A 142,284-nucleotide genomic window follows, 5' to 3' on the forward strand; every position below is an offset into this window, starting at 1 on the left:
TTATTTATATACTTTAATTCCTGTGTTGTCATGAACATTTGAGTATTTATAGTGGCAGGGGGTGGAGGGAGGGGGGAAGCAGTAGCTAAATCAAGATTTACACAATCCATTTCAAAGCAGAAAACGAGGAAAGATTTCAGTTCACAGTTCCAAGAAGCAATTCATTAGAGAGAAGGAGAGGGAGCCGCATGTCTGCTGTGATTCAGCCGTCAACAGGTTAACAGGGAATAAATCAATGTGTGAAACACGTGACTCGGTTCTCCCACGGAGGACGTGGCTGACAGAGACCACGGAATCAGGGAAGCAGTTGCAAATTCAATTTTGCAATACTGCTTTCACATAACAATGTCCTTTCCATCAAAAATCCATAGTTGTTTCCAGGAAACATTCTCAACCAGTGCTCCAGCCTCCTCCAGCAGCCAGAGAAGCCCCTTCCTCCCTCTCTACTTACAAACAATAATTGGGAGAAGAAGGGCGGCTAAACCAAGTGGTGGCATGCCAGTCTGGAGGCCAGTGTACCCTCTGTAGCCTAGTATCTTTTGTTTTTTTTAATGTCATCCCTGAGGTTTGAACTCAGGACCTGGACTTTGTCCCTGAGCTATTTTGTTCAAGGCTAGAGCTCTACCACTTGAGCCACAACTCTTTTCGTTGTTGTTATTGTTGTTGGTCATGGGGCTTGAACTCGGGGCCTGGGAACTGTCCCTGAGCTTCTTTTGTTCAAGGCTAGCACTCTACCACTTGAGCCACAGCACCACTTCTGGCTGTTTCTGTGTTTGTAGTACTGAGGAATGGAACCCAGGGCTTCATGCATGCTAGGCGAGCACTCTAACACTGAGCCACATTCCCAGCCCTTGATGAGAACCTTTTTAACTCAAGCTGACCTTTGGCTGTGCATCAAGGGATGAGATCTAGCTACAATTTCCAAAATGCCATTTTCTTCCTGCTGTATCTTATTTTCACAGTGATATTTTACTTACAGCTTACAGGATGGAAAGAACCTTCATACATCCATCCTCACAAAGGACAGGAGTTGTCTTTAGGGCTAGCATTAAATGGTGATTTCAGAGTCAGGCATGGTAATGCATGCCTATAGTCCTAGCTACTGGAGAGGCTGAGCCAGGATCATTTAAGTCCATGAATGTGACACCAATCTAGGCCACATATAGTTAGACCCATATAATGCCTTACTCCGGAGTACCTGAGCTATGGCTCACCAGGCTATTACAGATCATTGTGAACTGTTGGGTACCAGTAGCTGTCTCACATCTGTAATCCTAGCTCCTCAAGAGGCTGACATACAAGGATCATAGTTCCTGAAGCCATCCTGGGAAGGAAAAATCTGTGAGATTCTGATTAACCACCAAAAAGCTGTAAGTAGAGCTGTGACTCAACTAATAGAGTGCTAACCTTGAGCAAAAATAAAGCTCATAGACAGTGCCCAGGTCCTGTGTTCAAGCCCCCAGAACCTGCATACACACACATACACACACACACACACACACACACACACAGAGCTAATTGTGTACATTTCTCCTCAGCTCCGTGTTCTATGATAATATGATTATTTAACACACACAAACCACCAAGGATATTAGCAATTGCCCCAAATACAAAATCCTTTCCAACAACTGATCTCAGGAACCAAGTGTTACATATTTGTAAGCACCCTGCGAGTACTAATACATTTTGCCAAGAGTAGGGCTCAGTTTCAAGCTAGCAGATGCTGTGTACACCTGACCAGAAAGGTAAACATGAGGGTAGTGGTCCAACAAGTTCAGTAAGTGATGATTGCTGACGGGTATAAGGTGCATTAGCACTGACTTTGTGCCAGGAAAAGGCAGGATGGATTGCTTCCTGTGAGTGATCTTTAGGGCTGTTCTGGGGGGCTCTAGATTTAATCATGTGGAGTTCAGTCACATAGGTCAAAGTCTGTAGGTAACTATTAGCCTTTGCCTTATTCCTACTGTCTCCTCCACTCTCTCACCCCCCCACACACACCAGATGTTTAAAGCAATTATTCAGCTGTTAATGGATTGCCTAACCACCTCTTGGGATTGTGAAGGGTGGACAAGAGAGGGCAGGAAGGTGACCTTTGTTCTGGGAATAGAGTGGATACAGCTTTTTGTTGTTGTCTGTCGTGGGGCTTAAACTCTAGGCCTGGGCGCTGTCCCTGAGCTCTTCAGCTTAAGGCAAGTGCTCTACCACTTGAGCTACCTCCACTTCCAGCTTTTTAGTGCTTCATTGGAGATAAAGAGTTTCACCGAGCCGGGCACTGGTGGTGCACGCCTATAATCCTAGCTACTCAGGAGGCTGAGATCTGAGGATCACAATTCAAAGCCAGCCCAGGCAGGAAAGTCCTTGAGACCCTTATCTCCAATCAGCCACCAGAAAACCAGAAGTGGTGCTGTGGCTCAAGTGGTAGAGCACTCACCTTGAGCAGAAGAGCTGACGGACAGTGCCCAGCCCAGATTCAAGACCCAGAAAAAAAAAAAAAAAAGAGTCTCACAGACTTTCCTGCCTGGGCTGGCTTTGAACCTGGATCCTCAGATCTCCTGAATAGCTAGGAATATAGGTGTGAGCTACTGACACCTGGCTTGATCTCAGTTTTTCATCTGTAGGGTTCTCCTACCTGTCATCACAACATTCAAGACCAGGAGGCAACAGAGAAAGTCAGCGAAGAAGACCAAAGTTATAACCTCTTATAACTTAATCATAGACATGGCATCTATCACCTGTACCCATAGACTCAAATCACTAAAGTCAGCTCACACTTGAAGGAGGCCATTGTGTGAGGCTATAAACACCAGGAGTTGGCAGCCATCTTAAAAGTCTGCCTTACCACAGTGGGATGAGAGGCTAGTTTTCACACAGTGGCCAGAGAACGGCACCCCAAACCTGCTGGTTGCAGTGGTACATGCCTGGAATCCCAGCACCCAGAAGGCTGAGGCAGGAGAGTCCTCAGGTAGAGGCCAGCTCGGACTACAGAGTGAGTTCAAAGCCAGCCTGGGATAGGTAGTAAGATCCAAACAAAACAAAAACAAACAAACCTGAAGAGAGCTTATAGTCATCCCCAGGCATGGACAGATAAAAGGTCCAAAGTCCAGCACCTAGAAAGACCAGTAAATACTAGTGAGCAAAGAGCACTGGATAGGGGGCTGGGAAGGTGGCTCAGTGGTAGAGTGCTTGCCTGGCATGCATGAGGCCCTGGGTTCCATTCCTCAGCACCACATAAGCAGAAAAAGCCAGAAGTGGCGCTGTGGCTCAAGTGGTAGAGCGCTTGCCTTGAGCTGAAGAGCTGAGGGACAGCGCCCAAGCCGAGTTCAGGCCCCACGACAGACCAAAAAAAAAAAAAAAAAAAGGCACAGACTAGAATGTTCTGCAGGGAAATTCAGCACAGAATATACTTTTCTTGCTCAAATTTGGATTGGCATGAGTATTAGCTACCAGCTCTCTGTGTACCATATTTTCAGAGAGTTTATGTCACTAAACTACAGAAACATTTCTCAATTTTCTCTCTCCTCATTGGCTATTGCTTTTAGTTTTTTGTTTTTGTTTTTTGTCTTTTTTTCCCTTTTTTTGCCAGTGCTGAGGCTTGAACTCAGGATCTGGGCACTGTCCCTGGGCTGCTTTTGCTCAAGGCTAGCGCTCTACCATTTGAGCCACAGTGCCATTTTCGGCTTTTTCTGTGTCTGTGGTACTGAGGAATCGAACCCCGGGCTTCATGCATGCTAGACGAGCACTCTACCACTGAGCCACCTTCCCAGCCTGCTTTTAGTTGTTTCTTAAGGGTCTCTCTCTCTTTGGCCCTCTCCTAACTGTCGTGTTTTTTTCATTTTTTTTGTCAAGGGTTAAGAACCATACTGTGGCACCTCACCACACACCTCTTGTTTCTCTTCACACACACACCATTAGTAATACAGAAAAGAAAATCATCTAAATCTATCTCGTTGGTTCTCCTTTTCCCACTGCCTATTTAAAACACCTAGCAGTGTCTTGGATGGCTGCCACCAAGCAGTGGCAGAAGTATCCTCAACTTAATGGGTCTCAAGCCAGAGTGATCATTTCTCCCTTAAAACCAATCCTTCAACTGCACATGCAGAGGAGATGACAATCCATTGGTTACTGGGTAATTTGGGAGTGAAAGATGCCCAGGAATAAGAAAGATCCTTATTTGCCATGTTAATCTTGGCTATGCTATTATGTTTTGCAGTCGTACATCTAATAGAAAAATAAACAGAGCTGCTCACATTTAAGACCAGTCAGTCCTTCCTCCTAAATTAAGATGGTGTGTGTGTGTGTGTGTGTGTGTGTGTGTGTGTGTGTGTGTGTGTGTTGTTGGTCATGGGGCTTGAACTCTGGGCTTGGGCGCTGTCCCTCAACTCTTCAGCTCAAGGCAAGTGCTCTACTACTTGAGCCACAGCGCCACTTCCGGTTTTCTGGTGGTTCATTGGAGAGAAGAGTCTCAGGGGCTTTCTTGCCCAGGGTTGGCTTTGAACCGTGATCCTCAGATCTCTATCTCCTGAGTATCTAGGATAACAGGCGTGAGCCACTGGCACCCAGCTGGGTTTTTTTGGTGTGTGTTAGTTTGTTTTTTTTATTTTATGGTGAAGGCTAGCAATCTACCACTGTGCCACAAGTCCACTTCTGGCTTTCTGGTAGTTAATTGGAGATAGTAGTCTCAGGGACTTTTCTGCTTCATTATTTCTGGCTTTTTTGGGGGTGTGGGGCAGTTAATTAGAGATAAACGACTCATAGATCCAGGCGCCAGTGGCTTCACGCCTGTCATCCTAGCTACTAAGAAGGCTGAGATCTGAGGATCATGGTTCAAAGCCAGCCCAGGCAGGAAAGTCCATGAGGCTCTTATGTCCAATGAACCACCAGAAAACCGGAAGTGGCGCTGTGGCTCAAGTGGTAGACCACTTGCCTTGAGCTGAAGAGCTGAGGGACAGCGTCCAGGCCCAGAGTTCAAGCCCCAAGACTGACAACAACAACAAAAATAGAGCTGTAACTCAAGTGGTAAAGCTCAAACCACACAAGCTAAGGGACAGCACCCAGGCTCAAGCCCCAGGGACTGGCAAACACACACACACACACACATACACTCACAGCGTCTCCAAGTTGTGGCTTTTCTGCCTCAGCCTCCCACATACTAGGATCTTAGACCTGTTTCACCACAGCCTGGCTTCTATTTAATTTCAGAGGAGGAATGTCTTTAAAGTGAAGGAATAATTCAGTGTTTCCTTTTACCTGTTCCTATACGTGACTGTGAACTCAATGTAGGCAGAGACACTCCAGTTTCGTCCCTCTCCCCTCCCTCCGGGTCATTTTGCCTGCTGATGTCCTCAGAGAATGTTTTACATGAAAAAAAAAATGTGTAGAAGTTCTAGTTACCATGGTAACCCCCAAAAATGCAGCCTGGCTAGGAGAGACACCTGCTGCCTGGTACTCTTGAGACACACTACCCATGCCAACCTCCTTCCTGAAGAAGCAGGATGAGGGTGAAAATCAAACCTCAGGATGTAGCCCAGCGCCAGTGGCTCACACCTGTCATCCTAGCTACTCAGGAGGCTAAGATCTGAGGATCACGGTTCAAAGCCAGCCCAGGCAGGAAAGTCTGTGAGACTCTGATCTCCAATAAACCACCAGAAAACAGGAAGTAGCGCTGTGGCTCAAGTGGTAGAGCGCTCGCCTTGAGCTGAAGAGCTGAGGGACAGCGCCCAGGCCCAGAATTCAAGCCCCACGACCAACCAAAAAGACAAAACAAAACAAAAAAATTAACGGTGATGCAACCACTTCCCTTTTCATGTTATACTTTTTATCAAAGCCAATAACGAAACTGACCTCCCAAAGCCATTTCTCAGTGAGTCCCAGACAATCCAAACAAAGGACTCTCAGTGGAAAGTCAGGAAATGTTCTTTTTTTCTTTCTTTCTATTTGTCAGTCATGGGGCTTGAACTCAGGGCCTGGGGGCTGTCCCTGAGCTCTCTTTGCTCAAGACTAGCACTTTTCCACTTGGAGCCACAGTGCCACTTCCGGTCTTTCTGGTGATCCTTAGCTATAAGAGTCTCATGGACTTTCCTGCCTGGGCTGGATTTGAACCATGATTCTCAGATCGCAGCCTCCTGAGTAGCTAGGATTATAGGCATGAGCCACTAACACTCTGCCAAATCGGGACTCTTAACTCTGTTGCTTACTGCTTTGTTTAATCCTTTACTGAACCGTACAGATAGAATAAAAGAGGCTCACTCATGCAACATCTATGAAAATTCTTCTTAACCTGTGAAAATTCTTTACCAAACACTTCTCCAGGCATGCATGAATAGATTGGCAGGAAATGTATATATTGTTGCTCTCAAAGTTATTTTTAGGAGGCTGGGAGTTGTGAATCTTCATGGACAAATTATTTTGAAGTGCTAAGTCTGAGACACACAGGGGCTAGATTGATTCTGCAAGCATAGTAAGTTCAATTAATTAGGAGAGAATGTTTCTTTTAAGATCACAAGATAACTGTTCTTTGAAGCGTGAGCTGATACTTAACTGGAATACAATGACTCAATTTGTGTTGCCTTGGGGGTTTGTTTTGGTGGTGGTAGTTGTTTTGTAGGTCACTGGGTTTGAGCCTAGGATAAGGATAGAGCCTGGGCTCTTATCTCTAAACTTTTGCTCAAGGCTAGTGTTCTAGTACTTGAGCCACAGCACCACTTCCAGTTTTCTGGTGGTTCATTGGAGATAAGAGTTTCACCAACTTTTCTGCCCGAGCTGGCTTTGAACTTCAATCCTCAGATCTCAGCCTCCTGAGTATCTAGGATGACAGGCGTGAGCCACCAGTGCCCGGCAGTTCCTTTTTATTTTGGTTTTTGGTTTTTGTTGGTTTTGTTGTTAGCTGCCAGTGTAAGAGCTCAGGGTCAAGGTGAGGGTCTCATGGACTTTTCCTGCCCAGACTGGCTTTAAACTGTAATCCTCACATCTCAGCTTCCTGAGTAGCTAGGAATACAAGCGTGAGCCACCAGCCACAATAGCCTGGCTATGAGGAATCTTTTTTTTTGGGTAGGTCGTAGGGCTTGAACTCTGGGCCTGGGCGCTGTCCCTCAGCTCTTCAACTCAAGGCGAGCGCTATACCACTTGAGCTACAGCGCCACTTCCGGTTTTCTGGTGGTTTATTGGAGATAGGAGTCTCACGGTCTCTCCTGCCCGGGCTGGCTTTGAACCGCGATCCTCAGATCTCAGCCTCTTGAGTAGCTAGGATTACAGGCGTGAGCCACCAGTGCCCGGCGATGAGGAATCTTTATATAAAGAAAATGAGTCCGTTTTTGCTCTTTGTTATTTTACTCTTAGTTGGCTTTGGACTTTGATCCCCCTATTTATGCCTCCTAGTAGTTTTAGTAGGTTTATAACTGACTAGTATCAAACTTTTTTTTTTTTTTGGCCAGTTCTGGGGCTTGAACTCAGGGCCTGGATACTGTCCCTGAGCTTTTTTGCTCAAGGCCAACAGTCTACCACTTGAGCCACAGTGCCACTTCTGGCTTTTTCTGTGTATCAAAGAATTCAACCCAAGGCTTCATGCATGCAAGGCGAGCACTCTACCACTGAGCCATATTCCCAGCACAGTATCAAACTTCTTGAAGAAGCTGTTTTCCATTTCTTCACTTCCAACTCTGCCCTTAGAATGCTGCAGTGAGCCTTCTGTCTTTTCTAATCTACTGACCTTGATCTCTTAAGAATCTTTTTTTTTTTTTAAAGTGTTCTATCATTTGTAGGTGGAACACTGAAGCATCCTATAGTTTAGGAGAATAAAGAAAATACAAGGACATGGTGGCTCACGCCTGTCATCCTAGTTACTCAGGAGACTGAGATCTGAGGATCAGGGTTCAAAGCCAGCCTGGGCAAGGAATGTCCGTGAGACGAGAGAAAGGAAGGAAGAAAGAAAACACAAGAAAACCTGTCCTGTTAAATGAGTTACCATTGTGAGTAGCTGAAGCTTAATTCTGATGAGAAATTTGGGGGTTCAGGGTAGAAAATGGCCCCAGAGCAAGGCAAAGGACTGAGACATCTTACATATTTATACACCAACTCCAGTCCTTCTTTGCTTGTGATCTGTGGCTTCCACAGCAGGATGAGAATAAAGAAGCATCAAGTCCTCAGCACTTGTGGCTTAACACTATTGAGGCAGTGGGATCCAACTGCCAAAGATCCTCAGACAGGCAGAGTCATGAATCTTGTCCTATAACTATAACATCTGGACAGGGCACTAAAAGGACCCTGATTCTTTTTGAGATAGGGTCTCTCTTTTTACCTGCACGAGTTGGACTTTAATCCTCCTATTTCACACTTCGGCTGTAGGTCACCTGATCAGTGCCACCACGCGTAATGACCTACCAAATTACTTCAAGTGTTCTCTTTTTTGAGAGTCCTATCCTGGTGCGTGAACCTGCTTTTTATTCCCTTCTTTGGCCTCTCTGTCTTTCTGAACACTTATTTTTCCATTATTCTACCTTTTGAGCAGGAGCAAAGGTGGAAAACAGATCTCTGGCCTTCAATCCTCTGCTCTCTGTTCCTTTACAGATCAACTCCGATTTTCTTTTTAGTCCTCATTGCCTTGAGTCTTGCTTTTATGCAGACGTCTATAATTATGTTCAATGACTGAGCAGTCAAGAACAAGATTTCTTTAAAGGTCTTCCGGAGAGGGAGGGAAAAGGAGACTTAGTTGTCTTTTATAACTCAATGGACTGAAAAATCTATAAATGTCTGCGGAGAGGCACTAAGGAATTACACTTCCCACTGACTGTGTGAGAAACAGGCTCAATCCGTGACTCAGCTGGTAATCAATGGAGCATTATGCTTCAAGGAAATGGGAAAGTCTCATACCAATGTAGAATGTGTCACGAAACCTCGTCTGACTCTTTGTCCAGAGAGAAATGCAACTTCCTGCTCACGGGACCTGAGCTCTTGCCACCTTTGCCTATTCTCTGAGCAGGGCCATGGTTCGTAAGATTTGCTCTGGAGAAAAGGAACATGATAGTGACGTGTCTGCAAATCAGGCATGTGTATGTGTATGTGTGTCTGTGTGTGCACATGTGTGAGTGTGTGCTGATGCCAAGGTCTAACCTCTGGCTTTGGGTGTCATCCATTCACTTTATCGCTCAAGGCTGGTGCTCTACCACTTGAGCCACACCTCCACTTCTGGTTTCTTGGTAGTTCATTGGAGATAAAAGAGTCTCATGGAGCCGGGTGCCCGTAGCTCACGCCTGTCATCCTAGTAACTCAGGAGGCTGAGATCTGAGGATGGCGGTTCAAAGCCAGCCCGGGCAGCAAAGTCCATGAGACTCTTATCTCCAATAAACCACCAGAAAACCGGAAGTAGTGCTATGGTTCAAGTGGTAGAGCGTCTCCTTGAGCTGAAGAGCTGAGGGACAGCATCTAGGCCCTAAATTCAATCCTCACGACCAAAAAAAAAAAAAAAAAAAAAAAGTCTCATGGACTTTCTTGCTTGGGCTGGCTTTGAAGCATGATCCTCCTATTTTGGCCTCCTCGTTTTATTTGAAAGAACATGGCTACATGATCTTATTTCTATGGTTCACATTTCTGTGTGGAATCACCTTATCTATCATCACTCTGAGCTAGCTACAGTCCCTTGTTTGCTTACTTAGTCTACAGTAGTGGGATCTGAACCAAGACAGAGCTGATGAAGGAGATATTCCCACATTGAGAATGAGGAACTCTGGTCACACAGTCAAAGGTTTGAGGGATGTTGGTTCTATACCTATCAAGAATCTTCCGTACACTAAAGAAAAGCTGTGCCAAATACTATTTGGTAGGAAGAAATTGCTATGTCAGAACAGACTCTGCAAAGTCAATAGAGAGAAAAGGAGAGACTCTGCTTCAAAGCAAGTATTAACTTCCTGGATCCAATCCTATGTGAAGTCACCCATCCGTGGGTATTTTTTTATTATTTTTTTTTTATTAAGCTAGATCTGTTCCTTTCCCTTAAATCGGCTTTAGTCTGAGTTTTTGACACTTGCAAGGAAAAGCCCTTAGTATTACAGCACAAAAGAATTCCATTTATTACACATCGCAAAATGTCTTCAAAAAAAAAATCCTCTTTCATATCTCTCGGTATCTCAGTGTCACTCAAAGTAGCAACTGGGATAAATCCTCTGTGTCACTGCTGTAACTCTCTCCCGCAGTTAGTTCATTTTAGGTCTTTTTTTTTTCCTAATCTTTTTCCATACTCAATTTTTTCTTTTTCTTTTCTTTTTTTTTTTTTTTTGGGTCCGGTTGTGGGGCCTGAACTCTGAGCCTGAGCACTGTCCCTCAGCTCTTCAGCTCAAGGCGAGCGCTCTACCACTTGAGCCACAGCGCCACTTCCAACTTTTTTCTTTTTGCTTATGTGGTGCTGAGGAATTGAACCCAGGGCCTCATCTATTGCAAAGCAAGTGCTCTACCACTGAGCCACCTTCCCAGCCCTATACTCAATTTTTTCTTGCTAGCTCTTTTCTTCTCCCTCTACCTCCTGGAAGAGAAGCAAAGTCTAGCTGAGTCGTGCAGATCAGCCCAAGTTTTTTGTTTTTTTGTTTGTTTTTTTTTGAGGTTCCGTGGCTGCTCTATTGTCACCTAGATCAGCACCACTCATGCCTGTCTGAACAATAACACCAGCAGCAACACAGATCTAGATCTTTCCTTCTAGAAAGGGTGAACTGTCTTGAGACTACACGTCCAACTCTCAGTTGAGAGCTCATCTGTATTCAGAACAAATGGCGATTTTTGCTTGAACATTCATTCTGTTTGCCTTGGGGAGGAATCTCTTTTGGTAAGTTTTGCCAAGATGGTGCAGTGGGCTGTTCTGTGTATGCGTGTGTCTGTCTGTGTGTCTGTGTCTGTGTGTCTGTGAGAGACAGATAGATATAGAGATAGAGAGACACACAGAGAAAAACAAAGATAGAGAAAGAAACAGAGACAGAGGCCAGGGAGGAAGAAACGGACAGAGAAAGAGAAACTAGTTGGACCAGCTTGCTTGGTATAAGAGCCTAAATCAATAGTGAGGTTCTGGATTCAAACCAAAATTACACAGAATGTCAGCAACAACTTAATGATCAGTGCTTAGTCTTTTCCTTGTATTTTTTCTTTTTCCTGTTTCTTTTTTGTTTGCCAGACCTAGGACTGGAACTCAGGGCCTGAGAGCACTGTCCCTGAGTTTCTTTTTGCTCAAAGGTAACTCTCTACCAATTGAGCCATACACAGCTTTTTCTGTGTCTGTGGACCTGAGGAATTGAACCCAGGGCTTCATGCATGCTAGGCAAGCACTCTACCCCTAAGCCACCATTCCCAGCCCTTAGTACTTGGTCTTTTAGCCCTTTTCCCCTCTTCAAGCACATGCTCTAGGTTTTCTACAGAAGCAGCTGGAAGCTCTCCGCTGACAACTGTGCTTAAGCTCATTTCTCAGATCTGTGCCCAGGACTCAAAATGGCCAAAGAATATTGACTCATTGAAAAGCAGCCCAGGCTGCCTGCGGAGGGCACCGCACAGACACACGCTCAGTGAACACCTAGACTTCTTCCCAGCAAGCACCTACACTTTCCTTTTTCCTCTTTTTGCCAGTCCTGGGGCTTGAACTCAGGGCATGAGCACTGTCCCTTGAGTTCTTTTTGCTCAAGGCTAGTGCTGTACCTCGTGGAGCCATAGCTCCACTTCCAGTTTTTAGATGGTTCATTGGAGATAAGACTCTTCACTGACTTTCCTGCCTGGGCTGACTTTGAACCCTGATCCTCTCAGGTCTCAGCCTCCTGAGTAGCTAAGATGACAGGTGGGAGCTGTCATCTGATCGAGTGTGTTTCTAAGAGATTGTATTTAATTTGCCTTGGAATTGGAGTATACAGAGGAGAGTAGAATTCTTTCTTCAAGGTCAGGAATTTCACCTTAAAGATGGGGAAGGATTTGAGGAAGCCACAATCTGTGATCCACAGATGTTGACAGATGTTTGACCCTTTTTTTTGTCAGTTGTAGGGCCTGAACTCTGGGCCTGGGCACTGTCCCTTAGCTCTTCAGCTCAAGGCAAGCGCTCTACCACTTGAGCCACAGTGCTACTTCCAGTTTTTTCTGCTGATGTGGTACTGAGGAATCAAACCCAGGGCCTCATGCATGCAAGGCACGCACTCTACCACTGAACCACCTTCCCAGCCCCGGACGCTTTAGTTAAATAAAAGAAAATGTATTATTATTATTATTATTATTATTATTATTATTATTATTGCCAATCCTGGGGCTTGAACTCAGGGCTTGGACACTGTCCCTGAGCTTGTTTTTTTGCTAAAGGCTAGCACTCTACCACTTGAGCCACAGCACCATTTCCAGCTTTTTCTGTGTACGTGGTACTGAGGAATCGAACCCACGGCTTCATGCCTGCTAGGCAAAGCACTCTACCGAATGAGCCACCTTCCCAGCCTTGTATTATTTATTTATTTATTTATTTTAAATGCCAAATCAGTATTGCAAAGGTCATAGGGTGACAGTTCCCTAAGTCAGGGTAGAGGGTCCATTTCTTCGTGGACCACACTCTTCTTTAGTATGGGGATTGGAACTCTGGGCCTTGAGCCTGGCTGGGCAACCTGAGCCTCACTTCCAACCCCTGATGTCTGATTTCCCCCTCCCTCTTCCCCCCAAAACCTCAAGGAAAATTAAAAATAGAAAAAAGAAATCCACACAGTCAGGGTGGAAAAGGAAGAGGAGAAGACACAACCACACCTTCCTGAGCAGGGGACTAACATCACTTTTGACCTGCTCTCTCGCGCGCTGTCTCTCTCTCTCTCTCTCTCTCTCTCTCTCTCTCTCTCTCTCTCTCTCTCTCTCTCTCTCTCTCTCTCCAAAGGGGTTGGCCATTTCCAGCCCTATACCCCCCACCCCGCACCCCCACATACTAGGGGTGTGTGGGGGTGGGGGGGACAGCTCCTCACCCTCCACCCCCACCCCACCTCCCCAACCCCAGATCTCCCTCCCTCCACTCCCCCCCACACACATAGAACTGCACTGGCCAGCGCGCAGGCGCAGTGCGGGCGTCCCCCCTCCCCCTCCCCCTCCTCCCTCCCTCCCTCCCTCCTCGCAGCCTCCTGGAAGCTGGCCCCCGGGTCGGGGTGGAGGTTTATTTTTTTTTTCCCCTGGCAGGATCATCATCCTCGGAGGCGGAGGAGGAGGAGGAGGCTCAGACTGGGCGTGGAGCGGCAGATCAGGCTCACCCACCCCTCCTCCCCCCAGTTCCACACGCAGGTAATATGGGGGGGGAGTGGAGGGAGGGAAGGGGGGAGGGAGGGAGGCTTAGAGCCTGGACCAGCCTTGGGAGCAGAGATGCTTTTTTATTTATTCTTTTAATTTAAAGGCTAGGGTCGCCCCGCCCCCTTTGCAAATCTCATCTCCGCTGCACCCCTGGGGGAGAAGCTACCACCCCCCCCACCATCACCCACACCCCAACTTCTCCCCTCACCCCCCCACCCCCCAGGAAATCTGGCCACTGGCTTGGGGTAAAGGTCAGAATCACCTCTCTCCTTGCCCACCCCCCCTCTCCCTCTCTCCCTCTCTCTCTCTCTCTCTCTCTCTCTCTCTCTCTCTCTCTCTCTCTCTCTCTCTCTCTCTCTCTCTCTCTGACAGCTTTGGGGCTGGTTTTTTGGTTTTTTTTTTAACCTTCAGGTGAACCAGGTGCCTGTTGGCCTCCTAGGGAGAGGGAGGTCGGTGGTCAATGTCAAATACCCACTTTAGCTGGATGGGGTGTTATTTTTGTGCTTTTAGTTTTGTTTTCAAGAGAAAAAATAATACTAAGCACCAAGAATCACATTTGTCCTCCCTTTCCTTGCCTCCCCGCTCTGCGATTCTTGAACGCCAAGGGAGTGCCTGCCTTGACATGTTATTTTTGTCTGAGATTATTCCTGGCCAATAGAAGGGTTTGTAGACATCTCTTCTTCCCTCCACAACAGCCCCCCATAGAAGGAGATAAAACAAGGAGTGTTGGAGGAGGAGAAAAAGGAGGAGGAGGAGGAGGAGGAAGAAGAAGAAAGGCCGGGTATGGCAGGCTCCTCCCCTCTCCCAGGATGGAGCCCCACTCTGCTTGGGGGAGAGGGAGGAGGTGTGGGGGCCCGGTAGAGGCTAACACAGCCCTGTGCCCTTCTGGCCTCCTTGGAGGGGAGGAGAGAGGGGAAGGTGGTGTGAGATGGCAGGAAGGGTCACATCCAGGCTTTCTTTGCCCCCACTCCACTCAGAGTGGGATGGGAAGTTCCCAGGGGCTGAGGACCAGGCCTGGATGTGATGTCACCCACGTGATGTGAGGTAGTGATCATGGCCCCCTGGGCAGGGTTTGCCCAGGTCTGTGATGCTGAAGCATCTCATGCCTCCCTGGGGGCTTGGCTTCCTGGGGAAGGAGGCCTGCTGGGACCTTCCAATCTGCACCTTGGCAAAATATAGCCAATTTCCTAGGCAGGTGGTCAGAGAGGTACACAGCCAGGCCTGGAAACCTTGCACAGAGGGATTGATATGGGCTTCCTAAAGATAACACTGAAAGCAGATTTGACTTGTGTCCTCCGTCGGACAGCTACGTAGCAGAGCTGATGATCCGTGAGCACAACATGCAAGGGACCTTACATGCATGGGTAGGGTACGCACGCCTGTGCACATGGGAATACAGACTGTGTGCACACATGCACACATGTTATAACGCACACAGCCATGTAGGGTGCATGTGTATGTATACACACAAATGTATACGCATACAAACAATGTACATTTATATAAAGGATACGTATTTATATATGCACACAAATGCAACACATAAGTAAATGTTTAAGCAGTGTACATCTGTGTATGCACACATATGCAACACACATGCATGTGTAAGGTGTGTGGGCGCATGAGCATACACAATTCATGCATGTATGCACACAAATGCATGTATACGTGCAAAATTATAGTACATAGTCTATTTTAGAGCCATTACAGTCAAGTCCCACATTTTCCAGAACTTTTTTCTTTTTTGCCAGTCCTGGGGCTTGAACTCAGGGCCTGGACGCTGTCCCTGAGCTTCTTTTGCTCAAGGCTAGCACTCTACCACTTGAGCCACAGCACTTGGCTTTTTCTGTGTATGTGGTACTGAGGAATCAAACCCAGGGTTTCATGCATGCTAGGCAAACACTCTACCACTGAGCCACTTTCCCAGCCCAGAACTTTTTTTTTTCAAGGCTGGTGCTGGGGCTTGAACTCAGGGCCTAGGTGCTGTCCCTTACCTTTTTGACACAAGGTTAGGGCTCTATCATTGGAACCACAGTTCCACTTCCGGCTTTGGGGTGGTTAATTGCAGAAAAGAGTCTCAAGGACTTTTCTGCCTAGGCTGATTTGAACCGTGATCCTCAAAGCTAAACCTCCTGAGAAGCTATGGTTACAAATGGGAGCCACCGGTGCGCTTTGACAACCATTCATTTTCATAATCATCTGTTCCAAAGGCACAGAGACAGTGGAGTGACATGTGTAATATTTGAGCAATTAAGTATTCATACACATTTAAATTCCAGAAAAAAAAAAAAAAGCTACTGAGCTTGGGTATGTAGCTCCATAGTAGAGGACCTGCTGAGCGCACAGGAGACCTTGTGTTGGATTCTGAACCCCAACGTCTCCTCCCCTCCCCTCAGAAAAAATTCCCATAAACAAAAGAATTGTTATTTGGGCCTTGGTGAACTATTCTGTATTATTTTCTTCCTAGGGTTTAAAAACATTTTCGATTATCTGAATGGGAATTATTTTGTGGCTTCTTTGGGATAGTTAAACATACAGCTAAGTATAAGAAATGAAGACAATGGCAGAGTAGAAAATAAAAGCCACACTGGTCACTGGTAGCTCACGCCTTTAATCTAAGCTAGTCAAGAGGCTGAGATCTGAGGATCAAGGTTCAAAGCCAGCCTGGGCAGGGAAGTCTTTGAGATCATGTCCAATTAACCACCAAAAGCCAGAAGGGAAGCTGTGGCTCACATGGGAGAACTCTAGCCTTGAGCAAAAGCAGCTCAGGGACAATGCCTAGACCTTCAAAGCCAAACCCTAGTGCTCCCATTAAAAAATCAAAATGAAAAATTGTGATTCTGTTCTGCCAAGTTGGCTATTGAGCTAGGAGACTGACATACCAAGGAAAGTGAGAGACGTTTTTTTTTTTTTTGGTCGATCATGGGTTTGAACTCTGGGCCTGGGCGCTGTCCCTCAGCTCTTCAGCTCAAGGCTGGCACTCTACCACCTGAGCCACAGCGCCACTTCCTGTTTTCTGGTGGTTCATTGGAGAAAAGAGTCTCATAGACTTTCCTGCCTGGGCTGGTTTTGAACCGTGATCCTCAGCTCTCAGCCTCTTGAGTAGCTAGGAAGACAGGCGAGAGCCACTGGTGCCTGGCTTCTTTTTTCTTTTCTTTCTTTCTCTTTTCTTATGGTGAGACTGTAGTTCTCAGGATTCCAAATACACTCGTTCTTACTCCCATGGTGTAAACCAAGCTCCCAGCCTGGTCAGCCAGTTCTCCTCCAGACCCAGTGTTGCTGAAAACTGTGGAGTGGGAATTCAAATTTCAGAGGCTCTAATTACTTGATAGAGACTCTTTTCTTGGGTCTTCAAGCCCAAAGGTAGCAGGTGCAGGGGGCGGCTCCGTTTATGAATGCTTTGAAGTAGTGCTTGTGGAAAAGAGATCCTTGGGCTAATGAGGTGGAGATTTTTACCAGGCAACTATGTCAGACATCAAGAATATGCCTTTTGTAAGCGGTATGGAGGATGGAGGATGGGGAGCCCCCGAAAACACAGGAGAGGATTTTCCAAAATGATAAGCGTCAACCCAGTCAACCCAGTGCCACAATCCTTTCCTGTTTTATTCTTGTATCAAGACCATGTTCCAGGGCTGGGAAGGAGGTCAGTGGTCAAATGCTTGCCTAGCATGCATGAAGCCCTGGGTTCGATTCCTCAGTACCACATACACAGAAAGAGCTGGAAGTGGCGCTGTGGCTCAAGTGGTAGAGCACTAGCCTTGAGCAAAAAGAAGCTCAGGAACAGTGCCCAGGCCCTGAGTTCAAGACCCAGGACTGGCAGGAAAAAAAAAAGAATATCTTCCACCAGGACACAACATACTACTTTGCCCTATTTTTTCCTTCCTTCCTTCCTTCCTTCCTTCCTTCCTTCCTTCCTTCCTTCCTTCCTTCCTTCCTTCTTCCCTCCTCCCTCCCTCCCCACTAACTCCCTTCTTCCCTCCCTCCCCCTCCCTCTCCCTCCTTTCCCTTCCTTCCTTCTTCCCTCCCTCTCCCCTTCCTTCCTTCCTTCCTGTCTTCCTTCCTTCTTTCCTTCCTTCCTTCCTTCCTTCCTTCCTTCCCTCCTTCCCTCCTCCCCTCTTTCCTTTTCCTTTCTTTCCTGTCGTTTTTCTTCTTTGCCAGTCTTGGGGTTTGAACCTGGGCCTGGGCTCTGTCCCTGAGGACTTTAGCTCAAGGCTACTGCTCTTCCACTTGATCCTGCAGCTCCATTTTCAGCCCCATCCCCACCCCCCTACAGTTAATCGGAGCTGGTTTTAAACGGTGATCTCAGCCTCTCTCAGGTGCTGGGATTACAGGCATGAACACCAGTGCTCTATCTTTGTGTTCTATTTCTGAAGAAGGAATATTGCTTTCGTAAGGGATCTTTTAAGTTGAAATTCTGATAGGTGGATCGTGGCATCTACTGTACAGTTTTAACGCTGACTTCATTTCCTGGTCCTGAAGATCAGAAATCTGTGCATGTTTTCAGAGAACAGCATGAGACCCATCTGCTTGGGTCAGATTTTTCCACATTCACATGAAGATTTATGGGGTGGTAACTTCTGTCAGTACAGCCAAAGATAATTCTGTTCGGTTTTTCTCTGCCATTTGGAATCCACATTATATTTTAGTGTACTCATGAAAATATAGTAATAGAAATACACACACACACACACACACACACACACACACACACACACACACACACACAGAGGATTCTTTTCAATGCTATCATGAAGACATTCCCCTCACTTTGTAAAATCTCTCACCTCTGTTTTGTTTGGGTAGCATCCACTCATATTTTTGCCATAATACACTCTGTTTATCCACAGTTTTCCTTCCCACAGATGCCACGAAGATACAAGAGCTACAGTTGGCTTTTGGAGAAACTATTCTTGTCTGACTAAAATAGAGAGTAATGATTCCTTTTTTCCCTTCCAATGAAGATAGGTTGTTCTTTCCCCCTTGACTTTAAATTCTCTCTCTCTCACACACACACACAATTTAACTTGTCTGTTTGTGAGTTCACGTATCTCTGTTGTTGTTGGTGGTGGTGGTAGTAGTGGTGGTAGTGGTGAACTCTGGGCCTGAGCACTGCCCTTGAGCTTTTCAGCTCAAGGTGAGTGCTCTACCACTTGAGCCACAGCACCACTTCTGGTTTTCTGGTGGTTCATTGGAGAGAAGAGTCTCATGATCTTTCTTGCCTGGGTGGCCTTGAACTGCGATCCTCAGATCTCAGCCTCCTGAGTAGCTAGGATGACAGACGTGAGCCACCAGTGCCCAGCAGAATTTTTTTTTTGGGGGGGGGACCAGGATTAAAGGCATGAGGTACCAATGCTCAGCATTTCAGTGATTTTAATGAAATACGGTGAATGGAGAGCGTGGTGACTGGGTTGTAATTTTGGTAAGTGATGTCCATTGTGTGAAGAATCAGTGATAACAGAGCCAAAGTGAACTTGTCACACGTTGAATTGATGCATCGTAATGTTTCCATAAGTCTACGCTTTCCCAGAGGGATTTCAGACTTGGCTTCCACATAGATGAACAGCAACAGGGAAGAAACAAAGAACAAAAAACAAAATCAGTGCAAACATGAGCAGGTGGTGTGTGCAGTTTTGCAGGGACTTTGGGAGTAGACTGTTGATCCTGGGATGTTCCTTTCTTGTTCAGGGATTGCTGCAGATCAGAGAGAGCGAGAAAGGCTACTTTGAACCCAGCTGAGATGTTTGATGTGCTCTCTCTCTCTCTCTCTCTCTCTCTCTCTCTCTCTCTCTCTCTCTCTCTCTCTCTCTCTCTCTCTCTCCTAAAAGTTAGGTAAATGATAAGCCACCAAGACCTTAACAGGCATATTGGAAGAATCCAACAATTCATTTTACATTTAACTAGCATCTAATTTAATTGGTGATTTAAGTATGTCGATATACCTTCACACACACACACACACACACACACACACACACACACACACACACACACACACACACACACACACACACACACACGATCGTATGCTAGGTCCTGTAGCTTACGCTGGTAATCCTAGCTACTCCGGAGGCTGAGATCTGAGGATCTCAGTTGAAAGCCCGACAGGAAAGTCCTTGAAACTCTTACGTCCAGTTAACTACCAAAAAGCCAAAGTGGAGCTGTGGCTCAAGCAGTAGAGCACTAGCCTTGAATAAAAAAGCTCAGATTCAGAGCCCAGGCCCTGAGTTCAAGTCCTTATACTGACACATGCATGCCTGTGAACACACACACACACACACACACACACACACACACACATGATTATAGAAATAACAAAAGATCATTGTATTCTTGCTCCTCTCCTCCTGGTGATGACCCCACCCCAATCACCCAGTATGGCTAAATGTAAAAGTGCTGATTTTTGGCAAACCGGTTATGTTTTTTTTTTTCTTTTTTCTTTTTATTGGTCATGGAGTTTGAACTCTGGGCCTGGGCGCTGTCCCTTAGCTCTTCAGCTCAAGGAAAGTGTTCTACCATTTGAGCCACAGCGCCACTTCCAATTTTCTGGTGGTTCATTGGAGATGAGAGTCTTATGGACTTCCCTGGCTGGGCTGCCTTTGGACCCTGATGCTCAGATCTCAGCCTCCAGAGTAGCTAGGATGACAGGCGTGAGCTACCAGCGCCTGGCTGGTTATGCTTTAAAACACTTCCCCCCCCTCCCCCACCTGCCCTTCCCCCCTGCTTCCCATGCAATCGGAAAGGTGATGCTAGAAGATACCTATGTGTTGATTGAGGGTGGCATATTTTATGCCAATTGGTAAGACCACTACTTCAGAGATCAGACAGGCTCTCTGCTGGCCATTAAAAAATGGCGAAAGTCTTGCATTCCAGTACATTCTTCTGCTGCCAGCTGGCACATTTATTAGGGTGCCAGAATGGATTTCAGAGTGTCACAACAGAAACTGCCATCTTCCAAATCAGGCCTCACCACCCTCACAGAAGCCAAATCCACCTACTTGTTTGAAAACTGCTGCAGAAGGCCTGCTTCGTTTAACCTTTTCCTTTCTTGGTATCTGTGGGCTACTGAAGTCAGGGGCTGATGGCTCCTGCCTGTAATCCTGGCTACTCAGGAGGCTGACATATGAGGATCCTGATTTGAAACCAGCCCAGGCAGGAAAGTCTAGGACTTTCTCTCTAATGAGAGAAAGCAAAAAGCTGAAAGTAGAGCTGTGACTCAAATGGTAGAGTGCTAGCCTTGAGCATAGCCAAGGGGCAGCGCTTAGGCCCTGAGTTGAAGCTTTAATACCAGTACACACACACACACACACACAAACACACGAAACACAAAAGCTTTATGACAGGACAACTCCTCTGCCCATCACCTTTATAATAACAATTTTGAAAATCATGAATCATTGCTGGTGCCAATAGCTCATGCCTGTCATCCTAGCTATTCAAGAGGCTGAGATCTGAGGATCACAGTTCAAAGCCAGACTAAGCAGAAAAGTCCATGAGACTCTTATCTCCAATTAACCACATGTATCTGTCTACCTATGTATGTATGTATGTATGTATGTATGTATGTATGTATATATCTATCTATCTATCTATCTATGTATTTGTCTATCTATCCTTCTTTCTATCTTTGTATGTATGAATGTATGTATCTACTACCTACCTATCCATGTATCTATCTACCTATCTATGTATCTACCTATGTATGTGTATGCATGTATGTGTCCTATCTATCTATCTATCTATCTATCTATGTATATTTGTATGTATGTGTATGTATGTATGTATCTATCTATCTATCTATCTATCTACCTATCTAGCCATGTATCTGTCTACCTATCTATGTATCTACCATGTATCTGTCTACGTATGTATGTATGTATGTATGTATGTATGTATCTATGTATCTATGTATGTATGTATGTATGTATGTATGTATCTATCTATCTATCTATCTATCTATCTATTCTTTTGTGTTGTTCTGGGGCTTGAACTTAAGGCCTGGGTGCTGTCCTTGAGCTTTTTATGTTCAAGGCTAGCGCTCTACCACTCTGAGCCACAGCTCTACTTCTGGTTTTATAATGGTTAATTGGAGATAAGAGTCTCACAAGACTTTCCTACCTGGGCTGGCGTTTAATAGTGATCCTCAGATCTCAGCCCCATAAGTAGCTAGGATGACAGGTGTGAACCACAAGAATCTGGACAAACTATTTTAAGAAGGGAGAGTTTGAATACAGGAGAGAGACGGGGTGGGTAGCTGGTTATGATATGTTGTATACATACATGGAAATGTCACAATGAATCTCTCCACCTCCATACAACTAATATGTGCTAATAATGATACATATGTCTGTAATTATACATACATACCTATTCATATTATAATTAGAAAATTCTATCATCATCATTATTAGCCAGCAAGGAAAGATTTGACATGGTGAATTTGGGTGCAGTAATTGCAAACACACAAAACTCCACCAAGTTGAGCAAAACAGATAACAGAATCACTATTGGAAAAATTAGAATTAGTCGGGAGCTGGTGACTCACGCCTGTCATCCTGGCTATTCAGGAGGCTGAGAGCTGAGGATCTTGGATCGAAGCCATCCTGGAAGGAAAGACTGTGAGACTATCATGTCCACTCAACTACCACAAAAGCTGGAAGTGGAGCTCTGGGTCAAGTGGTAGAGAGCTAGCTTTGAGCAAAAGAAGGTCAGGGACAGTGCCCAGGCCCTGAGTTCAAGCCCCAGGACTAGCGCACACACACACACACACACACACACACACACACACACACACACACACACACACACACACACAAAATAGAACTACTGGAAACATTTCAATAAAAATGAACAAGCAAGTCATTGTTGAAGAGGTCAGGAAAGGCCTGATTCTAAAGATAGAATCTGGATTGTCTTTAAAAGACAAGCTATATTTTGAGCGGAGGAAAGTTGGTAGAAGGGAGGTTGAGGGAAATGATTGGTGTACAGAGGGACAGAAAGGGTCAGAGAGGACACAGACTGGTTGCTTAGAGCACAGTGTGGATGTGTTAAGAAGCTGAGGATTAATAGCAGCTATTATTAGACAGCCAATGAGGAGCGAGGCCGGAAAGTTGAAACTGGATATGGAGTAGGTTTGCAAAGAATCCTAGGTCTTCCCCCCCACCCCTGAAGTGTTTGCAAGGATACAAGGAGGACGAGGAGGAGGAGGAGGAAAAGGAAAGAAGCAGCTTCCGTTGCCAAGTGCTGGTGGCTTATGCCTATAATCTTAGGTACTCAGGAGGCTGAGATCTGAGGATCACAGCTTCAAGCTAGCCCAGGCAGGACAGTTTGTGAAACTCTTATCTCCAGTTAACCACCAAAAAGCCGGAAGTGTGGCTTGAATGGTAGAGTGCTCAGGGACAGCACCCAGGCCCTGAGTTCAAGTCCCAGGACCTGGTGTGGGGGGGGGGGAGGATGGGGAGAAAAAAAGCCGGAAGTGGCGCTGTGGCTCAAGTGGTAGGGGCTAGACACCGCCCAGGCCTAGAGTTCAGCCGGACTGACAAAAAAAAAAAAAAAGCCTAATCAATATTTCAAAGACAATAACAATAATATTTAATGACCAAAGGGGAGTTTGATGGCAGAAAAGGCAATTCAAGACTATTCCTAAAGCTAGCAGATGCCAGAGTCTCATGACTGTCATCTTAGCTACTCAGGAGTTTGAGATCTTAGGATCGCAGTTCAAAGCCAGCCCAGGCAGGAAAGTCTGTGAGACTCTTTTCTCCAATGAACCACCAGAAAATGGGAAGTGGTGCTGTGGCTCCAAATGGTAGAGCACTCACCTTGAGCAAAAGAACCTCAGGGAAGAAAAAAAGCTATTCCTTGGCTCCTACCTAGCTAAGGAAGTAGAATAATGGTAGCATATCCCAAAACATGAGGGCGAGGAAAGCGTAAGTAAGGAGAGGAAAAAAATCTGTTTTAAGCTGAAACATAGCTTGAAGTGGAAATGTCCCATAAGCCTTTGGGGAATATAGAATATCCAGATTCTGGTGCTAGGAGTGAGAATGTCAGGGAACCTCCCCCCCCCCCATGATGCCTAGTAGCTGATGGGAGGGGAGGGGGGCTTTTTAGAAAAAGGAAGCAGTAAATAGAACTGAACAGTTGGCTTTCCAGATGGTGCCAGGGAACAGAATTGCATTGGGTTTCTGGGCCACGGTTTAAGAGGTTTGGCAAGGGACCAAGATGTCAAGAGTCAAAAAAAAAACCTTTTTCTCTTCTCCCATTTCTCTCTCTCTCTCTCTCTCTCATCTTTTGGAGGGAATAGGGAAGAGGAACCAAAAAAGAAATGTACTCATTCATTACCTGACTTATGTAACTTTAACTCCTCTGCATGCCACCTTTATTATAATAATATATATTTTTAAAAAGCGTGACATTTTCCCTACTCAACAATATATAACTGGGCACTGGAGATTCAAGTCTATACTCCTGAGATCTGACGATCATGGTTCAAAGCCAGGCCAAGCAAGGAGGAAAGTCCATGAGACTCTTATCTCCAATTAACCTCCCAAAAAGTTGGAAGAGGGGCTGTGGCTCAAGTGGTAGAGCACCAGCCTTGAATGAAACAGCTAAGGAAAGTGCTCAGGTCCTGAGTTCAAGCCCCAATCCCCAGTACCAGCACACACACACACACACACACATACACACACACACACACACACACACACACACACACACACATAACATACTTTTCTGTGTCAGTAGATACCCACATTGCTACATTGTCATTTGAATTTTTAAAAATTATTTTTATTTTATAAGACAGTGTTGGTTTTTTTTTTTTATGTAAGAAAAGCAATCAGTATGTCAAGATGGGAAATAAAGTTGACTGAGAGTTCAAGCCCCACAGCTGACAAAAAAAATAAAGGAAAAAGTTTAAAAAAAGTTGACTGAGACTAAGGATGAACAGAATGAGAGATGGCTAGAGACGGGAGTGAAAAACCTTCCTTCCTTCCTTCCTTCCTTCCTTCCTTCCTTCCTTCCTTCCTTTCTTTCTTTCTTTCTTTCTTTCTTTCTTTCTTTCTTTCTTTCTTTCTTTCTTTCTTCCTTTCTTTCCTTTCTTTCCTTTCTTTCTTTCTTTCTTTCATCATGGGGCTTGAACTTGGGCCTGGGTGCTATCCCTGAGTTCCTTTTGCTCAAGGCTAGTGCTCTACCACTTGAGCCACAGCACCCCTTCCAGTCTTCTGGTGGTTCATTGGAGATAAGAGGCTCACAGACTTTCCTGTCTGGCCTAGTTTTAAACCATGATCCTCAGATCTCAGCCTTCTGAGTAGCTGAAAGTGAAAACCTTTTACGTTATTTCTCCACCTTTGTGACAATCTCTTTTCTATCACTGAATTAGTGCACAGTATTATAATAGAAGTCTAGTCTCTCACAGTAGAGTGAATATACATATGTCTTTTTTTTTTTTCTTTAACTAGACTCGATTATCTGAAGGCATGGATACTTCTCAATCCAAACCATATCCAGTGAAAAAACGGGTGAAAATACATCCCAATACCGAGATGGTAAAATACACCTCTCACTATCCACAGCCCGGGGATGACAGCTATGAGGAAATCAATGAAGACTATGGGAATTTTCTAGAAGAAAACCCCAGGAAAGGGCTGCTGAGTGAAATGAGAAGGAAAGGAAGAACTTTCTTTGGCACGATAGATCCTCAGCCTGTCTCCACAGAAGACACAAGGACCAATGAGATGGGTCGATTCCAGGGCCTGACAGAAAAGAACCTCTTTCAGTCTCGAAAAATGTGGATCGTGTTGTTTGGATCTGCTTTAGCTCATGGCTGTGTGGCTCTCATTACCAGGCTTGTTTCCGATCGCTCGAAGGTTCCATCCTTAGAGCTCATCTTTATCCGTTCTGTCTTGCAGGTCTTATCTGTGTTCGTTGTGTGTTACTACCAGGAGGCTCCCTTTGGGCCTAGGGGGTACAGGTTACGCCTCTTCTTTTACGGGGTATGCAATGTCATCTCGATCACCTGCGCTTACACGTCATTTTCCATCGTTCCTCCCAGCAACGGGACCATCATGTGGAGAGCCACCACCACAGTCTTCAGCGCCATCTTGGCCTTCTTACTCATCGATGAGAAAATGGCCTGTGTGGATTTGGCCACCGTGGTTTGCAGCATCATGGGGGTGTGTCTTGTCATGATCCCCAACATTGCGGATGAGGACAATTCTTCGTTGAATGCCTGGAAGGAAGCCTTTGGGTATACCATGACTGTGATGGCTGGAATGACCACTGCACTTTCTATGATCGTGTATCGATCCATCAGAGAGAACATCAGCATGTGGACAGCCCTGTTTACCTTTGGTTGGACTGGGACCCTCTGGGGACTGTCGACCATGTTCGTTCTTCAAGAACCCATCATCCCGTTAGACGGAGAAACGTGGAGTTACCTCCTCGCCATCTGCGTCTGCTCTACCGTAGCCTTCTTAGGGGTGTATTATGCGTTGGACAAATTCCATCCTGCTCTAGTTAGCACGGTGCAGCATCTGGAGATTGTGGTAGCTATGGTCTTGCAGCTTGTGGTGTTACAGATATTTCCGAGCGTGTATGATGTCTTCGGAGGGGTGATCATTATGATCAGTGTGTTTGTCCTTGCTGGCTATAAGCTTTACTGGAGGAATTTAAGAAGGGAAGACTATCAGGAAATACTAGAGTCTCCCATTAAATGAATATAGGGTTCATATTGTCTGGTTAATGTCCACTTATGAACATGTTAACACTGCCATTTTAGTGTTTACCTATAAATGTCATTTGTGTTATATAATTAAGAGAGTGCTATATAATATATAATTAAATATATGCAGATGCAGAAAAATTATTCATCTTAATATATTTGAGGATAAATATTAAATAAGAGATAATATCATGAGTCTCGTGTCTTTGCAGTTATTAACATAAAGGTAATGTGTGGCTGGGCGCTGATGGTTCACACCTGTAATCCTAGCTACTCAGGAGGCTGAGATCTGAGAATCTTGGTTCAAAGCCAGCCCAGGCAGGAAAGTGCGTGAGCCTCTTATCTCCAATAAACCACCAGAAAACCAGAAGTGGCACTGTGGCTCAAGTGGTAGAGTGCTAGCCTTAAGCTGAAGAGCTGAGGGACAGCGCCCAGGCCCAGAGTTCAAGCCCCATGATGGGGGTTGGGGGGGTAGGAAGGTAATATGGGAAAGAATGTCAGTTTCCATCACTGAAGAACAAAAGAAAGATTTGTCAAATGCCTGTGGTTCATGCCTATAATCCTGGCCTGTCCTCAGGAGGCTGAGATCTGGAAGATTGGGGTTTGATGTTAGCTTTGGCAGAAGAGTAAATAACACTCTTATCTCTAGAATAACTAGCAAAAAGCTGGATTGGTTGCATGGCTCAAGTGATAAGAGTTCCAGCTGAGCTCAAGCCGGTTCAAGGCCCTGAGTTCATATCTTCCTATCTCCATAGCAAACAAACAAACAAACACCAAAACCACCTCAAAAAACAAACAAACATGAGACTTAAGACTGGTTGAGTGTGATAGTACATGCCTGTAATTCTAGTATTTGAGAAGCTAAGTCAGGGTCACAAGTTTGATACCAGTATGGATTATACAGTGAATTGCAGTTAGGGTTACATAATGAGGCCCAATCTAAAAAATAAATAATGAATACACAAACAACAACAACAACGAACACAAGACTTGACAGGTTTCAGATCGAATTTCTGTGTCTTAAAGTTCCAACATTTTAAGTTGGACGCTGGTGGCTCACCCCTATAAATCCTAGCTACTCAGGAAGCTGAGATCCGAGGATTGTGGTTTGAAGGCAGCCTGGGACTGGAAGGTCCAAGAGACTCTTATCTCCAATAAACTACTGAGAAAAAGCCAGAAGTGGCACTGTGGCTCAAAACGTGAGCTCTGAGCAAAAGCAGCTCAGGAACAATGCCCAGGCCCCTGAGTTCAAGCCCTGGATCTGCAAAAAGAAAAAAAGTTCCAAAATTTTGAAATGTTTAGGTCCACTGCTCTACAAATGTTCAACAACAGCAACAATGACACCCTTCAATATTCAAAAATCTTCCTGGGGGGTGGGGGGAAAGTATACTGTAGGATGTAAATGTTGAACATCAGTCTTTGTTTTGTAATCTATTTTCACTAAAAAAAAAAAAAAAACCCACAAAACAACAATAACACAAATCACAAAAATTTAGAGATAGTATGCTGGGTGAAAGCGTTAAATTAGCCAGGTGCTATGACCCCTGTATCATGGGGAAGGGGGAAGGCTGAAAGTGGTTCTTCATTTGCTATTTACATCAAGTTCAGATACAGCTCACATGGGGTCTCCATCTTTTGTGTTCCCACAAAGTAACCTAACCCAGCAGGGTTCCCCCTAAACTAGGCCACAGGAGGGCCTGATCTGTCCCAATACATCAATACATGGGGAGATGTGTGTGTGTGTGGGGGGGGCCTGGACTACTGGGAAAAGGGCAGACCATACTCCAAAAACAGAAACTGTCTTCTTCGTAGACCACAAGGCTGCTGGCCCCAGGTCACCTGAGGAGTGATAACCTGTAAGATCCCAGCTACACTCAGAAGCCTGAGATCCGAGGATTTCGGTTCGAAGCCCGCTGGGACGGGAAAGTTGGTGAGACCCTTTTGAACAATTAACCAGGAAAAAAAAAGCGCAAAAAAAACCAGAAGTGGTTCAAGTGGTAGAGCACCAGCCTTGAGCAAAAAGAAAAAAAGCTCCTGACCAAGGCTCAAGGCCTGAAATTGAAGCCCTAGGACCAGCACCCCCCAAAATAAAAGTAAACTAAAAGGGTTGAAGACTGGAAGCTGCCCCAGGACACATCCTCATGGCTCTGTTTATCTGGGCTGTGACAGACTTCCATCTGTCCCCCAGATCCCCCATTTCTCCCCAGGCCCTACCCCCCACCCCCCTCCCCAGCCCCCTACGAAAGCAATTTCCAGGTGGGGAAGGATCCAATTCAAACGCGGAGTCCAGGGCGGTGAAGATCACAGTCATTTTTCTGGGGGCAGGGACCGTGGATTTTCTCCAGCGGACTCCCCCTCCCCCCAACGCCGTCCCCCCAAAAAGACTGAAGTGAACAGGCCTCGCCCCAGCGCCTCTCTGACCCGGGCTCACCCCCACCACCACCACAGCCACCACCAGCATCACCACATTTGATTGACAAGCCGGCTCGCCCAATCCCAGAGCGGCTCAGACGGCCGTTACGTCCGACACCGGAGGCGGGGAAAGGCGTGGAACCGGCCCCTGCGATTGGCCGGGGAGTGAGTTTCCTGCCTCTGGGGTCCCGCCCCGCCCCGCGCGCGGCCCGCCCCCCTCCTTCCCCCCACCCCCCTCAGGAGAGCGACGCGGCGGCCGCGCGCAGGCCTCGTGCCGTAACGGCCTCCCGGCGGCCGCCCCGGCGTTCTGGGACCTTCTTCCTCCGGTGGACTGGAGCCCGCCCCGCAGCGGGGGTGGCGCTGGGCGGCGGGAAGGTGAGACCGGCCCCCCTCCCCCACACCGACTCAACCCACCGGGGAGACGCCGGGCGGGCCGGGCGGGGACCGACACCCCCGTCCGCGGCCGCCCCTCCGCGGTGACGGCGGCGCCCCCCCCGGCCCCCTCCGGGGACCCGGCCTCAGGGCGCCGGCTGCCGGCGGGGCGACCTCCGGCCACGGCCCCGGGTCGGGGGGGGCGGGACCCCGCGGCCTCCCCGCCCTCCATCCCGGGGCACCCCCACTCCGGAGCACCCCCACACTCCCACCCCGGAGCACCCCCACCCCGGAGCACCCCCAACCTCCCACCCCAACCCCCCCACCCCGGAGCACCCCCTACCCCTCACCCCGGAGCACCCCCACCCCGGAGCACCCCCACCCCGGAGCACCCCCACCCCGGAGCACCCCCACACCCCCACCCCGGAGCACCCCCAACCCCCCACCCCAACCCCCCCACCCCGGAGCACCCCCTACCCCTCACCCCGGAGCACCCCCACCCCGGAGCACCCCCACCCCGGAGCACCCCCAACCCGGAGCACCCCCAACCCCCCACCCCAACCCCCCCACCCCGGAGCACCCCACCCCACACCCCGGGGCACCCCCACCCCGGAGCACCCCCAACCCCCCCACCCCAACCCCCCCACCCCGGAGCACCCCCACCTCGGAGCACCCCCACCTCGGAGCACCCCCACCCCCCCACCCCGGAGCACCCCCACCCCGGAGCACCCCCACCCTGGAGCACCCCTATCTCCCACCCCGGAGCACCCCCACCCCCCACTCCGGAGCACCCCCACCCCGGAGCACCCCGACCCCGGAGCACCCCCACCCCTGGGCATCCCCACCCCGGGGCACCCCCCCCCACTCCGGGAGCACCCCGCATCCCCAGGGCACCTCCACCCCGGGAGCACCCCCATCCCGGGGGCACGCGAACCTCTCATCCCCGGGAGCACCCCACCCTGGGGCACCCCCACCCTGGGGCACCCCCACTCCGGAGCACCCCGCATCTCCGGGAGTACCCCTCACTCCGGGGCACCCCGACCCCGAGGCCGCGAACCCCTCATCCCCGGGAGCACCCCACCCCGGGCACCCCGTATCTCCGGGAGCATTCCCAACCCGGAGCACGAGAACCCCTCATCCCCAGGAGCACCCCCCCGGGGTACCCCGAATCTCCAGGAGCACCCTCACCCCGGGAGCACCCCCACCCTGGGCATGTGAACCCCGTATTCCCAGGGCGTATGAACACCGCATCCTCGGGAGCATCCCCACTCCGGGGCATGCGACCCCCTCTGTCCCAGGACTCGGGGTGCCCACCCTCACCCTAATCCCAGAGCCTCCCCTATGCCGGGGCCACCCTGAGGTATCCGATCCCCCGAAGCCCAGGGAACCCCCTCACCCCATTCTGGAGCAGGACCTATACCCAGCAAACCTCCCCAGTTCTGGGGGTCCCATGCCACTCCCCCGCCCTTCCCGGGGCACCTCCCCAATTTCAGGACACGGTGCCCTTCCATCCCGGGACAGGCGCCCCCCCCTCTCCTGGGACAGGTGAGCCCCCCAATCCTAGGACACGCTCCTTCCATCTTGGGGCTCCCACCCCATGCCTTTCCCCAAGGGAGTAAGGGGGAGGCATCAAGAAGAAAGGTAGGAATGTGGTTGGAAAGTGGGGTACTCTAGCTCCAACTACACCCCTGGAAGCCAGAGGGAGCGGAGCTGTGCAGTGGTGGGGGGCAGGAGGGGGGGCATCCTCGACGTGCCCCTCCCCCTTATGGTCCCCTCTTCCCTGGGGGAGATCTGGGGATCCCTTCGGGGGACAAGGGGGACACGTGGGGCCTGGGCTGTGAGTTCTGGGGACAGGGAGGTGGCCTGTCCTGGTTGAGATGATGGGGATAGGTTAGTTTTTGTCACCAGGCCTTAACAAGCGGTTCCCCTAAGATCAGGGCCCTGTCACCCTGGGGAGGTGGATTTTGCCCTTGGCTGCCAGGGATCTGTCTCAGGGTGCCTCAGTGGAAGAGGAACTCAGCACCTGCTAAGTCATCCCGAAGGTTTTTTGTTTTTTTTTCTCTTTTTTAAACTCTGGGCCTGGGCGCTGTCCCTCAGCTCTTCAGCTCAAGGCCAGCGCTCTACCACTTGAGTCACAGCACCACTTCTGGCTTTTTCTGCTTATGTGGTGCTGAGGAATCGAACCCAGGGCCTCATGCATGCAAGGCAAGCACTCTACCACTGAGCCACCTTCCCAGCTTCCTGCAGGTATTCTTAAAAGGTGGGAGTTAGGATAAGAACATGAAGTGGAGAAGGGGAGCATTGGATCCCACTGGGCCCTACCAAACTAGTAAGTGTTATAAGAAGTTTTATGTTTTGTTTTTTTTTTAATAGGCACCCTTTGTGTCTGTAAAGTCTCAGCCTACAGTGAGGTCAATGGGGAAATAATAGAAGAAAGTTTTGTTTGGAGTTTTTCTTTTTCTTTTTTTTGGGGGGTGGGGTGGGATGGGGAAATGTTTGTTGGTTGTGGACTTTGAACTCAGGGCCTGGGCAACTGTCCCTGAGCCCTTTTTTGTTCAAGGCTAGCACACTACCACTTTTGAGCCACAACACCACTTCTAGTTTCCTGGTGGTTTATTTGAGAAGAGTCTTACAGACTTTCCTGCCTGGGCCGGCTTTAAACTATGGTCCTCGGGTCAGCCTCCTGAGTAGCTAGGATGACAGGTGTGAGCCACCTGTACCAGGTTGGAAATGTTTCAATAGTGTGGTGTGGGCGGGCATAGGCACCTGTGCTGGGGCTCGAACTCAGGGCCAGGGCACTGTCCCTGAGCTGCTTCTGCTCAAGGCTAGCACTCTGCCACTTGAGCCACAGTACCACTTCAGGCGTTTTCTGTGTATGTGGTACTGAGGAATCGAACCCAGAGCTTCATGCATGCTAGGCAAGCACTTTACTACTGAACCACATCCCCAGCCTTCCTTTAGCTTTGTTCCCTTCAAGTCTGGTGCTCTACCACTTGAGCCACACCCTCACTTTTTTTTTTGGGGGGGGGGTGGCTAGCTGGAGATGAGAGTCTTCCAGACTTTCGTCCCAGGTTGGCTTTGAACCTTGAGCCTCAGATCTCAGCCTCCTTGATATGAGAGTGAGCCAGGAGTGAAGACTAGCATTGTTAGCCAATCCCATTCACATTTTGAACTCCACACTGATTCATTAAGATCTGTAGAGGTGGATCATAATCACAGTGTGCTGAGTAAATTTTAAATGCCTGCCTCTGCTTTTTCAAGCATTCCTGTTAGACTTTGCAATGGTTCAAAGTCCATATAAATAAAAATATGTATGCTTTTGTTAGACATTCAGTGGTACTTCATGGTGCTGGTATTCCTATTTTTCTTTTTTTTTTTTGGGTCCTGTCATGGGGCCTGAACTCTGGGCCTGGGCGCTGTCCCTCAGCTCTTCAGCTCAAGGCTAGCGCTCTATCACTTGAGCCACAGTGCCACTTCTGGCTTTTTTCTTTTTGCTTATGTGGTGCTGAGGAATCGAACCCAGGGCCTCATGCATGCAAGGCAAGCACTCTACCACTGAGCCACCTTCCCAGCCCCCCTATTTTTCTTTTAAAACTTTAAGAACTTTCTAAAGTTCGGGGTAGATTTGATATGATTATTGTTATAAGGAAATCTGGTCAAGAAACCTGAATTAGTAAGTTTACTGACCTTGATAATAGAGAAAAATACCAGAAAGTTAAGTGATCATTTTGTTGATAAGTAAAATTGAAAGGAAAGCTTGAAATTGCTGAGCATTTAACAGATGTTTCCTCGATATTTTAACATGCTTTAGGAAAGTGACTGGTAGGCCTAACTTGACATTTCAAGATCGTTTTAAGACAGCAGTTAGGGCTGGCTGATCTTCATGTAGCCTATATCAACCATAGAACGTACAACCTTCCCTTTAAAACTGATAACATATGCTGACTTGGTTTTGGTGACATTTATGTAACTGTGGTTTCAGTCACCTGAACACAGACCTCTAACAATTTTGCCAGGTATTTAAAGTTTCCTTCCTTCCTTCCTTCCTCCCTCCCTCCCTCCCTTCCTCTTCCCTCCTTTCTTTTCTGACTGTCTGTCTGTCTGACTGTCTGTCATGGGGCTTGAACTGGATCTGGACACTGTCCCTCAGCTCTTCAGTTCAAGACTCTAGCGCTATATACCACTTGAGCTACAGCACTGCTGCTGGTTTCTGGTTTTTGGAGATAAGAGTCTCACGGACTTTCTTGTCCCGGCTAGCTTTGAACTTCGATTCTTAGATCTCAGCCTTCTGAGTAGCTAGGATGACAGCTGTGAGCCACTGGAGCCTGGCTTTTTTTTTTTTTGGTCAGTCCTGAGGTTTTTAAAAATTTTTTTCCTTCCTCAAGTTAGAATCTCACAGACTTTCCTGCCTTGGCTGGCTTCAAGTTGCAGTCCCCAGATCGCATCCTCCTGAGTTGCTAGGATTATAGGTGTCTCCTGGCCCTATTTAATTTTTATCTTTGAATTACTCAGTACATTTAAGTGGGTTTCCTGCCTTGCTGTTCAGTTCACTGTGTTCTACCTGTTGTAGATCTTAAAATAATACTCTGAATATATCCCTCACTGTTTAGAAATCTTCGAGCACAGTTTGGATCTGATAACCTTTAAAATCTGCACAAAACCTATTTTTCTCTGTTAGTCATTCACATTTACTGCTGTCTTAGTCTACCTTCTAATCACAGCCCTTGAAACTGAGTATCTATACTTAGCCTGTCTGCTGCCGAAACCAATTTTCCCTATGTTACTCAGGTAGCCATGATGTAAAATTTTGTGGCAACTTATTTTTGGCCCTTTGAAACAGCCTCCCCAAACATTTTTGTTCCATGTGTTATTGCTTTTATTTGAATCATAGTCCTTACTAATTAACTCATTCATTCATTTTATGTAAAACATAAAAGGAGGAAACATAGAGGTATATCACATTTTTTTTTTTTTTGTCGGCCGTGGGGCTTGAACTCTGGGCCTGGGCGCTGTCCCTCAGCTCTTCAGCTCAAGGCGAGCGCTATACCACTTGAGCTACAGCGCCACTTCCGGTTTTCTGGTGGTTTATTGGAGATAGGAGTCTCACGGTCTCTCCTGCCCGGGCTGGCTTTGAACCGCGATCCTCAGATCTCAGCCTCCTGAGTAGCTAGGATTACAGGCGTGAGCCACCAGCGCCCGGCGTATATCACATTTTTTAAGTCAGTATTTTTCAAGTAGTTGTACAAAGGGGTTTCAGTTCCATAAGTCAGATAATGAATGCAATCCATCTTGGTCTATGTCATCCATTCTGTGGTTCTCCTCCATCTCCCTGGGCTGGCTTGGAACTGAGCTCCTCAGCTTTCATCCTCCTGAGTAGCTAAGGATGATAGCCATGAGCCAGTAATGCCAGGCCTGAATGATAATTGTTCATTTTATTTATTTTTCCAGTTATGGGGCTTGAACTGTGGGTCTGGGTGCTCAAGGCTCTATCACTTGAGCCACAGTGCCACTTCTGGCTTTTTCTGCTTATGTGGTGCTGAGGAATGGCCTCATGCATGCAAGGCAAGCACTGTACCACTGAGCTTAGTGGTACAAAGGAGGTACTATATAACAGGGCAGTTTATGAATACAATGCATCTTGATCACTGTCCTTCCCTTTACCATCGTCAACTCCCTCCTACCCATCCCTTTTCCTAATTTTGTGTATGAAATCTTGATTATAATCTCTCCTTCTCCTTCTTTCCTTTTAGCCCCCTCCCTTGCATATGTATGTGTTTGTGTGTTGGGTGTCAGTCCAGGGCCTATGTCCCTGAGTTTTTGTGCTCAAGACTAGTGCTTTACTACTTTGAACCACAGCACCATTTCCAGATTTTTGATAGTTAATTGGAGATAAGAGTCTCATAGACTTCTCTGCCCGAGCTAGTTTTGAACCATGATCCTTAGATCTCAAGTCCCCTTAGTAGGATTTAGGTGTGAGCCATCAGTGCCTTGCTGAATGACACTTTTTTTTTTGGTTGGTAGTGGAGCTTGAACTCTGGGCCTGGACACTGTCCCTCAGCTCTTCAGCTCGAGGTTAACACTTCTGGGTTTTCTGGAGATTGAGAATCTCAAGGACTTTCCTGCCTGGACTGGCTTTGAACCATGATCCTCAGATCTCAGTCTCTTGTGTAGCTAAGATTACTGGTGTGAACCACCAGTGCCCTACTCTTTATTTTTTGGTTGGTCGTGGGGCTTGAACTCTGGGCCTGGACGCTGTCCCCAAGCTCTTCAGCTCAAAAGACGAGTGCTCTACCGCTTGAGCCACAGCGCCACTTCTGGTTTTCTGGTGGTTTATTGGAGATAAGAGTCTCACGGACTTTTCTGCTCAGGCTGGCTTTGAACCACTATCCTCAGATCTCAGCCTCTTGAGTTGCTAGGATGACAGGCACAGGAGTGAGCCACCAATGCCCGGTTGAATGACACTTCTAAAAGAAACATTTAGATTGCTCTATGTACAACCAGAAGTCAGTGATTTTTATTTTCTATGTTTTCTTTCTTATTCTTGTCCTTAAGGCTTATAAGGCCTTGCACAATTGGTCTTTTGACTCCTGATAGTTGTATGCTTAGCTGGTTTCCCATTTTCCTTAGGCCTGTGAGCCTGTGAATATATTCTTCCCTCCAGCTGATGATGGCTCCCTTAGGTTAATTAGTATTAAGTTTGGCTGCTAGGAACAGAAAGATGCCAAATAATTTTATTCTCATGCCAGAGAAATTCAATATTGGCATGAGACTTAATGTTCTTTCCAGGTATAGGGGGTGTGTCTGTGTATTTATTGGTAGTAATGTTGAAATTAAGATACTATTATATAAGGCTCTCAACATTTTTCCCTTTGGTAGATTTTTATTGTGGTATCCAATTGAAAATCTCGATTTCTTTGGGGTTGGTAGCTTGTATCTATAACCCCAGCTGCTTGGGAAGGGTGCTTTAAGGTCAGCCTGCATGAAAGTTAGCTTCCTCCATCTGAAGAAGTGAACTGAGAGTGGCTGGGCAGACTTTAATCCCAGCTCTAATGGAGTCTATAAGTAGGAGGATCCTGACCTGAGACTCGTCCTGTGCAAAAACCTGGGACTCTGTCTGAACAATAAAAGTGAAGTGTAGCAGTGTGGCTTAAAGTGGTATAGTCCTACCTAGGAACTCGAGACCCTCTGTTTGAACATCCTTGTCTAAAATGATCTTAGTTTTTCCCATTTAGTGTCATATAGGTTGTGGGTTTGCCATAATGTAGCTCTTACGGAGTTGAGGTGCATTTTGTCTACTTAAAATTTGGGTTTATTTGGGTTTTGTTTTAAACCATGAAGAGATGTCATGTCTTTTGTGTGTGTGTGTGTGTGTATTGAAATGGTGACACACACACACATATATACATATATATGTGTATATATGTGTGTGTATATACATACGTGTGTGTATACATATACATGCCATTTGAGCCACAAAACCACTTCTGGCTTTTTCTGTGATTAATTGGAGATAAGAGTCTCATGGACTTTTCTGCCTGGACTGGCTTCCAACTGCGATCCTCAGATCTCAGCTTCCAGAGGATTATAGGCATGAGCCACTGCTGCCTAGTGATGGTAAACATTTTTGTGGAGGTAGCGTCTGGGATGTGAACTTAGGCTTAGGGCTGGCTATGCAAGTGCTATATTACTTGTTACATGCCTCCAGCTCTTTTTGCTTTAGCTTGCTTCTCTGCTTTTGTCCAGAGTTGGCCAGACTGTGATACTCCTATCTCTGCTTTCTCTGTAGCCGGAATTACACCATACTTGGCTTTTGTTGTTGTTTGTTTTACTGGTGTTTGAATGTCAGGCCTTATACTTGCTAGGCAGGTGCTTTACCATGTAAACCACTCTACCAGCTCTTTTTTTGTTTAGTTGTTGTTATGGTTATTATATATTTTGTGTTGTTACTGAGAACTGAGGGCCTCTTGTCTTCTTGTTCTCATTTTTTTTTTTTGCTCAAGTTTGGCAAGCTTTACCTTCACTTCCTGCTTTTTGTTGGTTAATTGGAGTCAAAGAGTTTCAGGAACGTTTCCTGTTCCTACTGGCTTCAAATCTCGATCCTCAGATCTCAGCCTCCTAAGTAGCTAGGGTTACAGGAGTGAGCCACCAGTGCCTGGCTCATGTGGGTTATGTTTTGAGATAGGACTTCATATTCAGGCTGGCTAAGACTATAATCCAATTATTTCTGTTTGCCTGCATCACTGGGATGATGAGTGAGATGCTGCCCAGCCAGTGGTCAAGATGGAGTCCTGTGAGCGTAATTATTTTTTGGGGGGAGGCGGGGGCTTGGAGTAGCTGTGTTCTTCTGATCTCTGCCTCTCAAGGTGATGTGAGTCACTGTTGCCCTGCAGAAATACATATTTGTAATTAGGGTCTAGTTAGGAAATCATTTAATATAAATGAACTTAATTTTTCAAAAATAGGTTCATCAGATATCATGGGTTGCAGTATGTTCCCTCCATAAAAGTATGTTCAAGTGCTATCCTCGGTACTTCACAGTGTGACTTTACTTGGAAATAAGAGGTAATCAAGTTACAGTGAGACCATTAGGATCTGCCCTAATCCAGTATGTTTGGTGTTCTTTGAAAGAGAAAATATGCATAGGAGGAAGCACACACACACATAGGAGACATACATACATGTTGATATATACGTCCATACGTATGGATATGAGGAAACATACATAGAAAATGCCGGGGAGAAGATGCACTGCTCGAACACAGCCTGAGAGCATCAGAAGCTAAGAGAGCTGGAAAAAGTCCTTCCATAACACCTTTAGAAAGAGCATGACCAGCCAGTACTTTGATTTTGGATTTCCAGCCTTCATCAGGGAAAGAGCCTCAGGAAACAAATATACTACACAATTGGAGGAATGAAAAGGCAGTAAATAAAACACTAAGGGTCTGGGATGTTAGGATATTTTGTTTTGTTTTTTGCCAGTCCTGGGGTTTGAACTCAGGGCCTGGGCACTGTCCCTGAGTTTCTTTTGCTCAAGGCTACACTACCACTTGAGCCACAGTGTCACTTCCGGCTTTTTCTGTGTTTGTGGTACTGAGGTATCAAACTCAGGGCTTCATGTGCTAGGCAAGCACGCTAGCACTAAGCCACATTCCCAGCCCTGTTGGGATATTTTGTAATCCCAGTACTTGAGAGGATTTCAAGTTTGAGGTCACTGGACTCTGAGCTTGAGACCATCCTCAGCTATTTGAGTCCCTGTCTCAAACACAAAAAGTAAAAAATAAAACGGAGATTCTCTAGGAAAAGTAACTGCTGGAGGTAATTGGTAGCCTGGAGGCTGGAAGAACAAAGGAGAGTTTGGAATTTACATATAGAAAGGCTGAAGTGGATAGACAGCCAGAGTGAATTATAATCAAGAGGTATGTAAATGGCTGAGGGTTGGATTTTAGTGATGACAGTTTCAATGAAACAAAAGGCTGAATGAGAGACATTTCAGAGGCTAGTGAATACAAATTGATGTGTGGTGCTAGTAGGGTCTGGTGAATGGGAAGATAATGGCTTGCCGTGAACAGATTGGCGAAGAGGTTGGAGAGCTGCAATCTGGAGGTCACGAGGAGTTGGGTCTGAGGCCTGTGGAGTTTGAGGTGACAGCAAGACATTCAAGTAGAAATGGTAAACAGTAGCTTCGATGAGAGAATACAATTAGAGTCAACCAGCCATAAAAATGGAAGAACTATTGAGGGTATCTATGGAGAACAGATGGCTTAAGATGAGGGAAAAGAGGAGCCAGAAATTGGAATCTGAAGGAGGTAAAAGGAGATAAGGATTAGGGGTAAGAAAAAGCAAGAGTTTCAAGAGAGGTATGGCTAGCCTGGCTACTGCTTGTGGGATGTTGTTTCTGCATTGTTAACCTCCATGAAGTAGTTTGAAGTCGGAGGATATAGCTTGAGCTTTCTTCTCCCTGAAGATGTACAGTTGAATAAGAATGAGAACGATAAAAGGTGCAGCTTAGCCGGGCGCGGGTGGCTTGGAGGCTCACACCTGTCATCCTAGCTACTCAGGAGGCCCAGATCTGAGGATCACGGTTCAAAGCCAGCCCGGGCAGGAAAGTCCAAGAGACTCTTATCTCCAATAAACCACTAGAAAACCGGAAGTGGTGCTGTGGCTCAAGTGGTAGAGTGCTTGCCTTGAGCTGAAGAGCTCAGGGACAGCGCCCAAGCCCAGAGTTCAAGTCTCACGACCGACCAAAAAAAAAAAAGTGCAGCTTTAACATCTTATCTTTTCGAGACATATGCTGAAGTATTTGTAGGTAACATTTTGTTTTTTAAATATACACTGAAATAGTTAAGACAAACTTTTTTTTTTTTTTTTGGTGTGCGGGGGTGTTTGCTTTTCCTGGGGCTTAAACATAGGACCTGGGTGCTATCTCTAAGCTCTTCAGCTCAAGGCTAGTGCTCTACTACTTTGAGCCACAGTGCCACTTCCAGTTTTCTGGTGACTCATTGGAGATAAGAGTCTCACGGACTTTTCCTGTCTGGGCTGGCTTTGAACCTCGATCCTCAGATCTCAGCTCCTAAGTAGCTAGGATTATAGGCATGAGGCACCAAGGGCCCAGCAAGACAAAAGGACTTTATTTCATAATAATCCAGTGAGGAAGCAGAAGTAATGCCCTGAATTGATGTTTGCAGCTGGCTCATGGATTTATATGTGTGATATCCTCTTTCGTGTATGTTTGAGATTTTACATAATAAAAGATATAGACAAGCGGCAGTGGCACTCACAACTGTAGTTCTAGCTACAGGAGGTTGAGCCCTCAGAATAGAGATTTGAAGCCAGCCTGGCAGAAAAGTCCATGAGACGCATTGCCAAGTAGCTGCCAAAAAAGCCAGAAGTATACCTGTGACCTCTGGGGTAGACGGCCAATCTAGAGCAAAAAAATCTAAAGGACAGTGCCCAGGCCTTGAGTTCCAGCCTTTAGTACTGACACCAGAAAAAGTTAAAAAACAATAATTAAGAAAAAGAAAACCCCACAATTTGATTACATACCATGGCAAGTTATTTGAACATTTGAAGGCTTAATCTCTTCAGTTTTACATGGGGCCATAGTTCATCATGTTGCTGGGAGGTCATTTAGCATCCTTCATGCACTGTGTCCAGAAAACATCTCTGAAGTATAGTACAGTGAGATGATTCAGGCCTCCAAGTTAAGGAGTTGTAAAGGGAGAAAAGGTGTTTGGACTGCTTGTAGCAGCTTTTTAAAATTAATACTCAGTAGTCTGCCTCTTGGCTATTGTTAAACCTGAATTGATGTGCACACAGAAATACACATAACTGGGTTATTAAATTTGGCATTGTCTCTAATCGAGGTTTCCTTAATCTATGTGGTTTTTTATTTCTTATTTATTTTTGTCGGTCTTGGGGCCTGAAATCTGGGCCTGGGCATTGTCCCTCAGCTCTTCAGCTCAAGGTGAGCGCTCTACCACTTGAACCACAGCATCACTTCAGGCTTTTTCTGCTTACGTGGTGCTGAGGAATCAAACCCAGGGCCTCATGCATGCAAGGCAAGCACTCTACCACTGAGCCACCTTCCCAGCCCTTTTTATGCTGGCCTTAAAATTGTGATCTTTTGCCTCAGTCTCCCCAGTGCTTTCTTCCATCTGAAGAGCTCTTTCTTGTAAAATGTTCTTTTCTCCTTCAGTCAGTTCACGTGCTTAATATCTTGTGTATTGGCCCTATTTGTTTTAGCAGAAATGTTGTTTCTTGTTTAAATAGTAGACAAAATCTAGGATAGTTTAGATTGAGAAATAGTAGCTCAAGGGTAAAATCTAATCTCAGCTTCATGTCAGATTCTATGTTATACTGTCTACTTAAATTTTTTTTGTTTGTTTGTTTGAAAGGTGGACACTGATGCGTCACGCCTGCAATCCTAGCTACTTTGGAAGCTGAGATCTGAGGATCGCGGTTCAAAACCAGCTGGGGCAGGAAAGTCTGTGAGACTTTTATCTCCAATGAACCATAAAAAGCTGGAAGTGGAAGTGTAGCTAAGGACTAGATCACAAGCCTTGAGCGCAAAAGCTCAGCGACAGCACCCAGGTCCAGATTTCAAGCCCCAGGACTGGCAAAAAACATCTTTCCATTGTCCTTGCAATCATCACAAGAGTCTGGCTGAATGAACAGCTGGGTTTCTAAGTCAGTTCTGGAACTAGTCACAAGCAACAGAGATTTACCATTCTGATTGACCATTTACAGATTTCATATCCTATCCAAGTTGATGGACCCTCACCTGAAAAATGTAGGAAGACTGGGGGAATGGGGGTAGGGAGTTGGAGAGAATTAGTCTTTTAGGAGAGAGCGGACATAAAGAGAGAACAGATTGTCACTGTTATAAAGAGAGAACAGATGCTAGTATAATGGGAGAATCAGCTAGTCAATATTTTGATTAACCTAGTTTTCATTCTTAAAGGGACCAGTGAGGTTTCTGCATTTAGAAACAATCAATACCAGACAACTTACACCAAAAATAGCAGTTCTCATCCAGGCACCAGTGGCTCACGCCTGTCATCCTAGCTATTCAGGAGGCTGAGAGCTGAGGGTCATGGTTCAAAGCCAGCCCGGGCAGGAAAGACCCTGAGACTCTAATCTCTAATAAACCACCAGAAAACCTGAAGTGGCGCTGTGGCTCAAGTGGTAGCTATACTAGCCTTACGCTGAAGAGCTGAGGGACAGCGCCCAGACCCAGGGTTTAAGCCCCAAAACTGACAAAAAAAAATGCAGTTCTCTTTTCTCACCTCTTGCTTCAAGGGATAATTATATCAGCTTTTTAAAGCTGTTCCTGGTATTTTGTATAGATATTTTAAGTCATTTATCTGTATTATCTGGTCATTAAGTTTGGACATTAATGAGGTTCCTTGTTTTTTATTAACATACATTCATTGTGACATTTCCACCGTGTTCAAATGTCTTCCTATCAATAGTTTCATTTCCCAGCCCTCTCCCCTCCCCTGCTTCTGCTTCTTAAAACTATTTCAATATGTTCCACTGTTCTATTTTCATACATGCAAACAAACTTGTCAGCCCTATTCATCCTCATTCCCCACCCCCTAGCTATAGGATATTTGTTTTCTTAACCTTTCTTGGTCTGTTTTCTTTTTTTCTTTTTGGGGGGGGGGTCCGGTTGTGGGGCTTAAACTCTGGGCCTGGGTGCTGTCCCTTAGCTCTTCAGCTCAAGGCTAGCGCTCTACCACTTGAGCCACAGCACTACTTCCGACTTTTTTCTTTTTGCTTATGTGGTGCTGAGGAATCAAACCCAGGGCCTCGTGTATGCTAGGCAAGCATTCTACCACTGAGCCAACTTCCCAGCCCTTGGTCTGTTTTCTTGACAGATTATTGATCTATATTTAATGTTTTAATTATTGGGACCATGTAAACATTTAACTGCTCTTTGGCTAACCTATCACCTGTGACTAATGTGTTTTATTGTGTAACTTAGAAATTGCCAATTTTTTTTTCTTTGAACTTGTAGCCAAGTCTTATACCTTTCAATTGTTCTAGGAATTCTCGATTGTGTAGTTTTTCCCATATCTGTCAGTTAATCTATCATTCTTCCCTCCCCGCCACGCCACAAATCAATCCTCCTCCAATTTAGGCTGTTTCTTGAGACCCTCTTTTTTTTTTTGTTGGTCGTGGGGCTTGAACTCTGGGCCTGGGCACTGTCGCTCAGCTCTTCAGCCTTTCCTGCCTGGGCTGGCTTTGAACTGTGATCCTCAGATCTCAGCCTCTTGAGTAGCTAGGATGACAAGGTGTGAGCCACCAGTGCCCGGCTCTTGAGACCCTCTTGAAATTTAGTTTATGTGTTAGTAGAAATTCCTCTGCTTTCCTTCATCAATTCTTCCTGGATCCTGTGTCTCCTTTGTCTTGCTTTACTCCCTTGTTTTGTATGAATATGTTGACTAGTGATTTTCTGAGTAAGTGGACATTGGAATTAATTTTTTTTTTTTTAAATTGTATTTTATTTTATTTGAGAACATACTGTACAGAGGGGCTACAATTACATGGGCAGGATAATGCATACATTTCTTACCAAGCATTGCAGCCTCCTCCTTTGTTTACCCTTCACTTCCCTTCCCCGCCTCCCCCCTCCCCCCACTGGAATTAATTTTTGAGAATCAGTGTCTAAAGATGATTTTACAGCTTTCATATTTGATTGGCAGTTAACTGCCTAGTGTTTAGTGGGTACAGAAATTCACTTGTAAGGTAACAGTTGCTCTGCAGATGAATGGTGGTGTTAGTTGCTCAATATTGTATGTGTTTTTGTATAGTTGGCCAGGGTTCTCATTAACAAATTACCCTAGATTTGTTGCTTAAAGGGCAGAAATTCATTTTCTTATTGCTTTGAAAGTCTGTAAGTTTAGTTGTCAGCAGGGTTAATCTAAGAGTCCCTTCTCTGGCTCTTCCCACCCTGCTCCCCCTTTTTTTTCTTCCTTCTTTCTTTCTTTATTTTTTTTGGGGGGGTCTGGTCATGGGGCCTGAACTCTGGGCCTGGGCGCTGTCCCTCAGCTCTTCAGATCAAGGCTAGCGCTCCACCACTTGAGCCACAGCACCACTTCCGGCTTTTTTCCTTTTGCTTATGTGATGCTGAGGAATCGAACCCAGGGCCTCAGGTATGCAAGGCAAGCGCTCTACCACTGAGCCAACTTCCCAGCCCCTTATTTTTTATTTTTATTTGGTGTCAGCCCTAGGGCTTGAACTCTGCCTAGGCACTGTTCCTGAGCTCTTTTGCTCAAAGCTAGCACTCTACCACTTTGTAGAGGTCCACTTGTGGTTTTCTGAGGGTTAATTGGAGATAAGACTTTATCCTGCCCAGGCTGGCTTCAAACCACAATTCTCAAATCTCAGACTCCTGAGTAGCTAAGATTACAGGCATGAGATCAGTTTCATATTGTATAATAACTGTTCAGTAAATATTTGTTGAAGAAAAAAAATGAATTAATGCATAGTGCTTTTTCTTTTGTTATTTTTGTTTTCATAGAATAAGATTTTTTTTAGTCTTAATTTCTGATGAGCTTGTAATTTCTTTTTTTAACTTAGTTTTTAAGAATAATTTATTTTCCTAATAGTTGAATTTGTTTAAGTAAGTTTAAGAATAAAAACTTTGGCAAGATACTAAGGCCTAAAAAATTGGGGGGAAAAATCATCTTACGAATTACCTTGTCTTTTTGCATTGTTTATGGCTTGTCAAAGTTAGTTATTCTTGGATTGTTCTCTCTTCATTGTTTACTGAGAGAGTCAAACTTCCGGCCTTAGTCACTTGGGTATTGTTACTAAGCTGATTCTTATCAGAAACAGGAAATTGTCAAGATGTGTGTGTTAAAGTACAGTAAATTCTAAAATGGCTTTTTGGAGTACCATGGTAGATTTCCTGGTAGATTTTTTTTTTCTCTACTCCTAGTTAGTTTCTTTTCCCTCAAAAAAATAACTGACAGGCCTGGAAATAAGACCCTGAGTTCCTTAACTGTACTGCACAAATCCCCACACCCCAAACAAACAAAAACCAGCGGACTTGCCTCAAAGAGCCAAATCTGTCACTTCCTATATGGCAAATCGTGTCTTTCTCTGAGTTTACAAATTGAGCCCAGTGATTGGTTCAGTGTTTGCACAGTGTTACTGCTATATAGCTATACCTAATGTGTTTGTAACAGTAGCTTGGAAAGAACATGCCTAGGTATTTGAGTTGGTATTTCCCTAAGTGTTTCAGAGTACACCTATTTCCATAATAATGGGATTTCTAATTTCCTTTTCATTCTGGAGGTTGTGGAAGCTGCATGAAATTTGATGATAAAATAGAAGATTTTAGATCTTCAGCAAACCTCATTATGGATTGAATAATGATACAACATCCTACATACAGGAAAATAAGTCCATTCAGAGTATAAGACCAAGGAAGGCCTTTTGCTCAGCATTTAGTTAATTTGCATACAGTGAGTGGTTAGGGAGGAAGCTCCAGCTTCTGGGAGGCCCACTGGACAAGTCTCAGTCACCTGACCTAGAAACCAGAGAAACAGGCAGAGGTGAAGTTACTCACAGCGTGATCACACATGGAAGAATGGCGATCTGTTGAGCTAAAACCTGTCTTCAGAATGCTTATTGCAGTGTGGCTGTTATGTAGGACAGAAGGACAGGCACAGATTGGGTAGCAGCTCATGTTGTGATCTGCTTGCTCCTTACCTCTTGGCCATTAGCTACACTGCGGCTGAATTGGTGCCAAAGAGGTCTCTGTGGCTTAGGAGGTAGTTTCCGTCCTTTGTGTTAAGATGAGCATCAGTAAGGCCTCTGGTGCTTGAGGTTGAAGGTAACCGTAGGGGAGAGAGACTCCAGAGAGCTGGAAAGGAAGGAAGTGAAGTAAGATGGAGGTAAACACCGGGAGGAATTAGCTAGGTCAGTGACCTGGCCCTCCTTCAAATCCCTACTGTGAAGTCATGATTCCATTTCGGTGGGAGCAGCGCCCAGCTGTTGGACTTTGCCAAAACAAAAGGCAGGAGAATAGTCAGGGCTGGTGGTGCACACCTGAAATCTCAGCCCTTGGGAGGCCAAAGCTGAAGGATCAAGTTAGACGAGGTGGAGGCTGGTCTGCGCTGTGTAGTAACATAGTAGTTTTTTTTGGGGGGGTGGGGGGAGGCAGGAGTCCGGTCGTGGGGCCTGAACTCTGGGCCTGGGCGCTGTCCCTCAGCTCTTCAGCTCAAGGCTAGCGCTCTACCACTTGAGCCACATCGCCACTTCTGGCTTTTTTCTTTTCTTATGTGGTGCTGAGGAATCGAACCCAGGGCCTCATGCATGCAAGGCAAGCACTCTACCACTGAGCCACCTTCCCAGCCCCAACATAGTAATTTTTATAGACCAAGGTCAAAGGCCTTGTCTAGAAGATAACTCAACAGAGCTCCGCTGGAGTTTGGTCATAGACATATCTAGATTACCCTTAGCAGCTCTCTGCTTCAGACTACAAATGTGTGCATCGTGCCTGGCTTTTTTTTTTTTTTTCCTGCCAGTGCTGGGGCTTGAACACAGGGCCTGGGTGCTGTCCCAGAGCTTCTTTTGCTCAAGGCTAGCACTCTTCCACTTGAGCCACAGCGCCACTTCCGGTTTTCTAGTGGTTTTATTGGAGATAAGAGTCTCTCGGACTTTCCTGCCCAGGCTGGCTTTGAACCACTATCCTCTGATCTCAGCCTCCTGAGTAGCTAGGATTACAGGCGTGAGCCACCGGTGCCCTGATTATGTACTGAGGAATCTGAACTCAGGACTTCATGTGTGCTAGGCAAGCACTCTACCACTAAGCTACCTTCCCAGCCCATGCCTGGCCTTTTAATACTGTTAATGATTAAACCTTTTTATTTCCTATTAAAGTTTGTCACTTATGTTGTCTTTTTGAAGCAGCTTGTTTAATCAATTCTTCATCAATTTTCAACTTCATTGATTGCTACTTTTTCTTCACTTCTGCTTGCTTTAAGTTTATTTTGCTCCTTTTTTTCCTAGGTTCCCGAGGTGTGAGGGATTAGAAAACTCATTGGAGGATTTTCTTCTTTCTGATTTAGTGTTGTAAGTTTTCCTTCCAGGCACTCTTTCAGTTTACAGCCAGTGATCTCTTGAGGGACAAGTTCTGAACCAGGCCAGAGCTCATTTCCCCTTACCAATTTCTAGTTCCATTCTGTTGCCAGCCAAGAGGTTCAAGGTCAGACTGTATGATTTCAGTTCACTGCAATGTGTTGAGGGCTCATTTTATGGCCCAGGTGATGTGATAGATTGCTGTCCTCTTTTTACACACTTGGAAGTATGCGTGTTTATTCTGTTTGGCGGCAGAGGATTGTCTCCATGTTAGTTATATCCTGTTGGTGGACTGTGTTGTTGGGGGTGTCTTTTGTACCTGTGCTCATTTTCTCTGGGCTAAGTAAAGATTCTGGCTCCTAAATTGGGCTCTCTACCATCTAGCAGATACGCTGATGCATGTCTAGTTCTCTGAAGGGTTGGAAGTCTGGGTTTGTTACTTGGACTTTGATCTTCTGGGTGGGGCTGCCTTTTTTTTTTTTTTTTTCTTGTGGTATTGTCTGAAAGCTTTCTGTTTTGCCCAGCTATCCTGTTTGGGGCCTGTTATCTGGAGAGCTGGGGCTGCTGTGGACTTTGTGCGGCTTTCTGTGCCTGACTCACCCCCACGCACGTGCTTACGCACGCACCCTACATGTCAGGCAAAAGTCACCGTGAGGGAATTGCCACTCTGTCGTGGCTGGAGTCTTGAGGGCTCTGGTTGCCTTCTCCTCAAGTTCAAAGCTTCCTTCTGTGTGCAGTTTCATTTGTTCTTAGCTAGAGGGCTAGGGAAAGGCCAGCTTCCCTTTTCTCCCAGAATTGCAGGTCCTCTTGTCTAATTTGCTTTCACATTCTGTATAAAGCAGGACTGGCTGTATTTCCCTAATGGACAGCGAGCAGCAAATCTGGTATGAGTTATTAATTCTACCACTATATGCAAAGTTCTCATCTGCTTGCATGACAATTGCATGTTTATTTTATTTTATCTTTTTGCCAGTCCTGAGGCTTGAACTCAAGGCCTTGGGCGCTGTCCCTGAGCTGCTTTTTGCTCAAGGCTAGGGCTCTACCATTTGATCCACAGCACCACTTCCCGCTTTTTCTGTTTGTATGGTGCCAAGGAATCGAACCCAGGGCTTCATACATGAGAGGCAAGCACTCTACCACTAAGCCCCATTCCTAGCCCCTATTTTCATGTTTATACAGTGTGGTTAACTCCCTCTAGCTCTGTGTGAACCACATGATTTGACATTGGTGCCCAGTTTCCATCCCCACCAACCCATTGACATTGAATCTGCATACTAAGAATCAGATGTAAAGTTTCTTCCAAGACTGCATCTTGTTGAGCTTTGTATGTGAAATAAACACACAGAAATGGTGCTACGTGAGAATTGTGTTGTGAAAATTAAATCAGTTGATTTGAAAAGATTTATTAAAATGTCCTTGCTTTTCAAGCAAATCAGGGCGACACCTTTATTGTTTGGGGGCAATGTGCAGAAGCAAATGCCTTCTATATTTAGAGCAAATATCACCAGTGCTTTGAAGTGCTTTCATTTTAAAAAAAGGCCTACCCTAGAGCTTGGAGCTGTGCATCAGGGAAGAGGGCTTCCAGGGCCACCTCTTCTATCCGTCAGTGTCCTGCGGTATATTTGTTTCTGTATTTGTATTTTAGTATTTTCAACTCAGTGTTTTATCCACACCTTGGTGTCTTACAATTAAGTTTGCCTGTAGTGGAAACTTTTAGTCGCAAATACCAGAAAACTCAACTGAAAATGATTTCCCCCAGTAAAGAAATTTCTCAGCTTACAGTACTTATTTTATCAGCCCTGGCTCCATTTTCCCAGCAACTGTCCTTTCACTAGCTTGTCAGATTCCTATTCCAGCTGGTAACAAGAGGGCTACAGTAGTTCCATTCTTCAGCTCTATCTGCCTATGAAAAAAAAAAATCCTGAAAGTCTCCTACAGTGTTTCTCAAGAGCCAGTTTTCCCAGGAGTTTTTTTTAGCATGCTGTGTCCTGTGTCCCCATTGACCTTCAGGGCATTAGTTTGAACAGCCCAGCAAGGGAAAGATTGTCCCCATTGGATTCTTTACTCCTAGCTATCCATTAAAAAAGGGACACGGGTAAGTTTTCCCAAGTAGTAATGGTTGCTTGACATTTTAGGTTAATTAAATACAGTAGGGGTCCAAGTGCTTCTAATTTTTTTTTTAAGTTTAGCATGTGATTCTAATATCAAATAGGGCTTTAATTCATCCAGGGTTATCCCTGAAGCTAGAGTCCTTCCCTGCAAATTACATGGCTAAAATAATAATAGCGAACGTAATCTGAATGCTGTTTGGGAAGGAAGCATTGAATGCCGGGTATTGTTAGGACGCCAGTTCTTCCATTTTCTAAAATATTGGTTGCCAGTTTTAGATGTTTAGAGTTACTTTTCTACATAAACTTTGAAATGAGTTTGTCAGGTTTCAGAATCGATTTCAGTAGACCCTACAGTTAATTCTATTAGGCTTAATAGATTAATAAATTTGGCTTAATTGGGTGGCAGTGAGCTCAGGGAAGGAACCAGAGTCAGTGCAAATGTCTGTGAAAGTCTTTCTGCTGCTGGCTTTGCTGTTGCTCATGACTGTAACTTTCTTACATTGTGTGAGTAATGAAAAGTGGTTATTTTGAAGAAATTTTAAACAGAAAAGCTGGGGAAAACATAAATTATGTGTTTGATCCTTGATCTTACGGCCAGGATACTGTTCCTGTGCTGCTTTTGCTCAAGGCTAGGGTTCTGACACAACTCCACGTCAGGCTTTTTAAATAGTTCATTAGAGAGAAGCGTCTTATGGACTTTCCTGCCTGGGTTGGCTTTGAACCGTGATTCTCAGATCTGAGCAGCCTCCCCAAGTAGCTGGGAGTCTACATGAGCCACTAGTGCTTGGCTCAAATATATATATATATATATATATATATATATTTTTTTTTTTTTTGTGAAAATACTGTATAGAGGGGTTACAATTACATGGGTAAGATAATGAGTACATTTCTTATCAAGCATTGTAGCCTCCTCCTTTGTTTCCCCTTCCCATCCCTTTGCCTCAAATATTAATAATTATTATTTTTTGTACTTTACTCATCAGTGTTTTTGAGCACCACAGCATCCCCTCCCCTTTCTTTGACTTTGAGGCTTTGCGTACTTCAAAATGTATACAGTATACTTGATTGTCTGCGCAAGATGAATTCTCAATTAAATTGAACCTCTTGCGTGACGTTAAAATACTGGCTTTGTTGTTGAGAAAAGAGATTGCTAGTCAATGTCCAAAACAAAAAGTTAAATTTACTTGCTTGCTCAGCAAGGCATATGCAAAATAATCTCTCTGAAGAAAGCAGAATTCTCACGTAATGAGATTGGCTTATGGTTTTTTTTCTTTGTTCTAAAATACTCCTATAAATTATTATAGATTTTCTCCATAATTTTTAACAGACCTTGTCTGTAAACTCTTGTGGTCCTGATATTTTCACTACAAATTCAATTTTATTACTTTTGTTATTTGTCTATAAATTTGTTTCATTGTCTTCAGATGTATAGGTGAAATTGTTTGTAATAGTACCAAGCCTTCTTTTTTTATTTTATTTTTTTGTCGGTCGTGGGGCTTGAACTCTGGGCCTGGGCGCTGTCCCTCAGCTCTTCAGCTCAAGGCAAGCGCTCTACCACTTGAGCTACAGCGCCACTTCCGGTTTTCTGGTGGTTTATTGGAGATAGGAGTGTCACGGTCTCTCCTGCCCGGGCTGGCTTTGAACCGCGATCCTCAGATCTCAGCCTCCTGAGTAGCTAGGATTACAGGCGTGAGCCACCAGCGTCCGGCTATACCAAGCCTTCTTAATGCTGGCAAGGTCTATGCTTGTCACTTCATTTCATTCCTGGTATTTAGGCATTCCTTTTGAATGCCCATCCCCTCTTTTGGTGCTACTGAGGATTGAACTCTGGGCTTTGTGCTATTTTTTTTTTTTTTGGGTCCGGTCGTGGGGCCTGAACTCTGGGCCTGGGCGCTGTCCCTCGGCTCTTCAGCTCAAGGCTAGCGCTCTACCACTTGAGCCACAGCACCACTTCCGGCTTTTTTCTTTTTGCTTAGGTGGTGCTGAGGAATCGAACCCAGGGCCTCAGGCATACAAGGTGACTCTACCACTGAGCCACCTTCCCAGCCCCAGGGCTTTGTGCTTATTAGGCAAGTGCTCTACCACTTGAGCCACATCTGTAGCCATTTTTTGCTTTAGGTTGTTTTCCAGATAGAGTTCATATACTTTTGCCTCTGAATAGCTGGGATTGCAGGTGTGTACCACCATGCCTGGTTTGATGAGATGGAATTTTGAATTATTTTGCTTTGGCTGGCCATGAGAGAACTGTCAATTTCATTACCTTAACAAGAACTACCTTTCCTTATACTGAGCCTTTCAGGTCTGTCTGTATTTTGTTGCATTACATTCTGCTTTTATTTCTTATTTCTGTCCTACTCCTTTCTTGTTTGTTTTAGAAGCTTCTACTTTTCTCTTTCCTTTTTGTTTCTCTCCTATTAGTATGTGTGTATGAGAAAGAGAGAAGGGGGAGGGAGAGGGAGAGAGGGGGAGAGAGAGAGAGAGGGAGAGAAGGTATGTGCGCACCAGTCCTGGGACTTGAACTAAGGGCCTAGCGGCTGTCCCTGAGCTTTTGTGCTAAAGTCTAGTATTCCCACTTGAGCCACAACTCCACTTCCAGCTTTTTTTTGGTGATTGGAGATAAGAGTCTCATGGACTTTCCTGTCCCATTGCTGGCTTGGAACTACAAACATTCTCTCTCAGCCTCTTGAGCAGCTAGGAGTACATGTGAGCTACTAGCATTGGGCTTTCCCTCTTTTTTTTTTTTTTTTGGTGCTAGAGATTGAATCCAGTACCTTGTAGATGCTTAGGCCAGTGCCTTATTCTACGTTCCAAACTGCTTAGGATATATACTCAGTCTAGTAATTTACTTTTAGCTTTTCTTGTTTTGAGGGGAGGACCAGGGGGAATAGAGATGAATTCTTTTTTTTTTTTTTAATTTTATTTTATTTGTGTTTTTTTTTTTTTTTTTTGCTCGGTCGTGGGGCTTGAACTCTGGGCCTGGGCGCTGTCCCTCAGCTCTTCAGCTCAAGGCGAGCGCTCTACCACTTGAGCTACAGTGCCACTTCCGGTTTTCTGGTGGTTATTGGAGATAGGAGTCTCACAGTCTTTCCTGCCCGGGCTGGCTTTGAACTGTGATCCTCAGATCTCAGCCTCCTGAGTAGCTAGGATTACAGGCGTGAGCCACCAGCGCCCGGCTTTATTTTATTTGTGAACATACTGTACAGAGGGGTTACAATTACATGGGCAGGATAATGCGTACATTTCTTACCAAGCATTGCACCCCCCTCCTTTGGTTTACCCTTCACATCCCTTCCCAGCCTCCCCCCTCCCCCCCAGTCCCAATCCTTCTCCTTCTCCCCCCCTCCCCCCCCAGAGATGAATTCTTGAGGGCTAAACACTCAGTCTACCACTGAGCTACACGGATAGCTTGGGGTTTTGATAATGTGATTCATCTGAAACTAAGCATCTCCTGCTTCACAGTCCTTTTGCTACATCCACAGTGTCTCTGATTGTTTTATTCCTGAGATAACTATGTTAAAAATTGTTCTGTGTGATAATAGATTTGTTGCTTGCTCCTTATGGTGTTCTACAGTTAGTTTTGTTCCTATTTATAATAAAGTACTGCTCAAAAAGCTTCTGTTTGGTGTGGAACTTAAGTTGCAATCTTGCCTGTGTATTGAGTATAGAACAGTAATGTTTGTATAGTGAACTTTATTGCCAGCAATAGCTTTTGCCTTACTTTATATGTGAAATTAATGTGGCAATGCAAATTTAGTTGTGTTTGTGTGTGCACGTGCATGTGGAACTGGGGCCTGAACTCAGTGCTTCATGTTCTTGGCTTTTCTGTTCATTACTGGCACTACCATTTGAGCCACACTTCCATTTCTGGCTAGTTCATTGGAGATAAGTGTCTTGGATTTGTCTGCCTGTCTGGCTTAGAACTTTGGTTCTCAGATCCAGCCTCCTCAATAGATAGGATTACAGGGGGATGCTACTGGCTAAGTTTTATTTCGTTTAGTTTTTGCTTCGTATAGTTTTTCCTATATTTTTACTCTGAACTTGTGGTGATATAGTAGGTTCTGACTATGCCAACTTTCTATGAAAGTATTTTCTGTGTGTTACAGGGCTGGAAAGATGGCGGAGGAAGTGGTGGTGGTAGCTAAATTTGATTATGTGGCCCAACAAGAACAAGAGCTGGATATCAAGAAGAATGAGAGATTATGGCTTCTGGATGATTCTAAGTCCTGGTGGAGAGTTCGAAATTCAATGAATAAAACTGGTTTTGTCCCTTCTAACTACGTGGAAAGGAAGAACAGTGCTCGAAAAGCATCTATTGTGAAAAACTTGAAGGATACCTTAGGTAAGTTGTTTTGTATGAAAAGAGAGAATACCTTTCTATTAAATGGATTCTGGATTTTAAGTCTTTGTACACAATTCTGAGAGTTGACTTGGAAAGGTCAGGCGTGGCATTTCAGTAGTCTGGGTTTGGCTCACAGCAGTTGTTCAAGCCAGGAGACTGGTGAAGGTCTTCCATATTAGCAGTTTCTGTCACTCTAGGCCCAAGTTCAAAGGTCAAGTGATAATGAGCAGAGCTCACATACTCATCATACCATATTGGCAATGAGCTCCTTGAGTCATGATGCCCATTGGAAACTTAGAGGAAAATACTGGCTCTAGCTAAAGTCAAAAAAGTGAGTAAGATGTAGAATTACCTCCCTGGACATGGACTTCAAGCAATTTATTTTGGCATGTAATGGCTTAACATTTTTTTTTTTTTTTTTTTTTTTTGGGTCTGGTCGTGGGGCCTGAACTCTGGGCCTGGGCGTTGTCCGTTGTCCCTCAGCTCTTCAGCTCAAGGCTAGCGCTCTACCACTTGAGCCACAGCGCCACTTCCGGCTTTTTTCTTTTTGCTTATGTGGTGCTGAAGAATCGAACCCAGGGCCTCAGGCATGCCAAGGCAAGCGCTCTACCACTGAGCCATCTTCCCAGCCCCTGGCTTAACATTTTTTAAAGCGGTTTTCTTCTATTTGATGTGAATTTTAAACGTGCGTCATTGTTAACACCCATGGGACTGATGTCTTTGCTATTTTTTGTTTTTTTTTTTGTTTTAATTTCACCTTCCTGATTCCTCTTAACATTTTTGTTTGTAAGTTTTTGCTGGCCTTTTTTTGGGGCCGGATTCAGTCGAGTCTACTTTACCCTGGCTTGGCAAGGTAGATAGGAAGGAAGTAGGTATGGGCGAATACTGCCTTTTTCTTCTGAAACTCTTCTTAGCTAACAGGAAGGAACTGGGAGAGACAGGAATTAATTTTGGTATCAGGCAGGCATGCTGCTACTTTAGGGTTCTTATATATGTAGAAGAATTTCCCCTCGCAGGACCACGGTAGCATAGTTAACAAATGTGAAATATTTAGTACTTTATATTACTTTGTGCTTTATTTTTATTGTTATTTTGTATTCAAGGTTGTTGTTATTGCAGTTATTCTAGTTTGCCAGCAATAGAATCAAATGTCTTAAGATAGCAGGAACTATAATGCAAATTCAAAACAAGTCCTCCATAAAATTTTTGGAATATGAACTTCTTGAACTAGACATTTTCAGTGTGCTGAAGGTGACCACCATACCATTTAACTACCCAGATTAGTAACTAAATTGTCAGACATTAAACTTTATAAAACTGGGAAACCTCTGCTAGCTTTTATTTCAGACAGTATTACTGCTACAGCTGCCTATATTCTATGGTGTTGGAAATGTTGGTTTTCTTTTAATGATTTAAAATTATAGTTGCCTTAATATTTCGTCTGAAATAAGTCTTAACTATAAAGCCATCATGATTGACTTGTTTTACAAGTTCTTTTATAGTTTAGAGGGAAAAGTTTTTGGAAAGAGGAACTGCGCTGGCTTGGGCTTGGGCCAGGTCACGTGGGGTGGGTGTGGGAAGTTTCAGTGTTGCTGAACCGACCAGGAAGCCTTGAAGAATTATCCTGGGCTGCGTTTAACTAGTTGACCAAGGACAACGCGGAATTTTATTCAGAATGGATTGGTTAAGCGTCTTTAAAGACTTTTTCAGTAAGTTATGCTGTTTGATAAATCCATACTTGTTCCAGTTTTTGAATTAGTTTTTTTTTGTTGTTGTTGTTAATTTCAAGAGAAATTCTGTGAAGAAAATTGTTGGGTTTATATAAGCTGGTGCTTTGGTTTATGTAATAGAAGCAAAATGATGGGTGAGATATCATATGTTTTTAGCTTTAATTTGTAAATGCAATCATTTAAAAATGGTTTAGTGTGAATGTTTAGGAAGTTGGGAGTAGATGTGGATAATTTGGATTTGATGTAGTTTTAATTCAGTAACCTTCAACCTAGTACAGATATCTGAAGTGAATTAAGTCCATTTAAAACATATTAAAAAACCTTTTTTCAGTAACAATTAGAGAACAGTTTTCTTTATTCTTGACCTTTGAATTAACTTAACAACATTTACAACTTTTTTATTCAGACTTTGTAGCCACGATGTAACAATAACATAATCAAATCCACTGGTAAACTGCTAATACCGGTTTGCTCAAGCCTAAGCCATGCATGTCTGGTGGCCTTTTTTTTTATTATTATTATATTCTAATCTCTTTGAACATTTGCTTGGTATTTCTACAAAAATGAACGGACAAATTATTATAGCAGTCCCTTATGTATGAAGGGCTTAAGAAAACAAGAGTAACTGATGAGATGGGGCGGAAAGGAGGATTGGTTCTATTGAGGAACTGTAATGGTAGTGTGAGGAGCTTTGATCACCAAGTGAATTCTGCTGCATAACTTGCGTTCACTTATTGAAGACATAATAAGATTTTGGACCTTGCCATTTCCAGCGCTTGAATTACTTTGCTCTTTAAAGAACTTATTAATTTGTTCACTGACACATTTTTATTGCGAGTACTTCAAGCCAGATGAATCATAAAGCAAAAAACTTGTACTAATTCTCACAGAACTTAGGTCCTTATCAGGAGTTAGATGACTACTATTGTTAGGCTTTTTATTAACAGTGCAGTGAATTTCATATCTAGGTGTAGTCATAGGTAATATTGATCATAAGTCAAACAAATGCTATACAAGGAATATAAAAAGATTATATTATACCATTAATATAGTGATTTCCTATATATCATTTACCAATGCAATGATAATAGTATTTACTGTGTCTTAAGAAATTAATGATTGCGTTAGGAATGTGGCTCAGTGCTAGAGTGCTTGCTTTGCATGCATTAGGCCCTGGGTTCGTTTCCTTATCATCATATAAACAGATAAAGCTGGGAGTGGCGCTCTGGCTCAAGTGGTAGAGTGCTCAGCTTTGAGCTGAAGAGCTGAGGGATGGTGCCCAGGCCCAGAGTTCAAGCCCCATTTTGACCAAAAGAAAAAAAAAAAAGATTAACCATTAACTTCTATCTCTCTTTTTTTTTTTTTTGGTCAGTCATGGGCCTTGAACTATGGGGGTGGGCGCTGTCCCTCTGCTCTTCAGCTCAACTGGAGTGCTCTACCCTTGAGCCACAGCGCCACTTCCAGTTTTCTGGTGGTTTATTGGAGATAAGAGTCTCATGGACTTTCCTGCCCCAGCTGTCTTTGAACCACCATCCTCAGAGCTCAGCCTCCTGAGTTGCTAGGATGACAGATGTGAGCCACTGGTGCCTAAATTACTGGTTATTCTTAAAAGCATTTGTGGTCCAATTGCCAGTATTTGAGAATTGTAATGAAAATCCTTCTTCAGTCTCCGCAGCACCCCCAAATTAAATTTTGTCAGGCAGCTTGTCAGACTTCGTTCATTCACCTAATCTTTCAGTGGACTTAAAGAATGAAGGAGCCGGGTGCCAGTGGCACCCACCTATCCTCACTACTCAGGAGGCTGACCTGAGAGTCATGGTTCAAAGCCAGCCTGGGCAGAAAAGTTCCTTTGAGACTCTTATCTCCAGTGAACCACCAGGAAATCAGAAGTGACACTGTGGCTCAAAGTGGTAGAGTGAAAATTTTGAGCAAAAAGAGCTCAGGGACAGAGCCAGGCCTTGAGTTCAAGGCCCATGGCCAAAAAAAAAAAAAAAAAGAATAAAGGAAACAGGATATATGCTCTTGTATAACAGCCAGAATGCTCTTGGAAACAAAAATTGCACAGGGTTTTAAATAAAACAACAAATAAGCAGAACATTATTTCGTGTAGACATGAGAAAAAATTTAAATCATTTTAGTGGGAAGAATACCATATATTTGTGTCTAGTTTTGCTCCCAAATAAACCATGAACTAGCCTTGTGGCTTAGAGCATATAACGAAACCATTGCTGATTTCCTGTTCTTTGTTATGGAGAGAGTTGAGTAAGACCAGATGATCCTGGAAAGTACATGCTGATTCTAAAAAGTCCTGTAGTTCTGGTCAGCAGCTACTTCTGTGTGTCACAGGAGTCAGGATATCTGTGAAAGAAGGGGAGACAGAATCATGGTAAAGTTCTCTGAGGGGAATTAGAAGATGCAGAAATACTTAGATGCAGAAATACTTACATTGGGTCCATTTTATTAAACAATTACTCAGTGATAAATGATGAAAGGAAATGTCATGCTTAAGACAAGATTAGAAAAGCATGCTCAGAGACAGGTGTGAGGGAGACTTCAGTGGTCAGTGGTGGTCTTTGAAGATGCAGTGTCTGTTGGGCGGAGACATTCAGAGCAGTTCCGGCCAGCATTGCTCAGGCCCCACCCCCATTCCTCATTGCTGAGTACTATGGGGTGTACAGTCTTCCCTGATATTATTTTCTATTGGGAATTTTAACATTTGTACCTCTTGGCAGTGGAAGGATTTGGTTATCTCCATCCCCACCCCTTTGTTCTCTGCAGCAGGCAGGAAGGCCTTTCTGGATCTGTGCCTTTTTGGCATGTACACAGTTTTTACTTCTCATTTCACCATGACCCACCCATCTCCCTGCTGGCTGCCTCCTTCTGACATTGTTTGCATAGAAACTTTATGATGGTCACTAAGAACTCAGTGTCAGGTCAGGTACCTAGCTTTGAAAGTGGACCACCAAGCCGGGCGCTGGTGGCTCACGCCTGTAATCCTAGCTACTCAGGAGGCTGAGATCTGAGGATCGCGGTTCAAAGCCAGCCCGGGCAGGAGAGACCGTGAGACTCCTATCTCCAATAAACCACCAGAAAACCGGAAGTGGCGCTGTAGCTCAAGTGGTAGAGCGCTCGCCTTGAGCTGAAGAGCTGAGGGACAGCGCTCAGGCCCAGAGTTCAAGCCCCACGACCGACAAAAAAAAAAAAAAAAAAAGAAAGTGGACCACCAATAATTATTTCTTACAGTGATATTGGAAGTAATAGCTGATTAAAAAAAAAACTGAAAAGATTGATTAAAAATGTAGCCTGGTAGGTGCAGAATTCTCCTTATGGTACACAGTGGGCATCTGTTGGTACTAGGTAGCTTGTTCACTTGGGATGCCTACATTTTCCCCCTAATGCTGAGAAGTAAGCCCAGGTCCTGGCAGGGGCTAGACAAGCATCCTCCCATGCTGTGACACCTCGGGTTTGTGGATGCACAGTTTCACTATGTTGCTTAGGATGGCGTGGGACTGAGATCCTCCCGCCTCTTCCTCCTGAATGTGAGGATTTTCTCTCCCAGTCGCCCTGCCCAGTTTGGGGTAGATTACTTGAACCACAGTATTGAGAAATGTGAATGCTTCCCAGTACTGGCACAGCAGGGATTTGGAAAGCAGGTTACACAGGAAGGGTTGCGAGTGTAGAGGCTGTCTCAGGAGAGAGTTAGCCCAGAAATGGAGGGTTCCCAGCACCAGGTTCTTTAAAACTTGATCTTGCTGGCCACTGGTAGCTTATGGCTGTAATCCTAGCTACTCTGGAGGTTAAGATCTGAGCATCGTTCAAAGCCAGCGTGGGCAGGAAAATTTGCGAGACTCTTTACCTCCAATGAACCTGTGGAAGTGGAGCTGTGGCTCGAGTTGAAGGAAAAAATTTGGACAGTGTCCATGTCCTGAGTTCAAGTCCTTGGATGGGCACAACAAAACCCAAGAACTGAAGGGCGTATATATTGTTCTGGTTAAGAGGCACCCAACATTACTGTGGGATGGAAATGACTAATAATCATAGTGTAGGGAAGACTGGAAACTACTAATTTTTAAAAAGTTAGTTATTTTTGCGGGGTACTGAAGCTTGAACTCAGGGCCTGAGCATTGTCCCTTGGCTAAAGGCTTGAGCCACAGCTCCAAGCCAGCTTTCCACCATTTCTCCTGCCAACCTGTTTTCTCCTTAGATCTAAAGTGAGTGTCTTGTATATAGCTTAGAAGTGCATTAAAAAACAAAGAAATCAGGCTGGCACCGGTTCTCACGCCTGTCATCCTAGCTACTTAGGAGGCTGAGATCTGAGGATCATGGTTCAAAGTCAGCCTGGGCAGGAAAGTCCATGAGACTCTTAACTCCAGTAAACTACCAAAAAACCAGATGTGGCGCTGTGGCTCAAGTGGTAGAGCGCTTGCCTTGAGCTGAATTGCTGAGGGACAGCGCCCAGCTTTCTGTCTTTTAATTGGAGAGTTTAATTCATTTCTGTTTAGAGTAATTACTGATAGGGACTTACCTTTATTTTTTGTTCCTGTAATATACTTGTTCCTTATAATTTCTCTATTACTGCCTTCTTATTTTTGATGGTATACTGTTTTGCTACCCTTCTCATTTCTTTGTATATTTCTTGTATTTCTTAGTTTTCCTCCAGACGTTACCCTGGGGTAAGAGTTAACATATTTTAAAATATAAACATATTTATATTTTAAATCATGTGGGAAATCAAAAGAACCTACAAGTCCCAAACGGAATACTAGTGATTTTATGTTTACCCATGTAGTGTCCTGATTTACCATTGTTCTTAACTTCTGCAGATGACTTCAGATGTCTGTTTGGTATCATTTTAGTCTTTTTTCTTTCTCATTTCAGTGTGAAAGACTTCCTTTCATATTTCTTACAACAACTCTAGTAATAAGTTCCTTCAGTTTTTGTTTATCTAAGAATGTTTTCTTCATATTTGGAAGATAATTTGACTTTCTGAACTTTTTTTAATGTGCTAATTCTGGGCCCTTGAACACCGAGTGTGGGTGCTTTCCCTAAGCTGTTTTGCTCTATCACTTGAGCCATATCTTCATTTCTGGCCTTTTTTTTGTATTTAGTTGGAGATAACGGTCTCACAGCCTTTCCTGCCTGGACTGGCTTTGAATGGCAATCCTCAGATTTCATCTCCTGAGTAGCTAGGATGACACGTGTGAGCCACTGGCTAAGTCTATATTCTTCACTCATATATATGGCTACTAGAGTCTGTTTTATTTGCTTAGTAGTCACCTAGTATTTCACATTGCTTGCTTAAACTCCTAAAGCCAAATGAAAACGTAAGGGGAACCCACCCTCCCTATTTATTTATTGGTTGGTTGTGGGGCTTGAACTCTGGGCCTGGGCGCTATCCCTCAGCTCTTCAGCTCAAGGCCAGCGCTCTACCACTTGAGCCACGGTGCCACTTCCAGTTTCTTGGTGGTTGATTGGAGATCAGAGTCTCCCGGGCCTTCCTTTTGGTGTTTTCTTGCTTTCCCTGAGCCTATGCCCAGCCCTGATCACATGGCAAGGCCTTCTTGTTCACCAGTGTACACAGGAACTTTCTCAACTCCTCATCTCCCCTGTATAGCCGTCCCCATCCTCTTCTCTCTGAGGTGTCTTGAGCTGCCCGTTCCTTGTCCCAGTCTTTCTTTGCCCCCCAGGCTGCCACATGAATCGGTGGCTTTTGGTAAAAGCTACCTAGGAAGACACCCAAACCCTGGGTGAGAATCGCCAAACCAGGTGAACCTCAGGCCAGCCATCGTGCTGCTGCTTCAGGGAACTGTCAGACGAGCTGAAACCTACCCTCACAATTCTCTTTTAAGAACAAGATCTGTAGTGCTCCCTCTGGCATTAGGAGTACATATAGAGGCTTGAAAACACTGCACAGAATGGAAGAGCCTTTTTACACTCTGGTTGCCTCCTTCTCTTTTCAAACAGGCATTGGAAAAGTGAAAAGAAAACCCAGTGTTCCAGACACAGCATCTCCTGCCGATGATAGCTTCGTGGACCCAGGGGAGCGTCTGTATGACCTCAACATGCCCGCCTATGTGAAATTCAACTACATGGCCGAGAGGGAGGACGAGCTGTCCCTGATCAAAGGGACGAAGGTGATCGTCATGGAGAAGTGCAGTGATGGCTGGTGGCGGGGGAGCCACAACGGGCAGATTGGATGGTTCCCATCCAACTACGTGACCGAAGAAGGGGACAGTCCTCTGGGCGACCACGTGGGTTCTCTGTCCGAGAAACTAGCGGCAGTTGTCAATAACCTAAATACCGGGCAAGTGTTGCACGTGGTACAGGCGCTTTACCCATTCAGCTCATCCAATGATGAAGAACTCAATTTTGAGAAAGGCGATGTCATGGATGTTATTGAAAAGCCAGAAAACGACCCTGAGTGGTGGAAATGTAGGAAGATGAACGGAACGGTTGGTCTGGTGCCAAAGAACTACGTGACTGTCATGCAGAATAATCCATTAACCTCAGGCCTAGAGCCATCACCCCCACAGTGTGACTACATTAGGCCTTCCCTCACTGGGAAGTTTGCTGGCAATCCTTGGTATTACGGCAAAGTCACCAGACACCAAGCAGAAATGGCATTAAATGAAAGAGGACATGAAGGAGACTTCCTCATTCGCGATAGTGAATCTTCGGTAAGTTATTTCGCAAAGGTAAATGGAAATAGAGCTCTGGGTAATTTTTTTTTTTTTTTAAAAGAACTGGTTGCTGGTGGCTCATGCCTGTCATCTTGGTTACTCAGGAGCCTGAGATTTAAGGGTTGTGGTTCAAAGCCAGCCTGGGCATGAAAGGTTGTGAGACTTATCTCCATTTAATGGCTAGAAAACTAGAGAAAGTGGTAGAGTGCTAGCCTTGAGCAAAAGAGCTCAGGGATGGCCTCCAGGCCCTAAATTCAATCCCCATGACCAACCAAAAAAAGGAAAAGAAAAGAAAGGTAAGTAGAAATAGAGCTTGGGGTATTTTTTTAAAAAAAGAGATGTGTGATCACCTGTTGAGATGTGTGGATCACCCATTCAAAGCCAGTTCAGCAGGAAAGTCTGTGAGACTCTTGTCTCCAGTTGACCACCAAAAAAAGCTAAAAGTGGAGCAGCCATGGCTCAAGTGGTAGAGCATTAGCCTTGAACAGTAAACCTCGGGGACAGTGCCTGGGCCCTTTGTTCAAGCCCTAAGACTGGCACAAAGTAAAAAAGGATTGGAGAGTTTAAGTAGCTTTCTTAATGTTTGTAAGCCAAGGGCTAGTCATAAATGTTTCTGAAGGTAAAGTCAGCATTCTTTCCAACTGTAGTTATTTAGTTTTTATTAACATACATTAGTTATATAAAGAGGTTTCACCACCATTTCCACATGTGTACAATGAATCCTAGTCACGCTCTTTAAACCCATTTGTTTTTTTTTTTAATTCTGTTTTTTGGGTTTTTTTGGGGGGGTAGTGGGTCTTGAACTCTGGGCCTTGGCTCTGTCCCTGACCCTTTAGTTCAAGGCTAGTGCTCTACCTACTTGATCCACAGCGCCACTTCTGGTTTTCTGGTGACTAGTTGGAGATAAGAATCTCAGGGACTTTCCTTCCCAGGCTGGCTTTGAACCACAATCCTCAGATCTCAGCCTCCTGAGTAGCTAGGATGACAGGTGTGAACCATCAGTGCCCAGCTTTGTTAGTTTTTTAAAAATTAGCTTTAGTTGTACGAAGTTAAAAGTTTCATCAAGTTTCATTTGTCCATGTTTATACATGGAGATAAACTAGCTCAGTGGTTTCATCCTTATTCACCCTCTTCCTTAGCCCTCCCCTCTCCAGCTGGTGCTCCTGTTCCCCAAGATAGTGTTTATTATGATGGTATTTTAGGCATGCATATATTTTGTTCAGAATAACCCTACTGCTTTCTCTTTCCCTGACCTCCAGCCCCCTATTGATCCACAGCTTACACTGAGATTCCTTCTGCCGCTTCCTCCATACCAACTTCATCTCTTGTGAACAAAAGAGCTGTAGCCTGATGCTGTCTGGCATTATTTGGCCTTGACCAGTTATGTTAGTTTTGCATTCCTGGAATATTTTCTGAGGCGTTAAACTGATAAGTAAGTGGAAAAAAACTGAGAGTAGAATAATGCCCTAGATTAGACTGGAAAAGTGTTTGTCATATTGCACTTAGATGCAGTATATAAGAAGATACCACTGTAGGAATTCTAAATGTAAAAAGTTGACATTTAAATTCGTTGTTCAAAAGTTAAAATACACTTTTTGTTACATACCTCAAAAACCTATTTTAACACTTTGAAATGCACTTTCAGTAAAAGGTAAGTTATATTGAAGTACTAGAAAAACATCCATAAAAATGGAGTCAGTTATTTGGACTCGTGCACATTTGCGTGGATCTTAAAATTTGATAACACTCATTTTCCTTAATATTGTCCTTATTTCTTGATAGATGATGTCATTGCTTTTATCCTTATCAGTTCACAATTAGTATTGTTTTGTGTGAATGTAGCTGTACAAAAAAATGAATGTACTAATCGGGTGTTGGTGGCTCACGCCTGTCATTCTAGCTACTCAGGAGGCTGAGATCTGAGGATTAAGGTTCAAAGCTCGCCTGGCCAGGAAACTCTGTGAGACGCTTATCTCCAATAAACCACCAGAAAACTGGAGTGGCGCTGTGGCTCAAGTGGTAGAGCAATAGCCTTGAGCTGAAGAGCTGAGGGACAGCACCCAGGCCCAGAGTTCAGGCCCCATGACTGGACCAAAAAAAAAAAAAAAAAGAATGTACATATATTTGTACAAAAGATTGAAAGAAAATGTTTATGTTTAAAGAGATTGAGATTAATTGAACTTCCTAATGAACAATTTGGAGAGCTGCATTTTCTGTTAAATCATGATCTGAAGCATTGTTTGAAGCTTTGGCAGTAACTAAAGAGAAGAGGCACCTGAGGTTTTAATGTAGACTGAAATTCAGTTGAGGAAGAAGATAGCTTTAACATAGAATGTACAGATTTTCTTGGGAGCAGAGTATAGATATTAGGTGGAATATGCAGTTATATTTAATAATATAATTTTTAAGCTAATGGTCTTGAATAGGCATATTTTTTTTGGCCTGCATGACACTTTATTTAAACATTTCAGTTCATTGCTAGTATCTAAGTATTAGGGAATTGTATATAAAAATACAGACTTCAGATTTCTCTTAAAATTGGAAGCCCATCATTGGCAGGTCTTGAGTTAGTCTGTAGATTCTTCAAGGCAGGAATCATGGGTGAAGTATCCACTGTCTTTAGGTTAGGCAAACACTGTCATTCTGTCTGTCCATCACCCTGATACCTGTTAACATTACTCTTTAGACTCTTAGGGGCTCTTGAGTTTGTGGCTTCTAGAATTTAGGTGTATTTCTCCAGTAGTCAGGCTGAAGCTCTCTTACCTAAGGTAGTGGACTTAAGGATTGGCTGTGGGTTTCATGCTATGGCCATGAATGTTCTGAAACTTGACTGAGTCCTGTCCCTGACTAGATGAATAACATTGGGTAAGCTAGCTTCTCTGTGCCTGAGTTCTCATTTGTAAAAAGTATTTGTCTTGAGTAAGGGAGATTGTGTGTGTGTGTGTGTGATCAAGTGTGGTGCCTGGCACTTGGTAAGTGTTCAGATTTTATCAATTAATGGTTTAGTATAAAAATGATGATACAGCTGGGCATCAGGAGGCTGAGATCTGAGGATCACAGTTCGGAGCCAGCCTAGGCTGGAAAGTCTGTGAGACTCTTGTCTCCAGTTAACCAATGAAAAAAAAAAGCTGGAAGTGAAGTTATGCCTCAGGGCTAGAGGGCTACCCTTGAGCCAAAGAAGCTCAGGGACAGTGCCCAGGCCCTGAGATCAAGCGCCAGGGCCAGCTTTAAACAAACAACAAAACCATATAAGCTTCCAAATGTTTACTGTTACTTGTTTTTTTAATTTTCTCTTTTAGCCAAATGATTTCTCAGTATCACTAAAAGCACAAGGGAAAAACAAGCATTTTAAAGTCCAGCTCAAAGAGACTGTCTACTGCATTGGGCAGCGAAAATTCAGCACCATGGAAGAACTTGTAGAACATTACAAAAAGGCGCCAATTTTTACAAGTGAACAAGGGGAAAAATTATATCTTGTCAAGCATTTATCATGATACTGCTAATCAGAAGTGACTGCTGTACAGCTTTGATTCTCGTCGTACAATTGAAGATGAGGAAAATAGTGATCCAGTCTGCTTGATTGGATATTACTGTTTCTAACTCTGTATGAGAATTGACTATAATATATAAGTATTTTTATTATAACCCAACCCATACATACATACTACATTTGCAATGCATTTGCATAGAACAAGTCCTTATCGTAGGTCTTGTATTTTACTGTTTTCTTCTTGCAGTTTTTGTCTTTGCTTCTAATATTAAGGTTTTGTATTTTGAAAAAAAAATCAAATGATGCAGCTTAGAAATCTTTATAAGGAAGTTCCTTATTGCCTTTCCTTTATTTCCTTGTGAAGATACCTTGTTAGTTTTGTCACGGACTCTCTTCATATAAAATTATATATGGGATATGCTAAAATAAATTTCTTGAAGAGTGTTAATCTTTTTTTGTGACTAAATAGCAATAATAAATGGAAAAATTAGAAAATATTGCATTTATCACAAATGTAAATACCAGGTATGTTGTATGTGCCATTATTAAAAATTATTCATTGTCTTCAGTGTACCACAAAACGGGTGTGACATAGGGTAAAAAATGTTCAATTTAGCCGGGTGCCGATGGCTCACGCCTGTAATCCTAGCTATTCAGGAAGCTGAGATCTGAGGATCACGGTTCAAAGCCAGCCCACACAGGAAAGTCTATGAGACTTATCTCCAATAAAGGACTAGACAACCAGAAGTGGCACTGTGGCTCAAGCAGTAGAGTACTCGCCTTGAGCTGAAGAGCTGAGGGATAGCACCCAAGCCCTGAGTTCAAGCCCCATGGCCGACAAAAAAAAAAAAAAGAAAATGTACAATTTGAATTTATAACTTTTGAAACAAAAAAAAAATCACTAAATTCTTAAGAATGCTGAGTGATTTTTCCCATCTAGTTTTGGAAGGAATAAAGCAGTCTGAGTTATCTAGCTTTTAAAAGTGAAAATGATAGCTCTAATGTCACTTTCCTCCTACTGTTACATTCCAAAGTTGTTTTAGGGTGAAGTGAGACAAGATAGAAAGCTGAGGAGGCAGGAAAATTACAGTGTTTTTAGCAAACATTAAAAAGAGTGAAGACTGAGAAATTAAAACCAGGAAGTGCATTTCTGAATGACAGTTCCATGATGATCACATTTATTTAGGATTGATTGTGTGACCATCACTGGTGGTTCCGGCCCATAATCCTAGCAACTCATGAGGCTGAAATCTGAGGATTGTGGGTCTAAGCCAGTTTGGGCAGGGAACTCCATGACACTTACCTCTAGTTAACCACTAAAAAGCAAGATGTAGAATGGTGGCTCTAGTGGTAGTGTGCTAGCCTTGAGCATAAAAGCCTAGGAACAGTGCTAGGCTTTGACTTCAAGCCCCAGGACTGGAACACACACACACACACACATTTGAAGACTGATTAATTTGCCACGGAGTGGCAGCCCTGGTTTTTCCTACAAAAATAATATCAGTAAATATTAATACATGAAGGCATTTTTTTTTCATTTTTATTAATTTTTTTCTAAAAACCTTTTAGTTCTTACTATATTTGAGTTTTTGTTGTTGTTTTTTTTGGTTTATTAAAGGTATTTATTATGGGCACGAAAGTGCTATGTACTTTTATCTTCGTTTTTTTCTGTGACATCCCCTGAGTATTATAAGTTGAGCACAGTACTTTTACATGCATCTCATCATGCATGTTAGCATGTGTACCTAGCATGACTGAAGGCTCCCACAGATCCATCATTAAATGTTGCAAGAAGGCTGAGCACACTGCCAGTATCTGAAGAACAAAAAGGCCTAGGAGATGAGCAGCTTAGCTTGTGAGAAAAAGTCATCTGTATAGGTACGTGGCACGTAAATGCTTTCCAGCTGTAACGCTGTTGGGTAATTCAGAAGTTGCAAAGGTTACCACGGTGTATGTGTATGTTAATCTACCCCCCCCCCCCCCCCCCGCAGATTCAACTCTTCCTTTTTTTCTTTCCTTCTTGTCAAAGAAGTGTGGAATTTCACCCTCATCTCTTAGTGCCTGGATTGGAGGTAAGCCAGCCATCTGCCTTAGACAGGAACGTACCACTGTTCAACCTGTACATGTGGAAGAAGGGACTGTAGCAAAGAATGGGAGTCTTCGTCTAAAGTTCAAAGTACCATTTCCTTTTAAAAAGTAAGAAGCCGACCGCAGCATTTGATTTGCCCTGAGTTAATCCGCCAGAACCTGTGTTTACAATGAGGGCCCACTGGGGAAAAATGGAAATAAAATAAAGTCTCCTAAACCTTACCCCCCTTCAGTGTCTTGTCTCCATGTGTAGTTATGCTCCTCTCCTGTATTTCCTCTTACATGAAAATTTTGTCTTGGAATCTGGCAGTTTTTCAGAAATACTTCAATGTCCAAATGATAAAGAGTTTAGCATTAAACTTTTAACCTCTTTGTTTTCAATACTTCGCCAGAAGGTGAGTAATACAGCTGTTTTTCAAGTGTCTCCTTAACTGCTCACTTTTTTCCCCTTGTAAAACAGTCTGTTGTGTAGGATGGTTTTTATTTTTTCAATGCCACATTGTCAGTTCTGAGGAAATGCATTATTTGGTGCTGTTGCAAATTTGGAGGGAGCTGGCGAGCTGGTTCTGTTGGCGGTAGCAAGATGTTACTCAACTCTTTTATTTTGAACACAATTGACAAGCAAAATATGCACACTCCACACCCTAAATTCTTGTTGCTACATGATTACCTAAACCAAACGATTGAGAAAATGTGTATTTCTAATTTAGTAATGAAGTGCTCTTTTGATCTGAAAGAATATACAGTTTATAAACAAGTGAACACTTGTTTTCTGAGCAGAGCCTAAACTGGTGGAGTTTTCAATTGCTATAAAGAAGTGTACGTTTTTATTTACCATATTCACTGAAGTTAAAAAAAAATTTTTTCCCCTGTCTGTTGTACTGCTTAACCTCAGGGCCTGGCTGCTGTCCCTGAGCTCTTGCTCAAGGCTAGTGCTCTACCAATTTGAGCCATAGCGCCACGTTGGATTTCTTGTGGTTAATTGGAGATAAGTCTCTCACAGACTTTCCTGCCCAGGCTGGCTTTGAACCATGATCCTCAGATCTCAGCCTCCTAAATAGCTAGGATGGCAGGCATGAGCCACTGGCACCCAACCACTGAACTGTTTATTTTTAAGAATATTTGCTGACTAGAACACTCTGATTATATCAAATATATCAAAATTGGCCTGACCTACACACTAATAGTTAATTCCAGGTCTTATTTTTGCAGTGCTAACAACTGAACTCCAGCACGAGGAGGACACGTGCTCAGTAATCACTGCTGCTGATTTTCAGATGTTTCCATTAGAATAACAAGCTTGGAGCAGGGGGAAAAAATGATCTCACTTTTGTGAAATAATGTGGCAAAACTGATTGGCAGTTACGAGTAACAAGGCACAGAACACAATTGCCTCCGATTTGTAGCTCATGGATGACTTTGAAACTGGGAAACAAATGTAAGTACATACTTTAAAAAAAAAATGCCTCTAAGATATTTGCTGGCTTTAAAGAAGTAAAGTTGACCTCGGATATTTATATTGTAAGATGCTGGAGAAACTGCAGATATCCTTGGGAAAAGGGCGGAGCCAGTGTCTGCCCCGTTGTAAGTGTACTGTTTCATCCAACAGCTCTTTGGCTTGGGTGTTACTGTGATAGGCAGGTAGTTTTAATGAATTAGCTAAAGAAAGAACTAGCAAGGTGCAGCTGAGGCCATCCACAACCACCATGAAGGAGATCGCTCCAACTGGAAGCTTCCTTTGTGGATCCCTAGGCCAGCTCAGAAGACGGTCAGACTGCAGAGGCCTAGTGGTAATAGACTGCCTTCCTGGCACTGCCTTGTCCTCATTCTTTTAACTCCCTTAACTACGGTGTGAGGCCTGGTTGCGCCTATTAGCAATGGAAACACTGAGGCTCATGGAGTTGTTTTCTTCCTCTTTGCATCAAAGGAGCCTTCCTTCTTCAGCCCACCATGATCCAGGTTCTGATCCAAGGCCCCCACGGAAACTCCTGTCGCTTAGATTGCAAATGACTGTGCTTGCTAAAATCCGGAGACATTTCTCGAAGATTACACGTCCCCACCCACCTTGGTAATCACCTCGTCCAGCCTTGTTTTCAGACCCACAGCTCCCTTGGGGATGTCTCCTTGCTTGCTTTTCCAATTTCGTTTTCTTGCTTAGTCTGCAAATGTAGATCTTGGGTGGCACGGCGACAGTCCCCCCCCCCCCCCCCCATCCTCATTACCATCGGCACACTGCCCCGGACACCCATCCTCCCAAGACAGGTTCCTAACACACTTGGTGCCTTCCTGTGCATCTCAAGTTCAAGAAGCATCCAACTGAGCAGGTGCAGCCTTCTCTGCACCCTGCCTCTCCCGACCCCACCTCGGACCCTGCTTCTCTCCATACTTGGAGCTGAGGTGCTGCCATCCCTCTAGTGATCCAAACCAGAACCAGAAAGTCACGTTGGGCGGCTCTTCCCAGGCCCTCCCATCTATTCAGTGTGCTCGAGCTACACGCCTACCTCCTGTAGCCTCTGACCTTGCTCATTTCTATCCATGAACATGGACAACAGTTCAGTGCTTCCTGGCAGCCAGACAGTGACTGAACAGCCGGAAGAACGTTGTCTTTGAACTTCACGCTCTTCCTTTGATCTTCATTGCTCTCGGAATGCATAACTTAAGCACCTCCCCAAGGTTCCTCTGCAAATACGTTCTCTAAAACCTGTTGAAAAGGCTGGATCTCCTTCCAAGTTTTAGAACTGGTTTTGATTTTTTAAATCACATGTTTCAGTAATCAGTATAAAATACTCAGCAAAGAGGCTTGTTCCAATTTTTTTTTTTAACTACTGTTGATGGTTTTTTTCCCTTAATTTCCTAGGTTTTCATTTTTTAAAATATGCATATAAGAATACAGCTGTATAGTTTTGACTTTTAAAAAGGTATTAATGTTCTCAATGTTTTCTGAAGTGGGTGTGTATTAGCAGAAAGGGCTGAGATTTGGAAGAGGACAACTATTTGATGAAAGTTAAGAAAAATCTTGCCTGTTCACCGACTTCTAGAAACATCCAGGTCCCCTGGCGGGGGTGGGGGAGAGGTGGGGGGAGGGGATGTGGGGGGGGATGCTCATGGCCCACTTCTGTTCTCCAGGCAGATCATCAAGCTCCCCAGTCACCTTCTCTCTGGAAATGTCCTAAGCCACTCCCCTTGATGCGATCTCTGGATTTGGACAGAAGGGAAGGTGCTACAGAGACCGCCCCTTCTGAGCTGTTTGGGCCCGCTCCTCTTTCCAGAACAATTCAGGCTTCATACTACTGAGACTTCAGCTTCTACCTCTGCTGTCCGAAGGCAAGATGGCTGAGATGGACACAGTGCCCCGTTCCGGAAGGAAATGACCTTTCCAGACAAACTTAAGTCTGCCAGACACAGGCCTTCGAGATGGTTCTGGAAGGAACTTGGGCAAGTCTCTTCACGTGGGTTTTCTGCACTTTGATTCCATGCTCGCTCACAGGTAAGTACGACTTGGAATACATCTGATAGTTGGGGCCTTTAAGACTTGGCTTGCTTGTTCCGTTTTCATTCGCTTAGCATTTCTGAGCACCTTTTCCCAGCCACGTTCCAGGCAGAGCACTGATTAGAGATGAACAGAACAGTTGTCTGATTTCAGGGAGCATTGGGGCGCTGCACAGTACACTGACGTCCCTAGCATTTGAGGATTTTGGCACATTTCTCCTCTGCTTTAGTAAGATCCACATTTCTTGTTCCCAGCCCTGAATGAAGACTGGAATCGCTTGGGGGGAGCTTTTGAAGGTATAACTGTCAGGATTTCATAGCTGGAAAAATTCTGTGTTCCTCTCCCAAGCTGTCTGGGCAGTTGAGATTTTTTAAAACTCGCTGGGTGGGGCTCCGGGGAAAAGTGATTGATTATAGGGTTGGGCGGGAGAAATAACAAGATGAGACAGGAGCAGGTTGGTTTCTTTTCTTTTCTTTTTTTTTTTTTAATGTGTGTATGTGTGAAGTAACAAAATGCTTCAAAGAGGCCAGGGCCTGATTGTGAGTGAGATAATGCCCTGGATTGAATCCTGGAATGGAGAAAGATGGGGGCGGGGGGAATTATAAAGAACAAATCAAGTCTGGAGTTTAGTTAAAATAACATAGGAGGACTATAATAGCTGATAGGGGAATGTTGGTTCCTTATTTTTGACTACCTGGTTATATAAGCTGCTAGCATCGGTAGAAGCTGAGTGAAAGCCAGCCCCAAATAACTTGGCGTTGTCTTTACAATATTTTCTGTACCTCTACAAACAAGTTAGGCCAAGCCACAGTGGCTCACACTGCACTTCCGGTCACTGGGGAGGCGCACCAATCAGCAAGGTCAAGATTGAAGGCCAGCTGGGCCACCGGTGGCTCACGCCTGTCATCCTAGCTACTCAGGAGGCTGAGATCTGAGGATCGCGGTTCAAAGCCAGCCCGGGCAGTAAAGTTCATGAGACTCTTATCTCCAATAAACCACTAGAAAACTGGAAGTGGTGCTGTGGCTCAAAGTGGTAGAGCGCTGGCCTTGAGCTGAAGAGCTGAGGGACAGCGCCCAGGCCCAGAGTTCAAGCCCCACGACCGACAAAAAAAAAAAAAAAGATTGATGGCCAGCCTGAGTGAGGGGAGCCATCTTAACCCAGAAGCCGGGTGTGGTGGTTCATGTGTACAATCCCCATCTCTTTGGGAGGTATAAATAGGAGGAACCCTGTCTAGAGTAAACCTGGGCAAAAACTCAAGACAGTATCTAAAGCAAAATAGGCTGTAAATGTGGCTAAAATAGGAGAGTGTTTGCCTAGTAAGTGTAGGACCTGAGTTCAAGCTTCAGTACTGCAAAAAACAACACACATACACACATACACGCACACACAGATTGATTAGTAACACAGAAAAAGATGGGAATGAATTAACTGGACCCACTAATCAACCCGAAAATGTTCCCAAACAGCCATAGCAGGAGCAACTTAAAATAGCAAAATAGCAGTGTTGGATTTTTAACCATAGAATAAAATCCCTATCTGAGTCCAAAATAACTGAATAGAAAAATAAATGGTGGAGAAGTGGTAACATTTCCTAACAAAATTCCAACTAACATTTCAAAAATCAGTATTGCAATAATGATTGCAAAAGAAAAAAAATCCATCCGTAGATGCAAAAATGTACGGGTGAAAGTTGGAGGAGACACTAAAAGCGATCAAGGTCATGAGAAACAAAACAGACTTCAAATCAGATGTGAAGAGACTAACTAGATAAAACAACGAAGTGGGGAAGCTGTGGGCTGGTTCCTTGGGGGGGGGGGTTGTGGAACAACAAGACAGTACAGGAAAAATTGGCAACATGAAAACCAAGACTTCTGGACCCATGGCAACATCTTATTCCTCACACTTCTTGGATGGCTTCTACCTACAGAGGCTGAGTGGAGAAAATACTGGAAATTGCAATGCTATTCTGCAACCCCCGAAAGGCTGATGTAGTTTTATTTTTTTATTTTTTTGGGGGTCCGGTCGTGGGGCCTGAACTCTGGGCCTGGGCGCTGTCCCTCAGCTCTTCAGCTCAACGCTAGCGCTCTACCACTTGAGCCACAGCTCCACTTCCGGCTTTTTTCTTTTTGCTTATGTGGTGCTGAGGAATCGAACCCAGGGCCTCAGGCATGCAAGGCAAGCACTCTACCACTGAGCCACCTTCCCAGCCCGCTGATGTAGTTTTAAAATGCACCTAATCTGCTTTGCATTGTTACTGAGACAGTGAAATGTGTTGCAGAGTTATTCCTCTTCGAGCGTGTGTCTTGTCATTGTCCGTGGCCAAGGCTTACCGATTTGCTGGTCCAAGTGTGGTTTGACTATGTGCATTCATGAACCAGTTATAGGTGATCAAAGTTTTTCATTTCTCTAGGGTAAATGCTTCAAAGAGTATGGTTGTTGGATCCGATGGTAATTGCAGGTGCCATTTTACAAGAAGACTGCCAAACCATTTTCCAGAGTGAATGTACCATTTTACATTCCCACCTGCAGCGTGTGATAGATTCACGTTCTCGCTTGCTTTGCCCAAATTTGAATCTTGTTATTTTTTTTTATAAATGTTGCCATCCTGATAGCTGTGTCACACTCACTCTCCTGGTGGTTTTAATTTGCATTTACCCTCACCCCCTTTTTTAAAATGAGATTAAATACCTTGTTATGGGCTTATTTGTATCTCAATATCCCCTGCAGTGAAATGTCTCTTTGTGTTTGGACTGTTTTCTACTTCGATTGTTGGATTTTCTGCTGTTGAGGGTTTTTGTTTTGTTTTGTTGTGTTTTTGTCAGTCCTGGGACTTGAACTCAGGGCCTGGGCACTGTCTCTGAGCTTTTTCATTCAAAGCTAGTGCTCTACCACTTGAGCCACAACGCCACTTCCAGTTTTCTGGTGAGTAATTGGAGATAACAGTCTCATGGACATTCCTGCCCGGGCTGGCTTTGAACCGTGATCCTCAGATCTCAGCCTCTTGAGTAGCTAGGATGAACCACCGGTACCCGGCTAAAGTTTTACATATGTAAATTCTGGGTATATTTTGTTAGATTTATACCCATGTGTTTTTTTTTCTTTCTTTTTTATAATTGTAATTTTAATGTCATCTTATGTGTATAAGTGTTCATAAGTAGTCTTTAGAAATATAATTAACTTGTATGTTTATGATATATCCTGTGAACGTGCGTATTAATTTGGGGAATTGTTTTTGTTCCGGATCCAGGGGCTTTTCCACAAAGCCTGCTAATTGGGGAGCTTTCCTACTTCCTTTCTAATATGTATTCTTTTTACTTCCCTTGTTTGCCCTGTAACAATGGCTAGAATTTCCAGTGTTCTGTTGAATAAGAGCAATGTGAGTGGGTGTCTTTGCTTGTTCCTGAGCCAGAAGAAAACATTTAGTCTCTCCATTAAGTAAAATTTATCTGGAGCTTTTCTTTTCTTGTGGTCAGTCATGGGGCTTGAAGTCAGGGCCTGGGCACTGCCCCTGAGCTCTTGTGCTCAAGGCGAGCGCTCTACCATTTTGAACTATAGCGCCACTTTTGATTTTCTGTCAATTAATTGGAGATAAGTGGACTTTCCTGCCCTGGCTGGCTCTGAACTTGTGATCCTCAGATCTCAGCCTCCTGAGTAGCTAGGATGACAGGTGTGAGCCACTGTCACTTGACCTATCTGTAGGTTTTGTAGGTAGCTTTTGTTAAGATTGTTTTTAACTTGGAGAGAAGTTTGCTTCACTTTGATAGTGTTAGATTATTTTTTTTTTTGGTCAATGCTTTTTCTGAGTCAATATTAGGCTTGCATGGTTTTCTTTATGTCTTTGATATAGTGGATAACATTTATTGATTTCCTTTTTTCTTTTCTATTGTCGGTCGTGGGGCTCGAACTCTGGGCCTGGGCACTGTCCCTCAGCTCTTCAGCTCAAGGCAAGCGCTCTACCACTTGAGCCACAGCGCCACTTCCAGTTTTCTGAGTGGTTTATTGGAGATAAGAGTCTCACGGACTTTCCTGCCCGGGCTGGCTCTGAACCCTGATCCTAAGATCTCAGCCTCTTGAGTAGCTAGGATGACTGGCGTGAGCCACTGACGCCCGGCTATAAAGCTTTATATTCCCCAAATAGAGCATTTATTTATTTTTCTACACTATGAGGGGGAAGATTGTGAGAGAAGGCTTTGCCTCCTCCTCCCTCTCCCTCTCCCTCTCCCCTCTAGCTCCTCCCCCAGCCTCTTTCTTTCCTGTCTCTTCGATGACTTCCAGGTTAGAGCTGGTGAGATCAAGAGGCCTCCCAGTGCCCCACATACACACCAGGCCTTTCCTTCTTGGTCAGACCACAGATGCTTCGGTGACATGAAGGTACATCACCAGAGAATCCTTTCCTAGACGAGAGGCGAGGGAACAAGACAAGATGTCCCCTCAGAAGCAAACCCCACCCCCATTCCCTGGTAGCCGCAGAGCTTGGCGATAAACACCAGGCGCCAACCTGGAGACAGGCGCAGGGAGGGAAGGGCTGAATTGAAGGAACCATGTGTGGACCAGCAGGAGCCTTGCTTGCATGGGCCTGGCATGAAGGGGGGGGGCTAAGGAGGTACGGCCTTATGCAAGATGGCGTAGACCATCACAGCTAAAGCAAAGCCTGGATTCAGGTCAGCCTGACACAGGCATTGCCAATGACAGACCTCAGGATGAGTACCTAGACGATGAAGGATCTGAAGAGCAAAAGTGATCAAAGAATGTGAGTTAGAAATGGCATGATAGTCCCAAATAGACGTTGGTCCTAAAGAAGACACAGAAGTGCACAAAGAGAACGGTTAACACCACTCATCACCAGACAGGGACAAGCCCAGATCACAGCCTTGCCCCAGCAAGAGTGGGTTTTCTTCTATCTCATTTATGAACTTGAACCTGGGGAAATAGCCGAGTGGGGTAGAGTGCTGGGCCAGAATGGGCCAGGGCCGGGATTCAAAGCTCAGCACTGAGAAAATAACAACCACAACAGTGATTGTGAAGATCGTGGGTCACATGAGTGACTGGTAACAGCGCTGCCAAGCAGGGATGTGGAGACCGGGCAACAGTGGCAAGAAAGGCTATTACTGGGAATGCAAATTACCTGCCACCCTTCTGGAAATCAGTATGGAACACCATCCACTAATTTAAAAAATAGAACTAAAGCCAGGCATTGGCGGCTCACGCCTGTCATCCTAACCACTCAGGAGACTGAGATCTGAGGATCGAGGTTCAAAGCCAGCTCCGGCAGGAATATCTGTGAGACTTTTATCACCAATGAACCACCAGAAAACTGGACATGGTGCTGTGGCTCAAGTGGCAGAGCCACTTGAAGAGCTGAGGGACAGTGCCCAGGCCTAGAGTTCAAGCCCCACGACCACCAACAGCAAAAAAAGCAAAAGCAAAATCTTAGGACCACTCTCTTCCTCCCCTCCCCGAAAGAAAATGGAAGGTTAGCTGTTATGATTACTAATATTCCATTTTATCCCAAAGGCAGAAATGCAACCACAAGGGCGACAATGTAGCAGGGGCACGAAGGGTGATGAAACTAAGAGTTGTTTCTGCTTAGTGATCCCGTGAGGCCTCCATGACACACGCATGGGAAACCCGTGGCCTTCTACCACCGTGACACTACCCATCAGCCTCTCTGTCTGCCTTCCTCCCAGATCCTGGGGCTGTGGTGCCCGCCCCGCAGAACCTCTCTGTCCACTCAGCCAACATGAAGCATCTCTTGGTGTGGAGCCCAGTGATCCTGCCTGGAGAAACAGTCCACTACTGGGTTGAGTACCAGGGGTGAGTTTTTTTTCTTTTTTTGTTGGTGGTGGGGCTTGAACTCTGGGCCTGGGCGCTGTCCCTCAGCTCTTCAGCTCAAGGTAAGCTCTCCACCACTTGATCCACAGCACCACTTGTGGTTTTCTGAGTGGTTTATTGGAGATAAGAGTCTCATGGGCTTTCCTGCCTGGGCTATCTTTGAACCTCGATCCTCAGATCTCAGACTTCTGAGTAGCTAAGATGACAGGTGTGAGCCACTGGCGCCCGGCTCAGAGCTCATATTTATGAGCTTGTGTGTGCGTGGGCCCTCAGAGAGAACTGAACAAGCCAGGGAAGTTGTCCCGTGGGTGTGATAGTCCACTTGTAGTGAGTCACTTGTCTTAAATGAGTTTCACTCTGACCGGAAATGGACACCTTTTGTCGGTACTGGGACTTGAACTCAGAACCTCCCTTATGCCTTTAGCTTTTTTGGCTCACAGTTGGGTGCTCTACCACTGGAACCACAGCTCCACTTCCGGCTTTTGCCACTTCATTGGAGATAAAAGAGTCTCAGGAACTTTGCCACCCGGGTGTTGGCTTCGAACTGCAATCCTCAGATCTCTGTTTCTCCAGTGGCTAGAAGTATAGGCGTGACCCACCGGTGCCTAGTGAAGGCTTATTTTTCTCCAGTCCTGGGACTTGAACTCAGAACCTGGGCACTGTCCCTGAATTTCTTTCGCTCAAGGCTACACTACCACTCTGCCACTTAAGCCACAGCACCACTTGCAGTTTTGTTTTGTTTTTTCTGTGTCTCTGGTGCTGAGGAATGGAGCCCAGGGCTTCAGGCATGCTAGGCGAGCGTTCTACCACTGAGCCACCTTCCCAGCCCCTTTTGTCAGGAACGTTTTGACGCTGACTGATGATGTCACACTGTACCTTTCCCTCCCCGGGCCCAGGGAGTACGAGAGTCTGTACATGAGCCACATGTGGATACCCAGCAGCTGGTGCTCCCCGACTCCAGGCCCCGAGTGTGACGTCACCGATGACATCACGGCCACGGTCCCATACCGGCTCCGCGTCAGGGCCACGTCGGGCCCACGGGCGTCAGCTTGGAGCGCCCTGAAGCCACCGTTTAATCGGAACTCAAGTAAGGTGCCACGTCTCCTCTTCCTGTCCGATCTCTTTTAGGAGTCATTCCTTCCCAGGCTTGGGCATTTCAGTGATCCTCGCAGACCTCACGCTTTCACTTAGCTTCTTTGCTTCAGACTGTTGCTCTACCACTTGAACCACGCCAGCTCCACCTTTACCCTTTTTTGCTAATTAATTGGAGAGGAGAGTCTCCTGGGTTTGTCTGTGACCCTCTCCCCGACCACCGCCCCCCCCTCCCAACGTTGGCTTTGAACTGGGACTCTCACGTCTCAGCCTCCTGAGTAGCCTGGATAGCGCCCGGTCCTGGTGCTTTATCCACCTCGGGCTTACTGCCCCTGAGCAGCTTCATGTGTGAAAACAGTTTTCATTCCATAGGCTGAGATAGATTCGGATCTGAGATGTAGAGGGGCAGATGGAGAAGAGCTTGGGGTCCACTTTGGGGTGCTGGCTTTGGGAAAGGTGAGATCTGGCCTCACAGTCCCAAGACTTGAGTCTCTGGTGCTTTGACATGGAGATCCCTCCATGGTGGCACTGACGCCCCTGGTGGTGGGTCCCGGTATGTCCGTTGCATGGTCTGCATTGTCCTAGAGCAGAGGCAGTCACTGATCACAAAGGCTTTTTTTGTTGGTCGTGGGGCTTGAACTCTGGGCCTGGGCGCTGTCCCTGAGCTCTTCAGCTCAAGGCAAGTGCTCTACCACTTTGAGTCACAGCACCACTTCTAGCTTTCTTGGTGGTTTCTCAGAGAGAAGAGTCTCACGGACTTTCCCGCCCGGGGTTGGCTTTGACCCGCGATCCTCACACCTGAGCCTCCTGAGCTAGCTAGGATGACAGGCGGGAGCCACTGGCACCCGGCCCACACAGAGTTTTAATGAGCAACTCTACACCCTTCCACGTTGTACATGTGACTCTCTTCCTCCTCCAATGAGAACACTAAGCAATCAGCCCGCCCACCCAGCGACCCACCAACAGAGGCGCAATTGGAAATCAGATCCTCGGGCTTAGACAGCTCAAAGCCAGACCTGCCATGCATAGGGGGTAGCTAAAGGCTTGGGAGTAGATGGGCTGGTTCATGAGCAAGAGATAGGGACACGGGGATCCCGAGGTGGGGCCCCGGGAAAGCTCAGCTATGATAATGTGTATGGAGGGAGGGAAAGCAGGTTGCTGGACAGGCAGAGAGCTGTGGAGCAGAGTGGAAAGTTCTGGAGAGTCAGGAACAGACCCCCTTCCCTTCCCTTCTTTTCTTCTTCTTTCTGCCAGTCCTGGGGCGGGGGGAGGTGCGGGGGGGGGAGCGGGGAGGGAGAGTTGCACGCTGGGCATTGGCACTGTCCCTGAGCTTTTTCGCTCAAGCTTTATTTAGCACTTTACTATTTGAGCCACAGCTCCATTTCTGGATTTTCGTTTTGCTTTTGATGGCTAATTAGAGATAAAAGTCTTATTATCTGTCTGGCTTTGAACCCAGATCCTCAGATCTGTTGGGAAATGCTATTACTATTACTGTTGTTGTTGTTGTTGGTCGTGGGGCTTGAACTCTGGGCTTGGGCACTGTCCCTCAGCTCTTCAGCACAAGGCGAGCACTGTACCACTTGAGCCACAGCGCCTTTTTAGGTTTTCTATCAGTTTACTGAAGATATGTCTCCACAGACTTTCCTTGCCCGGGCTGGCTTTGAACTGTGATCCTCAGATCTCAGCCTCCTGAGTAGCTAGGATGACAGGCGGGAGCCACCGGCGCCGGGCCCACCATTACTATTATTATTTTATCATCATTATTACTGTCCCAGGAATGCCCAGAGCTGAGAGCCAGAAGACAGAGGAGGCAAGAGGGGAGCAGGAATAGAAAGAGCGGAATGGAATGGATGGCAATAGGAATGTCAGTGAAGAATTCAGGATTTTCTGCCAGGCCTCCACCCCAGGCCTCCGAGCCAGCCACGTACATCACAGCTCTGCCAGACAGCCTCCGGGCATCCCGGTGGCACTGGCCAGCTTGGGGTTCCAGCCAAGCCCCTCCCCCATTCCCTAGAGGGCTGGCACCTCTGCGTGAGGGAAAGCCAGGTCAGGGGGAGCTAAGGACTGGGCCTACGGGGTCTGGCTGCCCATGCTTGTGCTTAGGGGCCAGAGTACACAGAAACAGGCCTGGCTCTGGCTGCTGGGGGGTGGGGGGTGGTCAGTGTCAGTCTGCGCATGTGTCTGAAGCTCCCCTGGGAAGCTTGTGCAGTGGAGTCAGCCCTGAGTTCAATCCCTAGTCTGGGCAATCTCTATCTTGAATTGGATATGTCTGCCTGGGCTGGCTTGGAACCATGATCCTCACACCTCAGCCTCCTGAGTAGCTAGGATGACAGGCATGAGCCACCAGCACCTGGCAGGCTTAGGTCTCTTGAGCGTGTTTTGTTTTTTTTGCCCAGGGTTGGCCTCTGAGAATGATCCTCTCACCTCCATTTGCAGCAGAGCTGGGATTACAAGTGTGCAGCGCCATGCCTGGCCCTTTCAGGTCCTTTCCCCTTAAGTCTCATATCCCTGAAGATGGAGGTCTGAGATCCCAGTGCTAATCATGTGGGACTTCAAGTGGAGGGATCAGAGTCTCTTCTCCTGCCGGAAGTGGTTCAGAGGAGCGGCCTGACCTCCCTTGTCTTGTCTCCTACCCTGGCATACGCTGTTCCTGGTGTGACAGGTGGGAGGAACATGTTTTGCTCTCTGAAATCTCTCCCGAATACCCGCTGAACCTCGTGCAGAGCTGTTAATCTGGGACGCTGTGCACAACCCCACTGTCAAAGACCAGCCCAGAAGCGCTCAAGAGAGAGCTCGGGCCAGTGTTTGCCCAGCGTCAGGAAATAACAGCTGACCACACACCGTGGCTCACGCCTGCAATCTCATCTTACTCCGAAGGCTGAGATGTGGAGAATCGAGGTTAGAAGCCAACCTGGGCAGAAAGAGGCCCTAAGGCTCCGTGTCCAAAGAAAGCAGCAAAAAAAAAGCTAGGCTGGAAACTCAGGTGGTATAGAGCAATAGGTAGTAAACTGAGCAATAGGACATTCCCGAGTTCAAATCCTGGTATTAGCCTCTCCCGGAAAGAGAAGAAATAGCACCTGAGCCAGGTGCCTGTGGTTCATGCCGGTAATCCTAGCAACTTGGGAAGATCAGGGTTTGAGACCAGCTAAGGCAAGAACTTTTCAAGACCCTATCTCAACCCGTAGCTGGTCACGGTGGTGTGCGCCTTTCACCCGGCAATGTGGAAGGCTGAAATAGGGAGGACCGAGGTTCCAAGCCAAACCCTGGGCAGAAAAGTTCAGAAGACACCATCTCAACAGACAAAGCTGGGTATCGTGGTGCATGTCTGTCATCCCAGGAAGTGTAAAATAAGGAGGATCGTGGGTCAGGTGGGCAAAAAGTGAGATGCTATCTCAAAAATAACCAGAACAACAACAACAATAACAAAAGTGGGGGGTGGGATAGAGGGATGGCTCAAAATTGAGTATTTTCCCCTCCCCCAAAATAATAAAGGGGAAGAGATAACATCTACGTGAAGAGAAAATGGTTAAAATAAATGCTTTCATGCCAGGCCCTGGAGGCTCCCGCCTGTCATCCTAGCTACTCAGGAGGCTGAGATCTGAGGATCGCTGTTCAAAGCCAGCCCAGACAGGAAAGTCTGTGAGACTCTTATTTCCAATGAACCACCAGAAAACCAGAAGTGGCGCTGTGGCTCAAGGGGTAGAGCGCTCGTCTTGAGCTGAAGAGCTGAGGGACAGCGCCCAGGCCCAGAGTTCAAGCCCCAGGACTGACAGAAAAAGCAAAACTGCTTTTGTGAGCACCTGCTGCATGCAGGCCCGGTCTCCTGGGCTCCATCGGACCCTTTTTTTTTTTTTTTTTGCCCGCGGCCGCTGCTACATTTGCACGGGTGAGCAGGTCCCTTGTGTCCCTGGGAAGTCAGTCCCGCCCTGGCTGCCTGTGACCCTCCCTTTGCTCCGCTCCACAGCCCTCCTCCTCCCGCCCAGGATGGCCGTCAGGAAGGATGGCTCCCATCTGGTGATTGAGCTGGAGGACCTGGGGCCCCAGTTCGAGTTCTTCGTGACCTTTTGGAGGAAGGCGCCTGGGGCCAAGGTAAGGTTTCTAACGTGGGCCTTGGGGTCAGGCCCGACCCGGAAGTGCTAGTCATCTGAGATGGACAGTCTTGGCTGACGTGTGTGTGAAGGAGACCACTGGCCTTTTCAACACTGCCTGTGTGTCCAACCTAGGCCTTGGCTGAGAGAGAGAGAGGTGTGTGTGTGTGTGTGTGTGTGTGTGTGTGTGTGTGTGTGTGTGTGTGTGTGTGTGTATGTGTGTATGTGTGCGCGTGCGCACACGTGCTCATGGACTGGGACCCGAATTTGAACTCGGGGCCTCAAGCTCTCCCTTAAACTCCACCCCCCCCACCAATGATTGGTGCCCTGCCACTTGAACCACAGCTCCACTTCCGGCTTTTTGCTGGCTCACTGCAGAGAGGAGAATCTCATGGGACTTTTTTTTTCCTTCCTGGGCTGGCTTTGAACCACCATCCTCAGACCGCAGCCTCGTGAGAAGCCGGGATGACAGGCGTGAGCCGCCTAGCTTGGGAGTCTTTCCAGACCTGGTCTAGCTGAAGTACATCAACTGGTCTCAGCCGGTTTGGGGCAACAGAACAGGGCGGGATGGTGTGCAGAGCACGTGATCCGGGGTGTGGGTCTTGGCTGAGTATAGAAGCATGGGGCAAGGGAGCCAGGAGTCAGGCTGCTGACGACCAAGCCCAGCTAATTACAGCCAGCTGAGGGACACGCCCGTGGGAGGGGGGGCCCGCCTCCCCCACCTCGTAGCCAGGGTGTAGCAGACCCCAGTCACTCCATCTCCCTTGTGCCTAGGAATGTGTCTCCCTAGCATCTCAGCCCAGCCCCTTGCCCCTTCCCCTGGAGGGGCTCAGTTTCTCAAGACCCAAGTCCTTAGCCAAGAACCGTCGTTGTCGTGCATTACATTAGTCCAAGTCTGGGGGTTGCAGAAGCCAGCTGGCCTCCCGGGGATCCTCTCAGGCGGGCGCCCGGGCCACTGCTGTACCCCCTGCACACTTTGTTTTTTTTTTTTGGGGGGGGGCTCCCTGGAAAAAGTGGAGCAGGCCACACCAGCGTCAGAATTCGTACCCTGAGTCACAGGGACTGGGCCCAGACAAGCCTGTGCAGGCGCAGGGCGGGCGGAGGAGGAAGGTGGGCAGATGATGGATGGACAGACGGGTGGCGGGGTGGACAGGTGAGCCTTCTGGCTCCAGTGACCTCTTGTGCCAACCCCCTGGCCACGCGCAGCCGGGCACAGCTAGATCCCCACCTTCAGGTCTCTGCCCCATGTTACCCCCTCCACTTGTATTTTTTCTTTTCCTTTCTTGGTGGAACTCAGCTTTGAACTCAGGGCCTTTATACTTCTCAGACCGGCACACTACCCTTTGAGCCAGGCCTCCCAGCCCTTTTCGCTTTGGTTTATTTCACAGGCCAGTTCGGGCACTTTTCCTCTCAAGTAGCTGGGATTGTAGGCATGCACTAGCACACCCGGCCCAAACACTTTTTTTTTTTTTTTTTGGCCAATCCTGGGGTTTGAACTCAAGACACTGTCACTGAGCTTTGGGTCAAGGCTAGTGCTCTACCCCTTGAGCCACAGTGCTACTTCTGGTTTTTTCTGTGTCTGTGATAGTGAGGAATCGAACCCAGGGCTTCATGCATGTGAGGTGAGCACTCTACCACTGAGCCACCTTCCCAGCCCCTGCCTTTTTCTCCCTCTCGGTACATATTTATTTGGCGCTCGACAGACAATAGGATCTCTGTCTGTTTTGTCCGAGTGTCCGGTGTGTAGTAGATGCTCAGCAAACGCAAAGGCATGGGTTGTTCACGTGCACTGCTGTGTCAGAATGCAAGTTGCTATCTGTACTACATCTCCCTGGGCCTCCTCGCCCCTTCCCTTCCTGCCCCCCTTCAGAGGCCCTGTCTCTCTTCCTCCCCAAAGGAACATGCCAAGGTGGTGAGCAGCGTGGGCTTCCCTGTCTACCTGGGGGCCATGGAGCCGGGCGCCGTGTACTGCGTGAAGGCCCGCGCGCTGGTCCGAGCCATCGCGAGACGCAGCGCCTTCAGCCAGGCTCAGTGCGTGGAGGTGCAAGGTGAGGTGATCTGTCTGGCCCGGGCACCCCCTGTCCAGCGGGCGGCCCTGGTGAGGCCTGCTCTGATGCCTGCCGAGAGTTCTGGGTCTTCTCCTTCATTTATATGTATATATTTTGGTCAGTCGTGGGGCCTGAACTCTGGGCCTGGGCGCTGTCCCTCAGCTCTTCAGCTCAAGGCGAGCGCTCTACCACTTGAGCCACAGCGCCAGTTCCTGTTTTTTGGTGATTCATTGGATCAGAGTCTCATGGACTTTCCTAGCCCAGGCTGGCTTCACACCGCAATCCTCAGATCTCAGCCTCCTGAGTAGCTAGGATGACAGGCGTGAGCCACCGATGCCTGGTTCTATGTATTTCTTTTTTTATCTTTAATGGTCTAAACATCCTACACTGTTTAAAAACTCTTCACAAAAGAAACAAAACCAAGGTCTGGGAAGGTGGCTCAGTGGTAGAGTGCTTGCCTTGCATGCATGAGGCCCTGGGTTCGATTCCTCAGCACCACCTAAGCAGAAAAAGCCAGAAGTGGCGCTGTGGCTCAAGTGGTAGAGCGCTGGCCTTGAGCTGAAGAGCTGAGGGACAGCGCCCAGGCCCGGAGTTCAAGACCCATGACTGATCAAAAGAAAAAGGAAGAAAGAAAGGAAAGAAAGAAACCAAACCAAGCCAAAGCCACCAGTGCCTTGAACTCAGGGCCTGGATGCCATCCCTGAACTTGATTGTTCAAGGCTAGGGTGCTACCCCTTGAGCCGCAGCTCCATTTTTGCTGTTTCCGTGGGGATAAGAGTCTCACAGACGTTCCTGCCCCGGGGCTGGCTTCGAATCACGATCCTCACATCTCAGCCTCCAGCGTAGCTAGGATGGCAGGCGGGAGCACCGGCGCCCAGCGTGGCCTTGGCTTATTTTTCTAAGGGCTCTCACTCCATGGGTGACCTGCGATCAGTGACTAGCCATTCTGAGCATAAAAGGGGGTCCCCACATGTACTGTGGCACACATCCAGCTCCCTTGGAGAGGTGACCCCGACACCCACAGTCAGAGTCGGAGAGGAGTCCTCACTTGCTCATGCGCAGGAAATCTTCCCTAATAGGAATCCGCACCAGCAGCCAAGTGCGCAATGCTTTGTTTCCCATCGCCGCCCAACCCTGTTCTGTGCTGCTCTGCTTCCCTCTCCACCTGGCACCCTGCCTTCCTCCTGCAGCTATGCCAAGCACGGGGGGTGGGGGGGGCGGGGAGAGAGGAGGAACTTTCTGGAAACTTCTGGAAGCCTTTGCATAGAAGCTAGAACGATGACAAGGACTCACAGGCCCACCCCCTGATGGCTCAGGAGGCAGATTGCACAGAGGAGGCCCAGGACTAGAGGCTCCTTCTTCAGCACTGCTTTTCTAACTCGCTCTTAACTGTCCCGTTCCCCAGGAGAGGCTCTGCCCCTCGGCCTGGCCCTGTTTGCCTTTGTCGCCTTCATGCTGTTCCTGGTGGCCCTGCCAGTCTCCATCTGGAAGGCGGGTCAGCTGCTCCGCTACTCCTGCTGCCCCATGGCCATCCTCCCGGACACTCTGGTAACCGCGTGCGCTCTGTCTCTTCTCAGCCCGACGCTGACTGCGTGTCGCTGGGGCCTCCTTCGTCGGGCATGGCTGTGCTTTGCGCTTTTGTTGGTGATGGTTGTGGGACTTGAACTCGGGACCCGATCGCTGTGCCTGAGCGTTTGCACTCAAGCCTAGCTCTCTTGTTCCTGTGAGCCACTTCCAGTTTTCTGGTGCTTCATTGAAGAGAAGGAAAGTCAGTGGTTTTCCTACCTGGGCTGCGACCCTCAGATCTCAGCCTCCTGAGAAGCTGGGAAGGCCGCCAGCAGCCTTTTGCATGGGTAGATAGGGGTTTGCCCAGTGGGGAGAGGAATCTGGCTAGGACTCCATGGCTGTCTGGGTCCTTTGCGCTTGCTACTAAAAGAATACCACAGGCTGGGAACTTTATAAAGAAGAGAAGTTCCCTGGATAAGCAATTTTGGAGTCTGGGATCACATGACCTCAGGAGCCTTGCCTAACCAGCATGGAGCCATTCAATGGGTCGGCCCTTCCTGGCCTCACTGTTGCTCTGGGGGTTCAGATGCCACCACAAACTTTTTAGGGGACACATTCAAACCATAGCAGCAACTACAACTACTCTCCCCCCTTTTGTTTTCAACTCCTCCTCCTCCCCCTCCTCCTCTACCTCCTCTTCCTCCTCTACTTTCTGTTTATATTGGAGAGTGATTGGCAGGCAAACGCTAGACCCCTTAAACCACGTCTCCCATCAGCTTTTTTTGTTCTTTTCTGAATTTACAACTGTGAATTCTTTCTGATCATTTTTGCCTTTTCTTTCTTTTTTTTGTTTTGTTTTGTTGGTCATGGGGCTTGAACTCTGGGCCTGGGCGCTGTCCCTCAGCTCTTCAGCTCCAGGCGAGCGCTCTACCACTTGAGCCACAGCGCCACTTCCAGTTTTCTGATGGTTTATTGGAGATAAGAGTCTCATGGCCTTTCCTGCCCAGGCTGGCTTTGAACCACGATCCTCAGATCTCAGCCTCCTGAGTAGCTAGGATGCCAGGCGTGAGCCACTGGCGCCCGGCATCTTTGCCCTTTTAATGGGTATGTTTCGTCCACTAACATTTCATATAACTGATGGACGTGGTTGGACACGGGTCTATGATTTTATCTTGTTTCCCTTATCTGCCTTTTTTTGGGGGGTGGGGTGGGGAGCGGAGGAAACTTTGGTGGGGTGTTCTTAGAGAAAGAACACTGACCTCCAGGGCCCTTCAGGAACTGCTGGGCAGATGATTCTAGATGACGCTGGAAATCGTGGATCCAGGAACTGGGTTGTCTTTGGAATTTGTTGTTGTTGCCTCTGGAAAGTTCTGGAACCCCGTCGTTCGTTGGGCTCGTCTTTATGTTGGCTCCAGACAGCTGATGGTTTCCTCTAAAACTTGATTTTCAGAAAATCACCAACCCGTCGCAGAAGCCGGCGCCCTGCCGGGGGGAGGAGAAGGTGGACGTGTGCGTCATGACCGACCGTGATGCCCCCCGAAGAGGGCTTCGGCACGCGGAGCTAGCAGATTTGGGGGAAGGGCCTTGAGGAAGTGACTGCAGGGCCCAGGAGGGGGAGGCCCGGAGGGGGAGGCCTGGAGGGGGAGGCCTGCAGGGGGAGGTCTGGAGGGGGAGGCCTGGAGGGGGAAGTCTGGAGGGGGGGGCCTGCAGGGGGAGGCCTGCAGGGGGAGGCCTGGAGGGGGAGGCCCGGAGGGGGAGGCCTGGAGGGGGAGGTCTGGAGGGGGAGGCCCAGAGGGGGAGGCCTGTGTTCCAGCCTCCTCTTTAGAGAAAGGACCAGAGACGGCGGGGCAGGCCTCGGGGCTTCATGTCTCGCGGCCGCTGTGGGAGACGAAGCGCTGAGCCCTCCCCCCCCTTCCCCTAGTGATGTGGGACTGAGAGATGGGGTCTCCTCCCATCCTGTTTACTTATTTGTGAAGGAGATCAGCTACCTATGTGTTAGGTTCCCCCCTCCTCTCCCCCCCACCCCCGTCTGTCTGTCCATCTGTCTGTCTGCATCCAGCAGGGAAATGGATGGTAATGTACACTGTGTTGGGTTCGAGTCTTCTGGACAGCAGGAGGCTGAGATGGGAGGATGGCGGTTCAGAGCCAGTCCCCAGGCAGGAAAAAGCCCGAGAGACTCTTAATCTCCAACGGACCACCAGACCCCCGGAATCGGCGCCGTGGCTCCAAGAGGTAGCGCGCTCTCCCTTGAGCACAAAGAGCTCAAGAGACACGACCCGGGTTCTGAGTTCAAGACCCCACAACTGACAAATAAAGTGTTCCCCCCACCCACCCCCGAGTCATCTTTTGGGTTCCTGACTAAAGTGGGCCTTAGAAGATTTTCCTTCCGTCGTCAGCCTCAAAGACCCTCTGGGGTGAAGGGAGTTGGGGTACCCCTGGGTAGCATGAGGGTAAAGTGGGAGAGAGGGGGGGAGTGTCTCAGTTCTCTGCACACAGTCCCGTGGGAACTCAAGGGCCCGGGGCTGGCCTGGGCGGGCTGTCATCTCTGGCAGCCAAGTGCCCCATGGTCTGGCGGTTGAGGGAGGCAGAGGTTGGAGGATCGCCATCCGAGGCTGGCCTGGGCCAGAAAGCAAAGCTTGAATCGGGGTCATTCCACATCATCCACCACCAAGCCAGGCAAGAAAGCCTGGTACTGGACAGAAGTGGGCGGTGTTCGCCCCGAGAATCCGGGTCATCCGCACATAATCCCAGCGGCCCGAGGGAGGCTGAGAAGCTGAGGCCTCAGAATGGAGGCCGGGCTGGGCGAGGCTCACAGAAAAATCACCAGGACACGGGATCAGGGCAGCAGTCAGAAGGCACACCCGTGCCCACGGGCAGAACCGCCGAGGCGCTGCCGGGCACACTCGCCTAGCTTCTGTCCTAACCAGGCGTTCCGTAGCCCAGCTCTTCTCTCTCTCACACACAGCTCTGCTAAAGCTCTCTGAAGTTCTTCTGGGAGTGTCTGGGCCCTGTTTTCCCTGGGTGTGGTAGTACACGCCTGTAATCCCAGCACTGGGAAGACCTGGAGGAGGAGAATTCCAAGTCTGGTTCCCTCCCTGTTTTCCCAGCTTCCTATTTATCCTTTGATCAGAGTGATGACAGGTGTGGTGTGGTGTGTGTGTGTGTGTGTGTGTGTGTGTGTGTGTGTGTGTGTGTGTGTGTGTGTGTGTGTCGTGTGTGTGTGTGTGTGTGTGTGGCGTGTGTGGCATGTGTGTGTGTGTGTGTGTGTGTGTGTGTGTGTATCTGGCCTGAGGGAATGGGAGACCACCTAGAAGGAAGGTGCATCTTACGTCCATGGGCGTCTGGCGCCACCTTGTGGCTGAGCCCTGGACATGCTCCCCGGCTTCTGGCCTAGGGAAAGTTCTCAAAAGTATGGGCCCCGGTGCCAACGCCTGCAGCTCAGCCCCAGACACAGCTAGCTGCGTGACCAGTAGTGGAGCCACCTCCTGGCTGTTTTCCCTGCCTCAGTCTACACTGTTACATCTTCCCTCTGGGTCGCAGTTCCTGTTCCCTCCCTCCCTCCCTCCCTCCCTCCTTCCCTTCCTTTTGCCTTCCCTATGTCCTTCCCTCCCTCCCTCTCTCCCCTCCTCCCTTCCTTCTTCCTTCTTCCCTCCCTCCCTTCATTTCTTCCTCTCTCCCTCCCTCCCTCCTTTCCTTCCTTCCGTCTTTTCTTCCTCCCTCCCCCTCCCCTTTTTTTTTTTGCTGGCCCTGGGTCTTGAACTCTGGGCCTGGGCGCTGTCCCTCAGCTCTTCAGCTCAAGGTGAGCGCTCTACCGCTTGAGCCACAGCGCCACTTCTGGTTTTCTTGTGGTTCATTGGAGAGAAGAGTCTCAGGGACTTTCCTGCCTGGGATGGCTTTGAGTCGTGATCCTCAGCTCTCAGCCTCCTGAGTAGCTAGGATGACAGGCGTGAGCCACCAGCACCTAGCTTTACATTAAAAAATAATTGTTATTATACAGGTGATCTGCAGAGGGGTTGCTGTTACACAAATCAGGTAACGAGTACAGTTCTTTTTGGACAATGTCACCCCTCGCCGCCTCCTCTCCCAGTTTTCCCCTCCATTCCTGTTTCTTAAAGATTAAAAAAAAATCTTATTTTTCTTTTTCTGTTTCCGGTCTGTTCCAGGGCTAGACTGACTTTCTGGGGGTGTTTCTCAGGAACCCCCCCACCTTCCCCCAGTTGCTGGCAGGAATTGGGAAAACTACATAACTGACTTAGGGGAAGATTCTGGATTTCTCTCAAACATTCTACAACTATAGCCTAGTCTGGACGATGTGCAAAACACTTGTTCTACATGGGTTCTGCGGAAAAATACAGTCTGGAGGTTATAGGGTATCATTAAAATAGTTCACATTCCATCCATCTTTCTAGAAGGGTGTGGAGGGGAAAGTCAGTTTCAGTGCATGAAAAAGTTAATTGTGATCGAAGCTGATAAATCAGGTTATATATTTTAAACTTTATTAATTCTCTTAGGACATCGTGTGTGTGTGTGCGTGTGTGTGTGTGTGTGTGTGTGTGTGTGTAGTGCTGGGCACTGAACTCAGTCAAGGCTTTGATTCTCAGGCAGGTGCTCTACCATTGCGCAAGGCCTCCAGTTCTTATTTGGCTTTGGAAATGTTGAATTTTTCTCCTGACTTAAGCAAATCTGTAATTGCTTCTTTCCTGATAGCTTCTGAAAATGTAGATGGACATCCAGTTGATGTACAATTAAAAATGAACAGCATAATAGCATATAGGAAACAAATGCTGATGTTTGATCCACAGAGTTAAAAATACGTGTGTGTGTGTGTGTGTGTGTGAGAGAGAGAGAGAGAGAGAGAGAGAGAGCCTCATGATCTTGCTTGGCTTTTTTTTTTTCACTCAAGGCTGCCATCCTACCACTTAGGTCAGACCTGGGGCTTGAACCCAGGGCCTGGATGCTGTCCCTGAGCTTTTTGCTCAAGGCTAGCACTCTACCACTTGAGCCACAGCGCCACTTCCAGCTTTTTCTGTGTATGTGGTACTGAGGAATCGAACTCAGGACTTCGTGCATACGAGGCAAGCACTCTACCACTGAGCCACCTTCCCAGCCCCATTAATTCTCCCCTCCCCCCCGCTCCCCGGGTAATTGGAAATAATAATAATAATAATAATAATAATAATAATAATAATAATAATAATAATAATAATAATAATATCTCACTGACTTTTCTTCCTGGGTTAGCTTTGAACCAGGATCCTCAGATCTCAAGTTTCCCGAGTCGCTCTAGGATTACAGACGTGAGACCCCGTCGCCTGGCTTCCAATGAAACTATCTCAACATGACCTTCTGCACGTGGCTCAAGAAAACACCAAACTTTCTTCATTTCCATGATGTGTAAAGACCTGGGGCTTTCCCGCCTCCAGCCACAGCCCCCCTGCAGTTCTCCATCGCCGCCACCAGGTGTCAGTGCCGGCCTCTGTTCCAGCTTGTGGGGCGAGGTGGCTGCATTGTTGAAATCCTTGCAGGGGAAGCAGCAACGTTGCTGCTTTATGACCTGCAGAGCTGGGGTCCCTCCCAGCTTTGGTGCATGCGATTCTTAGGAGGGAGTTCATGCGGGCTGCTTGATGCTCGCGGGGCACAGGAAGACCCTGAGAGTGGCCAGGCCTCCTTCACCCCCACCCCCCCCCCCCCAGGGATAAGAACATATAGGAGGGACTGACACCTCTCAGTCTGTAGTGGGCTTCCCAGGACCAGAGTGTGTGTGGGGGGCTATCCCAGGCCCAGAATCTGGTGTTAGATTTTGGTCAATGAACCCCTGTAAATCCAATGGGGGTGGTGCATGGAATTTGAGCTCAGGGCCTTGTAACTTGCTTGGAGCATCCTGTCAGTCTCTGCTTCCAAGAGGAGCGGGGGATGGGCAGGGATGGCAGGTGTGACCTCCCACACCTGGCCTGCGTGAATACATGAGTATGTACATACCCACAAGCCCCTCACCGCCTCACGCTGGCCCTGGGGCAGCTAGATTTGGTCTTCCTCCCCAGGGAGTTGTCAACAACGTAAGGACACTGTGACCCCAAGAGGCTTCTGCATCCGCTGCTGAGATCATCTGTGACCCCTCGAGCTAGGTATTTATGTATTTATGTATGTATGTATGTATGTATGTATGTATGTCGTGGGGCTTGAACTCAGGGCCTGGGCGCTGTCCCTCAGCTCTTCAGCTCAAGGCGAGCGCTCTACCACTTGAGCCACAGCGCCACTTCCAGTTTTGTGAGTGCCCTCCCCACCACCCTCCAAAAGATGTACCTATAAAGACACCATGCATAAGGAAAAGGAGACAGAATCACCTGAAACTAAGCTAAAAAAAAAGAAAAAGAAGAGAGAGGTCTCTTGTTTCCATATCGTGGATTTCAGTATGTGTACGATTTCATATAAATATGAAGAGGCACTTAGACATTGTGCCTTTGTGTTTCTTTCCTAAGAGGATCTTCTTTCGGTCTCACTATGTGTGAGTATCTAGCCATGTATAATTTCTCATATCCCAGTGTACTTTAGATCTAACTTCTGCCTATCAGAGCACACACTGTTTGCCTCTCTGAGGTTGGCTTACCTCGCCCAATATGATTTTTTCTAGTTCCATCCATTTCCCTGCAAATGACATTATTTTATTCTTTCACATGGCTGGGTAAAATTCCATTGTGTATAGGTGCCACATTTTTTGGATCCACTCGGCTATTGTAGGGCATCTGGGCTGTCTCCATGTCTTGGCTGTTGTGAATAGGGCAGCAGTGAACGTGGTTGTGCACGTGTCTTTATCATATCCTGGCTTGTGAAATTCTGGGTAGATGCCCAAGAGTCGTATAGGCCGGTTGTAGGGAAGGTCTTTGTTTAGGTTTTTTGAGGGACCTCCAGACTGCTTTCCAGAGTGGTTGTATTCGTTTACATTCCCACCAACAGTGCAGTAGCTTTGCTTTCTCCCCGCATCCCCGTCAACATTTGTTGTTTGAATTCATGATGTTGGCCCATCTAACTGGGGTGAGATGGAATCTCAGAGTTGTTCTGATTTGCATTTCCTTTACTGCCAGGAACGATGAGCTTTGCCTCCTGTGTTTCTTTGCCATTCTTACCTCTTCTTCTGAGAAGTCTCTCCTTAGTGCCCTTGCCCATTTAGTGGTTGGTTTAATAGGTTTGGGAGGAGTTACTTTCTTTTTTTTTTTTTTTTTTTTTTGGGTCCGGTCGTGGAGCCTGAACTCTGGGCCTGGGCATTGTCCCTCAGCTCTTCAGCTCAAGGCTAGCGCTCTACCACTTGAGCCACAGCGCCACTTCCGGCTTTTTTCTTTTTGCTTATGTGGTGCTGAGGAATCGAACCCAGGGCCTCGAGCATGCAAGGCAAGCGCTCTACCACTGAGCCACCTTCCCAGCCCAGGAGTTACTTTCTTGAGCATCTTGTCTATGTTGGATATTAGGCCTTTGTCTGATATAGTTATGCTGGTTATCTTTAATATTAGGTCTTGTTTCCTGCATGGATAGGCACCTCCACTGATTTATCTATTTACCTATTTTATCCCCATTGTAGCTGGGATGAAAGGCATGAGTCACGAGGCCCAGCCTCTTCCCTTGAGATGGCGTCTCAGAGGCCTTTTCTGCCTTCAATAACTTGGAGGATATAATCTTGATCTCAGTCTCTCATTTTAGCCACATGACGGGTGAGTGTTACTAGGCCCAGCTTAAGTTGATAAGGGATGGGTGGTGGGGATGGTGTGTTTAATCAGGCTGGCCTTGAACCACGATCCTCTGGATCTCAGTCTCCCAAGAAGCTAGGGGAATCTGTTCTTGATCGTCCTCCACTTTTCCATACAACCCCACACATTCTAAAACAGTGCTAACACAAGAGTCACAACGACCATACTTGGCAAATTCTTTGAGCTCAGGCCTGGAGCCCTGGGAACACAGCTCAATCACGATGCGACGGTGGAAGACTCCATCCTGAATATCTCACAAATTTAACTAATGCACAATTTTTTCGGGGGGTGAGGGGTCAGTTGTGGCCCTTGAACTCAGGGCTTGTACGCTATCCTTGAGCTCTTTTGCTAAAGGATAGTGCTCTATCATTTTGAACCACAGCACCACTTCTGGTTTTCTGGTGGTTCATTGGAGATAAGAGTTTCATGGACTTTCCTAGCTGGGCTGGCTTTGAACCGCGATCCTCAGATCTCAGCCTCCTGAGTAGCTAGGATGACAGACATGAGCCACTGGTGCCTGGCCCCCATGAGACTCTCATATCTAATTAACCACCACGAAAGCTGGAAGTGGAGCTGTGGCTCAGGTGGCCTTGAGCACAAGAGCTCATGGACAAGAGCTCAGGCCCTGGGTTCAAGCCCCATGACAAACTAAAGACAGGACTTTAAGTTGAAGCATAAGAGAAGACCTTAAGTCCTTTCTGGTGAGGTCAACATAGTGACTGGGGTGACATTATTCCTCCCTGGTCACCCCTACCCTTCACTCCCAATGGAACCATGGTAAGAAGCTGTGGACTAGTTCTTCATTCCTCCTTGTCGATGGAGCCCATGACCTGGCTTCTCATCCAGGCCACCATCTGCCCTCTGTCTGCAAGTTCTCAGCTCTTCACCCTTCCCTGGCTTCTCTAACTCAGCCTTCCCAACATGGCTGCCTCCAGGAAACCACTTCCACCACCTCTTCCCTCTTAGGCTGCTCATCCACTCCGCAAAGTCATGGCGGAGTCAAACGTAAGCTCAGCCGGGCACCCTGGCTGTCATACTCAGCTCCCCCTCTTTCCTGGGGCCTCGCTACCGTGTCGGCCATGTCAGGACCTGATCCCTCTCTGTCTTTCTCTCAATTTCAGCCTGCAGAAGCTCTCCATACTGAACTGTTTGTTTTCTTTTTTTTCTTTTGGTCAGTCATGGGGCTTGAACTCTGGGCCTGGGCGCTGTCCCTCAGCTCTTCAGCTCAAGGCGAGCGCTCTACCACTTGAGCCACAGCGCCACTTCTGGTTTTCTGGTGGTTCATGGGAGAGAAGAGTCTCACGGAATTTCCTGCCCAGGCTGACTTTGAACTGCAGTCCTCAGCTCTCAGCCTCCTGAGTAGTGAGTCACCGGTGCCCGGCTCATACTGAACATTTTAAGGAGAAGAGTTGTGTTGTGACTCTCCTGAATCTTCCAGTGCCTGGAGGTCCATGAGAAGTTCTTTCTCAATTTAAATTCCCTATGGATCTCGATCTTGATTTGTGTGTGTGTGTGTGTGTGTGTGTGTGTGTGTGTGTGTGTGTGTGTGTGTTGGTCCTGGGGCATGATCTCAGGGCCTGGATGCTGTCCCTGAGCTTTTTTACCCAACACTAGTGCTCTACCACTTGAGCCACAATGCCACTACTGGCTTTTTTTTTAATTGGTGGTTTATTGGGAGATAAGAGTCTCATAGACCTTCTACCCCCACCAGAGGCTGGATTTGAACCTCGATCTTCAGATCTCAGCCTCCTGAGTATGCTCGAATGACAGGTACTGAATTTCGTGATCCTCTCTGGGGGAGAAAGAAGAGGCACTGGATAGTAAAATGCCCTCTTCAGGAGAGAGCAGGAGAGAGCAGGAATAGCAGGGCAGCCAGGCGGTAGGTGGGATGGGATGGTGGGGTTGTCTCCCCCCCCCCCCAGACTCTCCAGGTTGGCCATTTTGTGCTTTGTGATTCGGACATTTGAGAAACGCAGGCTGATTCCTGTAACTCCTCCCCCCTCCTCCTCCCCCCCCAAGATACCTCTGCCCTGGCCCTTTCTCAGTGCCATCTTCCTGATTGTTCCAGAATCCCCTTCCTTTTCTTCCACCCTATGCACACAATTCTTTCAGTGTCCTTTCCTGGGACGCCTTGATCTGTTCCCTCAGAAAAGCAATTATCAGAAACCAACCTCTCTCGCCCCCACCCCCCCTTCTCCATCTCTACCCCCCTCCTTTTTTTTTTTTGTTGCCCTAAGCAGCTTTTACCCACTGGTGAATTTCACATTGTACTGAGAAAGTCAGCAAATCATACTAATAACAATAAGAGATGTTTGTATCTTTTTTTTTAGATTGACTTTTTTCCCCCTCCTTCTCCTCCCCCACCCCAAACCCCCTTTCCACTGAGGAAAGTCCCTGGTGAGAGGCAAAGCGAAGGCTGAACATATGAGCTGGAAATGGGGGAGAGGGAAAGAAAAAAAAAAAGGGACCTGGCCGGCTGGAATCTTTTCTTGACAGCTAATTTCCATTTTTTGGTATCAAGGGGTCTGCGCCGGTAATTGGCATGCAGATTGTGTGTGATGGGTTGTTAGAGGAAAGAAAGGAATCAGCTAGTTAGAATAAGTCAACCCCGGGCTGATGGATGGACCAGAAGGAGGTCATTGCTAAAGAGAAATTGTGTGTGTGTGTGTGTGTGTGTGTGTGTGTTCCAAAGCACGCCCCTTCCCCCTTCTCCTCCTCTATCCAGCAAACTCTGATCTTTCATAAGACCATTGTGGTTCTATTTCTTTCCCCTCCCTCCTCCCACACCTCCCTCCTCTCTCTGTTTTTCCCTTAAAGGGATATTTGATGGAACCCGCTCTAGGTTTTAATAAAGTATGGGGGGCAAAGGAGAAATGAAAGCCGCTGTCATGGTTTGTTAGCAGTCCAGGATCGTCGAGGAAGGAAGCCCAGGCTACCAATTACGTTCTGGAATTAATTGGTATGAGGTCTTTCCTTGTCCCCTCATCGTCATTCTTCATCCAGCCGCTGGGGGACATTGGCAGGAAAGCTATGTCCTGTCCATCTTCCCTCCCCCGCCCCCCCCGCCACTTCCCCTTTGCTTTGTGTGAGACATTGGTGGGAGTTGTTGGTTGTGTTCTTGGCACCTGCACTCATGAACAGCCCACGTGTGTTAGATCGTCTCCAGGGTCTGGGGAAAGATGGGATGGATAATCAATGTAGAAAGTAGAAAGGCCTCTGCCTGCTCATCCCAACGTTCTCCATCACCATATGCATTTTCTGCCAGAGAGAGAGAGAGAGAGAGAGAGAGAGAGAGAGAGAGAGAGAGAGAGAGAGAGAGAGAGAGAGAGAGGAGAGAGAGAGGAGAGACTGAGTTACTGCAACAGAAGGAATCGAGTGCAAGAAATTGCTGCTAGTAAAAACCCAACGTCCCACATGATGAGCGGAGAGGATGGCAACATCTTGCAATGGTAAGGCTGAGATCATAAAGGTTCAAAGGCAACAGGTCTAGTGTAGAATGACAGTCTTGGTTCCTCTCCAGCATCCTGAGGCTGTTAAACCAACTCTTAGCGCATCCCCTTTCTCCTGTCTTCTTCCTCTTCTTCTTCTTTTTTATTTGGTAGTGTTCTGGTTTCGAACTCAGGACCTTGTGCTTACAAGGCAAGCGCTCTCTACCCTTTGAGTTATATTCCCTCAGCTTCTTTTGTCTTCATGTTTGATTCAAATCTGTGAGCGACATTTTCAGCTCCTTCTACTAATATTAGATGGAGGCAATATTTAATTCAAATCCTAAAAACCCATTAACAAATTAATAACTGCTTCCCATTAAATAAGTTCCTTTAATATTCACCCAGACCCTTGGAGGCTGAGACCATAGAGATTGCTAGGCCTAGTCTGGGGGTAGGAGTACCCCTGGTCCTGTAGGGGGGCGACCAGGAAGTACTGCTCTCAGACAACCAGAAGTACTCCCCCATAACCCGGAAGTACTGTTCAGCCATGAGGAATTGTGTTGGGGAGGAAGCCCATTGCAATGAAGAGCCAGGGTTTCTGCTGGCTGCCATGATGGGGAGCTTCATCCAGCAAACCTAGCCTCTGTGTTCCTGATTGGCCCACACAATAGAAAACCATCTTTTAGCTTTACATCCAGCGGTACACTCAAAGAACCCCCCCTCCTTTCTCTGGGGCCCCAAGAGGTTGCTTGAAGCCAGGCCCTACTTTCTTTCTTGCCTGATGATTTTCACACTGGGGTTGGTTTGGGTGGTTTATAGTGAGCTCCAGGGGTGGCACCTGGTGTGTGTGTGTGTGTGTGTGTGTGTGTGTGTGTGTGTGTGTGTGTGTGTGAGAAAGCCTCTCACAGAAAGGATAGGACTCATTTGTGAGAACTGTTTACAAGCGAGTTCATTGTGTTCACCTCTGATCTTCCATTGAGCTGTGTACAAAGTAGGCTCAGATACTCCAGAAACCAGTGGAAATTGGGTCCTGGAGAAGCCGGACTGAGTTGTTTATCTTTCCAGGTTCACCCTTTGTGCCCTGTAAAATTACTCAGATGTGGTCTCAGAGCCCCTTGACCAGCATGTTGACCCTACATTGTACGAGTTCCAGCCACAAAAGTTCTGAAGTTGATGGCATTGTCATCATTATCATCATACTAAATGAACCATTCTACAAAGAAATAAAAAAGCCCCCAATCCCCTCCCCCCCCAAAAAAAATAGAACACCTCATCTGAATCCACAGGACAACTTTCCTGGTAAATGGGAGGGAGGGGTTGAATTAGACTCTCTCATTTCTAGTCCTGCAGAATATGGCCTGGTGTGGAAGTAAGTCTTTTTTTTTTTTTTGGTCAGGGGGCTTGAACTCAGGGCCTGGGTGCTGTCCCTGAGCTTCATTTTGCTCAAGGCAAGTGCTCTACCACTTGGAGCCACAGCACCACTGGTTTTCTCTGGTTCATTGGAAATGGGAATCTCCAAGACTTTCCTGACTGGGCTGTCTTCAACCACAATCTTCAGATCTCAGCCTCCGGAGTGGACAGGATTACACTTGGCTAAAGACTCACTTTTTCTTCTTTGTTGTTGCCTTTCCTTTCTGAGTTGAAGCTCAGATTTCCCCAGCTGTCACCCAGGAAGTGGAGAAAGTTCTTAGGCAATTGCCAAGATCTGGGAATGATTCTTTGCCCGTGCTGGGAGAGCCAGATCCCTTTCTTCGGGAATGTGGTATTGACCTTGAGGATGAAGCCAGTTATTTAGATAGCTCTGTGCTGCTGTAACGCAGTACCTCAGGAACGCTGGGCTGTGCCTCCAGTCCAAAGTCAGGGAAGGGCAATCTACTGAGCCTAAAAAGTGGTACGGAGACGAGGAGGGGAATCGGAGCCGTCACTCGTGACTTCCTCTTGGGGTTTTGTGATAGAATTTCCTGACCTTAACAAATAAGTAAACATATAAATCAATGTATCTCTCTTTTCTCTGCTGAAACCATGATTAGAACCACAAGAGGATTCATGGCCATGGCTCAGTGATCCATCTGACTGCTGGTGAATTCGGGGTGGGGTGGAATGGAGCAGGGAGCTCACAGGCCTGGGTGGGGGCCTGATATGGGGTTCTACCAGGAAGCATCATGCTGAATTCAGTGCGATCAGAATTATTACACCGTGGAGAGGGGCAGACTAGACTCAGTAAATGCTCTTTTTTCCCCTGTCCCTTTTGGTGGTCGGTATTTGCAGTGATAGTTCAGAATCAGAGAGTTCAGAAGCCTTAATGAAGCCTAGCCGGTTTTTAATTCTTTCTGGTCTTAGAGTATGAGCAGGGTGGACTCCGTTCTTTGAAGCCCTGTATTCCTTTCTTCTCCTGCTCCATTTTTTCTCTCTCCCTTCCTTCTCCTCTTCGGACTGGATATGATGTCATTTGGTCTGTCTTAGTGTTTTTTTTGAACATCATACATTTTCTCCAAAATTATTATTATTATTATTATTATTTTGCTATTTTAGGTTGAACGATTCATCTCTACCACACATTTTTCTAGAGTCTGGTACACTCCTCCCTTTTCCCTTGAATTCAGCATGAAAAAATATATAAATGTAAGACATTAATAAGGCAGGAGGTGCCTTATGCCACAGGGTAGAGAGGAGGCCAGTGGAAATGAGGAATCTTCCTCCTGAATATTGTCAATTTGTGACTTTTCTGAGTCCGCTGGCTGCGGCCCAGTGTGGGGCCTGCTATCTGCCAGTCCAAGCAGCTGGCTTTGGGGCACCAGGCTGGACGAGGAGAGATTGCTTCCCGTCCCCAGTGGGACATTTTATAATTTCCTCTTTTTTCCTGGAGAAACTTGAAGAGAAAAAAAAAAGCCATCTAGGCTCCACTACCTGTGTATTCGCTTTTGAACTTCTGTCATGAGCACCGCCCTACAGGAAGGTTGAGCCAGATTTCCCCTGCGGTGGACAGGGTGGAAGATGTTACCTGGCCGTGGGCTGGCACTCAAGACCAAGGTGAGGTGGGTCTGGGAATTCAGGCCAGTTTAGTGCTACAAACACTTGGTGGACATTTGCTTGTGTGTGTGAGCTAGGGAGGTCAGTTCCAACTGACCCAGAAGCTGGGACACACCTGTTACCCTAATTACTCAGGAGGCTGAGATCTGAGGATCCAGGTTCAAAGCCAGCCTGGGCAAGGAAAGTCCATGAGACTCTTTTCTGTAATGAACCAGCAGAAAACTGGAAGTGGAGTGGTGGCTCAAAGTGGTAGAGCACTCACCTTGAGCAAAAGGGCTCAGGGATAGCGCCCAGGCCCAGAGTTCAAGTCCCACAACTGGCAAGAGACAAAAAAAAAAAAAAGATGATCTTTGTTGGGTGTTTGATAGTAAATACAGAACTTAAAAGAGAGGTAGAAAAGGAGCTGGACTCCTGCAGGTATTGAACACCTGAGCAGGAATAGGGCAAATAGGGAATAGCTCGGTGGACGGATGGGCCAGGAAGATCCCCGCTGGGAACACAAGCCTTTGAAGTGTCAGGATCTAAGGTCTACTTCATGATAGAGGGGGTCAAGCTCAAAGATCCAGGCAGAATAAGCCCAACTAGAACAAAATAGGTCAGAGGTCAGAGGCCAACTCCACAGCTTCTGCAGGAAGGACCTATCAGGAGTGTGACCTACTTCACCCCCTTCTCTCAACCATCTGTACCCTGTGCAGCCAGTGTTGGGCAATGCCAGGGTTCCTGTACCCCGTGTGGGAGGGAATCGGCAAGAGCATTGCCCCATTGTCCGACAGCTGATACCGTTCTTGGAGCTATGGGCCATGGAGTGGCAATGGAAACAGAGAGATGGGAGAGGGAGATGACACTGGATTGTGACACATGCTTGGCTATGGGTGGGTGGGATGCAGGGATGGGCAAGATGTCTCAAGGCTGACAGGAAGATGTGTGTGTGTGTGTGTGTGTGTGTGTGTGTGTGTGTGTGTGTGTGTGTGTGTGCCAATGCTGGGGCTTGAACTCAGGGCCTGGGCACTGTCCCTGGACTTGCTCAAGGCTACTGCTCTACCATTTGAAGCCACAGCACCATTTCCAGTTTTCTGGTGGTTAATTGGAGATGAGTCTCATGGACTTTCCTGTCAGTCTCAGGACCTGCATTCACATGTGCATGCGTGCACACACACACACACACACACACACACACACACACACACACACACACACAAATCCCCACTAAAACCAAGCCTTAAAAACAGAAAAGTCTCCAACTTAAACTATCAAGAAGAGGGCTCCATCTACTAATATGCTTCTTTTTCAAGAAGGAGTTCAGTAAAAGCGAGAGGAATTTCGGGTTTTGAAACATGCACACGCACACGCACGCACACGCACACACACACACTAGCTAGAAGTGCTGGAAGCACACTATCATTTATTTTGTTAATTCAGCACATTTCGAGCGAGACCCAGACACTATAGCATTTAACAAATAGAATGCAACCTTGCCCCCAAATGCGGTGTGGGGAGAGCGAAAGGTCTCTGTGGAGCTTTGCTAAAGGGGAGGACAGAAAAAAAAAAAAAGAAATTAAAAACCGTCCACTAATGTGCCGGCGAGTAATGAAATAAGAATCTGACACTTGCCGCATTGAAATGCAAAGAAGATGTCCCCGTGTTACGCCGGCAATTCATCATAAAGCCACTGCATTTCTGTTTATTATACATGAGGTACCGTGAATTATTACCAGGCTGATTCTTCTAACAAACTTTTCAGGCTATGTACACGATAGGGTCAAAAAGAGATTTATGTGTGTGTATGTGTGTGTGTGTGTGTGTGTGTGTGTGTGTGCACATGCATCATGCTGGGACAGGTATGTGTGCTGCTTTGCCTCTGAGCACATGGAGTCAGATCTACCTGGGTTAAAAATGAGAAGTCCGGGCACTGACTCAGGTATTTAGAGGCATTTTGTGTGTGTTTCTAAGTATGCATGGACGTCATGTGTGTAGACATATATACATATATACAGGTGCAAATGTACATTGTACATGCATGCACAAATGCACATGTGCACACATGTATGCATGCACAATGCATTTTCATGTGTAGATGCACAGTACATGCATATGCCCGTATAGATGCATACATGCATATGTATACAGTGTTCACACAGATGTATGCATAGATGTATATGCACAGGTTGATGCATGTATGCACATGCAGACACATGTCCTATAGATGCATGTATAAAATGTATACATGCATGCATACACACAGTGCAGATGCATACACACATGTATATATGCATGTATATACACATGTATATGTAGGTGAACACACACATGTATGTGCATACACACATATGTGTATACAGATATGCACGTGTCATGTGTAGAAACACGTACATATGTGTATTCAAGTATATACATACACATGCAGGTGCACACATACACATATGCATACATGTACACCCACATGTAGATGCATATACACATGTATACATACACATGGGTAAATGTGTGTATATATGCAATTCACAGATGCATGTAAACATGTATATATGAATGTATATATGTATGCACACATGTGCACAGGCATATGTATCTGCAGATATACACAAACATGTGGATGGATATACACACATGTACACATGTTTATACAAACACATGTGTATGTGAACGTGCAACCCAGACATGTACATACACACACATGTGGATACATGGGCATGCATGCACACACATGGAAATACGTGTATAGGTACATGAATATATAGATAGATGCATGCGTATGTGTGTATGTGCATTATGCATATATGTGTATGAATATTAATACATAATACTATTTTGGTGTATGTACCCTATGCCATGGTGCCTTAGAAAAGATGAAATCTGGTGATAAGGTATACCATACAGGTTTTGGGAAAGGCATCAGTGGAATTGGTGTGTGTGTGTGTGTGTGTGTGTGTGTGTAGCTTCTAGAGCCAACCAGGGCCCAGGGTGTGAGGATTCTCATGGAAGGTTCAGGAATGTTAAGCAAGGGAATGCTTCTGTGATGACAAAAACTGTTTTCAAGAACTTTCCGAGCACTTTGGAAAAAGACTTAATTCCATCTAAGCCACTTGATACGCTAATTACACATTTGCCTTATCTGGCCATTAAATTACATTCCCTGAGGACCACTGTGAAGTTCTTGGATTAGAGGAGTTACCCGAATGTCGTTAACCTAGTTCTGAGGAGCACATTGCTAGAAAAATTAAAAGAAGAAACATCCCCTTTCAGTCATCTACATCGCATCCTTATTACTGATGTAATGGGCATTCCTGCTATTCATTAGTGAATGATGCTTTACATTTGCCTTAACTTCAACCAGAGGAAATGGAATCTCAAAGCCATCATCAGACCTGTGCAAGGAAGGGTACATAGCTGATTGCAGATGAATGCAAAAGCTGCACCCAGATAGATGGGTGCACCCGATGGATGGCCGGTGACATCCAATATACAGTTATCATCCACGGATTTGAGGGAGAGACAGCGAGTCAGATAGGTGTTTTGGCCGTGACTCTCAACCTCCAAATATCCTAGCTACTCAGGAGGCTGAGATCCGAGGAGCGAGGTGCAGAGCCAGCCCAAGCAGACAAAAAACCCAATGCATCAGCAAAAAGCTGCAAGTGGAAGCATGGCTTACGTGGTGGAGAGCCAGCCACAAGTTCAAGCCCAGTCACAGCAGACAAAAAAAAAAAAATTCCAGGTGTAAGTTCCCCAAATGGGTTTTAGAAAAGCAAATACTGAGAACTAGGGGTTTAGATTTCCCCCTTGTCAGCTCTGGAGGGCTAGCTAGAAAGACATAGTGTAAAACCTGCGGTGATTCTTCCTTACCTCTGGGGGTAGAAGAAAAAGTATGTATTGCGCTGGTGGCTCACGCCTGTCATCCTAGCTACTCAGGAGGCTGAGAGCTGAGGATCACTGTTCAATGCCAGCCCAGGCAGGAAAGTTCGTGAGACTTATATCCAATGAACCACCAGAAAACCAGAAGTGGTGCTGTGGCTCAAGTGGTAGAGCGCTTGCCTTGAGCTGAAGAGCTGAGGGACAGCGCCCAGGCCCAGAGTTCAAGCCCCATGAGCACCACCACCACCAAAAGTATGTGTTGGTAGTCTCTTCTAAATCAAAATACCTCACCCTTGTCTGCAGCTCATTGAATGTTAATGTAGGTTGTTTTTTTGGTGTATATGTTCTTTATGAAGTCAAGGAGGTTCTCTATTCTTGTGTGTGTGTGTGTGTGTGTGTGTGTGTGTGTGTGTGTGTGTGTGTGTGTTAGTTGTGGGCTTGAACTCTGGGCCTGGGCGCTGTCCCTCAGCTCTTCAGCTCAGGGTGAGCACTCTACCTCTACCACTTGAGCCACAGCACCACTTCTGTTTTTTTGGTGGTTCTGTTCTTTTCCCTTTCTTTCCCTCTTCCCTTTCCACTTGTCTGTCTGTCTGTCTGTCTGTCTGTCTGTCTGTCTGTCTGTCTGTCTGTCTACCTGCCTGTATTTCTGCATTCTGTTTCAAGTCCCGAGGAAGAATACTGTAAAATCGGAAGTAATTCTTCTGTAAACATTTGGTAGACTTTGTCAGTAAAACCACTAGTCTGAATATTTTATTTATTGGTTGTTTAAAATTACAAATTTAATTTTCTTAAGTAGTTGTGAGGCTATTGAAATGATTTCTTTCCTACTGGGTGAGGTGGGGGGGGGGGGAGGGAGGAGTGTATTTCTTGAGAAAATGGCCGTGTTGTGAAATACTGTGTGTGTGTGTGTGTGTGTGTGTGTGTGTGTGTGTGTGTGTGTGTATTTTCACCTATAGGCCCAAAGTGTTATAGCAGGATCATAGGGTGGTTCTATTTTGTTATTTTTATTTTTGCCAGCCCTGGAGCTTGAACTCAGGGCCTGGGTGCTGTCCCTGAGCTTCTTTTGCTCAAGGCTAGCGCTCTACCACTTGAGTCACAGCACCACATCCTGCTTTGTCTGTGTCTGTGGTACTGAGGAATCAAACCCAGGGCTTCATGCATGCTAGGCGAGCACTACCACTGAGCCACCTTCCCAGCCCTAGTTCTCTCTCTCTCTCTTTTTAAGGACCCTCCATACTGAATTAGCTTGCAAAGATTTCTTCCTCCGCTGCGGGCTGTCTTATAATTCGGATAATTGTTTATCTTTGCCTTTTTAATGTGACAAAAATACCGCATTGTGGGCTTCTGTTTGCTTTGAAAATTTTGCATCCATTGTTAAAGTTTGTTTGAATGTTCTTACACATCACAGCTTTACGGGGGGGGGGGGGGTGCGGAGAGACAGAAGGAACACACACACACACACACACACACACACACACACATACACACACACACGCCTTTTCCTACTTCCCCAGGAAACAAGTTGCTAAAGAAATATTCAGCCAACAGTCTGGTGACTATTTTGAATTCTAAGAAATCTCACAAATCAACTTATGTGTGTGTGTGTGTGTGTGCGCACACGCCAAGACTGAGTCTTGAACTCAGGGCCTGGGCACTGTCCCTTTGCCTTTTTCACTCAAGGCTGGCTGTTGATGACCTAACCCCCCGGTTCCACTTCTGTTTTTCTGTGTATTTGAAGAAAAGAGTCTCATGGCATTTAGTCCTCCCCGTCTGGCTTCGAACCTCCGTCCTCAGCTCTCAACCTCCTGAGTAGGATGACAGGTGTGAGCCACCATCGCCTGGCTGCTACTTAGGTTTTGAGAACTCTTGGGGCATAGTTGACTGGTTGGATGAGCGGCTCGTTGCCATTCTGTAGGAACAGATTAAAGGGAGGGTTGTTCAAAGCTCTCCAGTCTCAATGGCTCAGTGCCTTCTTGGAGATTAACTCTCCACTTCCGTGAGACGGGATGCTGTTATAATAGCAGTGAACACTAGAGGGCACCAAAGACAAAAGTATGACGCAGTTAAGCAAGGGATGGACTTTTCAGGAAGTAGGCCATAAGAAGGAGAGGAGAGGGGAGAGGAGGGGAGGGGAGGGGAGAGGAGGGGAGGGAAGGGGAGGGGAGGGAACGGGAGGGGGGGAAGAGGAGAGTGAACTCATCACAGATCCATTGGTAGTCCTGGTAGCAAAGTATGAAGATTATAGAATAAAACCAAAACATGGACCCCCTTTTCCACCCAGAGTCCGCTTTGAAAGATGTTTCAAAAGACTTAAAAATAGATTTTTGAGCCCTGGCGCCCGGTGGCTCACGCCTATAATCCTAGCTACTCAGAAAGCTGAGATCTGAGGATCCCGGTTCAAAGCCAACCCCGGGGCAGGAAAGGTGGTGAGATATTTATCTCCAAGGAACCACCAAAAAAGCTCAAAGTGGAGTTGTGGATCAAACGGTAACGTGCAAGCAAGGCAAGCCGAGAAGAGAGAGAGAGAGAGAGAGAGAGAGAGAGGAGAGAGAGAAGTAAAAAGGCTCAGGGATAACACCCAGGCCCTGAGTTCAAGTCCTAGGATTGGTGTACACACACAATTTTTTCCCTCTAAGTCATTGTACCAAGAGGTTTCAGTTCCTCATGTCAGTTTGTGAGTATAAGATGTCTTTTTTTTTTTTTTTTGTCAGTCATGGGTCTTGAACTCAGGGCCTGGATGCTGTCCCTCAGCTCTTCAGCTCAAAGTGAGTGCTCTACCACTTGAGCCACAGCACCACTTCCGGTTTTCTGGTGGTTCATTGGAGAGAAAAGCCTCATGGACTTTCCTGCCCGGGCTGGCTTTGAACCATGATCCTCAGATCTCAACATCCTGAGTAGCTAGGATGACAGGCGTGAGCCACCGGCGCCCGGCTGAGTATAATATGTCTTGATAATATTATCCCTTCATTATTCTCCATCTCTCCCAACCACACCCCTCCCTCAGTTTCTAGTTCTGTGTGCAGGTATGATGGCTGTGTTTTCTTCCTCTTCCTCTCTCCATTGGTCTGCCTGCCTCTCCCTGACCTTCTCCCTTCTCCCTAGAAACCACAGACTCCGCCATCCTGGTATTCATGTTGTGAAATGGTAAACTTAATTCTCCCCCGATTCTACGCACCTTGGTGTGCACCTGCGCATACGATCCTGCCTACAGTTACATACAGATTCACAAATGAGACCCATCTTCTGCTCTAGGAGGAATGTATGGAAAGGAGATATTAGGCTGTCTTGATTAAATGTGCATCCTTTGATGGTTGGGTGCAGCTATTAGAAAATTTAAAATTCTTACCAGGGTGGCTCGTGTATCTGAGACTCCCAAATGGGGAAATGCTAGTATTAGTATTATTCTTTAGGAATTGTGTGTGTGTGTGTGTGTGTGTGTGAGAGAGAGAGAGAGAGAGAGAGAGAGAGAGAGAGAGAGAGAGAGAGAGAGAGAGAGAGAGAGAGAGAGAGAGAGAGAGAGAGGGGAGAGGGCGGGGATTGTGTCTTGATCTCAGGGCCTGGGTGCTGTTTCTGAACTTTTTCAGCTCAAGCCTAGCACTCTAGTGCTTGAGCCTTACCTCCAGTCCCCCCCATTTTGTTCCTTGATTGCAGAGAAAAAGAGTCTCCCAGACTTTTTCCTACTCATGCTGGTTTCAAATCGTGATTCCCTTCCACCTCAGCGTTCCTGGCTAGCTAGGATTACAGGTGTGAGCCACCAGTGCCCGGAAAAGGATTCCGGTTTTTCTGTAGTCTTCTCATTTTCCCCCCCTATCTCTTCCTTTGGCCTCTGTAATGGCCCTTGAGTTTTACAGCTGTTGCTCACCTATGAGGAGGTGCCTTTCATTCCCAGCCCACCAATCATGGCAGTCCTTTTTATCAGCTTCCCACCTACGCTCTGGCTGGCTGTTTAATTTCTGTCGGAACAGGTGCCTGCTGGTGAGCCTTGCTGGCTCAGATTCTCTTGATGGCTCCAAAAGCAGATAAGAGAGGTGTGACTCCCTCATTTATAGAGGCTTTTTGAGGGGAGGGTGGGGTGGGGGTGGGTGGGTTATCTCTTGCAGTCTGTGATCCCCTTGCGAAATTATTGGTTTGAGATTGGACTTGAGGACAGGCGTGGGGCTCTAAGCGATTCCGCCCAAACTTGGAGTCTCTTTTTTTTGTGAGTCAGTCTCCCTACAAATAAATCTCTGAAATGTTAATCTACCGCTAAGAGCCCCAAAGTCAAGGTTTCCAGGCAGAGTTCTCCCTTCCCTCCCTCCCTCCTTCCCTCCCTCCCTCCCACATTCTCCCCCCCCATAAACCCTCCCCATTCTGCTCTCCAGAAAGGCAAGGGATCTGAGACACTGTCCATTCTGGGGTTGGGGGTAATGCAGCCAGCCTGAAGGGCCACACAGGAAGGAGTCTTTATTTCCTCTCGGGACACCTTCCATGTGTGTGACACCGCTTACCACATCCAAGGAGAGAAAAGAAAGGACTTCTGGGCATGCCAGTGGCCTTGCAAAATGGAGAAAGCCTTTCCGACTGTCTGGAGCTAGGCGGGTTGACCGAGAGCTCAGGCTGTGGGCCTGGATGGTTCCGAAGACAGAGAAGGGGTGATTCTCCCCGCCCCCCCTTGTGGCTCACATGCTTGGAGTGGGGCTGAAGGTTGAAACCAATGCTGCACCATGGCTTTTGGAACCAGCTCACACTTAAAAGGTCGCTGTACCTCAGCTCTTCAGCTCAAGGCTAGAGTGCTCTGCCACTTGAGCCACAGTGCCACTTCTGGTTTTCTGAGTGGTCCGTTGGACACACAAGTCTCACGGGCTTCCCTGCCCAGGCTGGCTTGGAACCGTGATCCTCAGATCTCAGCCTCCTGAGTAGCTAGGATGACAGGCGTGAGCCACCAGCACCTGGCTGCCTGAATTTAAATTCCCATAATCCTAAGTATGGATCAGAAAGTAATGGCATCACCTTCTTGTCAGGTAACCTTAGGCAGGATTAGAGTCGGGAAGATGAGTCATGTATACCTCAGATGTGGGGGGGAAACTGGAAGCCCCCATTAAAAGCCTCAGAAGACTTTTTTGGGCTTTTCACCTGCAGCCCTGCAATTCTGGGACCCGCCACTAGAGGTGCGTGGGTGCCATTCAGACAGGACTGGGCCATTCCTTTGAAAGGTGTTCGATTCCTGGCTATTGCAACCCCCCCTTGTTCTATGAAAATAGAATTTAATCTTATATACTGATTATACTTACAAGGAAACACCCTGGGGCCAGTGGCTGGTGGCTCACACCTGTCATCCTAGCTACTCAGGAAGCTGAGATCCGAGGATCACGGTTCAAAGCCAGCCCGGGCAGGAAAGTCCTCATATGAGCCTCTTATCTCCAATAAAACCACCAGAAAACCAGAAGTGGCGCTGTGGCTCAAGTGGTAGAGCACTTGCCTTGAGCTGAAGAGCTGAGGGACAGCGCCCAGGCCCAGAGTTCAAGACCCACGACCGACAAAAATAAACAAAAACCCCAAGGGGGTGAAAATTGATGCGAAAGGCCAAAAAAAAAAAAAAAAAACCAATCACACTTATTTTATGCACATGGCTCAGATATACAAGATAGGACCAGACCAGAGTGGATGTATAGTACATTTGTGGATTAACAATGGAATGGAGAAGCAATCAGGGAAACGTGCTTAAGGTAGACCAGAGGAGAATGGTCGCCAATGTGGCCTAGCTTCGTCCCCGGGGCTATTTCTGGCTTTGGTGGGGGGGGGGATGAGGACAGGTGGTTATGCTGAACATTGGGGCTCAGGTGGCGTGAGACTCCAGCGCTCAGCCCCTCCGCCCCCCTCCTCCCACCCCTGCCCACTGTTTGAATAGGGCTCCGGAGAGAATCCTTCAGCGGCTTTTCTATTCCTATAAACACATTACCGTAATGAGCTTGCTTACAATAGTTGCCTTATCTTGTTTTCTTTCTGCTCTTCATGTTGGCCTTCAAAATTTATCCCTTTTGTATTTTTCTTGCTGTTAGTGCTTACTTTTCAACAGAGGCAGAGAGAGAGAGAGAGAGAGAGAGAGAGAGAGAGAGAGAGAGAGAGAGAGAGAGAGAGAGAGAGAGAGAGAGAAAGGGAGGGAAGGAGGGAGGGAGGGAGGCAGGGAGGGAGGCAGGGAAAGAAGAGAAGGAAAGAGAGAGACAGAGACTGATAGGTGCGTGGCTAGTATGTTTATCCCTGAACCTAGGACTCTGAACTTTTCCAACAAGACATAATGAGTTGAATGAGTGAATCCACATTATAGAATGGGAATGATATAATTTATAGTATGGGTGGCACTTTCTAGTCCTACAATTAAACTTCACACAAGCCTGGGAGCTTCATACAGCAAAGGATCTGGGAGCAGCCTCTGGGGGCAACTACAGGATCATCATCATCATCATCATCATTATTATTGTTATTATTTGGTTATGGGGCTTGAACTCAGGGCCTAGGTGCTATCCCTGAGCTGTTTTGCTCAAGGCTAGTACTCTATTACTTTGAACCACAGCACCACTTGTGGTTTTCTGGTGGTTCATGGGAGATGAGTCTCACGGACTTTCCTACCCAAGCTGGCTTTGAACTGTGATCCTCAGATCTCAGCCTCCTGAGTAGCTAGGATGACAGGCGTGAGCCACCAGTGCCCAGAAAGGAGCTTATTTCAGTTGTCAGTGTTTTTGTGATTGTAAGGAGTGAGGTTTTGTTACTTTATGTATTTATTTTTGTGCCAGTCCTGAGACTTGAACTTAGGGCCCGATTGCTTTCTTCCAGTGTTTGTTTTATGCTCAAGGCCAGCATTTCTACCCTGTGAGCCACTTTTGGCTCTTTTTAAAATTCTTTTTTGGGTGGTTCCTTGGAGATAAGAGTCTCATGGATTTTCCTGCCCAAGCTGGCTTGGAACTGTGATCCTCAGATCTCAGCTTTCTGAGTAGCTAGGATGATAGGCGTGAGCCACTGGTGCCTGGCTAAGGTGAGTTTTTTTGTTTTTTTTTAAACACCCAGTTCTCTCAATTTCCCATCAGAAGGACACTTTGGGAAGCTGGTAGAATTCTAATTTCTTTTTCCCTCTAATGTTCGGCAGCCTTAAATCTCATTCCTGAACCCATTAGTGAAGATGAATGGATGACAGTAAAATATTTCGGTGAATTGTATTGAACATCTGTGAGACGTGGTTTATTGCAATTTCAATAGGGTGTTCCTTCTAGAAAATTCTTGGATGTGGGGACCTTCCTTGTCCTGATAAGTTTATCTTCGCCCAGTATCTACTCATTAGTCTTTCAGTAGTAAGAGAGGGGGGGAGGGGGACAGAGGGGAGAAGAAAGACAATAACACAGTCAATTTATCTACAATAGACATGGAGTGCTTTTGTTGTTGTTGTTGTTGGCCATGGGACTTGAACTCATGGCCTGGACACTGTCCCTGAGCTCTTCAGCTCAAGGCCAGTGCTCTACCTCTTTGAGCCACAGTGCCACTTCCAGTTTTCTGGTGGTTCCTTGGAGATCAGAGTCTCATGGACTTTCCTGCTCAGGCTGGTTTTGAACCACGATCCTCCTATCTCAGCCTCCTGAGTAGCTAGGATGACAGGTGTGAGCCACTGGGGCCCGGCTTAGGGAGATTTAAAAAGATGTAATAATAATAATAATAATATTGTTATTATTATTAAGGTGTTATACAGAGGGGTTACCATGTCATAGGTCAGGTAATGAGTGCATTTCCTTTCTTTGGACTTTTTCACTTTCCTCCAGTTTCCCCTCCCATTCCTGCCCACAAACCACATGGTTCATTTCCCGCATAGTGTAAGGAGAGCCCTCTTTTAGCCTGACTGTGTGTGGACGCCTACAGTCCTGTATAGGCTACCATGTCCCATTGTACTTTAGATCTAGCTTCCAGGTATGAGAGGAGACATGGGCTGTTTGTGTCTCTGAGCTTGGCTTACTTCACTTACAGAGTTTGTTTCAGGCTCATCCATTTCCCTGCAAATGACATAATCTCTTTCTCCCTAATGGATGAGTAAAATTCCGTTGTGGGTAAAGACCACATTTTCCTGGTCCACTCATGTGTAGTAGGGCATCTGGGCTGCTCCCATAAGTTTACTGTTGTGACTAGTGCATCATGAACATAGATGTGCAAGTGTCCTTATGGTATCCAGATTTGTGATGAGCTGGGTAGATGCCCAGGAGTGGAGTGGTTGGAGTAGTTAACCTTCCCATCAGCAGTACCACAGGGTTCAGACTGGGAAATTATCTAATTTAGAAGTCCAGATTGGAGATGACCAAGAACCACCAAAGGAACGTTCCCTAGAAGGGAACGTTTCTAGAAGGAACACCCTATTGAAATTGCAATAAGGTCCTTTCTTGACCTTATTCTTTTTTTCTTTCCCATACCAGACAAGCTGTCTTCTTAAAAAAAGTTGATCTAAAATTCTTCCATCTACTTCCATGCCCATAACTCCAAAGGCAAGGAGTCTGCTTTCTGCCTGGGCTCTACCTTGTACTTCCTGGTAAAGAATCCGATTGGTTCGACCGGAGTCAGGTGGAAAATCCTTGAACAAATCACTGCTGCAGGCTGGAAGGTGGGTGGGGATTCTGATTGGTCAGATTGGGTTTCAAATCATTAGGAAATCCTGATTGGTCAGTCTGAGTTTCAAAGCACTGGGGGACTCTGATTGGTCAGACTGGGTTTCAAATCATTAGGAAATCCTGATTGGTCAGTCTGAGTTTCAAAGCACTGGGGGATTCTGATTGGTCAGACTGGGTTTCAAAGCACTGGAGGATTATGGTTGGTTAGACTGGGTTTCAAGGCATTGGTGGTGGAGGAGAGGAGGGAGTGCTGGTGATTGACAGCACCCCAAATCCACATGGACTCTGGGAAAGCCTGTGTCTCCCGAGGAAGAGACTGGCCAGGCAAATCAAAGAGTGTGCGCTTTGTTATTAGCGGCTTTTCAGTTTCCTCAGTCCATGTCTTGTTTTATTGTTATTTTTCTCCAGAGGCCTCATTTCATTAAGTGTCTTCCTTACACAGAAATGCATTTCTTTCCACTGTTGTCTTCTACTTGGAGTTTACTGATTATTTAATTAGAATGAAAGGGCCTCTTAACCTTTCCCTGAAATGCGGGTTCGAATGGGCTCCTTCAGAATGTCTCCCAGAAGGAAAGAATGAGCAGGATAACATCATTTGAATTGTCAGGAAGATTATCTGCTCCTTGCTTAAATATTTCCTCTGGGGCTGAAAGAATAAAACAACAACAACAAAAAAAGGCAGGTTAGAGAAAACTTCAGCCTTTACATAGGCCATGAAAGAGAGAGATGTTGCTTCTGTGAGCCTTGGCCCAGCTGATATCTTTTAAACACATGATCCAGTGACTTTAGGAACTAATAGAACAGAAGATGCATACAGCCAGGCGCCGGTGGCTCATGCCTGTCATCCTAGCTACTCAGGAGGCTGAGATCTGAGGATGATGATTTGAAGCCAGCCCGGGTAGGAAAGGCCATGAGACTCTGATCTCCAATAAACCACCAGAAGACTGGAAGTGGTGCTGTGGCTCAAAGTGATAGCTAGCTAGCCTTGACTGATAGAGCTCAGTGACAGTGCCCAGGCCCTGAGTTCAAGACCCACAACTGACCAAAAAAAAAGACATATATAGTCCACTCTGTGCTAGAAACCTAGTAAGACTCAAGCCTTGTGTCTGTGGTTGAAGAGCAGAGGTGGTAGATGTTGGGGTGATGGATGAGGCACCCCAGTGCCCAAATCCTATCCCGCCAGCCACTCCCTTCTTCTCAGCCCAGGCTGGCATAACTAGGTCTTGCACGGGCATGATTCAAAATGATTCCTTTTTAGCATTTATATTTTAGTTCCCTCATTTGGCCTGATTATTAAATCTGAATGTATCAGCCTGTGTTGGCAGATCACCCAGCAAACATGAGGCCCTGAGTACCAGTACCACCAATGTTTCCAAACTCACCAAGTACCAGTACCACCAATGCTTCCAAACTCACTGAGTACCAGTACCACCGGTGATCCCAACCCACCAAGTACCAGTACCACCAATATTCCCCAACCCACTGAGTACCAGTACCACCCAACAATGATCCCCAACCCACTGAGTACTAGTACTACCAAGCAAACAATATCCCTCCCAATCCACTGGGTACCAGTACCACAATAACTGCCCCAACCCACTGAGTACCAGTACCACCAAACCGTGACTCCCTCCACCCGTAAAACCATTAGCCACATGCCCCCTACAGACTTTCTAAATTCTGTTGGTAGTACTCACCAGCTTTGAGGGAGGCAGTTGAATCCCATTTTCGTTCTTCTACATCCATCCGATAGTTTATAGCTCTCAGTCTCTTTTCCTTGCTTAAAACCAACTCTTTAAATTGTGTGCAGCACAGCTCTGCTTCTTCAGTATTAGTTTATTCTGTCAAATATGTCACATGGCGTTTGGAGTTGCTGCATAGTGGACAAAAAGATTTTAACAAATTTATTTCTATGATGTAGGTGTTTTATAACCTTTGTTTTCTTTCCCCTTCCCTTCCCTTCCCTTCCCTCTTTCCTTCCCTCTTTCCTTTCCTTTCCTTTCCTTTCCTTTCCTTTCCTTTCCTTTCCTTTCCTTTCCTTTCCTTTCCTTTCCTTTCCTTTCCTTTCCTTTCCCTTTCCTTTCCTTTCCTTTCCTTTCCTTTCCTTTCCTTTCCTTTCCTTTCCTTTCCTTTCCTTTCCTTTCCTTTCCTTTCCTTTCCTTTCCTTTCCTTTCCCTTTCCTTCTGGTCCTGGGTCTCAAACTCTGGGCACTGTCCCTGAGCTCCTTTTAGCTCAAGTGCCACTTTGGGCTTTTTCTGTGATTAATTGGAGATGAGTCTCATGAACTTTCCTGCCTGGGCTGGCTTTGAACTGTAATCCTCAGATCTCAGTCTCCTAAATAGCTAGGATGACAGGCGGGAGCCCACTGGTGCCTAGCTCTCCCTCCCTCCCTCCCTCCCCACTCCTTCCTTCCTTCCTCCCCTCCTTCCTCCCTTCCTTCCTCCCTCCCTTCCTTCCTTCCTTCCTTCCTTCCTTCCTTCCTCCCTCCCTCCCTCCCTTCCTTCCTTCCTTCCTTCCTTCCTTCCTTCCTTCCTTCCTTCCTTCCTTCCTTCCTTCCTTCCTTCCTTCCTTCTTTTCTTCCTTCCTTCCTTCCTTCCTGCCATGCTCCAGTCCTGGGCTTGAACTTAGGGCCTGTACACTGTCCCTAAGCTTTTAGTGTTCAAGACTAGCTAGTGCTCTACCACTGACTGAGCCACAGCTCCACTTCTGGCTTTTTGGTGGTTCATTGGAGATAAGAGTCTCACAGACTTTGCTTCCTGGGCTGGTTTTAAACCACCACCTCTCAGATCTCAGCCTTCTGAGTAGCTAGGATGACTGGCATGAGCCACACTAACCTCTGTCTTCTAAGGGAGGAGACTGAAGCACAGAAAGGTCAGGAAACTTGTCTAAGATGCCCAGCTGTGGGTAGCCATGTCTGAGACCGAGTCCTTGTGCATCAAGGCACGCGCTCCGCTGATCACGTGCTGTGGGATGGGTGCGGCTGATGTTGAAGATGGCTGCGGGTCCCCTCTGCCTCTGGGGTCTATATGAGGTTCTTTGACAAATAACAGAGTGGATTTCGGCTGGTTCAGTCCTCCTGCCCCTCGTTACGGCAATTCCTGAGTGTACAGCCTGCCCCAGGAGGGAAGGAGAAAAGCCAGAGAAAAGTAAAAACAGCAGCTTTACAACCTCTCAAAGCAACCCTCATGGGGACCAAGGAGAATTTTGTTTTGTTTTTGGTCGGTCGTGGGGCTTGAACTCTGGGCCTGGGCGCTGTCCCTCAGCTCTTCAGCTCAAGGCTAGCGCTCTACCACTTGAGCCACAGCGCCACTTCTGGTTTTCTGCATTGGAGATCAGAGTCTCACATAGACTTTACTCCGGGTGCTGGCTTTGAACCTAGATCCTCAGATCTCAGCCTCCTAAGTAGCTAGGATGACAGGCGTGAGCCACTGGCGCCCGGCTCTGAGAATTTTTTTTTTTTTTTAAAGAAAACATGTTATCTATTAAGAAGTTACCAGTATGATCATTAGATTCATTCAATCTATATTCTATGAAAGGAGGTTTTTTTTTTTCCCCCTCTTATTCGCAAAAGTTGTTTTCTTTACTTCCCCGAGGGGGGAAAGATGATTATGTTCTTTTCCTTCATTAAAAAAAAAAAATTTAACAACAACTGACTTGTGAGTTGCATAAAAGTTACACATTCCCTAAGATGTGTTTGCTATTTTATTTTTCTTTCATTCAAAAATGTGTCAGTAATCTTTTTGTTAGCATGGAGATAAAGGATTAGTAATACAAGATGCATTTTTCTTGTAACCTTCTTGAAAGCGGCCTATAGTTTCTTATCGGGCTGCAACATTCATTTTTTCCTGAATTGAGAGAGAGAGAGAGAGAAAAAAAAAAGATGACTTAAAATGAAATAAACCACATTTGATTCCTAAAAAAGCATCACTAGCAGGGAAAATGTACTTAGACAACCAGCCTCCGACAGGTCTCAAAAACACTACTCACCCCCAAGTGAGGGAAATGACTAATTTTGCATTTTAAAGGATAAGATGGATGCTGGGAGAATTGTACACACTCTTTCTCTCATTGGCTTGCTAATCAGAAGGTATGATTTTAGTCCTTGAAATTCAGGCTGTTAGAAACACACACACACACACACACACACACACACACACACACACACACACACACACACACACACACACACACACACACACACACACAATCCAGTGAGTTTGTAAATCATGTTGAGCCTCCGAGACATTTCCGGTTTTCTGGTGGTGCATTGGAGATAAGAGTTTTACGGACTTTCTCCCCATGGCTGGGTTTAAACCGTGATCCTCAGATCTCAGCCTCCTGAGTAGCTAGGCTGACGGGCGTGAGCAGTGCGCAGCTTTAGGATATTTCACTTAAGAGAGTTCATTCAAAGTTTGCACATCGGTATGAAAGAGTTGTAAGCAGAGATCACTACTTACCCGAACAGTCAAGAAATTTCGGATTGATACTATTATCTTCTGTATAAATGATCACTCAAACGACTGCAATTACCCTAATAGAGGTCTTTATACATCATTTCTGGTTCATCCCCGGGGTTCCATTTTAATGATTCAAGAAAGATTGAATTTTCGTTTGTAAGTTTCTCCAGTGTCTAAAAGAATTCAGGCATTTTGTGGGCAGAAGCAGGCAACAATCATAGCAGCCAGACCCACGCCTTTCCTCCTAGCTACTCAGAAGGCTGAGCTGTGAGGATCACAGTTCAAAGCCAAGCCGGGGCAGGAAAGTCTGCTGAGACTCGAATCTCCAAAGAACCACCCAAAACAAAACAAAACAAAACAAAAAAAAGCCAGAAGTGGAGCTGTGGTCCAAGTGGTCGAGTGCTAGCCTTGAGAACTCAGGGACAGTGCCCAGGCCTTGAGTTCAAGACACACACACACCACACACACACACACACACACACACACACACACACACACACACACACACACACACACACACACACACACATCTGTCTAAGGAACTGTTTGTATTGCTAACTGAGGTCTGTGAAATGAAATCACCGGGCTTTGTCGTTAATCACAGGCACTAGGCAGGGGCAGATGGCTGAAATTCTATCCTGGCAGCCCCCTGGGATATAGGTCATTCATTTTAAAGGGGGGCAGGATTAAAACACAGAAGAAACGTTGTTTTGTTTTGAAATCACTCATGTCCCTGAGGATGTAGGTGCTCCCCTGGCTGGCAGGCCGGTGGGGTGGAGGGTGGGGATGGTGAACAAAATGGTGGCCTGTCCCTCGGGACCAGAACTTGAAGATCTCCACTTCCTGTGTTGTAGATGCCACTGCCCCCCAAACCCCGGCATTGGATGTGCCCTTGAACTAGGAGGGCACACAGACCAGCCCAGGCTCCACACATCTTCTCCCTCGTGCTGGTTCACTGCGAACACGCCGTGCTCTACATCGTCCCTTTCCCCATTTCTCTGGAGTCTTTTCAAGAACTCGCCTCACTGAGGGGCTGGGGGAAACATCCCACAGTTCCCCCCAGAACTCATGCTGAGTCCTTTATGTTTATTTTTTTATTTCTGGTCGGTCGTGGAGTTTGAACTCTGGGCCTGGGCGCTGTCCTTCAGCTCTTCAGCTCAAAGCGAGCACCCTACCGCTTGAGCCACGGCGCCGCTTTCCATCTTTTTCTGCTTACGTGGTGCTGAGGAATCGAACCCAGGGCCTCATGCATGTGAGGCAAGCGCTCTACCACTGAGCCACCTTCCCAGCCCCTCCCCTCACGTTTTGGTCCATCCATTTCTCTTGCAAATGACATCAGCTTAATCTTTCTAAGGGCTATGTCCCTGAGCTCTCTGGCTCAAGGCTGGCACTCTACCACTTGAACCACACCTCTACTTCTGGTTTTTTTTTTTTTTTTTTGGTAGCTCATTAGAGATGAGAGTCTCACAGACTTTTCCTGCCTGGGCTGGCTTTGAACTGCGGTCCTCAGACCTCAGCTCAGTAACATTACAGACGTGAGTCACCTGTGCTTGGTTCTTTTCAGTTGAGGTAGCTCCCGGCAGGGATCACGATGGATACCCAGTCCTTACACCATGCTATGTCTCATCTCCTCTGCCGAATCTTCTGAGACAGATGAGGACACACATTTGAAAAGCCAGGGGAACACTCTGCCAAACTGAATGTCACCCACTCCACTTGTGGCTTGAAAATGGTGGTCAGCCAGGCACGGTGGCTCACGCCTGTCATCCTAGCTACTCAGGAGGCTGAGATCTGAGGATCGCGGTTCAAAGCCAGCCCGGGCAGGAAAGTCCATGAAACTCTGATCTCCAATGGACCACCAGAAAACCAGAAGTGGCGCTGTAGCTCAAGTGGTAGAGAGCTGGCCTTGAGCACAAACGCTCAGGGACAGCGCCCAGGCCCTGAGTTCAAGGTCTAAGACTTGGGGAAAAAAAGGCGGCAGATTGGCTAACGTGATGTAAAAATAATGAAGATGTCTATTTGTCTGTCTGTCTATCTATCTATCTATCTATCTATCTATCTATCTATCTATCTATCTATCTATTTATCTATCTCTGTCTGTCTGTTTGTCTGTCTGTCTATCCATCCATCTATCCATCTATCTATATGTCCTATCTCTCTCTCTCTTTCTCTCTGTCTGTCTGTCTATCCATCCATCTATCCATCTATCTATATGTCCTATCTATCTATCTATCTATCTATCTATCTATCTATCTATCTATCTCTGTCTGTCTGTTTGTCTGTCTGTCTGTTTGTCTGTCTGTCTGTCTATCCATCCATCTATCCATCTATCTATATGTCCTATCATCTATCTATCTATCTATCTATCTATCTATCTATCTATCTATCTATCTATCTCTGTCTGTCTGTTTGTCTGTCTGTCTGTCTGTCTATCCATCCATCTATCCATCTATCTATGTGTCCTATCTATCTATCTATCTATCTATCTATCTATCTATCTATCTATCTATCTATCTATCTATCTATCTGTCTGTCTGTCTGTCTGTCTATCTATCTATCTATCTATCTATCTATCTATCTATCTATCTATTCATCCATGTATATGTTCTATATGTATATCTATCTATACAGCTATCTATATATTCTATATGTAGATCTATCTATTCATCTACCTATACATTCTATTTATCTCTCTATTTCTCTATCCATCTGTCTCTCTATGTATCTATGTATCTATCCACCTATATAGCCATCTATCTATATGTATTTGTATACATATATACATATATATGTGTATATAAACATATATACACACACACACACACACACACACACACACACACAAATACTAATCTGGCCCCATTATCTCTGTCCATTCTTGTTACCCTTGACTTCGACCTTCTGCCCTTGTCCACAGGACGTGGAAAGTGTTCCCAAGTGCCCCGGACACTCGTCAGCAGAATGTCCTTTTCCATCCTCATTTTAATTCTAATTTTCGCAGAGCCGCCGCGTGCTGTGTGTGGTTTCGAGAGTGCTTTCAGGCCTTGGGGCGAGCGGAGACCAGGGCTGAGCCCCGAGCCCATTCGGGAGGATTGTTCCACATTTGTAAATGCAAGCAGATTATGCATTCACAGCGTCTGTCCACTCTTTTCTATGCCACAAAAGGAGGCCCCGTCCGTACCCCGACTTAAGCCCACTCTGACTGCTCCAAAGTCATGACATTTCTTTTGCTCTTTGCAGGACCTGGCTTTGAAAAGTGGATGACAAACTCTTTTTTTTGGTGGGGGGGGGAGGGGGGTGCTTTGGATGGGAGACTTGTCGTGGGTTGTGAAAAAGAAAAGAAAAGAAAAGAAAAAGCGTGTTTAGTCATTTTTTTTTTTTAAAGGCAAACATGGCGGACTTAATAGACCCACAGGATTGTCTTTGGGGATTGCGGCCAGGTGGATGTCTTGATAAAGAAATTGGCTGCCTCAAATCCATCAAGCGTCAGTGTATTTCTAAGCTCTGACTCAAGCCAGGCACACTGTTCCCACCAAACTTCAGTCTTTTTAAAAAAAAAAATTTTTTTTTTTCACTAGAGAAAAGGAGAACTGTCCAGTCCGTTGTGTGTCTTGTCCTTTAGAATTGTTATTGTTCTAGTAGGCCAAAGCTGAACACTTTTAAGTCTGGGGCCAGGGGTGCTGGTATTTGTGGGCTCAGCTTTGCGGGTATCCGTGGAAGTTCGTGCTGAACATTTAGCTTTTCACTGCCAAGGGCAAACAAAAGAAAACAAACCCCCAACCCCCCAAAATCTCTTGCATTAAGCTCTGTTCAGCTCCCTATTTCCTCCCAAACAACGACATCCATCTTTGAGAGGCTAGGATTTTTATTTATGTATTTTTAAAAAATTTTATTTGACTCAAAATCAAATTCTGTTGTGACGATTGTAAGGTGATGGACAGAGGGGGTGTGTCTCCTAAGTCAGGTAATGGGTACATTTTTGGACAATGTCACCCCTTCCTCCGCTCTCTCCCCCTCCCCACCCCCCCATTTCTCCTTCTGGTGTGTCCCTACACCTTGCCTAGTTCATTTTCCACCGAGTGTTGGCTGAGCACCTGTATTGCATGTGTTCCTCCTTGCTCCCCCATTTCTGTACCCCCCTTTCCTCTCCCACAAGACAGAAAGAAGCACAAACAAGATAAAACCCCAACACCAAAAAAGCAAAACCAACCCCCGCCAGGTTTCCATTTCTCGGAGCTGATTTTGGTAAATGGCGTTTTAAGTGTGCAGAGGTGTGGTGCTGGTGGGCTCTCTTCTAAGAAGCCTTAATGTTTGGACAAAGCCACCTCAGTCAGGCTGGGGACACCCACCCCCCACATTTTGTCTTCAGGGCATTGGCACTGGGTGAAGAGAGAGAAAGGAGGGGAGAGAGAAGAAAGAGGAGGAAGAGGAGGAGGAGGAGGAGGAGGAGGAAAAGGAGAAGGAGGAGGAGGAGGAGGAGAAGAGGAGGAAGAGAGGAGGAGGAGAGGAGGAGGAGGAAGAGAGGAGGAGGAGGAGGAGAAGAAGAGGAGGAGGAGGAAGAAAGGCGGAGGAAGAGGAGGAGAAGGCGGAGGAGGAGGAGGAGGAGGAGGAGAAGAAGAGGAGGAGGAGGAGAAAAAGGAGAAGGAGAAGGAGAAGGAGAAGGAGAAGAAGAAGAAGAAGAAGAAGAAGAAGAAGAAGAAGAAGAAGAAGAAGAAGAAGAAGAAGAAGAAGAAGAAGAAGAAGAAGAAGAGAGAAGAAGAAGAGAGAAGAGAGAAGAAGAAGAAGAAACAATACTTGGCCAGGATTTGGGAGTCATCTTAGGAAAAGGTAGATTTTTCTAGTCACTGGGTTTTTGTTTGTTTGTTTGTTTCTGTTTTTTTGTTTTTTATTTGCAAAGTAAAACTTAGAATCTTTCAAAGTGCTTTTAGTTTATTTTTAATCAATGTGGCTCTCTATTTAAATTAAAAAAAAATCTCACTCGAAATGAATCTGGTCCTACATTGGGAATTGCTTTCCAAATCAAAAAAAAAAAAAAAAAAAAAAAAAAGAACTTAGATAAGCCTCCCTCTTAAATTCAGCCTTCTTTTGAAGAGAAACCCGCAATGACTTTCAAAGTACTTAGTGTATTATAAAGGAGTGGCCAGGCGAAATAATTTTCTTTTAAATTGACCTCTTATTTTAATAACAGAGGTGCCGATCTGACTGAAATAAAGTCTCTCTCTCTCTCTCTCTCTCTCTCTCTTAAAGGATATCCATTATACTATCTCCAGACAAGGTTAGGCACTGGAAACTAGGTCATCAAAACACTGGAATCTTATCTTGTGTTGTTCGTTCAACAGGCTTGAAAACACCCGTGCCAGCTTCATTAGTTAATTACCAAGCGCACTCAGATTTTTGTCTTTGTCATTTTTTTAACCCGTGGAGATCAGACTCTTCTAAGGATGGAGGTGGGGAGGGACTATGGGGAGGGAGACAGACAAATGAGGAGAGGAAAGAGGAGAAGTGGACGCCATTTACAATGTGTATCCTCTGAGGGGCGGGATGGGCGTGATCCATGAGGAGCTGAGCACAAACTGAGCGTTTCCCAGCTCCTTATGGGAAAAACATAATGAAGAAAAGAAGCATAAGTAAATGATGGCTATTGCCAGTTAAATGCCCTCGGTAACCAGTGACTCACACCTGTCCTCCTAGCTACTCAGGAGGCTGAGATCTATGAGGATCCAGGTTCAAAGCCAGCCTGGGCAGGAAAGTCTGTGAGGTTCCTATCTCCAATGAACCCATTAGAAAACCGGAAGTGATGCTATGGCTCAAAGTGGTAGAGCACTCACCGTGAGCAAAAAGAGCTCAGGGACAGTGCCCTGAGTTCAAGGCTCAGGCCACACACACACACACACACACACACACACACACACACACACACACACACACACACACACACACACACACACACACACACACACACACACACACACACACACACACACACACACACACACACACACACACACACACACCCCATATACCCAAATCGATGTTCCCTCGTCCATGTCTCTGTGGACAAAGGCACTGAGTTCACTCAGCTGCTAACTGGGCAGGTAGGATTTGAACCCAGGCTATTCTCAAGATGGGTCTTCTGTCACCAGCTGTGCATAACCGACCTCTATCATGATTGATGTGATTATTGCAGAAAATGACAATGCTTTCCCCCCCCCCCTCTAGGAAAGGGTTCTGCTTGGTTTACCAAGCAAACTTCGTTTTCCTGCAAAAGCTTGCTCCAAGTGGGGCTTTTTCAGGGTGGTGTGTGCGTGGGTGGAGATGGGGCAGGTTGTACGGGTGGAACTATTTCAGATCCATGCATCTCCACGGGACCAGAAGGGGGACTGAGGGGGACTGGGAAGGACAGCTGCCTACAGCCCTGGTGGGGGGGAGGGGACGTGGGGAGAGGGGGGAGTGGGAATCAATACAACACGGAGGGGGGAATTTTGATCATTCTGGGCAAAGATGGTCAACACTTTTTTTTTTTTTTTTTTGTCGGTCGTGGGGTTTGAACTCTGGGCCTGGGCGCTGTCCCTCAGCTCTTCAGCTCAAGGCCAGCGCTCTACGGCTTGAGCCACAGTGCCACTTCCGGTTTTCTGAGTGGTTTATTCGAGTTAAGAGTCTCATGGATTTTCCTGCTCGGGCTGGCTTCGAACCACGATCCTCAGAGATCTCAGCCTCCTGAGTAGCTAGGATGACAGGCGTGAGCCATTCCCAGCACCTAGCTATCAACAAGTGCTTTTACCACTGAGGTCTTCCCCAGCTCCCCATTTCTCTTTTGGCTTTGTGATTCTGGCTCTCCCTTTGTGAGCATTAGGCTTGGAGGATTTCATCGCTCATATGTGGATTCGGACCCTTGCTCTCCCCCCCCTCCCCCCGGCTGTTGGAATATGTCATTTTTCCAGGAGGAAAATCTTAGCATGTGTAATGTCTTCCAGGAGGGCTTGAGTGATCTGTCTAGGGAAGAAGAGCCAGGGCCTGTGGATAATGATGAGTCTAGCCAAGACCTTGGGATGCATCTGAAAGCAAATGGGGGAGAGTAAGTGGAAAATGGTACATCAGCCGGGATGATTCTCCCTGGAATAGTTGGGAGAAAAGAAAAAGGAAAAAAGAACAACAAACCAATAGATGTAGAGAAAAACAAAAGGAAAGCAAATCCGATCAGTCATCTCACTGGACCTCCAGAGGCCGGGCTAGGAATCAGAGATTTCCTCCCAATGCATTTGGCTCCGTTCCCACGTGCTTTTTCTACACTGTCTTCACCAGCCTGGTAATATCATCCTGAGGCTGGTGATGGTGGGGGGTGGGGTGGGCTGGGAGCGGGGAGGAGGGGGGTTATTAGCCATTCCCAGGCCTCACTATCACATCTGATCACATCTGGAGGAAGGAGTTGAGAGAGAGAGAGAGAGAGAGAGAGGAGGAGACTCCGCAGACAGGAACCTACCTGGCCAAGCCAATTCTCATTGGCTTACTCTTGAGCCAATCACTGGCAGACAGGACAAGAATTCCATCTTCCTTGAAGGTGGGGCCTCGGGGCATCAGACAGAGATGTATTTTATGGCCTGAGGAGAGCAAGTTGGACACTAGGTGGACACTAGGTGGTCTCTTCAGGGTCTATGACAATGGGGGAATCCAGGCCGGAGACTCAGGACATCAGTGGGTGGTTGGAGTTAATGATGGATTTAGTGAATGGGTGGCATCAGCCAGGGACAGAGAGAGTTGGTTGGGAGGAAGGAATATACTATTTGTATTTAAATGAACGGTCTGTGTTTACCACCGTGACAACCCAACCGGAGGGCTTTGGCTGAGGGGTGACTGGTGCATTGCTAAGTGTTGTCTTAATGAAGTGGAGAAGTCAGGGTGTGTGGCGTGGAGTGGGGGGTGGGGAAGATCTTCAAGCTGAAAAAAAAAATCTGTTCTCAGGTCAATGAGCAAGGTGACAGGTAATGCATTATTAGCTTTTCCGTCAATTATCCCTTACACGATGAGAATTGTACATTGGAACAGTGCAGATAAAAGTGTCTCAATTAAGACCTTTAATTTAGATTTAATAAGAGTTATTCTACGTTAATAAAAGATCAATTAGCAGTTAAACAGCCATTGATCCAGGTACAATAAGTATGTCACAGAGTCGTCAAGTTGTCATTGGAAAAAAAAAAAAACCTGGAGATTATTCGAGCCACGCGTGAGCAATTAGGCTCTCAATATATTCAGGCTATAATGAATGTCAATGCATTTAATTGCTATTTAACAAGAAGGCCTAATGTAAAGCCTCATGCCCATTAACTCACATACCTGTTCGCAGTCTCTCAATAGGTTCATTTATTCATGGATTCACTCCACAAATATTTAATTAAGCACACACACACACACACACACACACACACACACACACACACACCAGCTCAAGTGAGAGGAACTCGAGTGTTGGGTAATAGAACTTAAAAAAAAATCGAGTGTTGAAATGAGACTCATTTACATGAAAAAATAAGCGGACAAAACCACGAGTCTGTTTCCCCTGTATTTTATAACCAAATGCCCAACGATTACTACCAGCAATTCAAATTGCTCACTTGTGGAGAGATAGGTCTGCTATGGAAGCCACTGAGTTTAGGAGCTGTTTGTTACTGCATCTGTGATGTGGAAAAGCTGACTGATACAGGGAACAGAGGAGGAGTTAACAGAGGTGTGTGTGTGTGTGTGTGTGTGTGTGTGTGTGTGTGTGTGTGTGTGTGTGTGTGTGTGTGTGTGTGTGTGATGTGGTCCCCACAGAAGCTGAAATGTTCACATCCTGCAAGTTGCAAGAGGAAATTGGCTTCCTGTGAGGGCAAGTGGGAAGAGAATTTTAAAAGTTGCTCTCAGTTTTTTGTGTCCATCCTCTGAGAATCTGTTTCTCTGAGACCATTAGAGGAATCTAGGAGGGAGATAGACAGAAAAGGCTGATAAAAATGGTTAAAATGGTAATTTTATGTATACAAGCTTTTATCTTAATAAAAACGGGATCTATCTATCCATCCCATCTGTTCATTCATCTATTCTATTCAACCTATTAATCTATTCTGTCCCTCCATCCATCCATCTATCCATTCTGTCCATCCATCCTATTTGTCTTATTCATTCCATCCATCCATCCATCCATCTATTCTATCCTTCCATCTATCCTATTCATTCTATTCACCCATTCTGTCCATCCATCCATCCATTTATTTATTCTGTCCATCCTCATCCATCTATTCTGTTTATCCATTCTGTCCATCCATCTATTCTGTCCATTATCCATCCATCCATTTAAGTAAAATATTTTGAAAATTGGCTAAAACCATCTCAAATGCAGTCTCTTCCTTCCTTCCTTCCTTCCTTCCTTCCTTCCTTCCTTCCTTCCTTCCTTCCTTCCTTCCTTCCTTCCTTTTTTTTGAGGTTGTTGTTGTTGGTCATGGGGGCTTGAACTCTGGGCCTGGGCGCTGTCCCTGAGCTTTTTCAACTCAAGGTGAGCGCTCTACCACTTTTGAGCCACAGCTCCACTTCTGGTTTTCTGGTGGCTCATTGGAGATAAGAGTCTCACAGACTTTCCTACCCAGGCTGGCCTTGAACCGTGATCCTCAGATCTCAGCCTCTTGAGTAGTTGGGATTACAGGCGTGAGCCACTGGTGCAGGGCTGTGCTGGCTTCTTGACTTCAGACCTTCCCTTCCACATGGAAGACTTCACAAAGACCCAGGTAAGAAGGTCAACGGCTTAGTTGGTGGACCAAGAAGGAGAAGGCAGGGCAATGGGAAAAGCCAAGCCCTTTTCTTGTTGCTTCATTAAAAGCAGAATGTAACTTTTCTGCCATCTCTCAAAAAAGAGCCAGGAGAGACCGCTCTAGCCTCTCTATGTACTCCATAGCATGCGAGTTAAACGGTTGTGTTATCAGCCTGGCTGTGTGGACACCACATCCAAAGGTCATATTGTGAAAAGTGTCCAAGTAATTCTGCAGAAGGGACACACATGGAGTCACGTTATTTTTTACTATTTTTTAAATCAAAACTTTGGGCCTGGCAGATGGCGGTTCACAAGCATAATCCTTGCTACGCAAGAGACTGTGAGCTCTGGTTTGAAGCCATTCCCAGGCAGGAACGTCCGTGAGACTCTTCTCTGCAATTAAACACCAAAAAAAATTTGCCAGTGGTGGAGCTGTGGCTCAAGTGGTAGAGCACCAGCCTCGAGCACAAAAGCTCTAGGATGGCGCCCAGGCTCCCTGAGTTCAAGCCCCAGGAGCAGCACACAAAAACAAAACGAAGAACAAAACTCTTCTTGGAAATGAGCAGCATCGGATAAACATACAGACACAATCGGAGGCAGGTGCTTGGCTTACCTGAGCCAAACACACGGTGCTATCACACCGCCCAAAAAACTCATGAGACCCAGAAGCAAGACTAGAAGGAGCTGAAAGGCAGGAAAGAGGCAGAAAAGCATCTCTCAAGACCTTCAGGCAACGTTTCCAAGTTCTTTAAAGCCACACAGAATATATACTGTTTCTCCCTACCGGCCACAGAAATTCTTTATTTTTATTTTTGCCAGTCCTGGGGCTTGAACTCAGGGCCTGGGTGCTATCCCTGAGGAGCTTTTGCTCAAGGTTAGCACTCTACCACTTGAGCCACAGCTCCACTTCTGGCTTTTTTTCTGTGTAGGTGATACTGAGGAATCGAACCCGGGGCTTCATGCATGCTAGGCGAGCACTCTACCACTAAGCCACCTTCCCAGCCCAGCCACGGCACTTCTTGAGATATTTAAGTCGAAGCCAGGATCGCTCAGCTTTCTCCTCTCCCCCATCAGCGGGTCTCGAATTGGCAGCTCTAATCCACCATCCCAGTCTCACCTGAGAAATGATTCATTCCCAACTTGGGGGTGCATTAAGTCCCCCAAGTTTTCTGATCATTGCTCAAATCTGAGACATTCCCCCACCCCCCTGCTCTCCGCAACTGCTCTGAGCTGAATGCCCGCTGTGGGTTCAACTCTTTCACCTGGTTTCATGAATTCGTGAATTCATTCATCCATATATACCTATGACATTGTATTCATTATTTTGTGTTTTTTGGGGGATGATGGTAGTGCTGGTGCTGGGATTTGAACTCAGGGCCTGGTGCTGGCTGCTTGGAATCTCTTGGGATGAGGGACAAAAGACAGGAAAGTCAAACTCTGTGAGATTCCCTGGCTCTTGGACTGAGCTCCTAGTTGCTGGGTTGTATGGAATTCTCAGGTGTGTGTGTGTGTGTGTGTGTGTGTGTGTGTGTGTGTGATGTTCATCAGTGTCGTGTGGCCTTATTTATTCCTATAATGTCATGTTTATCCCCTCCCTCCCCCATTTGGTTTGAAAGCAGAGCCTGAGACAAAATATTCCACCCTTCCCTGAACCCAAGACACGACTCCATGACGCCGGGGGGGGGTGCGGTTCGAGGCCTGGGCACAGGTGTTGGTGTAGCCTCACCTGAGCAGGTGTGATCACTCGCTTTAATTTGCTCCTCCTCCTCCTCCTCTCTCCAGGACACCTGTGTCCGCCCCACCCACCTCCACGGCCACGGGCCTGGCTTTGGCCAATAGGACGCCGCCGGCCTCCATCAAGCCTGGTGATTGCTCCTGCTGCAGGTGCTTGGTGTTTGCAGGCGGCTGGTTGTTTTCGGTGCCAAGCTGCCAGATGAAGACAGAGAGAGACACAGGGAGGCCAAGCGGCCACCCCTCAAAGGCTGGCAGTCTCCCCCACCACCCCCCGACCACCCCACCTTGATTCCCCAGACCGGCTACAGCTACGTGAGGTAAGAACCTAGATTGCTAGATCCACAGTGGCTTGCATTTCTCCTCAGGCCGTAGTCTCGAACCCACAGACTCAGAGCGCACGGGGCCGTCTCTGATTTCTCTAGAGCGAAGCCGGAGGCCGAGCGGAGCAACACCAGTTTGTGTGTATATTTTATTATATCATGATTGTTTTTTGCTCAAGTTCTGTTCTTACGCTGTCAGTCACTGGGTGTAGGCCGCACCCAGGGTCATGAGTGGCTTGTCCAGGCCCAGGGCCGGCCAGCGCCTGTCTTGGTGGCGTGGCAGCCATTTCCCTCTGCGGTTTGGGGGAGGGCGGCCCGAGGTCTCTGTGGGGTCCGGTCTTCAGGCTCACAGGCTCTGTGTTGGGTTCCAAGGAGCCATTTGAAGCTGAGCTGCCCCCGTCTTGTGGGTGGAGAGGGTTGGATCTGCTCGTGGAAGGGTCTGGAACCCTTCAAGGTGACCTCAGGGTAGGGGGGGGTGGATGTGGCTGCCCATGAAACCAAGGGCTCTGCGGCCAGCCACACTGCCCGCTTCCTCCTCCTTCATCCCCCCCCGCCATCCCCCTCCTCTCCCCTCTCCCTTCCCCTCCCTTCCACTCCTCCTCCTCCTGCTCTTCTTCTTCCTCCTCCTCCTCCTCCTCCGTTTTCTCCTCCTCCTCCTCTTCCTTCTCCTCCTCCTCTTCTTCCTCCTTTTTCTCTTCTTCCTCCTCTTTCTCTTCCTCCTTTTCCTCCTCCTCTTCCTTCTCCTTCTCCTCTTCCTTCTCCTCCTCCTCTTCCTTCTCCTCCTCCTCTTCTTCCTCCTCTTTCTCTTCCTCCTCCTCTTCCTCCTCCTCCTCCTCCTGCTCCTCTTCCCTCCCTCCCTCCTTCCTTCTTTTCCCTTAGGGATTCCTGGGCTCTGCACTTGCTTTGGCTGGCTTGCTCACTCAGCCGGCACTCTGCCACTCGAGCCACGCCTGGAGCCTGGCTTTTCGATGCTGCTGATTACTACTACTATATTTGCAGACGGTCTCACAGACTTTTCTGCTTGAACCCAGGACCCTTTTCGGATCCCAGCATCCCAAGCAGCTGGGATTACAGCCGTGGTCTCGTGTCTGTGTCTTCGGTGGCATTTGGGTGGACTTGGGGAGGGAAGGTCGGCCTGTTGGCCGTGCGCTCGCACCCTGGCTGCAGACAGACAGACAGTGCGTTGAATTGGGACTTAGGCTTAGACTCGGTGTCCAGGGGAGCTACCCTGGAGCCAGCCACCGCAGATGGTGGAGAGGATGGTGGGGGCCGCTCGTGAGGGCCGGGCTGGGCCGTGGCGCCCGCAGGCGCTACCTGGACTTCTCAGGCCTGCTCCTCCTGGGGTTTCTTCAGTCAGGACAGTGAGCGAAGAGGGGAGAGAAGAGGTCACAAGGCTTCCAGAAACCCCAGCTCGGAGTTCTTGCCTTCTTTCCACCCTATTCTATCAGTAGAACAAGCCAGGGGCCAGCCCAGCGGTCCAGGGCTGGGGAAGTCAGGTTCTACTCCTTTGCTGGCTGTGGTATATTGTCTCGTGTGTGTGTGTGTGTGTGTGTGTGTGTGTGTGTGTGTGTGTGTGTGTGTGTGTGTGTGTGTGTGTGTGTGTGTGTGTGTGTGTGTGTGTGTGTGTGTGTGTGTGTGTGTGTGTGTGTGTTGTGTGTGTGTGTGTGTGTGTGTGTGTGTGTGTGTGTGTGTGTGTGTGTGTGTGTGTGTGTGATTTCAAAACCTCGGATGTGTGTGCCTAGACCTAAAGTGCTGTTTGTTGGTCGCCTTTTAAAATAATTGTTGTAAAGATGATGTACAGAGGGGCTTTCATTCTTTTTTTAGTTTTTGCCAGTTGTGGGGCTTGAACTCTGGGCCTGGGCGCTGTCCCTGAGCCACTTTGTGCTCAGGGCGAGCGCTCTACCACTTGAGCCACAGCGCCACTTCCGGTTTTCTGATGGTTTATTGGAGAGAAGAGTCTGATGGCCTTTCTTGCTGGGGCTGGCTTTGAACTGTGATCCTCAGATCTCAGCCTCCTGAGTAGCTAGGATGACAGGTGTGAGCCACTGGCACCCGGCTGGTGACTTTTTTTTTTTAATTTTAATTTTTAAAGTAATGCATTGTGGGCAAATGGTTGTAGGTAACTGGAGGGAATGGTGCATTGGGAGAGATGGAAAAGAATGATGGAAAAATGCCATGCTCAATGTACATTGGACTCATACATTGCTACATCAAAATGAAACCCCTGCGTACAACTACTTAGGATTACCAGGAAGTCTCCCTAGCTGCTAGGCAGGCAGTGTTTGGGAGAATTATGGTTCAAGGCCAACCTAGGCCAAACTTTTTTTTTTATTTTTTGGCAGGCCTCCATCTCCCCAGACAAAGCTGAGCATGGCTGCCTATCCCCAGCACCTCAGCTAACTGGGAAAAACGTTAATGGAAGGATCACAGTTCAGGACAGCTGGGCAAAAAAGTGAGACCGGGTCTTGAAAATAGTCAGAGCAAAAAGGTCTGCAGGCCTGGCTCAAGCAGTAGAGCACCTGTCGAGCAGGTGCAAAGCCTTGAGTTGGAACCCGATATTGCCCCCTCCCCCCATAAAAGTCTGATAATTTCAAGTGAATGCTATTCTAGATAAAGCTCCATAAGCATGCAAAGAGGATGGGAAATGTGGCACGATTTAATAAAAATTGGACCTTTTTTTTTCAGAAATAAAAAGCATTAAATTGAAATTTCCTTGAATTTAATAAGAAGAAAAGGAAACCAAACGAAAAAAAAAAAAAAAAAAAACCAAAGGAATCATGGAACCTCAGATAATGTATTTTTTTTTTAACCACAGAGATATTAGATCCTGAAGGTTCTCCCTAAGGTTCCAAAAAAGATTATAAAAATATTAATACTAGAGCTTTTTTTTTTTTTAAAAAAAGGTCTATGTTTCATTTTAGACAAATGGATTGACTCTGCTATGAAAGATAAGGAAATTAAAACTTTTTAATTTTCTCACCTCATTTTCCCATCTCCTATCTTCTTCGCTTTTAGTGACATGTTGAAATACAGTACAAGGTATTTATAGTCTGTATTTATATGTCTATAATCATGGCTTAGTTCTTACATCAATAATTATTAACAAATAATAGCGTGGCACATCTTTTTCTTTCTTTCCTACTGTAGGTTCTACTGCCCTGAATTATTTAATATTTTTAGGATTTGGATTCAGCCAGGCATTGCAGCTCACGCCTGTCATCCTAGCTACTCAGGAGGCTGAGATCTGAGGATCACGGTTCAAAGCCAGCCTGGGCAGGGAAGTCCGTGAGACTCTGATCTCCAATCTCCATCATTCAAGAAAATGAGGTCTCATTGGGAATTCCAGTCCCTTCTGGAATCTTCGAGCACATGCTATTCGGGCTTCTTTTGGAGGAGGAAGTTTTCTTTCGCTGTGTCTCTAACTATATTTCTGTTTTGTTCTTGGGATTTTCTTCTGAGACAATTCCCATACTGGGAGGCCTGGGCGCTTTCCATCCTCTGGGTTTTAAAAAACTTTCCCTTTCAAGATTTCTCTTTTATTATGTGTGTCATGCCTATGATCCGTGACTCACTCTTCGGTTGGTTTTAGTTGGTTTTATTAATTCTTTAATGTGACAACCTGGTGTCTGTAGGTCATGCCTGAATTGTAGCTACTCGGGAGGCTGAGATCTGAGGATCACAGTTCAAAGCCAGCCCAGGCAGGAAAGGTCCGTGAGACTTATCTCCAAGGAATCACCAGAAAACCAGAAGTGGCGCTGTGGCTCAAGTGGTAGAGCGCTTGCCTTGAGCTGAAGAGCTGAGGGACAGCGCCCAGGCCCAGAGTTCAAGCCCCACAACCACCATCACCACCACCACCAAATCTGGGTAGGTTGTTGCGCATTCACAGGCAGAAACTGGCTCAGTATACACACATACACACACACACACATATGTGCACACGCATATACGCCTGCATGTTGAAAGTCCCAGGGAACCTCATGGTTGCCCAAGCCCTGGCTGTGTGATCAAAGCAGACCTAGAAAAGAGTTAAGGAGAGGAACATCTGGGCATGTGCAGAGGGGGGGCCTGCAGCTGGCTGCTCCAGAGAGGCGGTGATTGGAGGCCAGGGTGGGTGTGGACACGCCTACTGGTGGGCCCGTGGGAGGACCCGGATACTGTGTTTTTCCAATTACCTCCCAGCTGGGGCCGTGTGGCCACCCTGGCTGGTGGCGGCCTTTCTTCTGTATTAATTTGAAATTGCCTGGAGTCATTTTCATTCTATGGCTATCAGGAGAGCCGACGCTGGTTCGGTCCACACGTGAGGCTCCGAGGATTTCTGCTGGGATTGACTGTTTTGAAGGGAGCTGGCAGAACTGGCAAGTTAGAGAATCGTAGGGGTTTGATGGCCAGCTAGCTGTACACAGGTGTCATGCTTTGTTTGTCTCTCTCTGTGAGCCCCCGGACCCCAGGTTAAAGCAGGTCTGTAATTCCCAAGCAAAGGGAAGCTGTTTTCAAGTGAGGGATGACGGAGAATCCTAGGTGAGAAAATAGGTACAAAGTGGGCTTTTATACTGTTTATTTCTAATAAACAATTGAAATTATTTGACAGTACATTTTTTTTTTTTGGTCGGTCGTGGGTCTTGAACTCTGGGCCTGGGCGCTGTCCCTCAGCTCTTCAGCTCAAGGCTAGTACTCTACCACTTGAGCTACAGCGCCACTTCCGGTTTTCTGGTGGTTTATTGGAGATAGGAGTCTCACGGTCTTTCCTGCCCGGGCTGGCTTTGAACCTCGATCCTCAGATCTCAGCCTCCTGAGTAGCTAGGATTACAGGCGTGAGCCACCAGCGCCCGGCTTGACAGTACATTTTTAAAGTACTCTTTATTTATTTATGGTTTTGGATACTGTCAACCCTTCCTTTGCTTTTCCCTCCGTTTCTCCCTCCACTCTTTGTTTTTATTTTTTATTTTTGGTGGTTGCGGGGCTTGAACTCTGGGCCTGGGCGCTGTCCCTCAGCCCTTCAGCCCAAGGCAAGCGCTCTACCACTTGAGCCACAGCGCCACTTCTGGTTTTCTGAGTGGTTCATTGGAGATCAGAGTCTCACAGACTTTCCTTCCCCGGGCTGGCTTTGAACTGTGATCCTCAGATCTCAGCCTCTTGAGTAGCTAGGATGATAGGCGTGAGGATGACAGGCATGAACCACGGGTGTCTGGTCCTGCTCACTCCTTTATACTGTTTTTAACATTGACTTACCAGTTCTATTATTATTATTATTATTTTGTGCCAGTCTTGGAGCTTAAACTCAAAGCCCTGGATGCTGTTGAGATCCAAAGGAAACCACAGATTCCTGGAGGAGGAGACAGAGCCCATGAGCAGGCAGGAAGGACAGATAGTATGAAAGATGTCTGCAGTTCCTTTTCCTGCTCTGGTCCTCCCCCCCCCCCCCCCCCACCTCACCCCTCCTGTAAATTCTCTTCCATCCCTGCATGGAGTCTCAGCCGCTCTATCCGCACTATCCGTGAGCCTGATGTTTGTCAAGCATGCCCGCAGTCAGCCCAGATGTGAGCTGCTTTAATCCTCTAATTATAGATGATTCCACCAGCCACGGGGGCTCACCGCCCCTCAGCCAGGATCACAAGCGACGCCATCCCAGCTCCTTCAGGTAAATCCCCGATTACTCAGCACCGGGGAGAAGGTGGGATCTGAAGGGTTCTTTATGGGAAGTCCACACGGGGCTTTCCTCAGCCTGGCTTCACAAGACCCCCACGCAGGGTCCCTAGGCCCCCGTCCGACTTCACCGTGCATCCCAGGCCCAGCCATCTGGCCTGCCAGCCAACCAGCAGCCGGGAGAGGTAATGGCTCGGTCCCCTTGTCCGCTCTGCTGGAGTGTTTTCTGCAGCTTTGCATAGGGAAGCGTGGCCCACAGGTTTGAAGCCCGCTAGGCCCCGGAACCCAGTGGGGGGTGGTTTGGAAAAGTTAACTTTTTTGTGCCTCAGTTTCCCTGTCTGTAAAATAAGACATGACACTGGCTTATTTATTAGTGAGTCAGTGTCAGTGTGTGTCTGTCCTGGGGCTTGTACTCAGGGCCTGAGCGCTCTCTCTGAGCTTTTGTGCTCGAGGCTGCTGCTCTATCACTTGAGCTACAGTACCACTGCCGGTTTTCTGGTGGTTCATGGGAGATAAGAGTCTCAAGGACTTTCCTGCCTGGGCTGGCTTCAAACTGTGACCCTCAGATCTCTGCCTCCTGAGTAGCTAGGATGACAGGCATGAGCTACTAGCGCCTGGCCTGATTTATATGTGTGTGTGTGTATATATATATATATATATATATATATATACACACACACACTCACACATATGTTAATATTATTTGTATATTACACACACACACACCACACACACACCACACACACACCACACACACCACACACACACACACCACACACACACCACACACACACCACACACACACCACACACACACACCACACACACACACACACACACACACACACACACACACACACACACACACACACACACACACACACACACACACACACACACACACACACACACACACACACACACACACACACACACACACACACACACACACACACACACACACACACACACACACTTGAGCCACAGCACCACTTCCAGTTTTCTGGTGGTTCATTGGAGATCAGAGTTTCAGGGACTTTCCTGCCTGGGCTGGCTTTGCACCGCGATCCTCAGATCTCAGCCTCCTGAGTCACTGAGTAGTTTGTGCTGTAGGATAGCGGGAGCGTGAGAATCATGGCTAGGTAAGGATTGTTTGAAGAGAATCGGAGTGACAAGCCAGTGATCGTCCTCTGGCTAACACGGCATCCACCCCGACGCTGACCCGCCCTACCCCCGACCTTCTCCCCACCGCCTTGAGTCCTGACAGCGTCTCATGATCTTTGAATCTGGCCTGGGTGTGTGTGTGTGGGTGTCTCAGAAGGTCCACTTCCAAAAGTGCGTCTGGGAAACTGGTGTGGTTTGGATCTGAACAGTCTGGGAGGGAAGGGGGGGGCGGAGAGGGGGGAGGGAAACAGGAGCTGAGACTGGGTCCTCAAAGTAGAGGGGAGGTTTGAGTGGAAATGATGAACTGACTTCATCAACAGATTATCTCGCTGATGAGTTTATAATATATAATGTATAGCATAATACATATATGATATGTATTATGATACATTACATATATATAGCCTATTACACATTATATCATTTATCATATATAACATATGTCTTATATTTATGATTTATATATTATATATCTGATAAATAATTATATAATATATGATATATGATATGGATGATGGCATATATTATGATATATGATACAGATGATGTCATATATGATATATGGTATAGAAGGTATATTATATATAATACACATATATGTTATATATGATTTGTATTCTGTGCTATATATTATATATGATTTGTATTCTTATTTATTATTTTTTTGGGTCTGGTCGTGGGGCCTGAACTCTGGGCCTGGGCGCTGTCCCTCAGCTCTTCAGCTCAAGGCTAGCGCTCTACCACTTGAGCCACAGCGCCATTTCCGGCTTTTTTCTTTTTGCTTATGTGGTGCTGAGGAATCAAACCCAGGGCCTCATGCATGCAAGGCAAGTGCTCTACCACTGAGCCACCTTCCCAGCCTCTCTTAATTTTTTTTGGCCAATCATGGGGCTTGAACTCTGGGCCTGGGCACTGTCCCGCAGCTCTTCAGCTCAAGGCAAGCGCTCTACCTCTTGAGCCACAGCGCCACTTCCAGTTTTCTAGTGGTTTATTGGAGATAAGAGTCTCCTGGTCTTTCCTGCCCGGGCTGGCTTTAAACTGCAATCCTCAGATCTCAGCTTCCTGACTAGCTAGGATGACAGGTGTGAGCCCTTAGCACCTGGCTGTATGATTTGTATTTTATGCTATATATGATCTATGAAATGATATATGATGTCAGGTGTCAGGTGGTTTCATGCTTGGGCCATACAGGAACTGGTAGCCGAACCAGCTGGGACCTGGCACTTCTTCATGGACAAAGTGGGGCTTCATGGTGTCGGGCCAACCCATGGTGTTGCTTCGAACTGCAGAGCTTTTCTTAGTCCCTGGGCTGTTAGGTTTTCGTGGGGAAAGGGGACAGAGTTTTCTCAAACTCCAAGTCTGGGTTTGTGATGGCAGAGTTAAACTCCAGCCTGCAGACTCTTCATCCCTTCACAAACATGCCCCTAACACTCAAAGGTTTTTGGACAACATCAAACTCCTCTCACGGTGCGTGAATCTTTCTCCAAGAGACACGTCTCTATTTTCTTTTGATCTTTCGATGTTTTCTGAGCCTTTCCCCCTCCTCTCCATTTCTCTCTCTGTGCCAACATTAGGGTTTAAACTCAGGGCCTTGAACTCGCCCTTACCTACTTCCCTCAAGGCTGGTGCTCTGCCATGTGTCACGCCTCCTCTTCCATCTTTTTGCCGGTTACTTGGACATGAGAGTCTGTTGATTTATCTATCTGGGTTAGCTTTGGGCCAGGATGCTGAGATCCTCAGCCTGCTGAGTTGCTAGGATTACAGGTGTGAGCCACGGGTGTCTGGTCACGTTTTGTCTCTTATAGCTAAAAGTTTTCTGGAAGCAGCTGGATTGTTGAGGCCCGAGGGAAGAGAGGGGGTACCTGGTTGATCTTTTCTCACATCCATGCAAAAACAGGGTGTCGGAATTCAAGAGTAGGGAGAGAGAACCCCAAACCACATCTGATGGGGAAGAGTTACGTGTCTTCTAAGACTCTTGGGTGCAAGTTCAGATGGCGGCCGTGTGTCCTGTCCTGTCCGTGTGGGCGGTCATGTGTGGCCTCTGGTGGGAAATGATTGAAACCCACACCTCGGGGAACACGGTCCACACGGCAAGAACACTCTTTACCACAGTGCTGGCAAGGAACAGGTGCATCATGGGAGTTGGACCAGGGCTCTTCAGAACTCTGAAGGATTGGTCTAGCCAACTCTAGGAAAGTGGGTATCTTATTTCAGGTTCTATCATCTTCCAGAAGGAGGGATCAATAAAAAAAAATTTCCCCTTTCTCCTGAAGCTTTTGCTTCTCATCACTTACTATAGGAGTGGGAAGCGAGAGGAAGAGACAGGAAGGAAAGAGAGAGAAAGGAGATTGGAGGAATGAATGAATGAGAACGCATACCCTCACTTATCAAGGTTTGGACCATGTCTGATTTGAAATATTACCAACCTTGCATTTTCAAATTTGATGCACAACAACCAACATGCTAATACTTTCCTTAGTTTAGTAAAAAAAAAAAAATAATAAAAAATCCTTTCACCCGTCTCTTCTAGCTGAAGATTAGGAGAGAGGCTTTAAGAAGATTTAAAAAAAAAAAAAAAAAAAGCCCTCAACTTCTGAGCAGCGGAAAAAATGGTTTGTGATTTAGGAGCTCCAGGCAATTCATCATGGAAATTGGGTTTTTTAGCAGACATCGTGTGAATCCTTTTCGTCCCTGTCAACTTTTTAATACATTACATTGAGAATGTAAATCATGTTGGTGAGGGGGAGCGAGGGGAGGGGAGGTAAAAAAAAAAAAAAAGGAGGGGTGGAGAAAAGAGAAAGCTTCCTCATTTTGGGGTTTAGAAGGGAGAAAGCACAAACTTGTAATTCATATTAACTAAATAAAAAAAAATCCCTGCATAAATATATACATATAAGCTGGAATAGGGTATAGGGGAGGCGGTAGATGTGAGAGAGAGAAAGAGAGAGAGAGAGAGAGAGAGATGAGGGTGAAATTGAAATAATTTTTTTTTTGCCCTTTTGGAGGGGTGCTTATGATTTATTTGTGTTGTCTTTTATGTCTCGGGGGTTTGTTCCTTTAGCTCGAGCAATCAAATATTCCTCTTGGAGACTCCCTCCTGTGTCCCTCATCCCTTCCAGAGAAAGATGGTGTTAGGGAGGGGCGTCGAGGATGGCAGGCTGTGTGAAGTAGTACATGCTCTAATTCCAGCCTGCAGGAGGCTGAGGCAGGAGGATGGTGAATTCCAGGCCAGGCTAAGCAGATGCAGGCTGTGTCATTAAGCCCTGGATTGAAAAAGACAACAACAGAAAACTCCACCCCAGACAAAACAAAAACTCAATCCAAATCCAAGCAGCAAAGCACAAACAGAGCCCACAAGAGGCCAAACCCAAGAGACCCACCGGCTTGTCTCGGGCTCAGCCATGCTAGGATCTCGAACACTCCACAAACTATCAACTTTCCTGTGACCTCGAGCTCTTTTTTTCTGCTTGGGATGGGGGTGTCACCTGCTGTTCTGTTGCTGGTATAAATATTCTGTGTAGTACTTTACGAGTTTTTAAGTGTTGACAACAATTCCCAAGATTTGGGAAGGGCCTCCAGTTGCTAATACCACCGGAGGACACACTTCATCTCAACCTACGAGGCTGCATGAAGTGGGGGTGCACACTCAGAGGTCTCCAGTCCCCTGGGGGGGGGCGCGTCCTGTTGGGGGGGTATGTGTCTGATTTCCAGGTGAGGCCACTCCAGCAGCTCCCCCATTTTGTACCTAAGGCTCAGCCACATGAGACCTCTCCTAATCCACCCCCGACTTCTCCTAAACTCTCAACACAAGTAGCAACTTGGAAATCTTAACACCCCTTCCCTCCCCCTTTTGATTATCCCAGCGTCGAAATGCATTGATGCTCCTGAATTTAAGGTTTGGAATGGCTTTTGCTCACAGGAATGATAATTTTAGTGCTGCCTTTTAAAAAAAAAAAAAATCTTTCTCTCTCTCTCTCTCTAAAGAGGCAACTGATAAAAAGTTTACACAGCCAAAAGAGTATCCACTGGCAGTTATCTACAAATTCAGACTCTATCAAGAGCCAGCCCAAATCTTTTAAGACTTCCCTGAGTCCATTCTGGGGCCAAGATTATCCAAATTGACAAGCTAAATGTGTGTGTGTGTGTGTATGTATATGTATAATTTATGCTGGGACGGCTGCTGCTGGGAAATGCTATCATCCCTTTCTTTTTGTTGTTGCTGCTGTTATTTTGTTTTTTTGGTTTGGGGGTTTGTTTGTTTTTTTGTCAGTTGTGGGGCCTGAACTCTGGGCGCTGTCCCTCAGGTCTTCAGCTCAAGGCTAGCGCTCTACCACTTGAGCCACAGCACCACTTCTGGCCATTTCTGCTTATGGGGTGCTGAGGAATCGAACCCAGGGCCTTATGCATGGGAGGCAGGCACTCTACCACTGAGCCACTTTCCCAGCCCCATAATCCCTTTCTCTGTGTTTTATTTTTCCCCATCCTGTTCTCCCATTTGCTTTCTTATGTCACCTGGCAGGGAACAAGGATTTTCCTGCATCTCTTCAGCCTGCCATAGCTTTTAAGGTTTTCACATAAAACTCTGAACAATCTGCAGAGAATACAAAGGTCGCTAATGTGAAGGGCTTTGGGTGGTGGTAGCCTTTTTTTTTTTGGTGCCGCGTATGGGGCTTGAACTCACGGTGTGGGCATTGTCCCCGAGTTTTTGTGCTCAAGGCGGGCGCTCTACCCCTTGACTCACAGCTCCACTTCCAGCCATTTTGGATGGTTCCTTGGGTGAGGAGAACCTCTCAGACTTCTCCTGCCTGGGGCTTGGCTTTGAACTGCGATCCTCCCATCTCAGCCTCCTGAGTAGCTAGGGTAACAGGGGTCACCCAGGTCCTGAGTTCAAGCCCTGTGAATGACAAAGTTCTTGCCTGACCTGCGTGCTGATTTCCCTGCCCTCCAGCCAGCCCAGGGAACTTGGCCTGGTCATGAGGGCAGGAATGGTGAAGGCTAGACTCGGAAAAATCAATCAATCAATCAAATTCCCACTACTGGCTCTGGTCACCGTGAGGTCATTATGCCTTCTGTTTGTCACTCCTTCAATCCACATTCCAGAAGGCAAAAAGAAGGCTTGCTGGATGGTGCCGAGCTGGCTGAAATTGGCTTTTTCCCCTTCCCTATTATTTGGGCCTCCTCCAGTTAAGATGTGTAAACTGTGGAGATGATTGTCAATCCGGTCTCAGCAATTGGTGGGTGAATAATCCCCACGTCCTTTCCAATAGCTTGCCAAATGGTGCGGATGAAGGAGCACTCGGGTCGTGAATAATTGGCCTGCGATACCGGAGGCCCGACTCCATTCTGGAGAGAAGGGTTTTTGTGCAGGTCTCTCATCATCAGCCACAATTATCCACGCTTCACTTTCCTCCCTACCTCTTTCGGCTCTCCTGATCCTCCCTCCGCCACCCCCACCCCCCCATCCAGCTTCATTCTTGGTAGAACACCGGGCAAACGTTCGTTAAGAACTCCCTGGGCCGCTGGTGACTCACAGCCTGTCCTCCTAGAGACTCAGGAAGCTGGGATCTGAGGATTGTGGTTCGAAGTCAGCCTGGGTGAGAAAGTCTGGGAGGCTCTGATTACCAGTTATCCACCACCAAAAACTGGAAGTGGTGCTCTGGCTCAAAGCGGTAGAGTGCTAGCCTTGAGCAAAAGGAGCTTAGGGACAGCGGCCTAGGCCCTGAGTTTGAGCCCCAGGACTAACAAAAAACCCAACCAATTAAATAAGCGACCAACAAACTCTCCATGCACCTTCAGAGGTGTGCAGAATCATCTACGGTCAGGGTCTCACCCCTGATCTTTCTTGAATAGTCAGGAATGGTGTCTCTGTGAAAGACATGTGTGTACCTTTACTTGTCTGTTCAAATATCAGGAGACAGTATTACATGACAAGAGGCACAGGCCCTTTGTTAAAAAAAAAAGGGGGGGACTTTTGGAAAGAGTTGGTTAGAAATAGCCCTTTAAAAACATGCAGAAAGCTGGGCGCCGGTGGCTCACGCCTGTCATCCTAGCTACTCAGGAGGCTGAGATCTGAGGATTGAGGTTCAAAACCAGCCTGGGCAGGAAAGTCCGTGAGACTCTGATCTCCCATGAACCAGCAACCCCGCCTCCCCCCAAGAAGTGGAGCTGTGGCTCAAAAGTGGTAGAGTGCTAGGCTGGAGCAGAAAAGCTCAGGGACGAGTAGAAAAGCCCAGGTCCCAAGTTCAAGCCCCAGGAAGGGCACACAATAAAAGACGCAGGTAGAGGAAAGCAGCGCTGTTACGAATAACTGATTTGGTTGTTATTGTTGAGACTGAAAGCTATGGCATCAGTACTGTTAACTGACCTTCAGAAAGAACGTACTAACCCGGGACTTGCTGGGATGTTGAGCCAAAAATTCTGTGACTTGGGTCTTGGCCAATAAGAGCTGCGATGGTTACTTTAGTTTTGGTATCTAGAATGTGATACCTCTTTGTTGCTGTCATTAGCATGGACTAGCTGACAAGGAAAGTTAAATGTCTCTTTCATAGACATTTGAAATACACACACACACACACACACAATGTGTATATGCATGTATACATGTGCATACATGTATATATGTGAATGCATGTATATGTGTGCATATATGTATGTGTATTTGTGTGTGTGTGGTGTTTGCGCATGCATGTGTGTACCAGTCCTGGGGCTTGAGCTCAGGGCCTGGGTGCTGTCCCTGAGCTTCTTTATTCAAGGCTAGCTCTCTACTGCTTGAGCCACAGCTCCACTTTCTGCTTTTTTTTTTTTTTTGGATGACTGATTGGAAATAAGAGTCTCAGAGATCAGAGACTCTTTGAACCATGATCCTCAGATCTCATCCTCCTGAGTAGCTGGGATTACAGCGGGAGCCACTGCTGCCTGGCAGTCCTTCAACTTTGGATTACATTCTTATCCCTCTTTGATCTAGGGGCACAATCCATGCTTTGGTCATCTCTGTAGCCTCCTGGTACAAAGTAAAAGGTGTGTGTGTGTGTGTGTGTGTGTGTGTGTGTGTGTGTGTGTGTGTGTGTGTGTGTGTGTGTGTGTGTGTGTGTGTGTGTGTGTGTGTGTGTGTGTGTGTGTGTGTGTGTGTGTGTGTGTGTGTGTGTGTGTGTGTGTGTGCGCGCGCGTGCGCGCGCGCTCACTCTGTCTTGGGGCTTGAATTCAGGGCCTAGGTGGTATCTCTGAGCTTTTTTTTTAAAAATCAAGGATGATGCTCTACCACTTGAACCACACCTCCACTTCTGGCATTTTTGTTTGGTTAATTGGAGATAAACTGGACTTTCCAGTTTGGACTGGCTTGGGGCTCTCCGTGATCCTCAGATCTCAGCCTCTCGAGTAGCTAGCATTGTGGTCATACTTTTAAGAAATGCAGAGTGAATGAATGAGAGCCACTTTTCACTCAAAAAAGTCCCTCCGCTGCTTTGCCCGGTCCCGTTTTCCTTGCCACCTAAAACTCCATGCATGAATTTTCTTCGGTGGGAGATGAGAAGATGCTGGTTTGGCAGCATCACCCCTCCCCTCCCCTCTTTTCCCCTCCCCTCCCTTCCTTCCCTTCTTCTCCCTTCCCCTCTACTTTCCTCCCCTCCCCTTCCTTCCTTTCCCTCCCTTCCCCTCCCCTCCCTTCCCTTCTCCTCCTT

General features: G+C 46.6%; 4 protein-coding genes across 6 annotated transcripts; all 4 read left to right on the plus strand.

The window, feature by feature from the left end:
* Window positions 1-13,099: 13,099 nt before the first annotated feature.
* On the plus strand, window positions 13,100-26,143 carry Slc35g2 (solute carrier family 35 member G2). The gene is made up of 2 exons (XM_070005283.1): window positions 13,100-13,257; window positions 24,717-26,143. Exon 2 carries the CDS (start codon window positions 24,735-24,737, stop codon window positions 25,971-25,973), a length of 1,239 nt encoding a protein of 412 aa, XP_069861384.1. The 5' UTR covers window positions 13,100-13,257; window positions 24,717-24,734; the 3' UTR covers window positions 25,974-26,143.
* Window positions 26,144-26,812: 669 nt separating this feature from the next.
* Window positions 26,813-30,087, plus strand: LOC138815917 (proline-rich protein 2-like). Its single transcript, XM_070005295.1, has 2 exons — window positions 26,813-26,867; window positions 28,631-30,087. The coding sequence occupies exons 1-2, from the start codon at window positions 26,813-26,815 to the stop codon at window positions 30,085-30,087; spliced, it is 1,512 nt and encodes a 503-aa protein (XP_069861396.1).
* Nck1 (NCK adaptor protein 1) lies at window positions 28,630-67,017 on the plus strand. 3 transcript variants are annotated; one of them, XM_070005477.1, is made up of 4 exons: window positions 28,630-28,765; window positions 52,572-52,807; window positions 60,502-61,214; window positions 64,517-67,017. In XM_070005477.1, exons 2-4 carry the CDS (start codon window positions 52,582-52,584, stop codon window positions 64,709-64,711), a joined length of 1,134 nt encoding a protein of 377 aa, XP_069861578.1. In that variant the 5' UTR covers window positions 28,630-28,765; window positions 52,572-52,581; the 3' UTR covers window positions 64,712-67,017. The 3 variants fall into 3 exon arrangements, with proteins under 3 accessions (XP_069861578.1, XP_069861579.1, XP_069861580.1); XM_070005478.1 differs by lacking the exon at window positions 28,630-28,765 and adding an exon at window positions 48,431-48,449; XM_070005479.1 differs by lacking the exon at window positions 28,630-28,765 and adding an exon at window positions 54,413-54,516 and having other exon boundaries at window positions 52,752-52,807.
* A 2,992-nt stretch (window positions 67,018-70,009) lies between these two features.
* Il20rb (interleukin 20 receptor subunit beta) lies at window positions 70,010-86,440 on the plus strand. Its single transcript, XM_070005297.1, has 7 exons — window positions 70,010-70,282; window positions 75,974-76,100; window positions 77,015-77,205; window positions 81,175-81,299; window positions 83,196-83,346; window positions 84,752-84,894; window positions 86,303-86,440. Exons 1-7 carry the CDS (start codon window positions 70,210-70,212, stop codon window positions 86,438-86,440), a joined length of 948 nt encoding a protein of 315 aa, XP_069861398.1. The 5' UTR covers window positions 70,010-70,209.
* The last annotated feature ends 55,844 nt before the right edge of the window (window positions 86,441-142,284 follow it).

The sequence above is a fragment of the Dipodomys merriami genome, unplaced genomic scaffold (assembly GCF_024711535.1).
Source record: "Dipodomys merriami isolate MVZ:Mamm:240054 unplaced genomic scaffold, mDipMer1.0.p SCAF_68, whole genome shotgun sequence".
Lineage (NCBI taxonomy): Eukaryota > Metazoa > Chordata > Mammalia > Rodentia > Heteromyidae > Dipodomys > Dipodomys merriami.

Bases quoted from the DNA above. Each gene is read 5' to 3' on its own strand.
- Il20rb (XM_070005297.1), top strand. From the start codon at position 70,210: ATGGTTCTGGAAGGAACTTGGGCAAGTCTCTTCACGTGGGTTTTCTGC. The intron at 77,206-81,174 runs GTAAGGTGCCAC...TCCGCTCCACAG, and splicing joins ACCGTTTAATCGGAACTCAA to CCCTCCTCCTCCCGCCCAGG. The intron at 81,300-83,195 runs GTAAGGTTTCTA...TCCTCCCCAAAG, and splicing joins GGAAGGCGCCTGGGGCCAAG to GAACATGCCAAGGTGGTGAG.
- LOC138815917 (XM_070005295.1), top strand. From the start codon at position 26,813: ATGCCTGTAATTCTAGTATTTGAGAAGCTAAGTCAGGGTCACAAGTTT. The intron at 26,868-28,630 runs GTATGGATTATA...CACCCCCCTCAG, and splicing joins GGGTCACAAGTTTGATACCA to GAGAGCGACGCGGCGGCCGC.
- Slc35g2 (XM_070005283.1), top strand. From the start codon at position 24,735: ATGGATACTTCTCAATCCAAACCATATCCAGTGAAAAAACGGGTGAAA.
- Nck1 (XM_070005477.1), top strand. From the start codon at position 52,582: ATGGCGGAGGAAGTGGTGGTGGTAGCTAAATTTGATTATGTGGCCCAA. The intron at 52,808-60,501 runs GTAAGTTGTTTT...CTTTTCAAACAG, and splicing joins AAACTTGAAGGATACCTTAG to GCATTGGAAAAGTGAAAAGA. The intron at 61,215-64,516 runs GTAAGTTATTTC...TTTCTCTTTTAG, and splicing joins TTCGCGATAGTGAATCTTCG to CCAAATGATTTCTCAGTATC.